This window comes from Balaenoptera musculus, chromosome 11 (genome assembly GCF_009873245.2).
Source record: "Balaenoptera musculus isolate JJ_BM4_2016_0621 chromosome 11, mBalMus1.pri.v3, whole genome shotgun sequence".
NCBI classification, from domain to species: Eukaryota; Metazoa; Chordata; class Mammalia; order Artiodactyla; family Balaenopteridae; genus Balaenoptera; species Balaenoptera musculus.
Window position 1 is genome coordinate 62733441 of NC_045795.1, and position 142339 is coordinate 62875779.

Sequence of the window (142339 nt, forward strand, 5' to 3'; positions counted from 1 at the left end):
ATAAGGAATCAAAATCCTAAAAAAGGAACAAACTATTATTACCAGAACCCACTCAGTGTATACAAAGGTATGCTCCACTCTAACAGCATCTGTCTTATTGCCCTAACTCAGCACACTGTCTTAGAGTACGAAAAATCCTAGAAACCCTTCTGGAATATGGGAGCTTTTACTCAATAGGTGTTTCCCCTCTCTTTTCCTAGGGATACATACTCACCCTCTGAGTCCCCTTGTCTCCTAATTGAAGAGTACTGAAATAATTCTCAGGACTTAACAATTTCCCTTCTTTCTTCAGTACCATATCTGTAGTAGGATTAGGTTTAGGTACAGCTCAAATGTACCACATTTCAAAGTTGTAGTACAAGACTGTACCCTATTTCTTGTTCAGTCGCGACTGGCAAATTTTTAGAATTTTTGTTCAAACCATTTTTCAGTCATTTTACGAGGCAGCAGAGGAGGAAGAGTCCTTGACCCTACTTCACTCTGCCATCTTTACTAGAAAGCCCCACACTGATGTTTTTGAGATTCTACAGGGGTAAGCACTGCTTCAACTTGGGCAGCCCTAGATGTAGCTGTGTTTGTATGCTGACTTCAGAATTTTGTTGGTGGGGTTGGTGTTTACAGTTGGGCGGCAGGGAGATACCGGACACCTCGTTTATGGGGCATTTGCCCCAACTCAGCAAAGCAACTGATTACATTTCACCACACGATGTTGTTGGTGACCCTGGGAGACCAATCTCAGGGGAACGGTGGGGACAGAAGCCAGGCCGGAGGGGACTCAGTAGGGAGTAAACAACGTGAAGCAGCTGGACAACTAATGAAGGCTGCCTGGGAAGTGGGAGAGTAAGTAGTTAGAGCAATGTGTGAGGTTAAGGGGGGATTTACAGTCTTTATTTAAGGGAGATACCTGAGCATTTTAAAATTCTGGAGAATCCAATAGAGAAAGAGAGGCTGTAGCTAAAGCAAAACATGGAAACAACTAACGGAGGTTAGACAGAATGAGATCCAGAGTGCAGGAGGAGACGCCAGCCTTCAATATAAGAGGAGTAACTCTGTCCGTGGAAGAGGAAGAATGGAGAATTTGAAGCTGGGGACCAGGGAGGTGAGAGAGTTTGAAAAACGCAGAAGGTGAGCTCATCTCCTGAGCATAAATGTAGGTGATGGGAGTGGGCATTTGAAGAGACGGGAAGAGTTTTAAATTGCTCAAAGTAGCCAATGGAAAATGAGAGAAAGTGACAATTTGGGATATTCAGAAGAGTTACGAGGGAAACTAGAAAAATCTCTGGAAGCCAGTTGAGATGGGAGACCATAAATGAATGATGGATCTTGTCTTCATGGCTAAGTGGTTTTAACCAGCTATTCTCAGAAATACATTCTCAAAGAAAGAATGGCAGGGAGTAGTAGATTGATGGATTGATCTAAGCCTGGTGGTCAAGGGAGCTCAGGGTACTGACCAGAGAATGACTATGTGATAGACTATTAGATCTCAGCTAGACTAGGGGGATGCAACCACACGAGGGGCTGAGGGGCTGAGGGGCTGAGAGGCAGAGGCTGGAGGGCTTGATGAAGAAGAACGACTGTTACGGAAGGAGCGAATGGACTGAGAGAGACCAAAGGAGTAGACGTTGTGATCATAAGAGTGAGCGATTTTATTGTGAAAGTCCAGTGGTGGATCAATTTAACAAACCTGAAATCTGACCATGAGTGTGGACGATAGTGGAGTGAAACTGAAGGCCAATGAGGCTGAGTAAATGAGCTGAAAGCCCTGGGCCCTGCATGGGGGTCAACATGGGCAATTAAGTCACCAGGATGATGGAGAAAACTGGGGTGAAGAGAAGCTCCTTATCCACGTACACTAGTCTTAATAAAAGAAGGGGGCAATCAGGCAGACAGTGGTAACGATGAGGTGGAATAGAGGGTAGTGGCTGGGGACCACAGTAGTCTCTTATATACGTACCTATTAGATCTTATTGGAGTAACGGTCACCAAGTGGCACTGGGGCCAGGGACGTCACCTTCTGATCCCCAAGGGTGAGGGGGGTGAGAGAGAGAAGGAACATCCTCAAGGGACAACAGATGGTAGGAACATTAGGAAGTGAGGTGAGGTGAGGTGAGGGCAGAGGAGGCACAAAGGAGAATGGCAATGAGAAATGTGAGAAGGTGCCTGACCTGAGGCGCTGACTGAAGATGGTGGGGACGGGGGCACGATGACATCAAGTGGTCTTATGTGTTCCAAAAAGACTGACCCCAGCAGACCACAGGTAGACGGTGGTTAAGAAGGTGAGAGAAGTATTAAGATGCTGCCGAACTATCATTCTCCAGTAAGCAAAGGACTCAAGACTCTCTAGAGACTGATGTCTCCCTTCCAAGGCTGTGTTAGCCCAAGTTCTTCAAAATATAGACGCTAAGATGGGACGTGGCATAAAAGAAACGTATTAGAGGAAACGTCTCTGAGAGAGATTGCAAAGGGAGGTGGGAGAAGCTGGGAAAGCTGCCAGATCACAATGCAGGTCTGACCACAAGGGAAGGAGAGAAGGAGGAAGTGAGGTTAGGGAGAAGCACCAGTCCATCTCCCAGGAATGGGCCTGTCCCAGTGCCCCTAATAGGGCCATTGACTGGGAGCAGCCCGTGGCCAGCATGGCCTCAGCATGGATGCAAGGATGTATTTCAGAGTGAGGAAGTTGGGACCCTCAGTCAGTTATGCTCATTCCCATGGCCGCCACACAACACAGCAATATTTATATGTCTGAGGCAACATTTCTCGAAATACAGCCTGCAGAGTCCTTGGTCCATAAGTAACTGCATAAGAACTAAAAGGGGATTCCATGATCAAACAATTCTGGGAAATGCTGCATACTTTCTCTAGGATCCTAATGCTTACTAGCACTTGAAGAGTTCTGAGAAGCACTGTAGTAAAGAAACTTGCTTTATATTTTCAGTCCACCTATTTTTCAAACCTACTTGAGTGAAGTCCACCCCCCCTTTTTTTTACACCTTTCAGCACAAAGCAGAATAAACCGGACATGAATTGAAGAAGGGTTTTTAAGGATATAGTTAACTACTTTTCTTCCAGCAAGTACATAAAAAATCTGTATTTCAGGGTTGGTCATCAATACAATTGTTTTTTGGAAGTATCATTTCCCCCTTGCTGCCCTCCCAGGTAGCCCAGGTATTGAGAGGACTAAGCACTAAGGTGACATTTTAGGCTTAGCCAGGATGTGGGAGAAAATGTGGGGGCAGGATGAGACATTCTTAGAATCCCTAAAATTATAACATGTAGGTATGGGCCCCTTCAATCTACTGCTCAGTACCAAACAACGAATCCAGAGGAAAATTGTTTTCTAAGAGTAGGTTTTACACACTTTCCATTAAGAAGTAGTGTTATTCAGGGAGATCAGCTCAGTGCTTTGTGACCACATGGGGAGGGTGAGAGGGAGATGCAAGAGGGAGGAGATATGGGGATGTCTGTATATGTATAGCTGATTCACTTTGTTACACAGCAGAAACTAACACACCATTGTAAAGCAATTATACTTCAATAAAGATGTTAAAAAAAAAGTAGTGCTATTTAAAAATTATAATAGCTGCTATTTGGGAATATCGTTATCATAGATTTTTTTCCTATACTTACCAAATTTTCTGTAATGTAGTATTTGCTAATAAAAATTAGTTAGACAGATAGATAATCTGAAAACACTGGTATCTGATTAAGCCATTTTAAGGGATAGATAAATTATTTTAATTCTAAAGTTCTGAATACCCATTTCTCAATAACAAGGTAGACCTCTGAAAATGTCATCACGCTAGCATTCAGCATCCTAGCACCCCCCCCATCCCTTCACTCAACTAATTTAATGTTGTATCTATCAATCAGCATCCAGTCAAAGACAGGAATCATACCAGTAATTTGACCAAAGAGCATTTACTACAAAGAATTATTAACTAGTCAAAGGGGATTAACTGTCTAAGGGAGTAGGAAGCAGAGGTAGGAAGAGGCCTCTAGACTGAGGCAGAGCACCCGAGAAGGAACACACCTGGAAGAGGCCCTCCCTCCCAAGGCTGAGATTCAGACCTCTTACAGAGGGTGACTGCAACCCACTGGATGGTCAGGAAGTTTGCCGAGGTGAGGCCCTTGGGGGCTGGTGAGCAGGAAACTGCCTGCAGGGGTACCAGTGAGACCCACAGGAGGGTGGGCACCACTCGGTCTCCACACAGCACTGTCAGGTCATCCCAAGGAGCAAAAACAAACAAACAAACAATAACAAAATTCTGGAACCAGAATGAGAAGCCCCTGCCTCTTCCTGTGATTCTCAGAGCCTTCTACATCAGCTGGCAAAGGAGAAATGTTTATAGGGTTCAGCTGAAGGATCACAAAGCAAGGCAAGGAAGGGTGGGTTAGGAGCTGAAAGGCAATAAATTACTAACGGGTGCACCGCATCCTTTGCTTGCTTTTTTTTACTGAGGGCCAATGTAACATGAAGAATATTTCTGCATCTCCCGTAAAATTATTAATAAAGTCATCGCCCAGTGTGTTTTCCAACCTCCCTAATATAAGAACTTAGTAACAAGAAAAATATGAGATAATGAGTATAAATTATTGGACCTAATCATTTGCTGCTTCATCTTGTCACAGCTCATCTTGTCAGTACAGCTTTCTCTGACTATCCTACGTAAAATGTGAACCCCCAAACCACCCTGGCCCTTCCTAGTCTCCTTCCCTGCTTTGCTTTTCTCCACAGAACTTCTCTCCTACTACCCTACAATTTACTTACTTATTTTCTTTTTGTCTGTAATGTAAGTCCCATGAAGGTCAGGATGTTTGCCTACTGATGTGTCCCCAGCACCTGGAACGGTGCTGGGCACATGCCAGGCACTTTACAAACATTTGTTGAATAAATGAATTGAATAAATGCGTGATCTACATGTATGGGGGAATGAGAGTTATAACATGACAGTTTCCTAGACTGAAACTGGGATTGAACTTGAAGAGACATTTTTCCAAAGAAGACGTACAGATGGCCAACAGGCACATGAAAAGCTGCTCAACATCATTAATCATCAGAGAAATGCAAATCAAAACCACAATAAAATTATCATCACCTCACACCTGTCAGAATGGCTATCATCAAAAAGGCCACAAAAAACTAACGTTGGTGAGGATGTGGAGAAAAGGGAACCCTCCTACACTGTTGGTGGGAATGTAAATTGGTACAACCACTGTGGAAAAGAGTATGGAGGTTCCTCAAAAAACTAAAAATAAAACTTCATATGGCCCAGCAATTACACTCCTGGGTATATATCAGAACAAAATGAAACCACTAATATGAGAAGATATATGCCCTCCAATGTGCACAGCAGCATTATTTACATTAGCTAAGATGTGGAAGCAACCTAAGTGTCCATAAACAGATGAATGGATAAAGAAGATGTGGTGTGTACACATACAATGGAGTATTAGCCATAAAAATGAATAAAATTTTGCAATTTCCAACAACATGGATAGACCTAGAGAGTATTATGCTTAGTGAAATAAGTCAGAGAAAGACAAATACTATATCCTATCACAAATACTATATCACTTACATGTGGAATCTAAAAAATAAAACAAACTAATGAATATAACAAAATAGAAAGGTACACACGGATGTAGAGAACAAACTAGTGGTTACCAGTGGGGAGAGGAAAGGGGAGAAAGGGCAAGATAGGGGTAAAGGATTAAAAGATACAAACTATTATGTATAAAATAAACAAGCAACAAGGATATATTGTACAACAAAGGGAAATATAGCCATTATTTTCTAATAACTTTAAATGGAGTGTAATCTATAAAAATACTGAATCACTATGTTATATACCTGAAACTAATATAATATTGTAAATCAACTATACTTTAATTTTTTAAAAAACTGGGATTTAATTATAGTAATAAAGAGGAACTCAGACGCTCAAAGGTAAGGTTTGTGAGCTACATGCCAAAGCCACAGCATGTGGTGACGTTTCACCAATAATGATGACCCTATTACAGTTCCAGATATTAGAATGGTAAATAAAACTTTCCTCTTGCCTCAACTTCAGACCTTTAAACCATTCCTTCCTACCAATTTAGAATTTTCAAGAATCCCACAGTCTTAGAGATCTAATACACAGTACAGTGATTATAGACAACAAAGCTATATTATAAACATTAAAATTGCTAAGAGAATAGACCTTAATTGTTCCCACCACCAGAAAAGTTGATAATTTTGTTAGCTAACACTATCATGGCAATCATATTGCAATATAAATGTATCAAATCAATACGGTACACCTTAAACTTACACAATGTTATTTGTCAATTATATCTCAATTAAAAAAAAAAAAGAATCCCATGGTCTGGGTGTGGATAAGCAGAATGCTGGGAATCAAGCTGAAATAAAATAATTCAGAAAGTGAAGGCCATACAAATATCAGGAAGTTAGGGTGATCCTGAACTTACCAAACAGTGCCTTCTTTAGGAAACTTCAAATTTCACATGATTCTGTGACACAGATGAGGCACCTGCCTGCTGCCATTTTCCTCCACTTACCATATAATGCAGTGTGTATGTTCATGGGGTTTTTCAAGTTTCAAAGTTTGACTTGACCCTCAGTCCCCTGCCTGGGACTGACTAGTGAGTATCAGGCAATAAAGCACCACGAGCCACCATCACTTACTCCGTCAAAGTTCTGGGGGTACTGGCGTGGCTACAGATAGCCCAGCCGCAGGGGGCTGAGCCCCAGGAGGAAGAAGCAGGGCACGGTGGCCCTCACTCACTCACAGAAGCCATACTGGGGGGTGGTGGGCAAGCCTTGCTGGGAAACATTCACAGCCAGGTTCCCACCAGCACCAACCCCTCTCAACCCCTCCATACGAAGGAACATCATGAGTTTCTCTCTGAGTTAAATTTAATGCTCGATCACATATTTGTCCAGGCCCTTTTAATGTTTATTTTTCCTTTCCCTTAATAGTTTCCTCAGTTCTATTTCTATTTTGGCTGGTCCACATTCTGCACCGACTACCACCTCAAACATAGCTTTGGCATTAACAGATGTCGTTTAACCAGCGAAATGAACGCTAAGCCAACATGCAAGACTAGTCCTCAAATTAGGTCCATCCCAGGTACAAAGAATTGATCCAGGAGAAGTTCATACAGATTTTCCAGTTATTTCAAGTTCTTTTTCTCAGTTTATCTTTCTTCCAAACCGCCCCCATCCCCTTCCTCCTCCCCACGCCCTCCTCCCACCACTCCAAATCTGGACTCTCAGCTTCCTTTCTCTCTGGCCTTAAACCTCACCCCACCCCAGCCTCAAAGAGGAGTTGAACTTGTTCCCCTCACATTCTCTGCACGTGACTTGATGGAGCCTCTGCATCCTCACCACGGAATTTTCCTGTGCTGGGCCCTCCTTCTAGGAGGAGGGTCAGCTCCTAACATCCTGCCTAACTCCTTGGTTCCCTCACATCGATTTCCCCCAGGCACTGGTACTGAGGCTCCGTCTCTGCACCACCCCCTTCCCAACTGACATCACTCTGTGGCTTCCACTGTCCCCAGAGCGGACCCTACTGGGGCCCCATTCCTCAGACAAAGCACACAGCGTCTCTCAAAAGGGACAATGAAAACCCAAGCAGTGGTTCTCACTGCAAGTTCTTGAAGCCGCATATGCTAATGCTGATGAAATGCTACATGGGAGCGTCAGACCCCTGGGCCTGGACGCACAGTCATCGTATGTGACACTTCTCTCCTCTGCTGCTAGCCACTACCTGCTCAGAGTTACACGTCAGAGCACTTTCCTATCCCTCCCTCAGTATCACTGAGAAGCAGCAGTAACTTAGTTCCCTTATCTAGGGCAGCCAGCAGGATGGCCACGGGGAAATCAAAGGCGGGGTACGGGGTGGGGGTGGAAGCAGCAGGAGAAAACAACTTCCCAGTTTCTCTTTGCAGCTTAAGAAACTCTCTGGGGGTCTGGGGGAGCTTTCAAGTTGCTTTATTTTGGTTAGTCCCTGAGATGTGTGACTGGTGGAACACAGCCACCAGGGGGATAAACAGTGGTTTCTCTTGCCCCTCAGGGTCAGTGGCCAGCTGTTCCGAAGGAAGCCAGCCTTTCAACTGGCCCAGACGGTTCCCACAGCAACTCGGATGGTAGGTCAGGAGGCCATACCCTCCCCGCCTAGGAACTCGGTCAGTGGTAAGTCTTCGATGTATTTAACCAGTTATGTCCATGTTAATGCTTAGGGTGGTTTCGCTTTTGCAAACATTTATTTATATCCTTCAAGAGAAGAACTCAGACCTCTCCGCCAGTCACAGGAAGCTGTTACGGGGGGTGAGTAAACTTTTTAAATGCACAGAAATTGTGACTGACACCAATTTTGTGAAACTAAACCCCGGTACCTGGTTCTCTTTAATTGTGTTTTTTCCTACATGGCTTCAGGTAGGCAAGTCTTGTTTCTACCAAGAGAATGAAGTTATATGAAGAAGGGTAATGCTTACTTTTGTCTGCCTGTGGTAGCTCGCATACTACTAAACACCTAAGTGCTTAATGAAGGGATGAATCATAGCAGCTGCTCTCAGGATACAGGGGCGTGTTAAAGAAATGTTTATTCTCAGTCTTCTGAGTTGAAGACCTGCTCTGGCTAAAATCAGACACCAGAAAAGGGCAAGTATGGCTGCCTGGGCTCTAGTCCTGTGTGCCGTTTCCTCCAGGACCGCACAGCTGTATGAAGGGAAAATCATCTTTCATTTCTCCACAGGGCAGCCTGAAGATGGCTAATTACACGTCCGCACCAGAGGATGATTATGATGTCCTCATAGAAGACAATCTGAGTGACAGCGACATGGAGTCATGCACCCCGTACGAGCCCAAGATGCTCTCAGCCCAGCTGGTGCCCTACCTCTACACCGCGGTGTTCACGGCTGGCCTCCTGGACAACATCTTGGTTGTGCTTATCGTCGTAAAATACAAAGGACTCAAGCAAGTGGAAAATATCTATTTCCTCAACTTGGCAATTTCTAACTTGTGTTTCTTGCTCACCCTGCCGTTCTGGGCTTACACGGCCTCACGTGAGGGGGTTCTTCGTGACCCCCTGTGTAAAATTCTCGTGGCACTCTACTCCATAGGCCTGTACAGTGAGGCATTTTTCAATGTCCTTCTGACTGTGCAAAGGTACCAGGAGTTTTTCCGCATGAGAAGGCTTTTCTCGGCCTGCAGGATGGTGGCTGGCAGCATCTTCACAAGTGCTCTGGCGTGGGTCACAGCCATTCTGGTCACTCTGCCTGAACTTGCTTTTTACAAACCTCAGATGGAAAGCCAGAAATACAAGTGCTTCTTTACCAGACCTCACTTCCTACCAGCTGATGAGACATTCTGGAAGCATTTTCTGACCTTAAAGATGAACATTTTGGGATTTCTTTTGCCCCTGTTTTTTTTCGTATTTTGCTACGTGCGAATGAGGAAAACACTAAAGTGTGGCGTGAGGAACTGTGACCTTTTCAAGCTTGTTTTCACCATAATGGTTGTTTTCCTTCTGATGTGGGGACCCTACAATATTGCACTTTTCCTGTCTGCTTTCAACGAACACTTCTCCCTGCATGGCTGTGAGAGTAGTTACAACCTGAACAGAAGTATCCAGATCATGAAAATCATCGCCACCACCCACTGCTGCATCAACCCTCTCCTCTACGTGTTTCTCAACAAGGCATTTAGGAAACACCTCTGCCACTTTTGCCATCTGTGCAGTGACACCGCACCTCAACCCACTGAGGAACCTGCCCAAGGCACATCAAGGGAAGAATATCACCTTTCCACTTAAATGTAAACTAGCTCCTACCAAAGGCGGGATAAATAAACAATAATTTTTCCCTCATTGCATTGTTTTGTGCAATAGTTTTTACACATTTGTACATAAAATAGGCTCCAGGAAGAAAAGGGGGAGATGAAGAAACATTCACCAAGCGCTGAATTTGTCTCAGGCGCTGTGCTAGGTTCTTTTTTTTTTTTTTTTTTAATTTTATAGCTACTTTTATTTTTATTTATTTATTTTTTATTTTTGGCTGTGCTGGGTCTTCGGTTCGTGCGAGGGCCTTCTCCAGTTGCGGCAAGTGGGGGCCACTTTTCATCGCGGTGCAGGCACCGCTCTTCATCGCGGTGCGCGGGCCTCTCACCACCGTGGCCCCTCCCGTTGCGGGGCACAGGCTCCAGACGCGCAGGCTCAGCAGTTGTGGCTCACGGGCCCAGCCGCTCCGCGGCATGTGGGATCCTCCCAGACCAGGGCCCGAACCTGTGTGCCCTGCATTAGCAGGCAGATTCTCAACCACTGCGCCACCAGGGAAGCCCTGTGCTAGGTTCTTGACAAACGTGAGCTCCTCCGTGCCTCACTGATTGCTCATGGTGTAGGTGGAATTAGTCTCATTTCTCTGGGGGAGGAAATTGAGGCTCAGAAATTTGTCTGAGATCACACAGCTAGAGAGTGGCAAGGCTGGGACACAAACCCGGTGCCATTCACTCCAGAACCTATGCTTTGTCCAGCATGCCGAACTTCTAAAATTCAGGCAAGAAAACACATAAAGCAAATACGCACTTTTAAAACCAACTGGACCACATTCCAAATTAGAAGCAACCCATTCACACAAAAGTAATTTTTCAGGCAAATTTTCTTTCAGGTAATTGAAAGAGATGGCTAGCTGGAGGCTCTGGATAAAAAGAGGAAAAGGGACTTGCTCTGTAGAAAGTTCTCTGGGTTTTCTTGGCTATTCGCCACACCCCCGAAGCCCCCAGATACCCCTGAGGCCCCCAGATACCCCCAACCTCTGAGCCTCCCAAGGTTTCTAGCACTTTCTGCTATTTAACAATAGCAAATGTACGATTATGTCTAGAAATGTTTAACACAAGGCATGTTTTGTCCTTTTCAGTGTAACGTACACCTCAGGCCTCACCGCCTGTGACTACAAAACGTCACAATAAGAGTTTGCCTGGGGCGATCCAGTGCCCATCTTCTGTTACATACCCCAAGGAGAGGTGACAGATGAAATACAGGATGCCCGTGGACCACAATCTCTCACCTCCATCACTGAGGAAGGCGGAGGAGGAGGTGGCACCTGGGGGAGACCCTGTAGGGAGCACAGTCTATACCAGTCACTGGCTCTTCCATGTCCTCACCAGGTGCTATGGATGAACTGTGTCCCGCAAAACATTCATATGTTGAAGCCCAAGCCCCAGTGAGATGGTATTTGGAAATGGGACCTTTGGGGGGTAATTAGGTTTAGATGAGGCGGAGTCCTCAGGATGGGATTAGTGCCTTATAAGAAGAGACACCAGAGAACTTGCGCTCTCTCTACACCATGTGAGGACACAGCAAGAAGGCAGCCATCTGCAAGCCAGGAAGAGAGCCTGCACCAGAAACCCCACCATGCCGGCACCTTGATCTTGGACTTCCCAGCCTCGAGTACTGTGAGAAATAAATTTCTGCTATTTAAGCCACCCAGTCTATGGTATTTTGTTGTGACAGCCTGAGCTGAGTAAGACAGGGCTCACCCTGAATGACATTAAATATCAAATAAAAACACCATCACAAGTCAAGAGCAAGACCTCAGATGAAAGTACCCCGGCAGATATGAAAAGAGGAGAAGGAGAAGGGACAGAGATATCTTCTTCACACTCATACTCACCAGATATGAGTAGGTCTGGACTCTCCATTCACTTCTACCACATATGGGACAGAAACCTCAGGCAAAATGACATCGTTTTTGGATGTTTATAGACACAGTGATGAATTCACAGAAAAAACCCTTTCAGAATTTTCAGAATGAAAACATGGACCGTATAGAGAATGAACTCTTACAGTGACTGAGAGTGAAATGGTTATTGAAAATCAAAAGTCTGTGATGGCTGATCCAGCTACAATAGCCCACACACATAAGTAGTATATTTGGAACACTGATAATCCAGCAAGGTCTTCTTCCCCTGTCAGAAGAAGAAGACAGTTGTCCTAAAGATAAAAATGATTCATACTTGCACTATTTACAATAAAAGCAGCCCAAGTGCCCATCAAGTGCAAGTCAGATGAATGGATACACACACACAATGGAGTAATACTCAGCCATAAAGAAGAATGAAATCCTGACATTTGCAGAAACGTGGATGGACTACAGAATATTATGCTACGTGAAATAAGTCAGACAGAGAAAGACATACTGTATGATATCACTTATATGTGGAATCTAGAAAATAACACAAATGAATGTACATGCAAAATAGAAAAAGACTCATGGATATAGAAAATAAACTTGTGTGGGTTTCCCTGGTGGCGCAGTGGTTAAGAATCCGCCTGCCAATGCAGGGGACACGGGTTCAATCCCTGGTCTGGGAAGATCCCACATGCTGCAGAGCAACAAAGCCCGTGTGCCACAACTACTGAGCCTGCGCTCTAGAGCCCGCGAGCCACAACTACTGAAGCCTGCGCACCTTAAGCCCATGCTCCGCGACAAGAGAAGCCACCGCAATGAGAAGCCCGTGCACCGCAACGAAGAGTAGCTCCTGCTCACCAAAACTAGAGAAAGCCCACGCACAGCAACGAAGACCCAATGCAGCCAAAAATAAATAAATAAAATAAATAAATTTATTTAAAAAAATACTGAATCACTATGCTATGGACTTGAAACTAATAATATTGTGAATCAACGATACTTCAATTTAAAAAATAACACATGCTTTTCCACTCTTCTACAAACTATTGCATTAGAAAACTAACAACCAGTAAAAAGCCCAAGAGAAGGTAGCTAGCATATTTAAGAAAATTTGACAGTGTTTCTGTTTTTGCCTGTAAATTATTTTCTAATGCAAAAAAAAGTTTCCTATCAGATCAAGATAATTCTGTTTTGGGACATTTGAGAGAAAGACTGAAATCTCATGAGAAATCTCTGATTCATCTCAATTTATGTATTTGTGCGTACAAATGGAACAAATTTTAAAATGGTAAACGTGACTGATTTAGTAAATGAGAAAGCAATAAAACCTGAAGTTGAAAGAAAAATACAGGATGCCCAGTTAATTTTGAATTTCAGTTAAGCAACAAATAATCTTGCTTTTTTGTTTTTTACAAATGTGCTGTGGCCACATCATCCCAAGTTATCCTCCCTCCTAAGAGCTGCTCACCCTTCCCTGGTCTTAGGCTCCCACACCAAGCCTGAATTTCAAGAGGACTTTATCCTTTACCAACTGCCTTCACAGACGTATTTGCACCACATAACAGTCCTTCAAAGAAAACTGACTATCATCAGCCTCATTTTACACGTGTGGAAACTGAGGCTTAAATCTCACAGCTCTCAGGGGTCAGAATCTGGGCTTGACATTTTCTGATATCAAATCCCACGCTCTTTCCTCTCCTCCACCCAGTACTTCCTGGCTTGTCTACAGAACTTGGTTTATAGAGTGGGTTCCTGTATATTATTGCACCAGATTTTTCACAACAGTCCAAAGGATTGGGGGAAGGCAGATCCAAGGATTGCTGCTCCCCTAAGCCACCCATTTACAGACCCTGTGAAAAGCAAAGTTGGCCAAAGAACCATCTCTGGCACATCTAACAGAAGAAAATCTTTGATCTAAATTTCAGACTCTGAATCCTTTGATTTTTCCCTGTGGTGTGGCCTTTAGCTATGAGCGGGGCCATGAGTCACCTCCCTGGAGTCCCCTGCCATGCCTGCTCTGGGAGAGGGTAGGAAAGGGTGTCTCTCTCTTCCTGTGGGACCCAACACAGGCCATCTAGCCTCCCTGTGCCTCAGACAACTGGGAATAAGACACCCCCCCTCACAGGGCTGCTGGCCAGGATGAGGGCTTAGTGAGCAGCACAGTGACTGGCCCACGGGACGCTGCCCACACACCACGTTTCCTCACACCCTCCACAGATGCTGCCTGCACCCTAATGGTGCTTGAATTTCAGTTGTGATGGGCCTCCTCGTCCCCACGTCAGCCTCCTGCAGCTGCTCCAGGTAAATGACTATGTTGACAAAAGGATCTGGGGACATGTGGCTCAGCCCCAGCTTCTTTGTTTGAAGAAGTGGTGGGGAGGATCAGACCATCTCGCTTACATCACCTATGACAAAATGTGTTTTCCTCTGCCTTCAACCACGTGGTCAGCTCAACAATTTTATTTTTGTTTTTTTTTAACATCTTTATTGCAATATAATTGCTTTACAATGGTGTGTTAGTTTCTGCTTTATAACAAAGTGAATCATCTGTACATATACATATATCAGCTCAACAGTCTTGCTATGAGTCTGTGGACAGCCATCTCACCAGAGCCCCCGCCCACACGCTCTTTCAGGCGTCCATCTTTGCAGAATACCTGCCACACACTTCCTGGGGGTGCACCCTGCTTGCTCACCATGGCTCACGACCGTCCCCAGCTGCCCCGTGCAAACAGACGCGCCCTCCTCTGCAAAGCACACAACCCATGTCCCCAAGCTCACGCCGGTTCCAGCGGATGACTATCTGCATGCATACTCACTGTCTCCACTCTTTTGTCTCTGAAGGACTCCAAGGCAGAGTCTGTGGGATTCATCTCCAAATGGACTAGAGGAGACGCGACGTGGTGATGGATGAGGAGGTGGCCAAGAGAGAGACTCCAGCCAACACAGGTGCTGTTATTCCCCCAGAGAGGCGACACTCATGCCTGTGAGGGAAGGCAAGCAGGAGGAGTTGACTGCCAATGGGTAATGGGAGCACTTCCTTAAAAAAGAGGCTTACAGACATTCCAGAGAAAATCGGAAAAATATGACTATAAACAAAATGTCAGATGACATACTTATCATTTTCAAGGGTGACAATAAAATTGCGATTATGTGGGAGAATGTCCCTATTCTTAGAGGATGCATGCTCAAGAATTTAGGAGTGAAATGTCGTAGTCACAACCCACATTCAAGTAATTTAATCACACACATACACACACCAGGTGCATACAAAAGCAGCAAGGAGGAAAACACATCAAAATGTTAACACCTGTCAACCCTACATGGAGGGTAAATGAATGTCCACTGAACCCTCTCTGACCCCCACTGCACAAACGGAAATGTTCATAAGACCAAGTTGAAGGGCAAAACTGACTTTGATTTTGTCTGGATAAAAACAGAAAAAAGACTGACCCCAAGTACAAATTTTAAAAGTCTCCTCTCTCCTGGTCCCTCATGACTGGGGTCAGACTCAATCTGTAGGAGAGTCGTAGAGAGAAAAAGCCCCAACCCCTCATTTTACTTACAAAGCTGAGCCCAGAGAAGGTAAAGGACTTATCCGAGGTCATACAGCCACACAGCAGCAGAGCTGCGACTTTGCTCTAGACGTCCTGCAGCACATGCCACTTCTTTCCCACTCAGGACTAACCTGTAATTATTTCTGGAGACAATGACGGGCTAAATGATTCCGAATACGCTATGGCTAACAGCTGAGAAAAAAGTATGCAGACTCAGTCCGTTTCCCAACGACCTAAGTACACACGACGTTCCTCCTGACGTGATGTGATAGGAAGCTCCCAGCACCACAAGGTAGTGGCTCTTCCCTCAAAACTAAACGCGCACTACTAGAGAAGCTGCCTGCGGGCGTACCTTCCAGCCCTCGTGCAACGCCACACTCCGCAGACGCACCGCGCAGGCGCAGGCAGCAGCTTGGACTCCTCCGCGAAACAGATAGTCCCGGCACCAGGGGCCGAGCGCCCGGGGTACCGCGGCGGACGTATAGCTACTCCGGGGCAGCTCCAGGCCTCAGAACACCTGTTGCGTTGGAAGGAAGAGTCGTCCCCGTTGTACTTCGAGAGCACTTCCAGGAACTGGTCCTGCACATCCGACAGAGGCAGATCCCACCTTGCAAGAATGGATGAAAGGAGCCAGGGATGTTCCTACGCCAGGACAAAGAGCAGCAGCCAAGGGATGGGCGCATGCGCAAAGAGTAGCGTTTACTTTTTTTTTTTTTAATAGTTGGAAAAAATCAAAATAAGAATATTTCATGACACATGAAAATTATATGAAATTCGAACTTCAGTGTTGAATTTCAGAAACTTTATTTTCAATAAAATAAAGTTTTATTGGAACACGACCACACTCATTTATATATGTATTGCCAGTGGTTGCTTTTGCACTACAATGGCTGAGTCCAGTGGTTGTGACAGAGATGGTCTGTGGCACTCTCATGGCTTCCCACTGCTGCTTGGTGCATTGTAAATTACAGCCAGTTATAATTCAATAGCATTTCAAGTACCAGACTGTGATGTTGTGATACAATAAGACATATACCTCCGGTCTTCAGCCCTGACTGATGGGGTGATAGGAGTGTCCTTTGTTATTCATAATACACCCTCTACCTGAGTTTCAGTCAGAGCTGAGTGTATGCTGATGAGGTGACTCTTGGTGCTTCCCTAGATAGCTTCAGGATGGGAGCTTGTTCCCAGAACCAACCCTGTGATGAGAGGATTGGAACTTTCAGCTCTGCTTCCTGACTTCCAGGGATGGGAGAGTGGCTGGATAATCACCAATGGTCAATGACTTAGTCAATTGTGTCTATGTTACGAAACTTCCATACAAACCCTAAACTACAGGATTCAGAGAGCTTCTTGGTTAAGTGAACACATTCATGTACTGGAAGAGTGGCACACCCCAACTCCACGGGGACAGAAGCTCCTATGCTCTAGACCCTTCCAGACCTTAACCTATGTACCTCTTCATCCGGCTATTCTTTTTCTATCTTTTATACCATCCTTTAATATAAATAGGTAACAATAAGTAAAGTGTTTCCGTGGGTTCTGTGAGCCATTATAGCAAATTATCAAACCTGAGAAGGGGGTCGTGGGATTCCCCAGTTTACAGCCAAGTTGGACAAAAGTATAGGTAACCTGGGAACCCACTACTTGTGATTGGCGTCTGAAGAAAGAGGGCAGTCTTGTGGGCCTGAGCCCTTAACCTTGGGGGTCTGTGTTAACTCCAAGTGGTTCGTGTCAGAATTGAACTGACTTGCAGGAAACCCAGTTGGTGTCCACAGAGAATTAGAGAATTGTTTGGTGTAGAAAACCCACACATATTTGGTGTCATAAGTGTTGTGAGTAGATAGACATAGAGAACAGACTTGTGGTTGCCAAGGGGGAGGGGAATGGGAGAGGGATGAATTGGGAGTTTGGGATTAGCAGATACAAACTATTATCTATAGAATGGATAAACAACAAGGTCCTACTGTATAGCACAGGGAACTATATTCAGTATCCTGTGATAAACCATAATGGAAAAGAATATGAAAAGGAATATATAACTGAATCACTTTGCTGTACAGCAGAAATTAACACAACATTGTAAATCAACTCTAGTTCAATATAAAAAATATAAGTGTTGTAAGTAGAGAGAACAGTTTACCTTTATACACATAGAGCCAAACCACATTTTTTTAAATTTTTATTACCAGTGCATATTCATCATGTTAAAACAAGCAAAGAAGAGAAAAGTGAATTTTGAATGTCACACTAATAAGACACTATGGATTGTGGATTATTTTGTTATCAAATTAGATGACAAAGCACTGTATTTATTATGCAATGAAACTATAGTTGTGCTAAAAGAATACAACATGTGTTGACATTTCCAGACTAAGCATTCATTGCACTATTCCAAACTCGTAGGGGAAAAATGGTCAGGAAAATTAGAAATTTTAAAGTGAAATATTTCATCACAACAGAATTTCTTCAAGGGACTTCCCTGGAGGTCCCATGGTTAGGACTTGGCACTTTCACTGCCGTGGGTCTGGGTTCAATCTTTGGTGGGGGAACTGAGATCCCACAAGTTGTGCAGCACGGCAAAAAAAAAAAAAAAAAAAAAAATCTTCAAAACAAAAAATGAAATAAGGCTGCAAGCAAAGTAACTTTCTAAATAGCTCATTTGTTAGCCAAGCAAGAAAAGCTATTTAACTATGTTGAGTTAATGAAATCATGTTTGATTGCAGCTGTAAACAAATGTGCCCAGAGAAAATTAACTTAAGACTTTAGCCTTTCACTGACAACTCTTGCTTAAAGAGCTGAAAACATTGGGAACAATATCAGTAGTCAACTAAGAAATAAGACAAATGATTTGGAGTGGCTTTCCTTGGCTTTTGATGAGTAAACAGATGTTACAGATGCTGTTAACTATTGTCTATTTGAGGAATCAGTGGTGAGTTTCAAGTGAGTAAAGAATTAGCCTCCAGGAATAGTCCACATGGGATAACTACAGGCAAGAATATTTTCCAGAAAATTGAGGAAACACTAATTCAGTACAATCTGAAGTGGAATCTGCTGAAATGTATTACAATTGGTGGTTGTTAAAATCTGTGTTGGGCAGGAAAAAAGCTTAGAGTGGGGACCGCGCAGAATGCAAGCTTTCCTTGAAGACTGTAAGGAACTTGAGGTCTGAGGAAGTAAAAGCAGGGACACCAAACACAGCCCCACACTCAATTCAGTGTCAGGGTGAAAGGATGCGGGACCAAAGACCCCCCTCATTGATGCTATGGCCGCCTGACTTGCTTTGGGCGATGAAATGATGGAAATGATATGGCCTCTCCTAGAAGGAAGCTTTAAGAGTTATTGTGTGTTGCCTCCATCTCTCTTTTATTTCCCCCTCTGTCTACAGGCCAATGTGCCCCAGGCAGGGGCTGCTGGTTCAGCCTGGGTCTCAGAATAAAGAGATGAACAACAGAGCCACTGATGACCCATGACAGGTATGAACGTGAGACAGAAACAAACCTTTGTTGTGTAAGACATTGACATAACTTAGCATGAGTTAATGGATACAGTGATGTTAGATTTTGAAATTTTTATTTCAGCCAGAAAAGGGGATTTCATGGGCCTTTAATTTCACCTAAGTATCTTATTTATACAAGAAGGTTTATACAGTTCAAATATTATGTTTTATCTTGCTGGTATTATGACTAATATGGCTACACCATCAAATGTTGCTCCCTCAGTAAACTTCTAGTTTACTAGTGAGGCTGGACTACATATCTGGACCATAATTCAAAGTAGCAAAAAAGGGAGTTTTCATTCTAGGATTATGGGACCGTAATTAATGTCCCGAACTTTCTTTCCTGACAGATTTCAGAGGCTTCTGCAGGCAGCAGCAGAACTGCCTATCTCATTTTTTTTAACATCTTCATTGGAGTATAACTGCTTTACAGTGTTGTGTTAGTTTCTGCTGTATAACAAAGTGAATCAGCTATACGTATACATATATCCCCATATCCCCTCTCTCTTGCATCCTCTAGATGGTCACAAAGCACTGAGCTGATCTCCCTGTGCTATGCCTGCCTATCTCATTGATACTGGTCAATGCTGGCCATTCTTGTCTGCTCTCTGCCTTTGAAAGGGAAGATTCACCCTGGTTGATGCAGGTTTGCCTGTTGAGTCCAATGAGCCATTGGAAATACTAAAAACAGGAAAATGATCCTTTCTCAGGGAAGAGTTACTAATCTAAGGTAGGACCCCAATGGGCCCTGTTTACTGGTGGGAAGAGTCTGTGCATTAGCAGCTAAAACCCAGCCATTTGGTTCTCTCTTAATTCCCTTCCCTGGCATCAAGAGAGTGGGTCAGAATTGAAACTCTGGAGAAGAAAACTATGGGGAACACACTTAAAGGACAAAGCATGGACCTTCAAAAAGGCAGAAAAAGGAAGGAGGAGCAGCATGGAACCTGAGGAAACAGAACTTCAAGGAGCACATGTCCACAGGATCAGAGATAGTAAGGGGCTCAGGGAAAAGAGATGTGAACCCTACTAAGCTTGGCCATTTGGGAAGGTGGGGCTGACCTATTCCAGAACCGCTTCAGGGGAGTGAACAGGTTAGAATCAAACTACAGTGGGGTGAAGAGAGAATGACCCAAACACCCACCTGATTTGCTGAAGTGAAGGCAGCCCTCTTTGACCACGCTTTAAAGAGCTTGGCTGAGAAAAGTGGGAATAAACTGGTGACCAGAGGTTAACCGGAGGTTGAGGGCCAATAAGGCCAAGGGATAGATGTACAGTTGTCCCCTGTACCTCAGTATTTGCAGGGATTGGTTCCAGGACACCCTGTGGATGCCAAAATCCAAGGATGCTCCAGTCCCTTATATAAAATGGCATGGTATTTGCATATAACCTATGCATGTCCTCCCATATATTTTAAATCATCTCTGGACTACTTATCATACCTAATACAATGTAAATTGCAAATTCAAGTTTTGCTTTCTGGAACTTTCTGTAATTTGTTTTCAAATATTTTCAATCCTCAGTTGGTTGAATTCAAGGATGTGTAACCCATGGACATGGAGGGCCCACTGTATTCCACATTTTCCTGTCTGTATTTGTACATTTACTACACCTGATGCTATTTACTTAAAATAACAAATACTCATAAATCTTCTTGATACCCAGCTTCTTCCACTAATCCCTTGATTCCTACTCTCTATTCCTTCCCCCGCCTTAGAAACACACACACACATGCACATACACACTCAAACACACACACACACACACACACACACACACACACAGACAACTATATGAGGGACCAACAGGCGTCCTTGAGGAAAAGAGTTGCTTGGCCTGACCTTAGACTCCAGACCATCAGGCACTAAGCCCAAAACTGCCGGAAAGAGTGGGAGTGGGACCGGGAATACAGGGAAGGAAAGGTTCCACTGGGCAGGTGTTTGGTCAGACACATGATTTCAGTACGAAATTCTAGAAAAGATGAATGGCACTTTATAGGGAATGAAAATCAACAGCATTTCTAATTTTATTTCTTGTTAAGATGATAGCAGGGATCTGTGAAAACTGATGAGCTTGGCAAAATCCGCCCTCAGGAAGGGAGAGGAAGGGAGAAGAAGGATCAGGGCTGGAAGCAGGGAGGGGCTGAGGCCCCCGGGGAGGCGGGGCAACTTCTTTTCGGGTTTGACCTCGTCAGGAAGGCGCAGGCTTCCAGAAGCGCTGTGGGACACAGCAAAGCAGGAGATTCAGAAACTGATTCCTTTTTTTTTTTTTTGTGAATCAATACATCAATCAAAGAGGACACTAAAACAAACTTTCCTCTGCCCTTCTCCCACCACTGTAGGTCAAGGCTTGCCATCCCCACATTTCCCCACTGTCCGTCCTGCTAAGAGCTACAGGACCCAAGGGAGCACACAAAAGCTCTAGTCCTTATCAAGCTGCGAGATTCCCTGCTCTGGCCTGAGTGACACAGCTGCCACCCACTTGTCTCCAGGTGAATCAGCTGTCACACTCTCAAGTTCACAAGGTATTGATGGTCCTCGAATTTGTTCTGGAATGTGAGCAATTGATCATCTTCATGCAAATCTGCTTGCAGTAATATCCACCTACTCATTCACTCATTCATCCGTGAATCCCTCCTGAGCACTGGCTTTGTGTGAGCCTCTGTGTTAAGTGCTGGGGATTCAACACAGACAGATAAGCCCTGCCCTCAAGGGGTGTACCATCTGTGCAGTCCTGAGCGGGCTGCTCGCAAGAGTAGCCCTGCAGCGCAATTTCTAAGTGTAGCCCTAGATCCACCTGCATCACAGTTCCCTGAGATGTCCGTGGAAATAGCAGGGTTTCTCAACCTTGGCACTCTTGACACTTGGGGCTGGGGAATTCTTTGTTGCGAAGGCTGTTCTGTGCTCTGTTTAGTAGCACAGGTGCCAAGAGCACCCCCTATATCATGAGAATTAAAAATACCTCCCGGCATTGCCAAATGCCTCAGGGGCAAAATCATCCCCGGTTGAGAACCACTGATATAGAGATTCTCAGCCCTTCCCCAACCCCTGGACCACCACACAACACCCACCAATGCCTCCAACTCCCCTGGTGAGGGACCAGGAATAGGAACCCAGATGACACCAGTGCACAGAGGAGGCAAAACTTGCCGAAACTCAAGAATCATTGCCTGGAGGCTTACAACACTCTGCTATGTCTTCTAAATGTTTTTAAAGAATTAAATTATTGTCAATACATTTTCCTGGCTAAAATGTTTTATTCTCTACGGTTAGTACTTACGGTAACTGCCTAGAAACCAGAATTTGTCATTTCTCAATATATATGTTTTTAAAGAGTTAAATTATTGTCAATACATTTTCCTGGCTAAAATGTTCTTTGAGAATTTGTATTCTCTACGGTTAGTACTTACGGTAACTGCCAGAAACCAGAATTTGTCATTTCTCAATATATATGTATATATATGTATACCTCTGTGTGTAAGTATATACATACATATATATATTTACAGTCGCTATCAGCATTATAAAAATTTAGCATATTACTACTGCTTTATTTTATTCTCTAATTCTTTCACCTCATCAATGAGAGTGTAATTTCCCACAGTATAGAGACATTGTATTGCCTTAATGTTTTTATACCCGCTTCATCCCTAGAATGTTTGGCCCTCCAACCTTGACCTTCACCTGCGGTGGTTTCCCAGTGATGCTACCTATGTTCCACTTACGGGAGGTTGAGCATTTTTTCAGGTTAGCAATGGCCGTGACATACTCTGGTCCCAAATATTTTTCATATGTTGTTTTGCCTCCGAGTTTGGCCAGACACTCAGTGTTGTCATTGAACAGAAGGTTTTTGGTTTCAGACTGGAACAAGCAAAACTTGCCCGGGCAGTCTTTTCCATTTTTCCCAAACTGAGCCTGTGTCAAAAGGGCAGACAGTAAGAGAGCAGCGGAGGAAAACAGGAGAGGTTATGGATTCGGGGAGGCCAAGGGCATTTCTTCTGCACAGGATCAGCCATAGGAAAACCATGGGGCAAAAGGAGCTAAGTTCTGGAATCACTCCACTGTCCTGGCTAAGTCTTCCCCTGCCCCATGTCCCCCTGCTCCACACCCCAGCCCAGTGCCCAGGCCCCTCACCACTTCTGATCTCACCTCCCGCCATCTTGCCTTTCTTTTTCATCTGTGGCCTCTTCCCTTAGAACCTCTTATGTGTGACTAGGTGACAGCTGAGGATTTTGAGATCCATCCCCAAAGTAATCACCTCTAGCATTCTAATAGGCCAGCTCTCCCAGAGAGGCAGACTGCATTGGAAATCCTCTCTGCCACGGACCTGGTCATTGCCTTGGGCAGGTCACTTAGCCTCCCTTGGACATGGTTCCTCCTCCATGCCCAGGGCTCCCACGGAGGTGAGCTGCAAGAACCAAGCACCTGCATGGCAGCAGACCTCTTACCAGCACCTGTGAGTGTGCACAGTGGGGGCTCCATAAATGCTAGTTATTGTGCCTATTTTTACATTCTAGGGCCACTGTCTTTAACGCACATCTAGAAACGTGTCATTTTAATACAGAGCTGGATGTCCTAATAGAGAATCCCAGACTTCAAGGAAATTATAGGATTTCCTTCAAACCACTTCACGTGGATAGCCTTAAATCTATACAAGTTCTGGGTTTGTTGTTTTTAGAGATTACAAATGCAGGGGCCCGGTCTAGAACATCCCCAGTCGGCCCGGGCTCTGGAAACATCAGCAGAGCAAACCACTCTCTACCTGGCTATGGGAGGAAGGCTCAGTCGCCTCCCTCATTTGCCTGAAGAACAACAGGAGGCTCAAGGAGAGAAAGCATCTCCCAGCCAGGCAGTGAGCACACGTCCAGGGCCATGAGACTCAGGGCAGCCCCCCAGCGTGGAGCAAATACTCTCATCACCAGCTTCAAGCAGAGGGACGGGACAGAAAGGCTGGGGATGGGTGGATTCCCTGAGCTCTGTGATCGCCGCACCTAACAGGAGCCCCTGCAGGAGGCCCTGGTGACCCATACCTGTTGGAGGAGCAGCACCTGTTCCACGTGTGCTGCCTTATCGCTCCGAGATACCACGGCATGATTTGGGGCCACAGCCAGGTGGCAGCTCTGAGCCTCTGTCACAGGCTTCCTGGTGCCATCGAGACACAGCAACCTAAAGTCCTCCCGATCCAATTTCCTAGCCCAGGCTGCAGTGTTCTCTCCTGGAGATATAAAGAAGGCAGCATCAGCCACGGCTGCCCCTCTGAGTCAAAGCATCCTTTCCGGGTGGCTGTGACCATCCACCGGCCTCTTGAAATGCACACAGTGGGGTTGCAGTGATGTGAAGGAGAGCAAATAAAGCTCCACAAGATACACAAACTTCAAACATATCAAGCATTAGTGCCATATCCTCACGATGGAGTATTACTCAGCAATGAAAAGGAGTCAAGTTCTGACACACGCTGCAACGCGGATGAACCTTGAAAACATTACGCTAAGTAAAAGAAGCCAGTCACAAAAGATCACATATCGTAGGATTCCATTTATGTGAAATGTCCTGAATACGCAAATCTATGGAGACAGAAAGTGAATTGATGGTTGCCAGCTCTGGGGGAGTGGGGAAGCGACTGATAATAGGTGCAGGGTTTCTTTAAGGGGTTTTGTGAATGTTCTAGAATTGGATTCTGTCGGCAGCTGCACAACTTTGAATGTGCTGGAGATCACTGAATCCCATTGAATCTACACTCTGAATGGGTGGATTTTGGAGTATGTAAATTGTATCTCCATAAAGCTGTTACATTTCTTTAAAAGAAAACCCTCCATGTATGCCATATTTTCCAGTGAGTTCCAGAAAAAGAAGTGCTGGTTTGTGTTCAAGAAGAAATTGTTGGGACTTCCCTGGTGGTCCAGTGGGTAAGACTACCAGCTCCCAAGGCAGGGGGCCCGGGTTCGATCCCTGGTCAGGGAGCTAGATCCTGCATGCCGCAACGAAGATCCCATGTGCCGCAACTAAGAACTGGCTCAGCCAAATAAATAAATTAAATAAATAAGTATTTTTTAAAAAAAAAGAAGAAGAAGAAGAAATGGTTTCCTTTCATATTCCAATGCTCTTAGTGTAACCAGAGGAAGGATAGGAACATCTATGGGTTTATCAAATATGCTTTCAGTCAATTCCGATAAAATACAGTTGTGAAATCCCAGAGAAGCTTAAAACTAAATTTGCCACCCATCTGATCCCTGGAGATCACTTAGATTCACGGTTCCTGAATTCGAAATGTAATCGCACACAGGTATGCCTGTGTGTGTGCAAACGTAGCTTTCGTGGTCAGGAGACTGCTTCTCTCCTTTTGCCCTGTCCCCTCAAGAAAAGACTTCCTGCATTCTCTTGGCTTTGTCCATTCGATACCGAGATCACCCCAGATTTACATGTCTGGCCTCTATCGCTCTCCCCGGGGACTTGGAGGAGTGGCTCTGGCTGTGGCTGTCACTGAAGGGAAGAGGCAGAAAGTGGAAGCAGCCCCTTTGAGGGGGGGAAGTGGCAAGTCCTCTGTGGGGGCGTGGAGGGCTAAGTGCAGCGGGTAAGGAGAGAGGTGCGGTTTGGAAGGCAGCACACCGCTGGGAGTCTTAAACTTGGTAATTAGTATTTTCACCAGAGGTCAGAAGAGAGAGTGACTATTCCTCTATTGGCTGGGGGATTTTACCTTCTATCATCTGCATCTGCCTATGATTTTGTCCTCATTAACCCCCAAGGAGTTTCCACACTGAGGGCTCACGTGGGCTGAATAAACGCTCTTACTTCCTTGTTTAAAAGGGGAAATTTAACCTGCATATGTCCAAATTTTTTTTTCATGTATCATCCACATTCAGTTTCCGATAGGCTGAGACAGGAAGATGGTGTGCTTCTGTGGCTGACTAGACAAAGCCAGGGAGATAGTTGCCCCTGAGTATGGCTGGGGTGTGTGTGTGTGTGTGTGTGTGCGTGCGCATGTGCGCGTGCGCGTGTGCGTGTGACAGAGGGAGAGAGAGAGAGGGAGAGAGGAAATTTGGTTTCAAAATCAATGTGACACCTATAGATGTTACTATGTTGCATACTGAGGTAAAGTATTTTAGAATTAATTTGATCCAAGTCTGGAAAAGATTATAATAATTTCCAATTGCAAATCTGAATAGTAATCTGTGTCGTGATGGCAAAGATTCTTCTTTGAAGGGGAAAGGGAAACATCTTTACCTACCGTTAGTATTCTCCAAGACAGTGACATCTTTCACAAATGCAACATCCCCAGCGTCCTCAGCCAGGCACCTAAAATGTTTCAGAGAATAAAAACATTGCCAGAGGGGCTTCCCTGGTGGTACAGTGGTTCAGAATCTGCCTGCCAATGCAGGGGACATGGGGTTGAGCCCTGGTCCGGGAAGATCCCATGTGCCGCGGAGCAACTAAGCCTGTGAGCCACAACTACTGAGCCTGCGCGCCTAAAGCCCGTGCTCCGCAGCAAGAGAAGCCACCGCAATGAGAAGCCCATGCACCGCAATGAAGAGTAGCCCCCGCCTGCCGCAACTAGAGAAAGCCCGCGTGCAGCAACGAAGACCCAGCACAGCCAAAAAAAAAAAAAAAACATTGCCAGAGAAGAAAAACTATTAGAGTTTTCATAAATATTCATAATACACATTCCAAAAACTGAAACATGGAAGTAAACATAGAAAAGATAAAGGCAAATATTTCCAGGAACTTAGAGTTTAAAATGGTAGATTGAAGATATATGGGTACCTTCCCTCCTTCTAAAATTCCAATAAAATGACATGAATGAGATTTCTTTTAAAGCCATATATCTATGAGCCAGAGGAAGGCAAGAGGGAAAGAGAGAAGATAATAATGGCAACGTTTGGAAGTAGAGATCAAATGGGTGAGCAGGAATTGACCCAAAAGAGCAAAGAAAGCTGTGACATAAGTTGGAAGCGCGGGGCACCCAGGAGAAAGCTGATGTGCACGGCAGAACTCCAGAAAGACTCAACAATTAGAAGTACTAGGCACCACTGAAAGTAGCTGAGAACAGCAGGACTAGATAGAGCCTATATACATGCAGTGTAAATATATATGCCCAATCCGATGAATTAAAAGAAGACCCACTGAAGAAATACCATTGTGAAGTTTCAGAACACTGGAGGGAGATTTAAAAATAATTTTTAGAACTATTTTTTATTTTATTTCTTTAAATCAAAAACTTTTCACAAAAATAGTTTTCAAAGCATTTTACATTGGACGAAACACAAAACTCATTTTTCCTAAAGAGTATTTTTCATTCATAGTTAAATCTCTGTAAATTTAGAGAGAAATATAAAACATATGTGTCTGATTTATTTACTCTTCACAAAATATTATTTCTGTAGACCTGTTTGTCTAAGACACCTCATGAGCCTTCTAAAGCTTCTCTCTCAGGATTAGGAAGCCAAAAATAAATTGTTGAAAACTCAAAAAAAAAAATTCTTTTCAAGAAGAAAAAATGTCATATACAAAGAATCAGGGATCGAAAAATGGTACCAGATTTCTCAACAGAAACTCCAGCTTTAGAAGACAACGGATTAATGCTTTTAAATTTCTGAATTTGCTTGATTTTTTGTCTTTCTATGTTACATTCTGCATAATTTTTTTTCACATATTTCCACATCGCTACTTCTCTTTTTAGCTATGCTTAATCTGTTAAACTGGTCAATTATATAGCAAACTTCAGTTGCTGTAATTTTTTTCCTTTCTAGAAGTTCTATTTATTCCTTTTTAAAAATACTAACCTGTTTATTCTGCTGTTTTTTGCTTCCGGCAACTTTTCTGCTGTGTGTTTGTTTCACATTGTTATAATTACTTTTTACTGTGTCCTGCTCATTGTTACTGATAGAGTACTTCTGAGCAGTATTTGAGGCTTAAACTGAAGATGCTGTCTTCCAGACAGATTCCTAAAGGGAGCGCTAGTCTGGGACCACTTTTTAAAAAATTATGAGTTGAGAATTTCTGGACCATCCTAGGGGACACAAGTTGGAGCTGCAAATCCATGCAAGAGCTGGCCCATGGTTTCAATTTTTCAGGGATGACATGTATTTTCCTCCCTGTTTTCCTCAGCATCCAGGCAACCTGAAGCCTCCTGGGAGTGGGGTGGAAGTTACTTCTGGTTCACTCCTACCTTAAAGGTGTATGTAACCTCTGAGTTCAAGTTTGTCAGAATAGCTACCCTCAGGACAAAGTGTCTCCAACCTAGGTCTCCGAATTCCTATTCCCCTTAGATTTTAGTCTAATAATCCCTTGTCACTTTGTCAGTTATTCAATGCTCTTAAGAACATGGGTGTGGGGGCTTCCCTGGTGGCGCAGTGGTTGAGAATCTGCCTGCCAATGCAGGGGACACGGGTTCAAGTCCTGGTCTGGGAAGATCCCACATGCTGCGGAGCAACTAGGCCCGTGAGCCACAATTACTGAGCCTGCGCATCTGGAGCCTGTGCTCCGCAACAAGAGAGGCTGCGATAACGAGAGGCCCGCGCACTGCGATGAAGAGTGGCCCCCACTTGCCGCAACTAGAGAAAGCCCTCGCACAGAAACGAAGACCCAACACAGCCATAAATAAATAAATAAATAATTTTTAAAAAAAGAACACGGGTGTGTGTGCGTGCACGTGTGTGGGTGTGTGTGAGCACACGTGTGTGTGTGTGTGTGTGTACTTAACCCAACATTTTTGCTTGTTTTTAGTGGGACAGTTGGTCAAAACAGTTAATGCTCCCAGTTCCCAGATATGCAAATCCTGTCAAAATTCCTAGGGAAATTGTTTTCCAGCCTGCACTTAGTTATCCAGCCAAACTATAAATCACTTCAAGGGTAGACTAAAGATGTTTTTAGACATGTAAATACTCAAAAAACAGAACTCCTATTCACCCTTTCTCAAGAACATGTGTTCTGCTGCAACAAAACTAAGAAAACTAAAGATGTGGGATCCAGGAAACAGGTCATTTAAGAGGAAGTAAAACAATGAAAAATCCCAGAATGATGCTTAAGGGGAATCCCCAGACCACAGATACGTAGGGGGCCTCGAGAGGCCCAATCCAGACTGGGGAGGAGGGTGGAGATCTTCAGGTGCAACATTCCCAGGTAAATGATGAACCTGGGACAGCATCCAGTCTGTTTGTGCATGGATTGCTAGATTTATGCTACTAGTAGAAGGTTTGGGGATGAATGAGTGATTTTTTAAAAGAAGTACAGAAAATTAAGCAAATTTTAAAAAGACACCGATCAACTCCAGAGTAAAGAAAAACTCTGTTCAATAAGGGAAATATAATCTTATTATGTCACATATTTAATACGAGACTAATATTTACATATTCATAATAAAGTAAGCACTAAATATGTCATACTCTTGTTGGATACTAAAAGGAGGTGAAGTTTGTGGTTATGGGTGGAAGAAGCACAGGAGCAGTACGAGAGGCTAGATCTTCTTCTTTCATAATGGAAAGTCAGCAGAAAATAGCTGACATTTAAAAATCAAGAACCAGCAATATATAAGGATGTTAGTTAGAAACACAGAGATAAATATGATTCTGGTTCCAACTTTCGATTTGAGCAAAAGACAAAGCATTTCCTTCTGGTATAAATAGGAATACTAAAGTGTAGGTGTTTCCAGTGAAATAATACCTTACCATAGGTTTGAAAAAGAAAACCACATGGTTTTTTATCAGACATGTTGTCTATTCAATATTTCTGAGTAGAATCACAACTCTTCCATTTGCAAAACTTTAGCTCCTTAAAGATATTTTTGTACATTCATGAAATTTTTTTTTATAAGTCACTCAGAGTATAGCAAAAGCTACTTTTATATCATCCCATCACTGGAGAGAAGGCCACTGAATTTACATTAAAAAATTCAAAGACCAGTTTGGGCAGTCATTCTCAGATACATGACGCCACCTGGTGGTGAAATATATTCTTGGAGAATACAGAAAAACGGATAGGGGAGAACTCTGCCCTTCAAACCCCTAATTGTACCACTGAGAAGTAACATCTGGATTATAAAATGAAGACTGTGGAAAGATACTGTGATTTACTAAGTGTTTATAATTGGTGAATTCTGAAAACTTATTTTTTGGTTTATTTTTCACTAGTGGAGAATAACACTGTGCTATTTTGCCATTTCTAAGGCCAAAATCAAAGAGAAAAGTAAAACGTGAAACATAACAATGACCTAGGTTGGGGTAGAGGGTAGTGCCTGTGAGAAACAGAATTCTTCCCCATAAAAAATTGCAGAAAGGACTGATACCACAACCTCTCCCCACCTGATGCTGAGGATGAGGACATTGAGGCCCACTGAGGTTGACCTTGGCTCCAGGCCACAAGGGGGAGACCAGCAGAGCTGAGGTCAGACAGCCCCCGGGCCAGTCCCCACTCTTGGGGTGGTGGGCGCGATGGGAGGAGCCCTCCCCAGCCCGCCCATCAGCTGATCCCCAGGCTGCCTCTTGGCTCTGCTGTGATGGGCCACGTTGGGCCCCTTAGAAATGCAGTGCCAAGATGCTGGAGGATGAGGAACAAGGCCCTGTCCTGGTGAAGCCTGCCCACAGCACTCACCTGAAAGCCCCGGTGTAGCCATAGTACCTCTCTTTACTATTGGGCACACACTTGTCCACGTTCTGGTCATCGCCAACACACAGTGCACAGAGACTGGATCTCGGGTCAGCCCCAGGGGCACAGCTTTTATCAAAGAATTCATCTGCAGAGAAGAAGCACGGGGAGTCAGCTCTTCCTACCTGAGTCAAGATAAGCGGTCTTTACCTAACAGGTGATGTGGCTTGGTTTCCATTCATCATATTGCCCAAGGCAGATAGAACACAGTCATTATAACACACAGTAACATGTTACCACCAACCCGGGCGCCATCAAGGTTCAGAAAAACTTGAGACTGTAGGTACTTGAGACAGGAAACCTGATTGGGGCTGGGGAAGAGAGTGTGTAATTGTACAAAGGGTCCCATCATCACAGCCTCGAGCTGGGGACTCAACTTGATGAATCTGATGGCCATCTCAGCAGAAGCTGCAAAATGTCCACTCCAGGATCTGATTTCCCCTTTTCCTCAATAATAGGAACCCTGCTTTTTACCTGGGCACCTGGTCCCTTAGAACAGAGACAAGCCTTACTCTGTGGCTAGTAAGCCACGTGGCTAAGTATCGCCAGTGAAATATGAGCAGGAGTGTTGGGTGCCAGTGTCTTGACATCCTTAAAAGACAGTTGGCACATGTGTTTTGCCCCTTCTCCTTCCCTTCCTTCATTCTGCACATGGAATGCAGAAGTGGGAACTGGACCCCCAGATGTGACATGGGCCATGAGCGACCTTGAGCACGGAAGCCGCATATGTTTCAGAATAGCCAGATGTTTGAAACCTGGGCGCCTGACACCATGTGGTCGTCCTGCCAGCTCTGGACAATCCACCTCTGGACTTCACTCACGTGGGAGAGAAATAAACATCTATTCACTTCTACTGGAGGTTTTCTGTCCTTGCAGCTGAACCTAATATGAACCAACCCACCACGTGATTTAACCCACATTAAGGAGTTAACATGGATAAATACGGATTAAAGAGAGAGGAAATAAAGGTGACAAGAAAGCCCTGCCCTGAAGAGCAAGTAGCACCCATTATCAGACTCGTGCAGCCCCTGCCACTGGAAGAACCACGCCACGTGCCAAGCTCTGGTTAGGGCTGGGAGTGTCCCACTGTGGTCCTGGCAGCTTGCCCACAACCTGGAGGCTGCCGTGGGGTCACAGAGAGCGACACCAGTGTGCACTGCTAGTGAGGAACAGAGCCACACTAGAGCCCGCCAAGCCGGGATCGCAGACCCATTCAAAATGCAGCAGGGCCCCACTCGAGCAGACGCCTGCCCGGGAGGTGGGCCACGACAAGAACATGGCACACAGCTCCACGCCACCAGGCCCACAGCAGGTAGGGCGTGGCTCACGTGTGGGGTGTGAGCACGGCGGGAGGGGAGACTGAGCCAAAAGCCTGGAGGTCTTACTCAGTTTCCTCTACAGCGTGGAGTAAGAAGTCAGTTCTGTTTAGTAACAGAAGTCACCTTTCATGAGGAAGGCAGATGGCTTTTCCCAAATTGAGAAGCCAGTGCCTGGGAGGAATTTAGATCCGGAGCTCCAGGAAGCAAAAAATGACTTTTGCACTTCTCAGGACCTGCATCCATTCTTAGGGTGCAGAGAAACAGACTGATCCTCCAGTTTTGCGCCTTCGTGTGGGGCGGATGGGGTGTGGGAAGTGCTGTGTGGAGAAGCTGCAGAAGGCAGCCGCAGGGAGATCTTGCTTACACCAGAAAAGGCCTGTAAGCCACGGTCAGCCTGCAAGTCCCCACCCCTCCCCTCCCTGAGTTCTACAGAGGACCCCAGCCTGCCCCTCAGGATGGCCGACCCACGACTCCCTCAGGACTCCTACCAAATTTGCAGGAGCCTGTCTGGTTGGCGATCAGGCCCATGGGGATGTTCCAGCCTGCAGTCCTGTCCACGGCGGTGTGGCAGGACTTCTTGCCTCTCAGAGAATTCCACTTGAGCTCATCATTTGCCTTCTTGACAACTGCCACGGCAAGATACCCTTGGACAAGAGAAGAGCAAGTCTTAGCCTCCCAGGGCCTGGTCCATGGACTCTACTGCAGCTGTGTGCAGCCCAAGCCAACAAGGGTCAAGAAGCATCACCAGGCAATGATTCCCTCAGGTGACTGGCCACTGTCTGATAGACCAACAAACTTTAAGCTGCTGCTCTATGTTAAGATGAGATTGATCTGGGTTATGAAATGAAATAGTAAGCTGATCCTTAAGTGATAGCTGGGGACTGTACTTGACCAGCCATATACTGTCCCTGAGTTATAAACTGGCAATTCATTCTATTTTAGATGTGGGCTACTAAAGCCACAAACACTGACCAAGGAGCATGACCCCAAGAGTGCATAAATCGCCAACTGCAACATGCAATATACCAACTGCATCAGGCCAGAGCAGTGATGGCTGCTGGAATAAGTGCTGTGTGGATGCAGGGGGTGTGCCCCCAAGGACCTCCCTGTGCTGAGAGAGGGTCAATGGGGTGCAGTCCTCCTCCTGAGAGCACGCACCTGGCAGACTCCGCTGCCGGCGAGTGCAGAGCTCTACCGAAGCTGAGGAAGCACCAGCTCTGGCAGGCAGGTGGGCTGCTGCACAGGGCAAGGGATTTAGCACAAGGGACCTGGTTCCAGGCCAGGATCTGCCACAGTATTCTCAATGGCTGTGAGTGAGATCCGGGACACTGTTTCCGTATCCATATGAGATGGGGGTGTAACACCCCACCTTCTCCGTGGTCAGGACAAAATGAGGAACTCTGATATTTCTCTGCCATGTATGAAGGTCCATAGAAACATAATTGTAGTTACTCATCTCTGAATGATTTGCTTCTGCAAAAGAACTTACAGCTTCTATGGCTGCATCTCTGTGAGGTTTTTTTAAGCTCCCACCACCTCCTCCTCCAGATACAAAAACTTACCCTTGACTCTGAAAGTGATCGATTCCAACTCACCTTCCGTTGGTCTGTGCACACAATCTGGGCCGTTGCTTTTGGAGGATTCTGAAAGAATAAAGACAAGCAAAATGTCGTTAAACACATGTTTTATTGTGTTCATATATTTTTCAAAGATACACACATATCAAAGAACATATACTGGCATGGTTTTGTGTATATGTGTTTTTAGTATAAATAAATGGCATTGTATTATAGACTTCACTAAGTTTCCTCCTTTTTTTATTTTCAACCCAATACTGTGTTTTTAAGCTCTTTTTTTTTTTGGCTGTGCCATATGGCTTGCAGGATCTTAGTTCCCCGACCAGGGATCGAACCTGGGCCCCAACAGTGAAAGCACCGAGTCCTAGCCCCACTGGACCGCCAGGGAATTCCCTAAATGAAGTATAGATGATTTACAATGTTGTGCCAGTCTCTGCTGTACAGCGAAGTGACTCAGTTATACACATATCTGCATTCTTTTTTTTTTATATTCTTTTCCATTATGGTTTATCCCAGGAGACTGGATATAGTTCCCTGTGCTATACAGCAGGGCCTTGTTGTTTATCCATTCTAAATGTAATAGTTTGCATCTACCAACCCCTAACTCCCAGTCCATCCCTCTCCGTCTCCCTCTCCCCCTTGGCAACCACACGTTTGATCTCTATGTCTGTGAGTCTGTTTTGTAGATAGGTTTATTTGTGCCATATTTTAGATTCCACATATAAGTGATATCATATGGTATTTGTCCCAATACTGTGTTTTTAAGTTCAAACTGCCTTACTGTCTGTAACCCACTGAGCTGAGTTAGGGCTCCTAAGTTCACTGCTTCCAATGTTGTCACTGACATCTTCATACACGTCTGGGGATGTACCCAGGGGTGGAACTGCTGAAACTAACATCTGGACAGTTCAATCACCACATAAACCAATCAACTATCTTTTCTGTTTAAGCCACATGGCAATGGGATTGTGTCATTTGTAACCGAAGTACTCCTACCTAATCCTCGCCCATTGGAGGTGAGGGGCACCTTGTCTCACCTGCCTGACCTCCTCTAGTTCCCTCTGGAGAGGCTAAGGATAAAGTAGCATTTCTTATGTCCCTGCAGCATGGGGCGATCCATGCTTTCAGACTCAGTAACTGGCTTCTCCTTGGGAAAAAGTCACATCACTCCCGTTTCATGTGATGGATAATGTGAATCTGTAGGTGATGTTTTATTGGAAAAGTATTTTTAATTGGTTTATAATATTATGTAAGTTTCATGCGTACAGCATTATATTTTGACTTCTATATACCTACCAAAAGTTTCGTTTCCATACATCACCTACAGCTGACGCCCTTTACCCCTTTCCCTCTCCCCCCACTCCCCTTTTCCCTCTGGTATCCACTACTCTATTCCCTGAATCTGTGTGTTTGTTTTTGTTTGATTTGGTTTGGTTTGTTCACTTATTTTTTTTAGTATTCCACATAGGAGTGAAATCAGAAGGCATTTGTCTTTGCAGAATCAAGTCCAAAGAGAATGTCCCAGCAGTTCCATGCAGCAGAAATGCATATATGTGCTCACCAAACGACACGGACACAGATGTTCATAGCAACACTATCCACAGCAGCCAACCGGAAATTACCCAAATGCTCATCCACAGTAGAATAAATAACTGCAGTGGAGTCACACAATAGAATACTACAAAACGAGGTATAATGCTGAGCAAAAGACATTTTTAAAAGCACATGCTGTGCAACTCCTTTTACATAGAGTTCAAAAACGGGCAGAACTGGCTTCCTGGTGGCACAGTGGTTGAGAATCTGCCTGCCAATGCAGGGGACACGGGTTCGAGCCCTGGTCTGGGAAGATCCCACATGCCGCGGAGCAACTAGGCCCGTGAGCCACAGCTACTGAGCCTGCACGTCTGGAGCCTGTGCTCCGCAACAAAAGAGGCTGCAATAGTGAGAGGCCCGCGCATCGCGATGAAGAGTGGCCCCCGCTTGCCGCAACTAGAGAAAGGCCTCGCAAAGAAACGAAGACCCAACACAGCCAAAAATAAATAATAAATAAATAAATTTAAAAAAAAAAATGGGCAGAACTGATCTGTGCCATTTGAAGTCAAGAGTCATTACCCTTGCTGGAGTAAGGGGGCTGGTGACAGGAGGACACAAGGGAACTTGTGGAACCTGCTGTGTCTTGCTCTGGGCACTAGCGCTTGGGGATGTACCACTTCGTGAAATGTCCTTGAGTTGTACACTTGTGTGCACTTTTCTGCATATATATTATACTTTACTAAAATCTTTTTAAAAATTAAAAAGAGGAAACCAACCTGGGCTTTGTCAGTTCTCATTACAATAGGCTGTGTGGGTAACACAGCCCCTTTCATCTATTCTTTCCCCTGATTCTCCTGTTTGAACGTATCTGTCCATTTTAATGTCTCCACTTGGACCCACCGAGTGGGGTTACTCCTCTCTACCCCACTCCCGAAGCCCTGAGGGAATAAAAAAGAGAGGACTCTTCTCCACTTACTTTGGTTCTCTGCCAGGACAGGCACCAAACCACACTTGCCCGCAGTGTAGACATATCCTCCATCTAAGCTCAGGGCATCAGCTTCTCCTTTCTGCCAAGACAAAGCATATCTCCAGCACCACAGTGAGGCTGTTTCCTGTCCCGCCTGTCTTTACAGCTCTGAGAGAATAGCTGTCAGGTGCCCCAGTAAAGCAGCAAGGGTTGAACTGAGCACCCCATGGAAATGCCCTGTGCACTATTAATTCTCTACCAGCCCTACATGCCTTTCATGCTGTCGCTTCCATTGGAAAGACCCGGCACAGGTAGCTCGGTTCTCTGAACGAAATCCCTTTCTGCACTTGGAGCACTGTTGGATGCCCTCCTGGACCAGCCTCCCTCACTGAGGAGACAGAGGGGAACAGCTGGTCTTGTCTAGTCTCTGCTCATTAGCACTACACTCAAAGTGCTACACAGAAGCTATTCAGCAAGTGAGCAGAAACAATTAAATTCGCTCACCATCAGAATGAACGAGCCCACGCTCCAGAACTGGAACATGGATTCATCAAGATTGTAAAACTCCCTCTTTGACTAAGTAATAATTTTTTTACAACATTATTAAAGCTAATAGGAGATGTGGATAAAGATTTCTATTCAAGGCTGCACAGCACAGGGTTATTGATAACAACAAAATACAGAGACAAAGAAGAATAGGGTCATGACTAAACTGTGTCACACCATATAAAAGATATCCTGAAATCACTTTTTAAAGTGTTTTCAAAGAATGTGTCACGTGGGAAAATGGCCATGATACACCGTTAAGTGAAAAGGACTCAAACTACATAACTGGAACGACCCAGTACTGTTCCGAGCCTAAACTGACGTGAACCGAGAAATCCTGGAGTGGAAGTTAGCAAAACTCTAACTGTGGTATCTCTGTGTGACGTCCCAGTGTTATGTTTGTTTTTACATCACATCTTTCTATATTTTCCAAATTACCTGCATTCATCGCAACTTGTTCTTAAAATCAGGAGAGCAGAAAGCCCACAGTAAACAGATTGCAGACAGAAAGCTGTGCCTGTTCCCACACTGCGCAGGCGCGAGCAGACCCCGCCCCCGGGGCCGTAGCGCCTTTAAGGTCCGCCTCGCTTCAGACCAGATGCCTGTGACCTAGTCTCCTCGGAGCGCTGCCCCGCCCGCACCGCCCGCAGGCCCGCCGCCGCCGCCGGCCACCTACCAGCACCAGGGCGATGCAGTCGTCAGTGGTGGAGGCCGTGGCGCAGGCCACGCTCTGGCTGCTCTGGAGGCTCCACTGCTGGCACTTGCGCTGCTCCTCAGGTCCCACCGCGCACCACACGACCCGCGCGCGCCGCGCCTCCACCTCCGCTGCAGCTGCCCGGGGACATGGCGGTCGGCAGGGGCCCTGAGCCCAGCGAGGGACACCCAGGCCCGCTGACCTCCCTGGAGCGCGTGCTCCACTCAGAGCGCCCTTCCTGCCCCGACGCTCCCTGGGCGGGAGCTACTTCCTCCAGAGAAGAGTGGAATCAGACACCTGCGCCTCTTCCCATCCACGTGCTCCTCTGCCCCCTCCACTCTCAGCTCCCCAAACCCTTCTTCAGGCATAGCCCTCCTTGTGTCTCATTTCTGTTCCTTTGGAGGCTTCCCCAGCTTCTAATCCACCCTTCAAGCTTTAGTGTAATGAGAGAGATACCGAGATATTGCCTAATATCTCTGTCCTACGGGATAAAAGCTCCAGGACACAGAAACAGTGGCAGCCCCAAGAGGTGGCCTAGGGGACCTTGAGCCCTGTCCTGACTTCCCCTAAGGCAGGCAGTCACCACCACTGACAACAGCGCAGCTTCCCAGTTCACCCAGACTCCATCTGAAGCCTCCAGTGGAGAAGGAGCCATGGCTGAGCTGGCCCAATGTGGTATCCCAGCCAAGTTCAGGGCCCAGGCACTGGGCCGTGTCCCACCAGGCCTCTGGATTTATCCCAGGAGGGGCCCTGGCTCTCTTGGTTCATGTTCATACTTCTCACTTCCTGGGAGGCAAACTGACTGTTCCGTCAGGGCTGAGGAGCCTGACGCACACAGAGGCCTGTGGCAGTATTATCAGGAGGCAGCACATTCCTTTGGAGACACTTTTCACCTGACTTGGTCCACAGAAGGTGGTCACACTCACATCAAACCTACCATGGTGAAGACCTCCAGTGGCTGGGAGATGGCCAAGTGACCACTACAGAGCAGGGCCAAGCTGCCCATGGGGTGGGGGTGAGGTGCTCCCCGAAGGCCTCACCCATGGCTCACCACCCACACCAGCCTGCCCTTGGGGCCTGCCTGGTCCTCACTCACTTTCCCTCAGGCCCTGCAATGCGGTGAGGTAGCGGAAGCCCAGGTACAGTCCAGAATCTATCTTTGAGGGGATCCTCAAAAACCCAAGGGCAGAGTCTTTGAACAGCAGGTCCTTCTGCCCACGAGGAGAGCCAAAGAGCTGGAACCCCTGTACACTGCTTTTTCCAAACTTCTCCTAATTAAGGGAAAAGAGAATTATGATGTCAGTGGTAAATAGGAAACAAAAACATGATGTTGAAAAAGAATATCTGGAACTTAGGGATGATTCTGAGAGGAGGAACCTTGGTTGACTTCCTCCCATAGAGGGACTCAAGCCATCCCTGTGACATAGCTCAGTTATGGCTTCATCTTTAAAAAGCTGCTGGGTTCCAAGCACCTTAGAGTCCTGAGAATATTGCATTGTCCTCCCCCTGCTTCTACTCCAGCCCATGAGACACCGCCAGTCCGTAATGCTAGAAGGGGCTTCATTGTTCCTGCTGCGTGGAGTGTGGCCTAGAGACAGGCAAGCCACTGCATCTGTGCAGTGAGGCTACAGAGGGCTTCTAGAGTGGCGGGAAGTTAGGGAAGGAAGGAAGGAAACCTCCCCACCACCAAATCCAAGCAGGTTGGGGGTACTCTGGGTGGGGATACCTGTGCCTTGTGGAGAAGCTTCCAGATCAAGTCCTCCTTGCCATCCACACTTCGGGCCACAACAGCATGAGAAGGGATCTGGGCTAGGTGGCACTCCTTGAATGCATCCACTGGCTTCCGAGTATTGTTTGGGCAGAGCAGCTCATACTGGTCCCTGTCAGCCTTCTCTGGCAGGTTCTCTAGGGAAAGAGGGAGGTGGAGGGGAGCCCAGATGAGGCAACCCCAGGCAGTAGCCATGAGCTGTAGTCCCCCTTCCCCCATAGAATTTCAGCTGGAGGAGACATCTTACACAGTTGACAAAACTGGGGATCAGAAAGGCAGTGGATTGCTCCAGAATACCCAGAAAGGTAAAGACAGTGCCCAAAAAGCATTAGGGGTAAGCCCATGTTCCTCTGATTGGATCATACAGGCCCTGGGGTTGCTGCAACTCCTGCCTGGCAAGCCAAGGAGGCTGAACCAGACCCATCTGTTTCCACGGCAACTCCACCTAGAAAAGGGTCACATGATGGAGACAAGCCCAGGGGGCCAGCCAGGGGCTGCTGCCTTACCCACATCTCTAGCAAGAATAAAAACAAGAAAAATTTTAAAGCAAGAAATACAGTTGAGCCACTTCTCAACACTTGGGTGTATCAAAAGAAGAGAAAATATTATTTTTATGAGTGAGTTCATCCCAATTTGGAACTGTTAATCTGTAGCACAAGTAAATTGCTTCAGAATACATAAAGTGACGGAAACTGACCCAAGTTGTTTTATGAGCTTAGTATAATCTTGATCTCAAAATCAGAGAAAGAAGTGCAGGAGGGAATAATTACAGACCTATTTTACTTATGAACATAAACACAAAAATCTAAAATAATTAGCGAACTCAATATAACAGAGTATTTTAAAACTAATAGATCAGGATTAAGGTTTATCAGTTTATTCCATTCACAAAAGAATGGCTGAATGTCAAAGAAGCTAAAGTAATTCATGACAAGAATGCGTTAAAGGAAAATCGTGAGACCATCTTAATCCTAATAGGTGCAGAAAAAGCATTTACATGTTCAACATCTATATGTGCTTTTTTTTTTTTTTTTAGTTTTGGAAAACTAGTAACATAGAGAATTTGGCAAAGGTATTAAACTTGATAAATGCCACTTATCAAAATATCTACAGCAAAATCATACTAAAAGAAGAAAATTTAAACAGTCTTCAAAATCAGGAACAAGGCAAAGATGTCAGCTGTCACGTTGCCAACACAATATCAGACGACCTGGATTTCACAATTTACGAAAGAAATAAGAGATATAAACACTGGGAAAAAGACAAACTCTAATTTTTTAAAGATGAGGTACTCACCTACATAGAAAAGCCAGTGAAACCAAGAAAAAACTAATAAAACTAACAAGAGAGTCCAGCAAGGCAACACTACAAAAATCAAGTGTTACTCTCGTTAGCAATAATAAGACAGAAACTAATACAGAATATGATACTATAATAGCAACTAAAACCATTAAATAGCTGGTAATTAGCCTCATTAAACAATGCAGGAAGGAGTTCCCTGTGGGCCTAGGGGTTAGGATTCGGTGCTTTCACTGCCGTGGCCTGGGTTCAATCCCTGGTTGGAGAACTGAGATCCGGCAAGCCATGCTGCGCAGCCAAAATAAAACAGAAACAAAAACAAACAATGCAGGAGACCAAGAGAAAAATGTTAAGTTCTATAAGTTCTATTAAGGGACATAAAAAGAGGTGTGATCAAAAGGGAGAGATTTATCATGATCAGGGATTGGACAGTTTGACATAAATATGTCAATTTTTCATGAATCAATTTAAATTCAATACAATTCTACTTAAAGTATGATGTTTTTAGAAATTCAACAAAATAATTCTAAAATTTTAGTTAGAAAATAAATAGCAAAGTGTTGGGGGAAGGTGCTTGCGTGCACACTCTCTCCCCAGACCCCCACAAGCTATTAAGAACCACTACAAGCCAGAGTAATAAAAGCAGAAAAATACAAATAGACAAATGAAACAAAATAGCTCAGAAACTGATCCATGATTATAAACAAGCTTGATGTATAGGAGGCTCCACATATCAGCAGGAAAAGGGTGGAACTTTTTACAGCCGTTACTGTAAGGAAAATGGTCTCACTCTAAAGGGGAAAAATGCTGAAGCTAAATCCATACCTGATTTCCTAGGTAGAGTACGTATGAACAAACAAGTGTGTGTTAGGGAGGGGAGTCTATAAATCTTATTGTAGAAAATCTTTATGATTTGGAGGGAAGAGGGCATCTTTAAAAGTCCCCAAAACACAGACCAGCAGGGCAAAAGTGACCAATTTGACCTTATCAATATCAAGGGCTTCTGTTCAACAAAGGTGCTACTGACAGATTTTTTGACTGAGAAAAGATTTTCCTAAAGTCTAGAACCAACAATGGCTGGATATCTAGAGAGAAGGAATGCCTAGCCTTGAATCAAAATTATGAAGAAACAGACATGAAAATCAAGAGGAAAATAGTCAAAGATCATAAAAGAAGAAAGGGAAGCCCAAACTACTAGCAAATATATTGAGATGATCAAACTCACTAGACGTCAGAGAAATGCAAAATAAACCAACAATGACATATCTATTGCTTTACAACCATAGATAATAAAATGTGATGTGTGTGGACTTCCCTGGTGGCGCAGTGGGTAAGAACCCGCTTGCCAGTGCAGGGGACACGGGTTTGATCCTTGGTCCGGGAAGATCCCACATGCCGCGGAGCAACTAAGCCCATGTGCTTAGTTGCAACAACTACTGAGCCTGTGCTCTAGAGCCCGCGAGCCACAACTACTCAGCCCGCACACTGCAACTACTGAAGCCCACACGCGTAGAGCCCGTGCTCCACAACAAGAGAAGCCAACACGATGAGAAGCCCGGGCACCGCAACGAAGAGTAGCTCCCGCTTGCTGCAACTAGAGAACGCCCGCACGCATCGACGAAGACCCAGTGCAGCCAAAAAAAAAAAAAAAAAAAAAGTGATGGGTGCTTTCCATGGAGCATTTCTCATCTATTAGAACCACTGAACCAGACAAGTACAACGACACGGATAAATCTCCAAAACAAAATGCTGAGTGGAAAACCTTGATCACATCATGATCGATAATGATCAGTAAAGCTTCTGTGAGCTTAGAATCCAGAAACACAAACCAGCACTACACATTTTGCAAGACCACATATATCTCGGAGGACACGTGTCAAATACGTTGGCATGGGCGTCTTTGAGGCGGAAGAGAAAGACAGCAGGCATGGGAGATTTGAAGAAAACTGATCGTTTAAAATATAAAATAACATAAAATAAGAGCTATGCTCTGTAGGGAACCTTGATGATCGTGTGCCAGGAAGTGAGGAGTCAAATTAGCTCACTACTTGGAATTACAATAAAATGAAATGAAATAAAATAAGGAAAGAAGAGGAAAGGAGGCAGTACCCGTGGCTCTTCCTCCTCTTACCAAACACTGTACTGTCTTTGACGAAAGCCACATCTCCAGCCCCGTCTTGCAGACACCTGGGGGATGAGAAAGCCCCAGAAGGGTCAGCACAGAGCGGCCCTCCCCGACTTCTTCCTTATGCCTCCCTGTGGAACAGGGTCCTGGGGATTGTCTTCTGTGGGCTCCTGATCTGTGGAGGGCAGGGCCTTCAGGCTTTGGGGCATCCCCACTGGGAAGGCTTCAGGGGTCACCTCCAGGTGAATTCTGAGGAAGAAGGGCTCAGGTGCTGGCCGGAGACCCCTGCTTTCTGCTTTAAGGGCTGAGAGGGCAAAACTTTGTCCTTCTATGTAAAAGAGTTTCGAGCCTCTACACCAGGGGGTAAAAGTAGTGTGTCCTTGGCCATGTAGCTTTTTTCTCCCAGGACTAAGTGGCAGATGTGCCCTGGCCAGCGGAGAAGCAAGGAGGCCTCCCGGCGCAAAACGCCTGAGTCCGAGAGGCAGATGGGGGAACAGGAGCAGCGTCAGTTGGGTGGGGGGTTTGCAGAGAGGGGATGGGGCCGGTCAGTCAGGCGGAGCCCACCGCCTCCTGGCTCCGGGACAGGCCAGGCTGTCCTGCCTGGCCAGGAGCCTGGGACTGGTCTTCTCATGACAAGACTCCTTCAGTCCCTCTGTGGTTATGGAGGGGACAGAGTCAGCAGGAGGAGCCCAGGACAACAGAGGGACAAAGCCCGATTCAGGGCTCTCTGGGGAGACAGAAGGGGCCGCTGGCCAGGTGGCTGTTCATGGGGCTGGTGCAGAGGTAAGAGGGCACATGTCGGGCCTGAGGGGCTAGAGGGGAAAGTGCACTGGGAAGGTGCACTGGGCACCCTCTTCGGACTCAGTTTCTCTGTCTGCACAGCAGTAGGACTGGACCTCCTCGATGGTCCCCACTAGCTGACTGAGCTCTGTTTGGGATCAGAGAAAGCGCTTCCTAGCCGGAGGACATGTGGGCCACTGGGGAGAAGAGGACAGTCTCACTCACTTGAAGGCACCAGAATAGCCAAAATATGGTTCCTGGGAGGAGCAGGCACATTTATTTCCCCCTGTCCCTGTGCACAGTTGACAGAGGTTGGGGTACTCTTTTCCATCCACGCAGGGAACACAGCTGGCAGAGAAGAATTTGGCCACAGCTGTGGAACAGAGAGAAATGAACCAGAGTGTGAGCCCACCGGGCCACAGCCAGTGGCACCCCCCAGTGTGCGCTCCCTCCACCCCTGCCTGGCAGCCTTTGCAAAGCTAGGAGCTCAGAGAGATGTACTTTGGCTGAGAACAGATTCACCTGCCACCTCCCAGGGCTGCTGATGAGGGTAGACCTGCCCCTGCAGGTTTCACATCAGTTAACTTCACCCCTGCCTTGGAGTCATCCCACATGTTCACCTGGGCCATCCCGAAGGGGCTTGTGTATGTGCCACTGGAGTAGAGACCCCAGCCTGAGATCACCCCCAACCCCCCTCCCCCAGCCATCTTACCTTTCTGGAGGGGCTCAGGTGGCCCTGTCCAGTTCAAGAACGGGCGAAGTATCCCCATAGGGATGTTCCACCCGGCGGACCTGCCAAGGCCCGTGTGGCAGGACTTCCGGCCTTGTAGCTGGTTCAGCTGAAAGTTGCTGCCCTTCTTCACTACAGCCACGGCATAATACTGGGTTTGGGGCTCTGCTAAAGGGCAGAAAGAATCGAGAGCTCTTAGCCTGGACCGGAGGGAGAGAAACAGCCCACCCTGACCAAGCCCCCAGTGGGAAGGGGAATGTGTGCTGCCGTTTCATCTGGTCACCGCAGCCCAGAGCCTGCTCTGTTTCCCCGGTGGGTCAGCGACCGGCCCAAAGAGCCCAGGGACTCCGTTCCCTGTAAGTGTGATGCTGCCCGAGACACCACCTCTGTGCCTCATCCGCTCTGACTCCACGGAGCCCAGGGCCCAGGCCACCCCAACTTCTGGGTCCCCAGGGACAACTCACCCTTTTCCGTCCCGTAGACCTCCGCCGCTACCGGCCGCAGTTTGTAGGGGTCCAGGCCTGCCTCAAACACCAAACCACCATCCAGGGTCACAGCATCTGCCTTTTTTGCCTGAAAGCAGAGGCCAGACCGGCTTCAGGAGAAAACCCGCCCTAAGCCACGCAAGTGAACTTCAGAAGGTCAAAAGGCTCCATGGCTGGAAGGCTCTTCCAAAGGGTCAGCTTTCAGTCACGTCCTCGCAGGTGCCATGAGAGCTGGCACAAGCCCAAGGCCCCTCTTCTTTGGGTAATGAGCCCCAGCGGAACTGCTTTAACTCCTGAGGCTGGCGGGTGGCCGCTTTTTCACGTGGCTTAGATCTCTCCGCGGATCGCAACCTTCGCGGTCATTTATATTAAAAGTTGTTCTAGATGCTTTCTCCCCTGTTTTTTGCTCTATATTTATTTCTTTTAAGTTCTTGTTTATTGAATAGAAATTTTAACTCTTAATATATCTTAAACTTATCATAATAATAAACCATGTTCATTCTCTTTGGCATATTACTCCTCATATGCTTACCTATTTCTCATATTTGCAACCTGGTATAGATAATATTTTGCGGACTGTTCTATTCGTCTAAAACTGACTACATTTTCTTACCTCTGTAGTGCCTTTATTGATTTTATTGACTTCATGATATTTTATTATAAATGTGGCTGTTCCATAATTTATTACGCTAAATTTAAAAAATTCCCTCCAATGTTCACCACTTGGGTTCCTTCTAACTCTTTGCTGTTAAAACTGTACTTTTACGGACAGCTTTGTCCTCATAGCTTGTTTTTCCTTCTGATGACCTGTTGCCTTCGGATAGGCATCTGAGGGTGGGATCACCCAGACAATAGGCATTTTATCATCAAGGCCTTGGCTGTCATTGCCATTCTGCTTTCCAGCTGATTCCTTTCTGATTTGGAATGCCACTCACTATGAAGATCAATTTCACTATAGAATCACCAGTGGGACAGGGTTTCATTTTATTAAGGGTTATTATTTAGGAAATGCAAGTGCTAACAAATTGCTTAGATTTGTATTTCTCTTGATTATTAAGGGGAACATTTTCATTATGAACTCCATCTCCTCATATTGTTTTTCTTATATGATCCTACGTTTCTTACCAATTGACTTAGTTCTTTATAGAGTGTAAATAGCAGTCACTTGTCAGAGCTGTTGCATATTCCCTCTGGTGCTTTCAAATTTTTTGCTTATTCACAATTTCTGTGGCCATCCCAGTTTCCCTACACATGGTTCTCCACTTCAGAATGTTCATTTCTGCTTTCAAAATAGCATTGTGTCCTATGAGAGAGGATGGCTCCCAGCTTACAGGTGTCCAGGAAGAAGAACAGAGGGAGCAGGGAGAGCACATATTCTATTGCACTCGGATCCTGTCCCTTTCAGTCTGGTCCCACCCAACCTATGGCATGGACTTACTGCAATGGCCTGGATACATTCAAAGCGAGAGGTCCTCCTCACACAGGTGACAGAGGGAGTACCCAGTTTTTTCATCCTCCGTTGCCATCGGTAGCATTTTAACCACTCTGGTTGTGATATGGCGCACCATCGAACATTTTTCTTAGGGACAGCCAGACACAGTCCTGGGAGAAAGAGGCCGAGGAGTGAGGGCTCCACCACTGCCCATGGAAGAGACCGCCTCACCCTCTCATGGAGTTGTCCTCCCCTTCCCTCTCCATTCTGTGGCTAAGTCAGGCCACTCTCCTCAAATGGAGGTGTCTTGCTAGCCTAATGACAACACCATGCTGGCCAGAGGGCTGTAATTCTCAACAACTTAGAGGAGACAATCTGGATTGTCTCTCTGGATTCTTTGCCCTCCTATGACTGACATACTTCCTATTCCCTGGAAAAAAAACAATGATGCTGCCTTCTATCAGTTTATGGGGTTTTTCCACCTGCTTTCTCCCCCTGGAACCTGGGAGGCAGGCAGGGAAGGGATTATTACTCCTGTGTTTCTGGTGTGGAATCTGACTCTTGAGGACACTGAGTGATGGCTGCTCAGCAGTGGCAGCGCCCCACCTGGAATCTGGGTCTCTCTAGATTGTTGTGGCTACGAGCATCTCCCAGAGGATGCCAAAGGAACAAAGGAAAATACACCGCACCCCTTGTCAGTAGCTGCAGTAGGTGTTGTCAGTTTGGGTCAGTTTGCCTGAGTTATCACCATTCACCACTGTATCAGAGAGAGGACTCTTATGGGGGGATGGAAATGTTCTAAAACTGATTTACCGTGATGGTTGCACCACTTGGTAAAATTACTAAAAATCGTTAAATTGTACACGTTAAATAGGTGAATTTTATGATATGTAAAATATACCTCAGTAAAGCTGTTACCAAAAACAAAAACAAAACAAAAAACTCTTGGTTGCAAAAGCCACCTCCCCTTTAGGATGTGCTTTGGGGTGGACCATTCAGCCCTCTGCCACCTCCTATTCATGAGCCGTCCCCTGCGCAGTCAGACCCACCAGGGTATTGAGACACCCGCCAAGGGTGTGGCTGCCACACCCTTCCTCCACCAGCCATCATCCCAGGGAAATCTCTGGGGGTGTGATCTATCCTTGGAAACCTTCCTGGAACGGTCCTGAAGTGAGAATTAGCCTTATCAGATTCAGCCATTTGTGACCCAATAGCATTTCCTGGATGCCCTCTGTATACACAGCACTGAGTGATATGCAGAGGAACGTGCAAGCAGACAGCACCAGCTCTCATCTCCCATCTGGAGAGGCAAAAGCCCAAAAAGAGGACGCTAAGTATGATGAATGTTCTAGAAGAGAACAAATACCAAGCCAGGAGTGACGTCCCCATGACCTCAGCCAATAATGGGGGGGCGGGGGGGCATTCCAAGAGGTGGGAACAATGGGCCACGTGCACAACGACGGTTGCAAGCACATTCTACGCAGGTCTTTACTCAGCCCTTCATGTGTTCTGTCTCCTTCAACCCTCCCAGCCCCTCTTTATTGTGAGTTTTGCCAATATCCGCATTTTCCAGGTGATGAAACAGTGGCTTGAACTAGTTATGTGGCTTGCCCACGGTTTCACAACTAATAAGTTAGGATCTAGGATTTGAACCTAGGCAGTCAGACACCAAACCCCCTGCCTATTTAGGCTAACTGGGTTAGAGACGGGCTGCCATGGAGATGGGGCTGGTAAAGTGTTTGGGGTCAGATCATGGAGAGCCTCCAGTGCTGGCCCAAGAAAGTCTTATTGGGAAGCAGTGGAGCAGTGACTCTGGGAGGGCAGGGACAGGTGGACTGAAGCCTGGGAACCAGGCAGAAAGGCATTGAGAATGGAGAACAGGGCAGAAATAAGGCGTTGGTGTCAAAAGTTAGCTTAGTAATAGATGGGACCTGTGGGTGAAGGGAGAGAGCCAAACGAAGACCATGTCTCAAGCTGGGGGGAGGGCGTGAGCAGGGGCAGGAATGGGAACCTGGGGGAGAGCTCGTTTGCTCCCCTGGGAGGGGATGAACCAAGATACTAAAGCATCACTGAGAGGTTTTCTGAGATCCACAGTCCGCAGCCCCCCAAACACCGGGGCTGGGTGCAGAACACGGCATTCTGCTCATCCCCTCCACAGCTCCCACCGGCCAGCTCTGAAGCTATGTGTCCCTCTCAAGACAAAATGCTCCCTGAAGCAGGTCTGGGTCTGGCCCCTCCTGTATCCCCAGCCCTGCTCCTGATCTGTCTCAGCCACTCAGATGCTGCCCACCTGAGCCTCGATGGAACCTTCCTGAAAGTACAAATCCTCAGATTCCTTCTGTGCAGACATACAGTGCCCCGGTCTCAAAGGCAGGGGCTGGGATGGAGTTACTCTCCCCACCCCACCCAGCCTTTGCCAGCCAGGACACCCAGGAGGAGCAGGGCAGGAATCCCCTAGGGCAGCTGCCACTCCTTCCGCTGGGTAGGACAAGGGATTCCGTGACACTTTGGGACATTGGCCACCATCCCGTGGACTGCAGGATTTAAACTGCAGACCTCTGTGGGGGCCAAGACAACCAAAGATTCAAGTGAAAATGGAACCCAGTGGTGCAACTCTGAGCCAGAATCCAGACCACCACCCGTGACCACCTCTAGGAAAGCAAGGCTTCCTACCCCTCGGGCCTCTCCCAGGTGGCCCTGACCCTGTGCTGTGGGCCCAGCAGACCACGTGTCAGGGAGCAGAGGGGAAGTTGGTCCTGAGCGGTTGGTCCTGGCTAGGCCAATCCTGCCTTAGAGAAGAGAGAAATAACCAATACCCATGGGAAGGAATTTGGAGAAGGGGACCAGAAAAGACAGGGACAGGTTTGGGGGCATAAGCTCATTGCTATCCTTTAGCCATCCCTTTTCATCCAGGAAGCTCCCAGCCCAGCGTAGATGCCCTAGGACAGGAGGAGGCTGCACTGGGCTGTCGCCGGGGGGGAGGGGGTGACGCCTGGGCTTTCACTCTGAGCCCCATGCACACACACTGCCTAGGTGCTGACGCCCTCGAGCCCTTACCGCTGCTGCCCTGGACCCTCCCCCTCCACTGCAGGAAGCCCTGCCCTCACATTTACATCACTAATGTCCGTCATAGGTGAGTGTCCTCGGAGCACCCCAGAAATTATTTCAGATACTTGGGTACGGAACTAACAATTGTTTAGTCCCTTCTATTTAGTCCCCTTCTAGTCCTGGCACATTAAAAACCAGAAACCGATCACTTCTCTCACACCCTCTGGCAGAAGGGTCCCATCAGCAGGGTCTGTGCCACCACCCCTGACCTTCTGCAGTGGGAGGCTTGTGTACACCTTTGCCTACCACAGAGCAGGTGGCCCCTGCCCCCTCCTCACAGCTGTGTGGGAAGAGGACTGGACCATTTTTAAATGAAACTAAGGTTCAGAAAGACTCTCTCTTGCCCAAGTTACATAGTCCTTGCAGGAGCTGGGATCCCATCTCCAGTCTCCTGTGTGTCTTGGGCAAGTCACTCACCCTCTCTGAGTCTCATTTCCCCCCCCCCCCCCATGTATACGCATGTAACAGTACTATGGGTAGGACAAAATGGGACACGGACCTGGAAGACCCTTCGGGGAGCTCTGCCAGCTCTAGGGAGAGGACCCCACCTGCTTCGCGGAGCCCTGCTCGGGCCCCTCCCCAGGCGAGTGGGCGGGAGCCGGCCCACTCCCGGGCTCCGCCCCCGCTGCAGGCGCTGGTGCCAACCTGGCGGTGCGCGGGACCGGGACGCGCACACTGAGGGGCCAGGGGACCCGGACGCCCACCCGGAGTGGCGTGCCCCCAGGTACCCGCACTCACCAAGGGCCCCAAGGGACAGCAGGGCGGGGAAGAAGAGCTTCATGTCTGGGCTCTTGAGGCGACTCCGGGGAACGAAGGCTCTGCCACCTGCGCTCGCTCTGCACCTGTTTATCCAGCGCTTGGTGACCTCACGAGGTTAGCCACGCCCTGTGGCCCAATAAGCGCCCCCCGCCTCCCCCCCTCCCCCCTCCCCCCTCCCCAGGTCTACTAGTTCCTTGAAGGGAAGCACCAGCGGGGAGAGGACAGAGGAAGCCGGAATAGTGCCTGGGCTGGGTTTGGCACACCCGAGAGGATACCCAGCCCACACCCACCTCTCATGTCTGCCCTGGTGCTGCCTGGATTTGGGATGTTTTTCGTCTCCCACTAGTCTGCAGCCCCTGGGGAGTGGCAGCCCCTAAGTTTTGCCCTCCCTCTGGTCTCAGTGCTTCCTAGAGAGTGGGACACAGAGGAGCGGTCCTAAGGTGAATCTTTGTGGATCATCTTGACTGTACAGATGGTACCTAAAGTGCTCGGGAGCCAGTTAGGGCAGAAGGATACCCCTCCGTCTGCACGCGGCAGCCAGCCCAGCGTTCGAAAGAGGACTCGCTGCCTGGCCCGAGGTCCGCAGCAGGCTGGCACAGCTAGCAGAGGTAACAGAGGCTGCCCATTGTCTGACCCAGGCTGCCCATGGGGCCCTCCTGGCCCTATTGAGACCACAATACAACTCCCAGAAAACAGAGCCAGAGGCCTCAGTGACCAACAGCTGTCTCCCGGTTCCCTCATTTACCGATGTAAAGGATATCCTACCACTTGTTTTGTTTTTGTTTTGTTTTGTGGCAGTATGAGATGGGAGATGGGAATCTCATTTTGATAAATGTCCTATTTTGTCCTCAGTACACAAGCTGACCCTATTTCAGGAAGCTGGTTTTAAATTCTAAAACTAGAATTCTGCTTCTACATCTTTTAAATACACTCCCCTGATGCACAACGGTTCACATACAGGGGTCTCCAGTGCAGCCCTGCTTATCATTCACTGATTGCAAGCAAACTAAATGTCCATCACGGTGTGTGTTGGGGGGCGTGTCACACAGAGCAGGGGTCCCCGACCCCCAGGCCGCGGACAAGTACTGGTCCGTAGCCTGTTAGGAACTGGGCCGCATGGCAGGAGGTGAGCAGCGGGCAAGTGAGCAAAGCTTCATCTGCTGCTCCCCATCACTCCCCATTGCTCGCATTACCGCCTGAACAGTATCCCTGCACCAGCACCCCCCTGCCCCGTTCCATGAAAAAATTGTCTTCCACGAAACTGGTCCCTGGTGCCAAAAAGGTTGGGGACCGCTGACATAGAGCATGGTGCTGTGCCTACAGTGGGACACACTGGAGGCCCCAGAAAGAGCAGGCCACCCTGCATGTATTGGTGTGAACTTAGCTCCAGGAGATGCTAAGTGAAGAAGTCAGGTACTAACAATGAGGGAAATCGCAGGTCATCTAAACATTCCCTCTAGTGTTTAGTCTGGACAATATGTTATTCTGAAATCTGCTCGTCCTGAAAAGCTGGTCTTGAGTCTTTGCTTAGACTACTTGGTACAAAAAGCATTTCTTGGAGCAGAGGGGCAAGACCTAGGGAGACAGCGCTGTTGAGAGTGGGCATGTGGCGAGTAGCACTTGGCCATGGAGAAGCAGAGCCAGCCCAAGTCTTTGAGGCCCTCAAGGAGGCTGTGGGGCCCTTCTGTCTTGGGTGTGGATCCTGCTAAGGCACGAGAGTGGTGTCTGACCAGGGATCCTGCTTGATGGGCACGAGAGTGGGGTCCAAGGTTCAGCACTAGAATCACCAGCCAGGCTTTGGGGTGACAGATCCAGGGTCTCTCATTGTTTGGAAATATAGTGTCGCAACATTAAAAGTTGCTTTCATCAATAATTGCAATAAGCTGTTTCAAAAATAATGAAGTAATACAAAATTGGCTAGTTCTCAGGAGCACTGAAACATCTTTTCCCGTAAATTAGCAATTTGGCTTTGCCTTTCCATGATTATAAAAGAATCAAGAAATGTCACAACCCATGTCTGTATCTCCAAGTGCAAATTAGAAAAAGGATGTGCTGGGAGGTCAGAGGCTTCTAGATCCTCTTATGTCTGCTGGCAGGAACACAGAGAACCTGGGGCCAAAACCGAAAGGCTGAGCTTAAGGGCCGCCCAGGAGGCAGGACTGCGGGTAGGCAACAGGGCATGCTGTGTCTTCAGGGAATGGCCCAGCCTCAGGGCAGGGATGTGCTCAGCTGAACATCTGTAGAGCAGCCCCCAGGCCATCTGCAGGGGAAGCTGATGAAGGGGGTGGGCCTGCCCAGAAGACAAAGTTCAACTGATCTGTTATCAACATTCATTCATTCACTCTTTCATGCCAGAACTGGTGGGTGCCATGAGGGACACAGAGAAGAGGGGTCCGTCCTTGCCCACAGGAGCTCACGGCACAACGGGGGACAGGGATAGGCACAGGCCACCTGGAAAGAGGCAAGGCAGCATAAACAGAGTGAGGGTGGAAGCCAAAGGAGGACTGACTGACCAGTTCCCATCATGAGGGTCCCAGAAGACTTTGAAGAAGAGCATTTGACCTGGGTACCTGAAGGAAAGGTAGGGTTTCTACAAAGAGAATTTCAGGTAGAGGAAATAGCCAAGTAAAGTCTCGGGAGCGTGGATTCGGTGACCTGGAGGAACAATAAAAAGTCGCTGCGGGCTTTCTGGCCTGGAACGCTTATTGAAGAAGGATTAACAAAGTCACCTCCTCCATCCTCAGCTCCACACAGGTGTCTCTGTGCCCCTGGACAGCTCTTCCTGCGGGTCCTGCAAGCACTACAGTCAATGCATCTAAAATGGAACTCCTCTGCTCCCTCCAGCCCTGCATCTCCGCTCATATTTTCCTACCATTTTCCACCAAACCCACCAAAGAGCCTCGGAGTCCTCCTCAAATCCTCTGGCCAGGTAGCCCTACATGTGTGCCGGGCACTTAATGATCAACATTGGTTGAATGGATGAGTGAATGAGTGAGGAGGAAGGACAGAGCAGGGCAAAAGATCCTGCTTGCAATCTGTCAGATCTGAAAGACAGTAAGAGCCTGGTCTGGCTATGCCGGTCGCCCAAGAGCCTGTGTGTCTGGAGTCATCAATTTACCCATTAATTCAACATCCATCTATGGGGCACCTCTGATGTGCCAGGAGCTGGGCCAGATCTTGAAAAGCCTGCAGGGAAGTAGGACGCAGGTTTCTAGATGCTGAGACGGTAGCATGGCATGAATATAAGGAATGCAAAGAAGGTGGATGTGGTACAAACCCGAGTGTAATGGCAGGAGCTGGCGTTTCACAGGCAGGCGAGGGAGGCTCTTCCCCAAGGACCCCACCCTCTCTCCACTCCCGAGATTCACACAGCGACCCTTTGCCGGGCCAAGCTAAGCCCTCCCCACAAATGGGCAGCAAACCCCACACCCTGCCCTCTATGGAGTCCTCCAGCTTCAACCCCCGAGAGAAGTGTTGGAAGGAAATGAGGGATCTGGGCAGAATCGGCTCCAGATGGAATAATGGAAAAAAGGAGTTCCCAAGACATCCAGTCACGTGGGGGCTTCCAGGCTGGCTGACAGGAGATGAAGGCCTTGTTTCCTGCCCCTGCCAGTGGTGTGAGGTTACTGGCTTGGTAGAGAGCCACTTGTTAAATATTTAGGGATGTTGTGGTGGTTTGTTAAACCATTGGTAGCTTGGAATCAGTCATGGTGGGAATATTTACACCATGGAAATTAGCCATTTTTCCTTCCAAGAAATCATGTCATTTTTCCTTCCAAGAAAGCCAGTTTACAGCACACCTCTGCCTATGTTTGTCATTATTTGGAGGCATGCAGTGCCCGTGTGTGTGTGTGTGAGGGGGTGGGGGCATCCCAGGAGAGAGAAGATAATAATCCTTAGCGTTTAGATGGCACTTTCAACTCCGAACAGAGCTGTCAGTCACTTTGTGTCTCCTGTGACTCTAACAATAGCTCTCTGAGGTAAGAAAGTCACTGTTTCTGCTCTAAAAAGAGGGAAACTGAGGGTTGCCTGTGGTTACGCAGTGAGTGAGATATGGAGACCAAATGACTAACCCCGAGTCTCCCGTTAGGCCCGCAGCCAGGCGCGCTCTTTTCCACTGGGCCCAGAACTCTCTGAGAGCGGCAGATACAGAGACTGGGGCCCAGGGATGGCCTCCGCTCTTGACCTCAGCGGCAGTATTGGACCCTCCTGTGGATCAGGCACTGTCCAGCCCCTTCACACATCAGCCATGGCCTCACAGAAGCACCGTGATGGCCTCATTAGACCTCATTCCAGACGAGGGGATTCAGGCAAAGTAGCTCGTCCACCGTCATGCAGCTAGAAATCTGTCACTGGCCCCTGACTCCTGTCCCATGATCTCTTATTGGTTTGGTCAATCCTGTGCTGACCACCCTGAGGAGAGATCAGGAAGTAAGCAAGAATGAGCAAGAGATGGATGGAGAGCTCCCTGCTTTCCAGCCAGCGTGATGACCGTGATTTCTGGAGCAAGGCCTTCGCTGGAGCTGGGCCCTTGCATAGAGCCGAAGGTCCCCGAGAGTCTTTGGACACGTCTGTGGGGTTTGGGGTGCCATCAGGAGGGAGCTCAGCTGAAGCGCAGTGGCAGGAAAACCGTGCTTTTGTGAACTAATAGGTCTTATTGCCAATTGTTGCCCAATTTACAAAGAACCCACAGAGACAGAGTTTCTATCTCCATGCACAAACTTCTTCCTCTTCCTCCTCCTCACCTACCCCTCCTCACAGTCAGGACCCTTGCCCCGCGGGGACCCTCTCCTCCCAGAGCCAGGCCCTCCCAGGGCCAGCACCCGCAGACCTGCTGAGGGACACTCTTCCCAGCAGTCGAAGGGGCAGTGGAAACACCCCAGGTTGGCCCAATTGCAAGATTTCAGTCTTGCTGGTCAGGGTGGCACCCCGTGTCCCGGCAGAAATCCAATTCCATGAGCACCTAATCATCACATCACTGAGATGAGAATGGGCAGCAGGCCAGGCCCGGGGAGAGTTTTCCAGGAAGGTGTCAGAGAAGGGCAGCCTGGACGATGGGGGAGGCTGGCCCAGGGCCAGCCATGCAAATTTCTTCCCAGAAGGAATGAGGCCCCTTGCCCAGGAAAATGCCCAGGCGGGAAGCACCTGAGCCCTGGGGGCCCTTTTGCTGCCCCTCGCCCAGGAAAATGCCCAGGCGGGAAGCACCTGAGCCCTGGGGGCCCTTTTGCTGCCCCTCTCCTGGGGCCACATTCTGGGAGGGAGGGTTTCTGCCCAGTGGCCTTCAGCATCTCAGCTCAGCTGGCCGGAGGCCTCCATGTCTGCTGCCTGCACCCCACGAGGGAAGGTCAGATGGGCTTTCGCTGAGAAGGAGCTTGAGATGGGTACTTAGAGGAACAAGGAACCACCGTTTTCCTCCGTTTCCCTGGGTGAGGCCGGTGCTCCGTCTCTCCAGCTCCTCTGGGCCAGGAGTGCTCAGCCCCCAGACCACTGCTCCAAGCGGGCTTCCCTTCCTCATCCCTCCATTCACTTCTTCCCTGGACAATCTGGCAGGCTGGAGGGCCCAGGGGAGATGTGGTTAGAAGCTCAGGAGGTGGGTTTGGACAATTGGGTTTCAACCTGCTCTACCCTAAACAGCCACCTGGACCTGAGCCAGTCTCTCAACCTTTCTAAGCCTCAGTTTCCCCAGGTGTAAAAAAGGGACACAAATAATACCCACCTCGTGAAGTGGGCAGAGTTCAAACCTGATGTTTGAGATGCACACACAGGCTCAGTACAGGCAAGCTATTGTCCATATTTGCAGACACTCATGAGCCCTCGCTGTGCGGGGCTCAGCTGGGCACAAGGGTACAAGGGGAGCAGAAGTGGCCGGGGGCACCTGGTCCAGCGGGAAGGGCTGTGTGTGCTGAGAGCCGCCTTCCAGTGTGTAGATTTACAGACAGAGGTGTCGCAGGGAGCTTTGACAGCAAAGGGAACAGCCCACCTGGGGTGGAGACAATGGCAGAGGTAGTTTTCCCACATGCCCCTCCTTATCACAGAACACATGGTTGCCCCAGGTGCCCCCATGTTCTAAAGTGTTCAGTCTTACCCTGTCCTGCTCTCCGGCCCCTTCTCCATATCTCTGTCTCTAATCCCGGCCTCCTCCCCTCTCCTTCTCACTTTCTGTCTCTCTCTCCTTGGCTTCTTTTTCCATCTCTAGCTCTGTCTCTCCCTCCCTCCTTCTTAAACATGTGTCTGCAGTTGTCCTGGGTGCCCCTCCTCTGGGAGCCTGCGCTGACCCTGACTCAGCCCCCTTCTACCACAGTCATTGCAATTACTGACCCATCTCCGGCACCCACAGCCCCCAGTGCTGAGCTCCAGGGGGAAGGGTCGGTGGCTGACCCATCTCTGGCCCAGGAAGAGCCTCACTGAGGGCTTGTTGACTGAGTGAGTTTAGAGAAAGCTGGGGTGAGAAGCCAAGAAACCCCCCGCACCAAATCCTTTGGTTACAATTCTAATTGATGGCACCCTTCTCATCCCCCAGGAGGTGGGAAGAAGCCCCAGCACAGTGTGGTGGGGGGTGGCTGCACCCATCTTTCCTCCTCCCTACCCTGTGCCCTGCAGAGGCCTCCCAGCAGGGGGGACATTCTGGTCCTGCCTCGGACCTTGGGAGGGAGAAGGAACATCAGAGCTGAGTAGAACCCAAGACCTCATCTAATGGAACAGAGGAGGAGGAGCCCTGCACAAAAGCGCAGGAGAGTTGAGAAGTGCCCCCACCCTGTGCTGTGCAGCACCTGCCTGCCTGGTGTCCTGAGGAGGGTCGGTAAGAGCATGGCCGCAGGGAGTGGATGGGAAAGGCTGAAGAGGAGATTCCTCCATCAACCCCGGCATCCAGCACTCTCCTACAGGGAAGCTAGGACCTACTTCTACCAAAAGGCCTCTTTCCTCCCCACATCAGCTTCCAAAGACAAAATGAGAGGGCAGCAGGAGAGCACCAGGGAAATGCCAGTGATGAGCTGGGAGAACCATGGAGGCAGGGTTCCAGACACCCCCAAACCCTCATGTGCCTCCCTTTCAAGGCCAGAGGTGTTTTCAACTTAGTGGGTTAGTTTGCAGTCAAAGCCTTGCTGGAATCTCCAGAGGGGTCCTTGGCAGCCTAGGGCCTCTCACTAGCACCTGCCAGGTGGGCCTTCCATGGGGACACGCCCCTTCCATTCCCTTCCCTTCCCTTCCTTCCCTTTCCTTCCCTCCCAGCTCTAGATTCTAGCCTCCTCGGTCCTCCTTCTATTCCTATGCATCTTCTATTCAGCTGCAACCAGAAGTAAAAATAGCACAAACCCAGGGCCCTTCAGGAGGTGCTTGCCCGTGAGCTGTGGCATTTGTCCTACAAGTGTGTCTTATCCCGGAAATGACACTCTCCCAAGGTTGCTCAGCAGGCACTAGCCCAGGCTTCCCTCCGGGCATCCTGTCCACCCATCCTTAACCTCCTGTGTGTTCATATTGAGAGTGAGAGGAGGGGTAGGGGGGTAGCAGGATGCCTCCTTTTCTTGATCCACCAAGCCGATCTTGACCCTGAGCAAAATCTTCCTCCAGCGAGAATTAATTTCCAAAAATCCATTCAGGAAAAGACTCTTAAAGTTCAGCCACCTGGTTGGCCCTCTTGAAAAGAGAGCTGACCCCCTAGAGCTGTGGTGTTTTTGGGGGACTCTGAGGAATCTCAGGGGAGGGGGCTGGGGGACAGGAGAGCAAGGGCTCTGAACCAATAGCGGTGTTGACCAATGTTGTCCCATTTGTAAAGGAAACTCAGCAATCAAGAATTTCTCTGCTTGTCCTTCCTGCCCTTTCTCCTTGTGCCCACACCCCGCGCACCGGAACCCCTGCCCTTCCTTGTGGTCTTCTCTTCACTCCAGTCTGGTAGGGCTGGGCCCATGTTCTCAGTCTCTCTGGGTTGATACTTCTGTGTCTTTCTGATTCCCCTTCTCCTTCACCCACTATATGTGATCTAGGGCCCCAATGCACCCAGTCTTTCTTCATTCTCCCCTTATGTCCACATGTTCCTTTCTCTTCCATGGTCACAAGATGGCCCTGGGCTCCTGCTTGGGCTCCTGATCACTCCCTTGCCTCTCGGCTCCCCCACTGCAGTCTGTCCCCAAGGGAATCTTTCAGAACCACAGAGCTAACAGTGGTTCCAAGTCATCTCCCCTTGCCCCACCCCCCACCGCCGCTACACTCTGTCCCTAAGGAATCTCATCCCCCTTCCCTCTTCGGATTAAACAACCCACTCTGTGCTGAAAACCCCCAGAACTGTATTGCCCACCCAGATCTCATGCCTACTTGGAGGTGCGCTCAGCCGTGAACCAGACAACTCAGCCTGAAATCCCACCAGCACCCCAAAGCAGCACACCCAACTTCCGGTGCTGGACCAAGATTGAGTAGACACATCTCTCCCTGTTCCTCCTGCTAAGTACAGCTTAAACCCTGGAGATGATAGATATAGTGGTTTAAACAATATGAATAAATCATCTTAACGTTGTAAAGGTAGAGTTTCAAGTTATCCTCAGTGGGCTAAAGAACACCAGGCTGTGCTCCATCTGGAGACGCCAGAGGAGCCCACTTCCTGGCCTTTTCCATCTTCTAGAGGCCCACCGTATTCCTTGCATCTTGGCCCCACCTCACTCCCACTTCTGTTTCCATCATCATATCTCAGTCTCTCACACTGACTCTCCTGGCTCCTTCTTATAAAAACCCTTGTGGTTACATTGGGCCCACCAGGATAATCTCCCCATCCCAAGATCTGTAATTCAATCATATCTGCAAAGTCCCTTTTGCCACGTGAGGTAACATACTTATAGGTTCCAGGAATCAGGACATGTACATCTCTGGGGTCCATATTCAACCTAACAGGCCAGTATATTGTGATAAATTGTGTGTGTGAAGTAATACCTAGAGCAACCACTATGTAAACTATACAAAGAGATACACTCAAAAACACTATAGACAGGGACTTCCCTGGTGGTCCAGTTGTTAAGACTTCACCTTCCAATGCAGGGGGTGCGGGTTTGATCCCCAGTTGGGGAGCTAAGATCATGCATCCTCGCAGCCAAAAAACCAAAACATAAAACAGAAGCAATAATGTAACAAATTCAATAAAGACTTTAAAAATGGTCCATATCAAAAAAAAAAAAAACCCAAAAAACACTATAGATAAATCAAAATGGAATTCTAAAAAATGTTTAAGTATCCCACAAGACAGTAGGTAAAAGAAAACAGTGAAAATGTAAAAATAGGGAAAACAAACAAAAATTAAAATAAAATGACAGACTTAACCCTAATATATCAATAATTATATCAACTATAAATAGTCTAACTATTCCAATTAAAAGACTGGGATTGGCAGAGTGTTTTAAAAAAACAACCCTGCATTGGCTGTCTACAAGAAACTCACTAAAATATATAACAACATATCTAGGTTGAAAGTAAAAGAATGGAAATATATATACCATGTAAATGTTAATAAAAAAGAAAGTAGGAGTGGCTGTATTAATATCAGATAAAGTCAAATTCAGAGCAAAGAAAATTATTAGGGGCAGCTTGGAATATTACATAATGGTAAGAGTCAACACACCAAGAGATCACAACAATCTTAAATGGGTATGCACCAAAAAACAGAGCTGATAGAACGAAAAGGAGAAATAGATAAATTTATAATTATAGTTGGAAGCATCAAACTCGTCTCTCAACAACTGGTAGAACAGGGAGACAGCAAATCAGCAAGGGTAAGGACCAATCCAACAACACCACCAACCAAGATCTGATCAACATTTATGGAACACTGCCCAACAACAGCAGAATACACATTCTCCTCAAGTGTCCACAGAACATTTACCAAGATAGAGCACATCCTGGGACATAAAACAAACTTCAACAAATTTAAAAGAATTTAAATCGTACAAAATGTGTTTGATCACAATTAAATCAAACTAGAAATCAAGAACAGAGATAGGAACACCTCCAAACACTCAGAAACTAAGCTTCGTGCTTCTAAATAATCAATGGGTCAAAGAGTCAGAAATGGGGAGCTTGAGTTCCTCCCAAAAGACAATGAAGTCATAACTTTGAATAAGAACCTAGGTAGTTTTAAAACCAGCAGCCAAGCCAACATTTTGAGAAACACAGGTGTTCAGATATGGGAGTGACACACACACAGAGACAGAGACAGAGAGAGAGAATGAGAACCCATTATTCTTTGCAGAAGCCCCCTGTGAAATGAGATCACTTTCTTCTGGCTCTCTCCTCCCCCACATCTCCCTTTACCCCTCCCATACTGTCCTGCAAAGGGCTATTCTTGAATCCCATGGCTCTTTTGATCTGGCTATAGCCAACTGACTTAAATTGTGGATCACCTACTCAAGCTGGCTAAGGAGTCTTTTTTTAACTTTTTAAAAAATGACTGTCATACAGAAAAGTGTAAAAATGTAAGTGTACAGCTCAATAAATTATCCCGAAAAGAACACTTATGTAACCACCACTCAGGTCTAAAAAGAAAACATTGCCAATTTTCAGAAGCCTCTTTATACCTCCACTCAAACCAACACCCTCTCTCTGTCCCCAAAGTTAACTACTAGTCTAATTTTTAACACTATAGTTTACTTTTGCCTCTGAACTTTATGTAAATTGAATCATACAATATGTATTTTCTTGTATCTGATTCCTTTCATTGAACATTGTTAGTGAGATCATCCTTTTTTTTTCATTTTCTGATTTTTATTTTGTTTCCTAATAATTGCTAGTATTACAAATACAATCTATTTTTGGATATTATCCTTATATCTGGCAACCTCATTAAATTCACTTATTAATTCTAAGGCCCCACCTAGCGACCTCAGTGGCTCATCTTGGCATTTTCTTTTTTTTTTTTTAATTTATTTTTATTTATTTATGGCTGTGTTGGGTCTTCGTTTCTGTGCAAGGGCTTTCTCTAGTTGTGGCAAGCGGGGGCCACTCTTCATCGCGGTGCGCGGGCCTCTCACTATCGCGGCCTCTCTTGTTGTGAAGCACAGGCTCCAGACGCGCAGGCTCAGTAATCGTGGTTCACGGGCCCAGTTGCTCCGCGGCATGTGGGATCTTCCCAGACCAGGGCTCGAACCCGTGTCCCCTGCATTGGCAGGCAGATTCTCAACCACTGCGCCACCAGGGAAGCCCTCATCTTGGCATTTTCTAATCCGTCTTCCAGTCAGCTGCCTCCTGACTCTTAGGTCCTACCTCTGCTCCTACCTCCAAAATTCTCTGGGCTACAAGGAAAGATTTCCCAGAGCCCATGTGGCCATGTGGCCACTTCCTCAAGAGCTGAGGGTCACTATGTTGGTGACTAAGGACAGGTGATGTGCTTTGCAGGGGCTGCGGAGAGTGCCACGGACTGAGGGGTGAGTCCAGGACTAGCTTGTTCTGAACCATCATTCCCTAGTCATCGGGAACGGTTCACCTTGTTGAGGAAGCAGCAGCAGGATGCAACATGGATGCCAGATGGCCAAGATGAGGGTTTAAAGGCAGAAGATGATTCGTAGAATGAGGAACTGGTAGCAAAGCCTGGGGACCTGCTAGATGAAGCAGAGCCCGATGGCTATTTGCAAATGGAGTAAAGAGTCAGAGAAGTGAGCAATTTCCAGGATATTTGGAAATGTTCTGGCTTGAGGTTGTTCCTATGAAATAACTTGAACAAAAAAAATCAGACACTCTCAGAGTTGAATGTTTCCTTTGATGCTATTTTACAAGTAGGGTCTCTAAGCCCAGAGGGGGCATGTGGCCTGCCCAGACTTGCCCAGGGAGGGCTAGGTAGAATCTGGTTTCCTGACTCCTTGCACTAGGGGAGGAGTGGGGTTCCTTTCAGTTAAAAACATCCTCACTGAGCATTTATTCTGGTCCAGGCACTTGTCAAGGGCTGTGTCACCAAAATGAACCAGATCTGGTCCCTGCCCCCAACGGCAACAGAAAAGTGAGCAGGCAGTTACCATGACAGGAGATGAGAATGTCCAGGAAAAGGCATGGAAGACCATGCCTGTGCTCAGTGCCCTATAAATGGGAGAGGGAGTCTGCCTCCCACCTGTGGCAGCTCTGAAAAGGGCAGGCAAAGTCCCCACACACCCTCACTCTGGCATCTTCCAGCAACCTCCACAAGGTGGCCTTGCTGGAACCAAGTGACTGAGAGAGAGAGTATAGGGACCAGGAATTGTGGGGCCTTGTGGGTAACTGGAAGAACTTCCACTTTTACTCTGGGGAGGTAGGAGTCACTGCGGGGTGGGGGGCTAAAAATAGACTGAGAGGGAGCAGAGAGGCAATTGCTGAGGCTCAGCGATAATCAGGGACAGAGATGAGACAGCTTCTCCTGGGGTGCAGCAGCGGGGAAGTGGAAAGACAGGTTGAATTCTAGGCACATTTGATAGGTGGACACCATGGGATTTGCTTGCATTACCAGGGGATATGGGGTGTGAAGGTCAGGAGCGGAAGATGACTCCAAGGTGCTTGGCCTGAGAAGCTAAAGGATGGACTTCCATTAACTGAGATTTGGAAGACTGTGGATGGAACAGATTGGGAGGGGGTGGACCAGAAGTTCCATTCTGGACACCATCAGATTGACAGACCCCTGGACCTCCAGATGGATTGTGAGAGAGGAAGCTCCCTGACTCACCACCACTCAGAATGCACTGGTACTGCAGGAGTCAAATGCAGAGGTCTGGAGCTTTATTTAAAATTATTTTTGGGGCCATGGATCCATTTTCTCTCCAGGATAATGCTGATGTCTAATTACCCAAAACACTGTCCAACTCCAGGGCCTCATGAAACACTCTGTATCATGTTGATGGATCATTTTTACATGTTAGGAGCCTGGGACAACTTTCCTAATGGCCCCCTCAAGTCCCACTCTGACCCTTCTGCCCCTGCCCTACCCATGCCTGCAGCAGTGGAGGGCAGACAATCTCCCATTCAAGCCTTCAGCTTACCGGCACTGTTCCATGCATGTCGGTTCCTTCCTTGCACAGGGACCCAGAAGGGCTGAAGTGTTTCTCTGTATGGTCCATATCTAGCACAGAGCCTGGCTCTGCGAGTTCCATGACTAACACTGCTTTGTGATTGATTGTTGACCACTGCTTTGTGATTGATTGTTGGCTTATCCCTGAGCGAAAGAGAAGGAAACATCTACCTTGGCTACAGGGAGAACAATGGGTACATTCACAAGCTTCAGAAGGGCTTGTGTGCATTTTTGGACAATGTTTATTCATCATTTTATGGGCCACTTTGTGTTGGCCACAGATTTCAGTGCACTAAAGAATTTACTGAGATCAGAGCTGAGCAGTCAGCCATAAGATGTGAGAATTAAACCCATGAGAGAAGCCTTGAGAAGGAGCAGAGCTTTCTCACACTGGGCTTCTGCCCCAGGGACAGCCTAGTTCAGGCTTCCTTCCAGGTGGGCCATGGGGCTGATACATACAGGACAGGAGACCCGGACGGTAGGGATACAGCTACCAGTGGAGCTGCCCCCAGCTCTGTGCCCTCTGCCATTGTTTATGGGAAGATACTCCAGCCATACTCCTTGCCCTGCAATGCTCACGGGCTGTTCCTGCCCTGATGCCTGGTGCCTCCCCTCCTCACTCCAATTCTCAGAGCCAGCAAAGGGCAGCCCCCTCCAGGAAGCCGAGTAGCTGCATCTGCGTGACCTCTTCCTTCCTGCAGCCCACCTCCCTGCCCAGATCACACATCAGCAAGTGGCCCTATGGAAGTAGCGTTTGCTTATGGAATCTTTCGCGGATAATTATCACCCAGCCTGTGTCAGCTAGTTTGCTCTGCCAAGGCCTCAGTTTCTAGGAAACTGCTGGTCCTGAGATAGGACTACAAAGTACAACTGAATTTTGTTTAAAACCCCACAAACAGACATATGAATGGGTACAACCCATTTGGAGGACCATTTGGCAGTATCAGCTAAAGCACAATAAGCCCCATGACCAGGGCTGGGCCGCTAAGTGCTTAATAACTGGTTCTGGGAGTGTAATTCCAGCATGACTATTGTTTGATGTATTTTTTCATGTTAAAGAGCAAGAAGAAAGAGAAACGACTAGATGCATGTCAGAACTTCACTTATTTGTCGGTGATGTGAGCAATGTCTTTCCTGAATCAGATACATGATCATTTTCCAGTCCTATATAATTGAAAAATATTTTCTCAGTTGTTTGTGCTATTTATGATGTTATAGCTACAGAGATGACACACTTATTAGTTTAATCTGCATTGTGGACACTTTCTCTATCACTTTCTTAAGTCTAACTCTAGACAATCAATAAAAAAACAACAATCTATTAAGCCCTGATTCGTAGCATTTGCCAATTTCCAAGGTGACTGATTTCATACTGCCAACGTGGATGGACATCACTGAATCTGGAGTTGGGAAGAGATGAGTAATACCATGTTATACAGTGTTCCTGCCAAACGGGTACAATAGACATAAATAACATTGAGAACGACAGGAATGCAAGGGAAGAAAGGTCAGAGTGGGGCAAAATTCTTCAAGCTCCTGGCAATCTAACAGCTGGTTTTCATGAACCCAGACGAGCCAGCTCCTGCGCAGAGCTGCCTAAGTGTACACCTAATAGAACTGTGTGCACGCGAGCGCCAAAAGCACAAACAGGAATGTTCACAGGAGCATTACCCCTAACATTCAAAATGTCTCTTAGTGGCAGACAGGAAAAATAAATTATAAAGCAATAAGAATTGCTGCTACCCACTATAAGAGGGCTGAATCTCAAAAATACAATGCTGAGTGAAAGAGATCGGACACAAAGCTGTGTCTACCTTCGTGCGTAGCTCTGACTGTGCTTATATAAAGCTCAAGAACAGGTCAGATGAGCCTATGATGTCACAAGATAGGAGAGTGGAAACTTTAGGCAGAAGGGGTGAGAAAGTGATCGGTGGGGGCAGGAGTGGGGCTTCAGGGTGCTGGTAATGTGGGTTTTTTTCTTGATTTGGGTGGTGATTACATGAGGGTGTTCATCTTGTGATAACTCACAGAGCTGTACATATATTAACCATGCACTTTTCTACACGTAGGTTGTACATCAATTAAACATTTATTTTTAAATGCCACCAGCATGAAGGCAAACGACTGCATCCCCCAAAGGGGATGTGTCAAAAATGCTGCGCTGGGAGGCCCTCTGGAACCTGCAGGGCAAATCTTTCCTTGATAAACGACCTCCTCCCTCCAATGTCAACCCTTGACAGTGGCTGAAGAGAGAAAGGGGAGGGGTGAGGAAGGGGATGGATATTTGTAAATGGACAAGAGTTGTGGTTACCCAAGTCACAGTGGGATGGTGTTTGAGCTGGGCCTGGGCTCAGGAGAAGGACGGAAGGGAGAGAAGGAGGGAGGGAGGGAGAGGAAAAGAAATGAGCATGTCTGGCAGACTCTGCCCAACACCTGAGCACAGTGGCAGGTGCTGTTCCGGACGCTGTGTGTGCACAACACATTGGATCCTGAGCCACCCCTGCGAGGTAGGTCCTGCCATCACTCTGCCCATCTCACAGATGGGGACACCAAGGTTCAGGGGCGAGGTGACACCAAAGCACCCTCTAGGCAGCCTCAGGCCCCAGGAGCTGTGCTCTCCTCACCCTGCCCCACCCCGTTACTCCCCTAGGAAACTTTGTGTCTCTGCTGGGAAGGCAGTGCCAAGAAGGGCCTGAATGTTCTGCCAACGTTCACCTCCCTCCCACACTGGCACTGAGCCTTCGTAATCTGGGGCCCCCAGCATGTTGCTGTTAATCAAAATTAGCTGTGGCTGATGAAGCAGGGACATCAAAGGGGCCCACAGGAGGAAAAAGGAAACAAATGAAAAATCGAGTCAAATGTTCCCAGCAAATGATGACACCTCGAGCTCCACAATCTGTCTCATCTCTCGCCCCCCCAGCACCACCCACCTCGAGTCAAGCAGGGCAAGAACCTGCAGCCTTGGGGCAGAGAGGCCAAGTCTTCCATGCCCTTGGGGGCTGCTGAGCTAGCTCCAGACTGGTAAGAGTCTCCATGACCTCTGGGTCTGGCTCCAAGGCCATGCTTCCTCCCTGGCCAGCCTCCTGCTCTCCCAAGCCCCTGCCAGCCCCAGGAGGAGGAAGCCTTCTTCCTTTCCTTTTGTGGATTAAATTCTGGATCAAGTCAGACCTCAGTCCAACACTCAGCTGGATCGGGGACCAGGGAAGCTGGGAGAAGAAAGCTCAGGGGTGCAAGCTGGCTGAGCCAGAGGCAGGCAGCCCGGAAGGTGATGACAAGGCCTGCTGGCTGGGCCCCAGGCTTTGTTCTCCTGGGTTCCGGTTGTGCTCTGGCCCCAGACCAGCCATGAGGCCTGCAAGACACTGTCCACTGGGGCGGGAAGTAGAGCTCTCTGCTGGGGAGAAAGAGTGAGCAGGAATGGGGTGTGGGGCAAAGAAGGAGAACTGGTGGGAAGCAGGGAGCCCTGCAGGGCAGGATGTCCCCACAGTTCCTATGACAGCTGCTGGTGGCAATGGAGGACCACCCGCTTGCTTAATGTCAATCACCAAGCAGGGATGCCAAGGTCACAGGCTGAGGTCGGTGGGAGTGGGGTGGGGTTCTGAGGACCCACACAGCGCCTAAGGAGAGTAGGGGGCCTCCGCAGAGGAAAGAGACTGCAAGAGGTACCTGCCCCCTAGAAAGCCCTCAAGCCACACCCTTCCTGTGCCCAGCCCCTCCCTCTTTAGAGAACCCACTCATGCCGACCGGCTCCTTTGCTCCCACGGGTGTTGGCCGTCACACCTGTGAAGTGGTTCTTCCTATGTCATCTCCCTCAAGCTTTTGGGTCAGGGTTCATTGCTGTGATGCTAGCCATTTGTGGTGCGTTAATTGTCGCTACCATTGGCTAGGTGGGAACCAAGGCATCCCGGGCTCTCTTCCCCAGGGAGGCTGGGGCTGAGGCAGCGGTCTGAATTGAAGCTGGGAGGACTTCAGTGAGATACAACCAGAACTGCCACCCTTCATGCAAAGGGCTCAGGAAGGAACTTAGAAGAGAAAATGTCCTGGGGAAGCTTCCTTGGAATCTTTTAAGGCCTGTCACAGCCAAGGAAGAGGGCTGGCCTGTCCTCTTGAAGTGAGAGAAGGAGTGAGCACAGGTGTTTGGGTTCTGTGAAGAGAGGCTGGGGCTACAAGGAGCAGCTGTGCTCCACTTCGGGGGAGTTCCTCTGCAGGGAAAGCCCACCCTCCTGTGGCCCCTCTGACAGACCCCCATCCCCACTCTCAGGCTGGGCAGGAACAAGGAAGCAGCCTGGTTTCCTGCTTTCTTACCCACAGCAGTGCCCTTTCACGCTGGGGGGGAGGAAAGGCCCAAGGGAGAAATGATGCCAAGGTTGGGAAGGGATGGCCTCAGATGGGCCAGGCACCTGGAACTTGGGGACGACATAGACCAGCCACACGATGAATGGCAGGCTTCAGCTTCCAACAGTGAACCTGGGCTACGGGAGAGGCATTTCTAATTCACCTCTTCGAACCTCAGTTTTCTCATCTCTAAAATGGGAGTAAAAAATCTCCCAGGGCTGTAGCAAGGATTCGATATTTATATTTTTTAAAAACCTTGGCACCGTGTCTGGCGCATTAGGGAAATGTTGGTTCCAGCTTTGGCTGTTGGGATCTGTTTCAGGTTGGTTCCCGCAACCTTTTGGCATGCCCCCATCCTTTTGTTTTTTTGAGAACCTCCTTATTTTCTGGCACCACAAGATGCTACAGGCTCATCTTGTATGTTCCCTGCCCCCGGCCTAGAATCAGCCATTTTACCAAGCCTGCCTTCCTTCCTTTTACTGGACAATGATAGTCAGAAATCAAAGCCTTAACACGGGGTATACTTGTTGCTACTGGGCTGTCTCAGCAGAGTGAGGTAATATAGGTAAAACTCATACACGTAAAGTACACAGATGTACTCACATTGTTTCTGTATCTAGCCAGCTGTGCACGTACTGAGCTGCATCCTGAGGTCTCCAGTCTAACCCAGTCAGGATTCACTCCAGCCTTCCTTCCTTGTGTGTCGGTAACTTTCCTCTCCTGCGGTATACACAACTTTCTATCATCCATTTACTTCTTTGTTCTACCCCAGCACACCTGTGAAGCAATTCCGGAACTGCAGCCCTCCGGGAAACAAAGTTACCAATTAGAGTACGTTCTTCACAGCTCCTTTCATCTTTAGCCTTACAATTTCCAGGCAAAACACTGTTTTCTAAAGTGATTCAGATCAGCCCCTTTTCCCGCCAGCCACTTCAATGAGGTCATGTCATGCATTTGTATAAAGTTTGTGTCAATCATCAACTTACCACCTCCCAGCTCTGAATGCACCCTTCAGCATGTGCACTGAGCTGGAACTCCAGAGTGAGCGCGATGGTGAGCTTTCTCAGCAGAGGGCGCCGGAAGGACATTGCAGGAGAAAGGCGTCCTCCTGCCAGCTCCAGTGAGGGCCAGGGGAGGGCAGGGTGGGCGTGAGGACAGGCAGTCTGGGCTGCCCATTTGCAGCCTGGGTCTGGTGATGACCTTTTCCAGAGCCCTCTCCATACAGAGCCGGGAGCCCCGCGCAGCCTGCGTGGCCTCCTGTGCGCTGGCACCCGGACTTCCTCTCCAAGCCCAGGGTCACACATTGAGCTGCAGCCCCTGTGCAAGCCTCCACGTGGCTCAGGCACTCAGAAGGCCTCCTGGCCCCATGGCCCCCAGTGAACGTCTCTGCTATCCCTGGGCTGACCGCACCTTCTCCAAGGAGACCCGAAGCCCTTCCAAGTTTGTCCTCCCTTAAGGATTCTCCCTCAGCCCTAAGTTTCCTTATACCTTAGAGTTACTCTTGGATTATTTTAGTTTTTTATTGACTCTTCTGCTGCCCTAGGAGCACTCCCTCTGGGAGAGAAGGTTAGCCTCGGCCCCAGAGGAATGTGTCCTAATTTAATAAAGCAGCCCAATTATGACACCTTGGGACCAAGGGGATGAGAAATGCAAACTCAGGTTGGTGGCCCTACCCCTGGGCTGGTGGCAGGACAATCCCAAGTGTTGGTGAGGATTAGAGCAATTGAAACACTCATAAACTTTCAAAAAACTGGCTTATGTACCCAACTGTTGGGCTGCACCACACAAACCTACAAGGCCTGTGCCTGCCCCACTTCAAAACCAAAGAAAGAACCCGGAGTCAGCAACAGAGACGTCAGGGGTGTAATGGATAGGGGAGCTTACACGTCTGAAGCGAGGTCCTGGAGCGACACCCCACCGTGTGCGGTGGACGGGGAAAAGGATCATGGTGGCAGTCTTTGCTCCTCCTTCGCTCACTGGGAAGGGGAGATTACCAGTTACAGGGGAATTGATGTCAGGTGGGCTCATTAGTTACCAGGGAAACCAGCGGAGGGGCACGCCCATCACCGCCCCTTTGATAAGAACAATCACCAGCTGGGGTGGGGGCAGGAGTTTAGGAAGGTCAGTCTTGTGTAAGATATAGGTGAAGCAGACACTGGTAGGGCAGGGGAGGTACAGAGAGCCATCTTGAGTGGCCCGACCATACACCAAAAAAAAGGCCTATAAAGGTGCATAAGAAGACATGTCTTAAGAATATGCATAGTCCCATTATTTGTAATAAGCAAACATTGGTGTGGATAAATACATTGCAATTTTCATTCAATGGAATATACACGATTAGGAATCAAATTATGGCGGCATGGCACAAGATGGATAAATCTCACATACATACTATTGGGGAAAAGAAATGTTAAAAGATAAACTGAGGCACATTAAAATTTTCAAGAGTTTGAGCATATATCAACTGGAATCAGGCAGCACCAAACTGAAGGCTGGCTGGCTATGCTCCACCGACAGGGGCTGGGGGAGGCTTTTCTAGAGAAGACACAGAAGCTAAACAAGGAGACTATCTGATTGGCTATAGCTTACCTGGTTGCCTAATTTGGGAAAGCCTAGTTGGCTATTTGTGATAGGTTCTTCTTAAGTTTCGTTTTCTCAGATTCCAGTGCATTGATTCTGGCTGAGGTTTCAGTTTGCTTACAAAGACTACCAAGGCAGAAAAACCAACTCAGTCTAACGGACTCCTTGCTTAATTACCTTAACAGAAACAGGGGGCTGTGTTTAACATTTTAATAATAATTTTTATTTTTAAAAAAATGGTCATTTAAGTTTTCACTTTTTTTTGCACCATTAACAACAGAATTATGAAAAACTAAAACTCAAAACACAAAGATGCTCCAAGAGAAGACAAAGCGGCTGAGCAGTGAGGGTCCCTGCCCACGATGGGGGTCTCCATTTTCATGGCCAGAGCAGGCTGGGAGCTCTGCAGTCAGGTACCTCGGGCCTCAGAGCACCCCTGAGTACTGCACTGGCCTGTACACCTCATCCAGATGTCAGTAGGTGCCACTGAGCTGCCTCAACTGCTGTGCTGAGGAAGGCATTCATGTGGCCAGTCACTTGGTCTCACATTCCTTCTGGATTGTTCATTACATTAGCCCTGGCCCAGGCTCTGAATTTTAACTCACAGGGATGGTGAATTTCAGTCCATAAACAGATAATCAGTAATGAGAACTTTTATAATCTAGAGAGCAAGTTGTCTTAATGAGAAGTAAAAAGTTCTCAGTTGAATGATAATAAAAACAGAAGTTCAAATGGAATTTTTAAAAGTCCCAAAGATGGAAAATTCTGTTCTTAGGAATTAATTACCGATTAGGAGACTGGTTAGGGTTTTATCAGTCTGAAGGAGGAACTAAATTGGTTTACAAAGCTTTTTTTTTTTTTTCTTCTTCTTGCACTCAGCACAGGACAGGGACAGAGCAAAATGAAAGAAAAACCGTGGAAGACATTTGTATTAAAGTTGACTTAAAGAGCAATTTCCTTGGGGAATAAGATCCTAGAGGCTAAGGTGGTCAGATTTGAAAAAGAGACCTGTCCTGACCCAAATGCTCTTAAAGCTGAGACTCTGAAAGAGGGCATTCTTTTGGGATGGATAGATCAGGGATGATGACACATCCCAGCAAGACCCAACAGAAAAAGAGGCAAATTATTAGAGAGAAAATGGAAATGATCCCGCAGAGTGGGAAACTGTGGACAGTTGCCCTGGAAAAACCGACAGCAGCAATTGCAGGACCACGCCCATTCCTCCCTCACCCCACCCCCAGGCCCCGGATTGGGATTGTTCTACAGAGCGGCAACAGAATTTGGACAGAATTCATTTAACATTCATTCAAGTAATTCTTGAGCACCCAGGCACTCTCTGGGTGGATAAAAATTCCCTGCTCTCCTATTTCAAATTGGTTGTCTCCTAGAAACTAAGGCTATGTCAGGACGTGATTTAAAAACAAACCCCCAAAAAGATAAATATAGAATGGTGAGAGGGAAAGAGTGTGGGAGGGGAGGTGAAGGGTGCTACTATATCTAGAGATTGAGGAAGGCCTCTCTACTGGGGTGACATTTGAGGGGAGACATGGAGGAAGTAACTGAGCGAGCCCTGCTCCAGCTTATCACGTTCACGGAGGAGTGAGGAGGCGGGCCCGGCCAGGGTGTGGCATCCGGATTGATTGATTGATTGATTATTTATTTATTTATGTATTTTAATTTGGTTGCCCCGGGTCTTAGTAGTGGCAGGCGGGCTCCCTAGTTGTGGCTCAGGCGTCTGGATTTTAAAAAGAGCTCTTTGGCGACTCTGTAAAGGCTGATTTTTCAGAGAGAACACTAGGGGAAGAATATGAATCAAGGGGCTATCAAAATTGTCCGGCCAACAAATAATGAGAATCTTTTCTCATTATTCCAACAAATAACGAGGAAGTGGTAGCTGGTAGGGAAAAGAAGGAATGCACTATATGCTGAAGTTGCTTCCTGCTCCTTGTACCTGTTGGAAAAGCAGGCAGGTGGCCCCAACCCTCAGGACTGCTGGGAAATGCCAGGAGGCTTTAAACCCTTCTGTATTCATTTCTTCACTTACTACCACAAGCTGGGTGGCTTAAAACAATGAAAATTTATTATCTTACAGTTCTGGAGGCTGGAAATCTGAAATCAAGTTGTCAGCATTATGACTCATGTCTGAATGAAGCTCATCTAGCACACATGTTTTCTCCGTAGGGCACATCACAGCCTTTGCGCTCTTAGGAACTCAAGACACTACTTCAGCACTACACTTGGGGCCTCTTTAAACAACAGAATCACCAACAAAAAGCACAAAAATTCGAAAAACATGGCACAAATAGACCATGAAAAGGACACCTGTTTACAGCATGAGAGCTGATTCAAGAAGGCAGAGTGCTGTCTTGTTCCCTTTCAGCTGAGAGCATGTGCATTGGGTAACTCAAATTTTTCCCACTCTGTGCATGTCCCAAGCTTTCAGAGATGGCCTCCTCAGAGCAGCTGACCCAGGGCCCAGCCCAGGGTTCAGAAAGAGTATCAGGGAGTGCCTTGGCTGAGTCCTGACCCTGTTTGAAAGAGAATGGCCCCAGGCTTGGAAGCTGAGATGAGTGTCCAGAGGGACCGGCCACAGCCATTCCCCATGAGGAAGGGACAGAATCCTGCTGTGCCCTGGCCAGCTGAGAGGCAGTGAGGCAAGCTCCTATTTATACACATAAATTTCCGTTTCCGGAGTGGATGGGTCCCTGTGAGCGTTGAGGGTGTTCCAAATGAGGTCCTGGAAATTGTGTTTGTCAAGCTCTCCACATAAGAGACCAGCATCTATGGGCTCTTCTCTGTACCAGGCACACCTAGAATCCTTCCACATAAAAGGCACATTTCATCCTCCAAAAGCCTGAAGCCACTTGTTCACTGCCACACAGACCAAAGACCCCTGACTTCCAGTCCAGACTCTCCCCTGTACCCTCACCCTCTTCCTAAATCTTCTCCTAATCTGCCCTGAGGTTGAGAGTACGTGGGAGGAGCACAGAAAAAGAATTTGAAAGAGAGAAATTGATTAAGCGGGCTCCCCAAATCTGGTTAATTTGTGACCCGAGCCAAGTTAATATAGAGAAACAAAACTGGAGGGTGAGGAGGGCAGACTCGGCCCAGGGTGGGCCTGCTGTTGAAGGAGCTGAACTCTGGTGCAGCAGCAGAGGGCGGGAGAGAGGTGGCTGTGAGGCTGCCAAATGCTGCCATGGCCAGCCCCTCCCCCTCCCCCTCTCTTCCTTTTCCTCCCCACCCACCCCTACTGCCTCCCTCCCTCCCGCTTCTGTCCCTTCCTTTTCCCTCTACGGCCCACTGCTCAGATTGCCAGTGCCTGACCCAGCTGGTGGATATGCCACCAGGCAGCCCTAGGGACTGGTTTCCCCAAAAGCAGGCTCTGTAAACCTTGCGGGAAGGAGGGACACCTCCGTCTCCCTCTCGTGTGATTGCTACCAGGATCTCTCCAGGTTTCCCTTGCCTTCCGCTTCCTCGTGTGGTCTCCACCGTAACCGAGCATCAGAAGCACTTGGGGAGCTTTTTAGAAACGCTGATACCCAGATCAACTCAATGAGAACTTCTGGGGCTGGGACTAGTAGTGTCCCAGTGAGACACGAATATGAATACCCCGCTATCTTCTCTTCAGCCCCACGGAGCTTTCCCAGGCCTTGGCATACCCCACCCCTACCCCAGAAACCCAGAATTCTCTGGAAAAACAGGTAAGTGATGTTACTCATGGTAGTTACAGAGAAGACATTCAACCTATGTTAATTTAATTGTGACAAACACTCTCACATTCTTTAATACTTGTGTTCAAATATTTCTATCATTTAAGCGCACAGAGTTTTCAAATTAGAATATTCTCACCAGAGCAAGCGGCTAAAGGTAATCTTTACGTGACCCAGAAACACTATCTGCGTATCTTTCAAGATCTCCTTACACAATTATTCTCAAAGGTGGTTTTAATGAAACAGAACTGGATATGACATTTTCACACAATATTTCACACCAGCTACAAAGTCAGACTGATCCTTTGTTTAAATATTCTCTGGTCACCACCTTATTATCTGAATGAGCTTTACGCTGCAGAAGAGTATTTGCATTTGTTCAACTGCAGGGGAAAAGGAGGAGGCCATTCTCCCCTTCAGGAGATCTCTTTCTCCAGCAGCAGTTAGGAGGCGGGCACAGGAATTTCTTTAGTTAACACCAGGCAGGCCCAGGGAGTGAACAGTGGAACATGTACTGAGCGGGCCCTAGAACCTGAAGGTGAGCAGGAGACATGGGAGGGAGGGAAGGTGGGTGCTCTGGGTGGGGTGGATCTGCGTACAAGGCAGGAGGGCAGGGAGGGCAGGAGTGTTCAGAGGATGGCCCGGAGTGTGGGGCTGGGGTTTAGGGTGAAGGCGCGGATACGGCCTTGGGGGAGCATGAGCCTGGCAGGGCTAAGGCTGGTAGAAAGGCAGGGCTGGCCTGTGAGGGGTCTGAATGCCATGCTACACCCCCACGTAGGTGGGGGTTTCCGCCTCTGGAAAGACCTGCAGCTGCAGTGTGGAAAGTGGCTCGAGCAGCCCTGGAGGCGCCGGCAGGCCAGGACAGAGGCTGTTCTGCAGGCCTGAGCTGAGGTAGGAGCTGCCAGCCCGGAGGCCTCGCTGAGGGTAGGGCTTTCCTCGTGAGAGGTAGTGTCTCCCGCTTTAGCAGCCACCCCGGCGTCAGCCCCGCTCCTCTCTCCTTCCTCCTTCCCTAGCCTCTCCTGGAGGAAGCAGGCGATGATGAAGCACCTCGGGGTGTGGCCATGGCCTCCCACCATCTATGGGGCTTCGGAGGTGAAAAGGTGTGTTCCCAGTTCAAGGTGGGCAAACAGCAGAGCCAGGCTGAGATCCACCCCTCCTGACAAGGAGGCCGGGGCCCTCTCTTGGTAATATTTTGCTGGGTGAAGCCATGCCTTCCGTGTCTTTCGAAATTCCCTGTGGAGTCTAGTGCTGTTCTCGGAACTTGGAGCCAGAATCAACTGACCTTTGTCCTTGGGGCAAAGACATGGTCCACGAGCCCAGTCCAGGGACATAAAGGGAGAGTGGGTCTGAACCCTTGCCCTCTAAAGTGGGAAACCTCATGTCCTGCTCCAGATCCGTCAGAGCGCGGGAGACACTGTCCCACCCAGCTCACGGGGACAGCGGCAATGCGTCAGGACATGGAGGTGTGGAAGCAGGTGTTCCAGGAATTAATCCGGGAGGTGAAACCATGGCACACATGGAAACTGACACTAGACAAAAGCCTTCTTCCTAACATCCTGAAGCCAGGGTGGACACAATACCAGCAGTGGACCTTCGCCAGGTGAGTAGGGAATGCGAGAGCAATATTCCAGAAAATTCTTCCTTATTTTTTACGGTGTACACTCGTTACTTGTCTTCTTCTGCTCATGCTTGTAAATTGAAGATTACAGGAAGCAAGGTGCCCTTGATCCAAGACGTTTTGGCTTCATTAAAAATTTTTCCCTATTACACTGAACCCCAAAACAATAGCAGGACTGGGCTAATGCCCACATAGAGAGAAAACAGGCTGCGAGGGGCGAGGGTGAGAAGCAGTGAGGAAAAGAGAAGGGGAGGAATGGAGGCTATTTCCCTCAACCGCAGGAGAGTTAGATGAGCAGGACCCAGGGCTCATGCTCCCTGCATTGGGAGACCTAGGGTCCAACACAGAGTCTGTGGGGAGAGGCCCTGCGTGCTGAGGAGAGCCGTCAGGGAGGGGGCGGAGGACGGGGAGAGCTGAGCAACACTCAGCAGCCTTACCCCTCTCTACTCCAAGCTGATGGAGTCTTTTTAAAATAGGACCCTCAGAAGTCATCCAAAGTCTCACCCTCTCTTTTCCAGTTGGGAAAGCAGAGCCCCAGGGATTGGGGGTGGGAGGCTGGGACTCTATCCCAGGACTGGGGCCGTGCTCATTGCCTGCCCACCGACCCCTCGCCGGGAGAGGGTCCGGGCAGAGGAAGCAGAGCTCTCTTCTCCTGGTGGCGCGTGGTTTTCCCAGGCCAAGAGCATGGGAGCAGAGTCTCAGCTCATTTCTCCCAGCTCTGGAGGCTGGAAGTCCAAGATCAAGGTGCCAGCTGCTCTTCTGAGCCACAGGCTTCTCACTGTGTCCTCTCATGGCAGAAGGAGCTAGGGCGCTCTGCAGGGTCGCGATTATAAGGGGACTAATCCCATTCCCAAGGGCTCCACCCTCACAACCTAATCACCTCCCAAAGGCTCCACTTTCTAACACCATCACCTTCAGCGTTAGGATCCCAACATGGGAATTTGCGGGGGGACACAAACATTCAGACTACAGCACTTATCCACACACCCCCTTGTATCTATTTTTGGATTTCAGTTCAGGGTTCTTGGGGCTGTTGCACTTGTAGCCTTTGACCCACTTAAATCTACATTTGAAGAAACCTTGATTTGGGGTCAAGAGACTGGAGTTCCAGTCCTGCCTCTTCCACTCACTGGGTCTCTGGGCGTGACAAGTTCCCAGCGTGTGCCCCATCTCTAAAATGATCACACCGGACTTCGAATTTGCCCAAGATTCCTTCCAGCTCTGATGGCTTGTGATTTGCCGTTTTCATGGCAGACACACCTGTGGGTCACAGAGCATGTTGGTGGCACAATGGAGATAGGAACAAGGGGCTCGGGATTTCTTCCCCACTAATCCATGACCCTGATCAAATCATGTTTCCGTGTGTCCCTCCGGCACAGCCCACAACTGGGCCGTACTGAGCCAAGCTGAGGGTCTTGTCTTCTTTCTCCACAGGTTCCAGTGCTCCTCATGCTCTCGAAATTGGGCCTCTGCCCAAGTTCAGGTCCTTTTCCACATGCACTGGAGTGAGGGGGAATCCAGGGGCCAGGTGAAGATGAGGGTCTTTGCCCAGAGATGTCAGAAGTGCTCCCAGCCTTCGTTTGAGGTTCCCGAGTTCACAGAAGAGAACATCTCTAGGATCCTGAACAACCTGGTGCTGCGAATTCTGAAGAAATGCTATAGAGAAGGATTTACGTTGGTGGAGATTCCTGTGATCAAGGAAATCTCTCTTGAAGGGCCACATGACAGTGACAATTGTGAGGCATGTCTGCAGGGCTTTTGCATGCAGAGTGAGTCAAGTCTGGCCATGTGGTCACCAATATCCCCATTACCTCCCACAATAAGCTCACCCGTCCTCGGGATCACCACCGAAATACCTTCTCCCACGAGGAGTAGCACCGGAGGGGATGCAGTGAAGAAAAAGAAGGTATTACCCAGACAGTCGTTTCCTGAGACCACACAAGCTGAGAGCCTCCCCACTTCCTGGAGCCCGGGAGCAAACACCAACTTCCAGGCAGAGAGAAGAGACCAGAACTCCTTCAACAATTGCACTTTCTATTCCCACACAGCCCAGCATACCAGGAGCTTAGGCATGAGCTGCAGCTGTCTCATCCTAATAATCATCATTGTAATTGTGGTGAAAACCACTATCTGAGCCTGGAAAGCATGATGTTGAGTTAAAAAAAATCAGACACACAGTCATCTATTGTATAATCCCATTGACGTAAAATATTCAGAATAGGTAAATCTAGAGACGGCAAGTAGATTTGTGGCTGCCAAACAAGGGACTGGGGGGAGAGAGGAAATGGAGAGCAACTATTTAATCTGTATGGGTTTTTTTGGGGGGGTGATGAAAATATTTTAGAGGTGATGGTTGCACAACACTGTGAATGCACCAAATGCCATGTATTTGTTCATTTTAAAATGGTTAATTTAATGTAAATTTCACCTCAATTTAAAAAAAAAAGAACGCTGCAATTTCATTCATTCTCTAGAGAACTGAGACTGAGGCGTTTATGGCTCACAGAACAGTTTGGAAATCTCATGAAACCCGGGGGCCCTCTCCCCAGACGATTTTGCACAGACCTTCTGATGTCAATCTGTGGAGGCGTTTGCCGTCCAAAGCATTAGTCTGAAAAGCCGGGTTCTAGAGCAGTGGTCTCCACCGAGGAGCTACACGCAGCTGAGGGCTGAGACAGGACCATCCGCCAAGGTGGGGAGATATCCTTACAACTCCATTTAATTTTTGTTTGTGCTTAACTATTTCTTGTCACATGTTTTATCATGTATGTTAATATATTAGTAGAATGGTATAGTGATATGATAAATAAATACACACCCATTTGGAGTGGGTGTTCCGTTTCTCATTGACAGGGTTGCAAAATCAAAAACATCGTTGCAGGGGGACCCTGTTCTGAAGGACCAAGGGTGGAAGTCTGTCCATGGATTCTCACCAGGATTCTGAAACCAAGTTGCTTTCTATACAAGTTTTCTGTTCTGATTAATGAGAATAATTTTAAGACTCATTCTCACATCTTTTTTTATCTAGAAATAGGAATCCTTCTGTATATGTAGCTAAAATGAAAGCAGTAGTCATTTACAGCAAATGCTCCTTTTCACTCGCCCTTGTCTCCTTCTCCATCTGCCTGCCTCTCTCATCAACGACAGTGGTTCCAGAAAGCACAGGGTTGGTCTGGCTGAGCCCTAGCCTGCAGGCTGCTCCTGCTGGGACAGTCTCTAGAACTTTTTCATTTTGCAAAACTGAAACTCTGTAGCCATTAAACAACAACTCCCCTTTTCTCCCTCCCCCTAGGCCCTGCTAACTATCATTCTTCTTCCTGTTTGTATGAACCTGCCTACTTTAGATACCTCATACATGTGGAATTATATAGTGTTCGTCTTCTGGTAACTGGCTTATTTCACTTAGCATAATGTCCTCAAGGTTCATCCATGTTGTAGCATGTGACAGGATTTCCTTCCTTTTGGGGGCTGAATAATATTCCACTGTGTGTATGTACCACATTTTGTTTATCCAGTCATCCATTGATAGACGCTTGGGTTGCTTCCACCTTTTGGCTGTTGTGAGTAGTGCTGCTGTGAACATGGGTGTACAAATATCTCTTTGAGACTCTGCTTGCAACTCTTTTGGCTATATACTCAGAAGTGGAATTGCAAGATCATATGGTAATTCTACTTTAATTTTTTGAGGAACTGCCATAATGTTTTCTACAGCAGCTGCACCATTTTAGTCCCACCATAAGGATTCCAATTTCCTCACATTCTAACCAGCACTTATTTTCTGTTTTTTTAAATATAATAGTCATATCAATGGGTGTAAGGTGATATCTCATAGTGCCTTCGATTTGCATTTCTAGAAAATGCAATTTTTTATGATGTAAGTTTACACTTTCAAGGCAAGATCAGAAATAATATTTGTACAACTCAGCACAGAGATAACTATTGGGAACACAACAGAAATGTGTAGCTAAATTCTTCACAGACTTGCTATTCATGTTCAAACGTTTGAGCATAGTCTACGTATCTGTATTAGGCAAACTCCAGGAACTTAAAATGTAATAGTGGGACAAGACAGAACAAACACATGCCTAAGAAACAAACATCTAAGAGAAAAGAGGGTGCCCCAGCAGCCCATAAATAGCTGGAAGCTGAGTAACCAGTGAGGTGGGGAAGGAATGCTGGGTCATTAATATAAAAAGGGGTTCTTAGTGGAAAGAAAATCATAAAATATTAAAGTGGGGATCAGCCTTAGAAATTGTCTTCTCCAACTCTATTTTTTGCAGGTGGGGAAAATGAGGCTCACCCAAAGTGAAGTGATTTTTCTCAGGATTATACAGTGCATTTGTGAAAGAGCTGGCCTTGCAATCCTGGCTCCCTTAGTTCCAATGTTGACTATCGGTCCCTTCAGGAGGTTACAAAATATGTTCAGAAAGTCACAAAAATAAACATGCTCTAAGTGAGAACCAGGGACTTCCCCAGTGGTCCAGTGGCTAAGGCTCTGCACTGCCAATGCAGGCAGCCCAGGTTTGACCCCTGGTTAGGGAACTAGATCCCACATGCCGCAACTAAGAGCTCGCATGCTGCAACTAAAGATCCCACATGCCACAACGAAGACTGAAGATCCTGCGTGCTGCAACTAAGACCCGGTGCAGTTAAATAAATAAACAAATAAATAATTTTTAAAAAAATCAGTGATGGAATTAAAAAAAAAAAAAAAAGTGAGAACCAGATCTTGTTTTGGACTACTTCATTGCTCGTACCTGGGGTTACAGGAGCTACCTGGGGTTGACCAGTCACAACTGAAATTAGACTGTAGTGTAGCAGCTGATTACTAAAGACTGAAGTCCTAACCCCAGACAGTGTCCATCCTTCCCTCAAAGCCACAGCTCTACTGGTGCAAGCTCAGCCTTGGGTCCTCTTTGTCTCCCTGGTGAATTTCACAATCAAGGCAAGTTCATCTATTTAACATCATATCTTCTTTGGTCCCATTACCAGTGTTTAGCTGCTTTCTTTCCTAAGAATTATGAGTGGTGCTAAGGCCCAATACTCAACTATAATTTGCTTCATCTGTAATTTATATTACGCTGCAATAAAACGACATAAGCATCTCAATTTTTCATCCTGATGAAACAGCTAGAGAATCTAAACAGAGATATTTGAGCTGCCTATTAACACTGCAGTTTGGCATCATTTCAAGTTTTAAAGCTTAGATTTAATTTCCTAATTTTTAGAAATAAATCCAATATACATACCATAAAATAAGCATTTAAACCTACATACACCACAGAACGATAACTAAGAAAACATACAGATGACCAAAAGCACATGAAAAGATACTCAACGTCACTAATTATTAGAGAAATACAAATCAAAACTACAATGAGGTATCACCTCACCCTGGTCAGAATGGCCATCATCAAAAAGTTTACAAACAATAAATGCTGGAGAGGGCATGGAGAAAAGGGAACCATCCTACACTGTTGGGGGGAATGTAAATTGGTACAACCACTATGGAGAATAGTATGGAGGTTCCTTGAAAAACTAAAAACAGAACTACCATATGACCCAGCAATCCCACTCCTGGGCATATATCTGGAGTAAACCATACTTCAAAAAGATACATGCACCCCAATGTTCATTGCAGCACTATTTACAATAGCCAAGACATGGAAGCAACCTAAATGTCCATTGACAGAGGAATGGATAAAAATGTGGTACATATATACAATGGAATATTACTCAGTCATAAAAAAGAATGAAATAATGCCATTTGCAGCAACATGGATGGACCTAGAGATGATCATACTAAGAGTAGTAAGTCAGACAGAAAGACAAATATCACATGATATCACTCATATGTGGAATCTAATTTTTTAAAATGATACAAATGAACTTATTTACAAAACAGAAACTCACAGATTTCAAAAACAAACTTATGGTTACCAAAGGGGAAATGCTGTGGGAAGGGATAAATTAGGATCTTGAGACTAACATACACACACTATAAAATAGATAACCAACAAGGACTGACCATATAGTACAGGGAACTCTACTCAATATTCTGTAATAACCTATCTGGGTAAAGAATCTGAAAAAGAATGAATATATGTATATGTATAACTGAATCACTTTCCTGTACACCTGAAACTAAAACAACATTGTAAATTGACTATACTCCAATAAAAAAAAAAAGATAACTAAAAGTATCTAAGTTTCCTTCCCACTCATAAAGGGAAAGACAGTAATTGACAGAAAGGGAAAGACAGTAACTGATTTCCGGAGGTTACTGCTCACAATCATCATGAGTTACCCTAAACTGGTGTTTGGCAAGCATGCCAAATGGCCATTCTAGAAAGCTAGAGTCAAGAAATCTGGTGTAGGTCTTGCTATTAATTAAAATGCTCTACTCAATGATTTCACCTAAGTGTCTTTGCCCCTTAACTTCCAGCATATGAAAAATGGGTATAATAATAAGGTTTTGGAACCAGAACATTTTTCTCCTAAGAATTATATTTTCTTTCATTCATATTGCTTTAATGTTCATACATATATTCTACTATGCAAATTACTTTTCCAAATTATGAATCAGTCCATAGGCATCATGCAAAATGTTCAAATCTCTATTATTTCCACTAAGATGCTTATTCTACTTTAGAATCTTTCTGCATTTTTACATTAATATGAATAAGGTAAATAGTATTTCTACAAGCCTCATATTTAAAAAATATATTTCTTTGGGGATGTTATGTAACATGAAATAATTATATATCAATGTAGTACTTTTTCAGTTATTTTTATGTAACATCGAGATAAGGTTTTTGCACAAAAGACTGGTTTTATTGAAATAAATTTTACATGAGTTATGGACAGTCAATTTATGCGAAAGCCCTCATTTCCTCCCTTTTCAGATATATTTTCCATTTGGCTGTATGTAACATATACTGTAGCATGAAATAAAATTCCAAAATCATTCACGTAGTACAACTAATAAATCTGCATTATATTTGTAAAGTGTTATAAAGAAAAATACAATTGTTTGAGGTTCAGTTAAAGTGATTTCTCATTTTCCTACTCTTTCCATCTCTTAACCTACTTCTCAGAGTTTGTCTTTAAGTTGAAGCAGTACTCTACTGAAGCGTTACTATGTGGCTTTAGACTGTTCTGCCTGCTTTATGTCTGTTGAGGATAAAATATTTAGAGTTATGATTAAACCTATTAAGACAAAATATTGGGTGTCAGTATTAACCCCTCTGGGGGTAGACTGGTTCTTCAGATAAGAAAATGAAAATCACTCTTCATTTCTAGACCAGATTAACTTCTGAAAAACCCAAATGGCTCGACCCTGTTGTACAATATGGTAGCTACATTTGGCTATTTAAATTTAAATGTAATTAAAAATTTAGTTCTTCAGTCACACCAGACACTGTTCAAGAGCTCAAGAAGCACATGCATCTGGTGGTTACTAAATTAGACAGCACAGATGCAGAACATTTCCTTCACTGCATAAAGTTCTACTGGACAGCACTGGGCTAGACCATATAGGAGTCGATTCATATATAAATATATGTGAAGATATACATTTTTTCTGTCTTAGTCACAAAAGCTACTGTTTAAACTTAGCTTCAACACATTCACAATCCTGTTTATTTTAGCCCAAGATAATAGAATAAAAATAGATATTTGTACAATTTCTCCAAATCCTACAATGTGATATCAAAGTTCAAAGCCCTGTAATGAATACCTTCTTTGCCAATGTAAACCCAGTCTCCTGAGCTCCCTCTGGACCGCAGCGTCTTGGCCACAGGCAGAGTTCTCCTGTGGTACCTGCAGGGAAGCCTTGCTAGGGACTCCTCATCAGTGTGGACTACTCATTCCCACTACTTATATGGCCACCTTGGAGGACAGGTCCCTGGAGGCAAGGCCTCTGCTCTGTGCTCTGGCAGGCGCCCCAGGACCCCCAAGGGGCCCACTCAAGGCAGGCTGACCATCCATGCAGGCCACGCAAGGCTTCCCAGGACCAGCCAGGCCCACTCAAGGCAGGTTGACCATCCATGCAGGCCACGCAAGGCTTCCCAGGACCAGCCAGGCCCACTCAAGGCAGGCTGACCATCCATGCAGGCCACGCAAGGCCTCCCAGGACCCCCAAAGGGCCCACTCAAGGCAGGCTGACCACCCATGCAGGCCACGCAAGGCTTCCCAGGACCAGCCAGGCCCACTCAAGGCAGGCTGACCACCCATGCAGGCCACGCAAGGCTTCCCAGGACCAGCCAGGCCCACTCAAGGCAGGCTGACCATCCATGCAGGCCACGCAAGGCCTCCCAGGACCCCCAAAGGGCCCACTCAAGGCAGGCTGACCACCCATGCAGGCCACGCAAGGCTTCCCAGGACCAGCCAGGCCCACTCAAGGCAGGCTGACCATCCATGCAGGCCACGCAAGGCTTCCCAGGACCAGCCAGGCCCACACTTACTCCACTAGGGCCACCAGCACACCATCTAAGCCCCATGCCTGGACAGACAATCCAGCCCTTCTTTCTGCCTTCAAGGTCCAGATTATAACTAAAGTCTTTCCTAAAAGCCTACACTTGTAAAATATAACTTAAAACATGAAAATAGCCATTTGTATAAACCCAAGGAAAACTGTCCTCAGTAAAAGAAATAATGCATTAAAACTCTTTCAAAATAACAAAATAAAATAAAGTCTCATCTGACTAGTCCAGTATAAATATTCTTCTCACCATCCCTTTATCTCCAGATTCCTGAAAACAATGCAATCAACTTCAAAATTTGGTCTTTAAGTGATAATTTTTAAAAAATAACACATTTTCTAAAATATTGAATGTGCATTATTTGGAAACAAGTGTATGCAAATGAACCTTTAAATATCAATATATAAACCCATTTATCAATTCTCCAGTCCACAGAGAGAGGTACTCACATATTTGAAATTTGAAAATCATCTTTCCTAACAACTATGACCGTGGTTTCTAGACTTTGTCTTTAAGCACAAGCCATTATTCCTCTATGACATGACCCACAACAGGAAGATTTACAGGTCCACAGGTCAGGAAAATTCTGTAGTCTTCTGATGGATGGCATCAAAGCTGAAGGCTGAAAGATACTTTAGTGGTGTAGCTGGGAAGAGATTCTGTAACAAAAAGAAAATATATACTCAACCATTCCCCATTTTATTATGAAGTGTAACTATGTCAAAACACAAATTATTGCCACTTCATACTTCAAGTATAGAGATAAATGCATTTATTACCACTAAGTCAACCACTGCAAATGTATAGTCTGGCGTTAGAGATATTTAGATGTAAGAAGAATACATTATTATTAACTCTCATTCTTTTGCAATCTTCCCAACCAACTCACACAGCTACATCAACATCTTGGAAACTGTATGATCCTAAAATAATAAAAGTTGACAAAACAGAAATAGATGGCCAAGGATTTGGGACTGGGGTGCCAGGTGGAAGGGAATACAGTTTACAAGAGAAGTTTGGGCTATTCCTAAATGAAGCACCATCTTATTAATAACCCTTTTATCATTCTTACTCTTCCCACTGGTTACTCCCCACTCTCTCTCTCTCTCTCTTCACAGCCAATTTTTGTCAAAGGATGGTCTATACCAATGATTCTCAAGGTGTGTTTCTCAGACACAAGGCATCAGTATCACCTGGGAACTTGTTAGAAATGTACTTTCTCAGGCCCCACCCCAGACTTGATGACTCAAAAACTCTGAGAGTGGGGCCTGCAGCTGATGCTTATGTTCACTGAAGTGTGAGAACCAGCGAGGGGCTTCACTTCCTCATCATTCTTGAATCACATCAGGTTGGACGTCCATGTAGACTCACTAAATCTACTTTTGTTCCTTAGAGTGATGAACTCTCTAACTCAGACGTTAGTCTTATGGGGAAGGAGGAAAAAGAGAGAAGACAACATGATGAAGAAAAAAGAAACAAACTTAAAAAAATTCAAAGCATATGTCCAGCATAGGTTGAACTATTAGGAAATCACCGTTTTCGTCGGTCAAAACCAGCTGAATATTGGCAATATCATTTAGTTCAACCTACTATGAATGTGTGAAGGATAGAATTATGATAATTATTTAGAAATAAATGAATGGAATCAAAATCTATCATCACTAAAGTTAACTTTGAAAATCAAATTATTTTATTGCTGGCCACATAGATCGAAAGATTAATACTTATTTTCTCTAATTTGTTCTTGCATTTTTACATAATAGCACTATAATACAATTATGAAGAAATGAATAAAATACAAGGTTTTTCACAAGAGGAAAGTTATATGACCCAAAGATAAATTTTGATAAATAAATGGTTCTGTTATTTCAGTTTCATGTTTAACATAAATTTCTAATTTATTTCATAATATTTCAGCATTCAAGATTAGGGATGGACAAACAGATTAGAGGTAACTGTATAGAAATTTTCTTAATCTAATTGAAAAACTTTTAATTTGCCAATAAATGGTATTTTTCATTAATGTCATGAGACAGCTGAGTATCTGAATGTGACTCATCATCTTTGGACACCTACTAAGGAGGGAGGAATAAGCTCACATGCATGTTTTCTGAGCGTGACTGATGGAACCTGCCCCCAGGTGCTTGTCTTCAAAGTTTTGCAGGCCAGGGCTACCTCCTCCCTAAACCCACAGGCGTGACATCTTTCTTTCAGGTCTGCACCCAGCTTATCAGAAAAAGAGACCTGAAAAATTAAGGGGTAACTGGCAGGCATCCACACCCAGAAAAGAGGTGGGGATTAGAAGAACAAAGGCTGATTTATGCCTTTTCCTGTGTCTAGATGTGACAGAAGGAAGGGGTTCTAAGGCTTCTGAAACACTTCAGAAATAGCCACTGGGGAAAACACTTCTGCCCTTTCCTGAGGTACTGTGACCGCCCTGTTTCTCTGTATCTTCACCACCCTATGGGAAACCAAAACTAAACGCATCTACTTACTAATCTGCCATCTTGTTTTTTCCTTTTGTGATTTTTACATAGGTGTACCTTGACTTATACGAGATGACTTTTTTTAAAGTTGAATTTAAATGGGTTTTGACACGGAATCTTTTCCCATTAACTAGAATACTGTTTTATTAATATCATTTCATTGAAAAGCCATGTAAAGTTAGTAACACAATCTTCACATTTTAAGTGCTTGTTTCCCAGCCTCTCTGTCACATGGTTGTAGATGTATTAAGCATGCCAATGCACTAGGAAATTTTCATTATTTAAGGAAAGGCAATGTATCTTTTTTTTTTTGGTAAGTAGAAAAATAATTTACAAATTATTTTTATTTATTGGTTATTGCCCCTAACCAATTAACTTTTTGTCAGTTTGACTTATAGCAATAAATGTGTTGCATGAGTGAATGGAATACTATACACTCATTTTAAATAATTTTGAATATAAGTAACCTACCTCTTTCTTTAAGATCTTCAATATAGGCTTTCATAAATTCTTTATCAAAATGTTGGCGATCTTGTTCACTTTCCATCGTTTCATTACCATCTTGACACTGGGTATTCTCAATAGGATTGTCCATAAGACTTACAAATCTATTCAAGAGAGTATGGAAAATATCACATTTTCACCTATGTATTTGTATTGTGCAAAAATCCTCTCAGAAGAAGTCAACCTTTGTGGCATTAAATCCTAAGTTCTCACTTCTTCTTAGAAGTCACAGCTAACCACATAATATGTGTCACCGGTGGAATTCTACTGTGCAATAATCCAACAGGATTATGGAGTCAGTTTACAGCAGAGACTGTACAGAGGCTTGGTGGGGAAATGACAGTTACTTAGCCACAGACAGAGGACAGCAGGCAGGAAGCCATGAGGTGAACAATAACATTTATTTTCCCTGTCATATATGATGTCTTACTATGTTTGTTTGATATTACTCCCAATTAGTGACATCAAACTCTAAAATGATGTGGCTCCATTGAAAAGGACTCATAAAATCCCCACCCAGGAGGTATTTAAAAGATGGACTACTGCAACAAAAAAAGAAGCTAAAGGAGACATTCCAAAATGGCATTTGATCTAATTTCTTCACAATTTTGAAAGATTCAACAGCCACTGACCCATCCAGGCCAGCGGTGATGGGAGTGCTGAGTATCCGACCAGGGAGCCCTGGTGCCTTCAACCAGCAGGTAGCATTTGTCCAGAAATCCTCTGAGCTCTACCTCCCCATGCCATTGGCCAAAAACTTCAAAATCCTGTAAGAAGGCACCAGAACTTCTTGTTCTCAGAGTACGAGAACCATCTAATCTGGTTCCTGACACGGGCACCCAGGCTCCAGGTGCTTCTTGCTCTTCCCTTGTGTCTGAATGGGTCTCTACTGGGCTCTCTGTCTACTCACTTTAAAGGTGTGGATGAGTCACAAAGGGCTGTCGGGAGCTCCACCAAGTGGTCCCCGCTGACGACTAACAAGGTGAGCTTCTTTAAGTTAAGCAAGGCAAAAGGAAGATAGGTCAGCTTGTTCTTATACAGGAGCAAGGTCTGCAGTTCTTGTAGCCTAAGAAGATGTAAAAGGGATTAGAACACAAGGACTTAGCCTCATAGCAAGAAAACCAAAGTGAATTATAAATAAATTCTAGTAGGAAATCCCTAGTGAGTTTATTTTTTTTAAGTGACTCATAAGAATAAACTGACTTTACAATTTAAATAAATAAAGTCATGCCAGGTGACATGATTTGGGTTTCTTTTTTAAGTTTTTACTGACTTAACTGACAGTTGAAGGCAGAGATATAGCAGCAGGATAAGCAAATTACACAATATACAGTAGGTCAAGATGGAATTTAAAAAATCAATATATTCAAGTGTCTACTGCATTCCCAAGGGTTAACAGGTCATGGGAAAGAAATCATATTAGAGTTGGAGTGAGAATAAACAAATTTTGGCAACATATTTCCTTTCGTATGTCTTGAAAACAGTTATTCTTCTCTCCTCATATTTTAACTTTAAAACAGGAATAAACCTGCAGAGTGAAAAGGAAATGAGAAAAATATGCTCCAAATATGTTTTACTCTGTTTTCCATTTTGCTCTAACTCAGTGCCTCTCTCTCTAGTTTTTTCTTTCATTCATTTGCAAAATTTTGACTGATCCCACAAAATATTTCACAAAGTTCCCCTTGTGTTTCAAACTAAAACAATTCCCACTTAGCCTCATAAACCAGGAAGCATCCATACACATCATATGTACCAGGAGTAAAGAAAGGTCATATGAGACGGCATTCGGGACCAAACCATTTTCGGTTCCTATGTCCCAATAGCTTACTTACGCTACTTTATAACGAAGACTGTGGATTCCAGGAGGCCAGAGAGTTTGTTTCATTTACCACCTTGAACCCAGCCCACTCTCTGGGCCTGCCTAGTAATATTGGTAGAATGAATGAATGAAGGAATCTTACATGATTTAGTATAATAGTTACTTTTTAAACAAGAAATAGTTGTAAGGATATAATTTGAAGACATTACTAAGCACATCAATCAAAGCAGTAAATGAAACTTATAAAAATTATCCTGATATCCCAAATAGAATAATATGTTTTGATTCCGTACATAATAAATTTACTTTTCTACTTCTGGGGAGGAAAGGAAAGTTAATGGTTCCATTCTACTGAGAACTAAAGTAAATTAAAGATGTGTTCAAACTATATATATACATATATATATATATATATATATATATATATGCACATACGTATACACACACACATATACACGTGTGCGTGTGTGTATATATATCTATATATATATGTATATACAGTTGACCTTTGAACAACACAGGTCTGAACTGTGCGGGTCCACTCATATGCAGATATGTTTCAGTAGTAAACATTACAGTACTGCATGGGCCCATGGTTGGTTGAATTCACAGATGCAGAGGAACCCCAAGTACGGAGGCTGACTAGAAATTACATGCAGGTTAACCACCTCGTTGTTCAAGGGTCAACTGTACATGTATATGTATGGTGCAGACTGGGAATTGTCTTATTCTATAAAGAATCAAACTGATTTCCTGGAAACAAGAAACTTTGGAAAATCAGTTGATCTCAGAGAACATTCACGTGTTATGCATGTTTAAAATGTTAGTGACTAATTCATATACCTCACCTTCAGAATGCAAGTAGCTACCTGTCTATGTCTTGTGGCAGGTCATTCAGGTTATTGTTGCTGATATCCAACCACTGCAAATTAGACATCCGCAGGACACAGATCGGGACACTGGAAAACTTGTTTGCTGAGATATCTATGAATGAAACTTGCTTCAAATTACTTAACTAGGAAGGAATAACAAAATATTCTAATTACTTTTTAAGAGTGGGAATTAAGTTCAACTAATAATTTTGAGATTGATGTCTCTTCCCAAAGGCATTTCTATGAACATATACAAACCAGATCAATATAGTATGTATGTTGAGCATCTACTAGGTGTCATTCACTGTGCTACACGCTGGGGGTGCTAGGATGAAAAGCACACAGTGGCTGCCCTTGAGGAGTTTATACTTTCATAAACAAGCAATGAAATTTTATGTAGTAAGAACTAGTGTGAAGTTTCCAATTTGCAATGTTCAATAACACAAAGAAAGAAGTGGTTAATCTGCCCAGCATCACAGTGAGGTGAGGGTCAGGGGTCAGGAAAGATTTCACAGAGAATGGAGTACTTGAATTGGGTCCTGAGGTTCCCTGACAGATGGAAATGTAGGGGAGGAAACTCCAGGTGGGGAACAGCATGTGCAAAGTCAGAGAAGACAGAAAGTGCAAGCCTCAAAGAGTAGGATGACCTGGGGAAGACTGTCTTAATGGGTTTTGGCAAATCTTCAGAAGACTCACATGTGAACCGGTAAAGTGATGTGGCAAATGATCAGAAATCTCCCCTGTTACTCTGAAGGGCATGCCCAACAGGACTTACTCACGGAGTGGACATGGGGCATGGGAGCAAGAGAGGTCAAAGGTGAGTTGGCTTGCTTCCAGCCTGTGCATCTGAGAGAGGACTGGGCCTCTCTCTCAGATGGGGAGGACTGGGGAACGAGCAGCTTGTGTGGGGAATCCTGAGCCCTGGCTGTGCACCCTCACCGGGACCACTGCCCAGCATTTCCTGGGTGACATGGGTGCTAAGAGCGGAAGTGGCCTCTTCCTCCCACCCGGAAGTTTTCAGGAAGGGAGAAGAATACGCCTTCTAGGACTAGATAGAATCAGTGGCCATGGCCTTGTCAGAGCCTCACCAGCGATACAATTTTTAGCCTATTCACTACCAGCAGAATTTGTGAGATCCCTCTCTCTCTCTTCAAGCACAAGAACCTTGTTGAGTTTTATCTGGCAATAAAAACTGTTCACTTTCATATGTTCTGTTTTATCAGAAAAATAATTTAAAATCATTTCCCCAATGAATACAGACAAAAAGAAACTAATGGATACTTTTAAATTAATGGACTTCTCAAATCCTATCTGTAGAACTGCTTTAGTTATCTATAAGTTTTGTTACAAGTAATATACATTTTTAAATTTTGTCCCTTTATTTATTTCCAACTGTTTTCAATTTATTCCTCCATTATGGATAAATAAATCGGGATCTGCATTACAGACAACAGGCATCATATATTAAATAGGCATTAAATAAAAATATATTGCATGAAAATAGGATTTTTTGCCTAGTTTTCCTTTGATAGCTTTTTTGAACTTAAATTCAGGTTGTGGCCGAGTGTAAGAACATTTTTAAAGACTTGATAATAGCTGGTTTGGGTGATTAAAATGTCTGGAAAAGTGATATAAATAAAAATGAATTTCATCTTTTAAAATTCTTCCCCATGTTACAGACCATTCCATGTCATAAACCAAATAAAAGTAAATCATAGTACAAACATGTTTCTTTCTTACTTCAAAGGGGAGCTCAGTTAATTCTAGATTTCCAAAACAATCCAGTTTCTCTAGATTTTCACAGTCTCCCAGTTCTGGAGGAATGCTCTTCAGACGGTTGAAACGTACATTGAGTTCCTTCAGGTTCTTCAAATGACCTGTCATCAGAAAAAGAAAACATGCATGGTGTAGGTCCATTAAGGTCTTTTAAGGACAAAAAGCAAAACGAAGATGTAAAACATTTGTATAAATGATGGTGGGAAAGGCATTAAACATAATTCTGTGTTTGTTTTTTAAGCACTCTGATTGAATGTCTGCTCATCTTTTATCCTGAGCATTTTGGTCCTTGATCAGAGCATTTTTTGCTTATTCTTTATCTGTTTAACCCTTTGTGAAACTACAGGCTAGGTGAGTGTGGGGGATTTGTTCCCTATGTAGACTGGGTCAGGGCCCAGCACCCACAGAGCGCAAACCCCTTTGAAATCACATGATGAATGAAGTAACAGGCAATGGCTTTGAAATGGTCCAGTTCCTAGGAAGCACAGTGACCAGCTATGGCCTATCGGTGGACTCTAATGGGAAGTGAGCTAGGTACTGAAATACACACAAAGCTCCATGTACGTGCTAAATGACTCAAACAAGGAGTCATTGTTTATAGGCTGCATGTAATTCACTTATCTTTGGCTTCAGATTTGCATTTACTAATTATGATGTATCATGCTTCCTAAAGAATATGCTTTAAAAAAGCCTAAGTCCATTTCACAGGCAGGAAGTGAACACACTAAGAATATCAGGCAATAACTGGATTGATGGAGAAACATTGAATCCCAATTCTGTCTTGATTGAATAAATACATGACCAATTCCAAACCAGAAACTAGCACAAGAGTAATATTTAATATTCCAAAAATCATGTCATGTATGTTCTAAGGCATTGAATACCTTAACATTCTTAACCTAATTTTAAAAATTAGAAAACCAAAATTATTGTTTCCTTTTGCAGAGCAGGCACTCAAAATACAAATTTCCTGCCATTTTATAAATGAGAAAGGGAAACATACAAAGACAGTATGTTGGAGGCAGGGCCACTTCTGAGTCAACTTTGGTGGTCTCACTGTTAGAAGATAATGGTGATGCTGTAGAAATCAGTGGCCCCTCTAAGTTACCCACCTGGTATACACTGCAACCTTACAGTCAGCTATTGGTGTCAAAATAGCAGGATGGATATGGGGGCTAATAAAAAATAAGGAAAGACTGCTTTTCTGGGGAGGACTGGAGAGCATGTGATCAGACTAGTGATCGCCACAGCCCCAGCTTCTGTAAGACAGTGTATTGTACAATCCTTCTTTAAATAAGGAAAGTAGAAGATTGGCATAGATGGTGTGAATGTTCTAAGCTGTCTAGTTTCCAGACACGGTAGAGTAAACTTATCTATGAAAGAGTTACCTGATCTGGTTGATGGAGGCATTTGCATTAGGGACACATTTATACCAACTGTACATGCATTTGTTTATCATGAGGGGATGCAAAGAGAAGGTGAGGTAACTGGAGAGAAAGCTGTATATGAGCTCCTTCTAGCTAGCTCAAAGAAAAAGCAACTTTCCTAGCTCAAAGGAAAAGCAATAGCTTTAGAAAGTCTGTCTCAAATATAACATTTTAATAATGTATAGACACTAAGAAATTATATATGTTTGCATTCAAATTGTTGTTCTCCATGCCACTTATTTCCACAATGCCTGATCTCATTATAGAAACACTGCTTTTTCTTTCTCAACATCCTGGTAAGAACTTGGCATTATTCATCTGAGATGGGCTCAATTGTCTCCATCAGACATGGTGAACAGCATTATCTTCAAGCACCATGAGCTTGAGGTTCTGGAAAAAAGTTTTTCGGTGTGACAAGGGTCCCACGTCACAAAAACTAAAATAAAACTTTTAAGGCACTGCTATGGTCTGAGAATTCGTATGTTGAAATCCTAATGCCCAAAGGTGATGTTGTTAGCAGGTGGGGTCTCTGGGAGGTAATCAGGTTTGGATAAAGTCATGAGGGTGGAGTCCCCACGATGGGATTCATGCTCTTGTAGAAAGATCCCACAGAGCTCCCTGGCCCCTTCCACCATGTGAGGATTCACCGAGAAGTCTGCAACCCAGAAAAAGGCCCTCAGCCCACCATGCTGGCACCCTGATCTCGGACTCCAGAACTGCGAGCGATAAATTTATTTTGCTTATGAACCACCCAGTCTGTGGTATTTTTTTTATAGCAGACTGATCAGACTAAGACAGGTGTCATAGCTCCAGCACGTTATATTTCTAAATAGCTAATGAGTCCATCCCTTCCTAGAATGTTCCAGGATCTTTTCCAACTGAAATGAAATCTCCCTATTTATAGCCCATTCTCCCAGGGCCCTCAGACCTAATTTCCAGTGAGGGGAATATAACCCAACTGAGGCACAATTTGTTGTCCAGAGGCTTCTTGTTTCTAGAGCCCAAGGAATACCTTAAGGAATTTACATACTTTAAGTTCCACAAAGGAGTTAAGAGGACCACCCACTGCCATGCTTAATTCCTTGATGTCAAATGTCAGAAATAATTGTCCTGATAATGAGAAAAAGAACACCCCATTTGGTGACCACTTTCCCCGCACCCCCTCTGCTCAGCCAATGCTCAGTAGTTCTCTAAGACAGCACTGTAAGAGATCCAACTCTACCTCCTTTACAAAATACAGCCATTCAACAGAAAAGAGCTCAAAACTCTTCATTCCCATGGTCCTCTTTCTTGACTATCTCATCCTGTAGCTGAGTTTTTTTAAAGTATTTGCCCAAGTTACTCAAAGTCAGACTAGAATCGTACCTTCAGAATCTCAGACCTAGTATCCAATTACTTAGTTTAAATATAAAATATTTGAAGAACAAGTTAAATAAATCATGCCATAATCATCACTTAGCCATCACTTAGGGAGAATGACGAAAGTTTGGATATTCTAATATTGAAAAATAACATTTATGTAAAGACAACAATAGAGTGGTGGTGGGATGAACTGGGAGATTGGGATTGACATATATACACTCATATGTATAAAATAGATAACTAATAAGAACCTGCTGTATAAATAAATAAATAAAGTAAAATTTTTTAAAAAACTTAATAAACAGACAATGATGATGATGATGATGATGGAGGTGGCTAGCAAATGTTGTGGGTTTACCTGTTCTAAATGCTTTCTTTGTATTAACTATTTAATCCTTACAATAACCTTGTGAAGTAGGTACGATTATTATCCCCATTTTACAGATAGGGAGACTGAAAACCAGTGAGTGACCTGCCTAAGGTGACCTGCCAGTAAGTGAAAGACCCAGGCAGCCTGACCCTAGAGTCCACCCCCACCTTCACGGTATGATAAGGGGAAACAAGGCTTAGGCTGAAGAACATGCTGTAAGCCCTCGTATGTAAATATGTTTAGCGTGCATATATTTTAGCATATGTGTATATAAATATTTTTAACATGCATATATATTTTAACACATATTTATAAATAGATATGGCTACAATGTAGATATCTAGAAGAACATGGGTTGTGTGTACAATTTTGATACCCAGGAAACCGTTAACAGTCCTTACTGAGAGAGTTGACTTTACATTTTATTCCTTTCTAGAATGTTTAATTATTTTGCCCTGCTCATGACTGAGGTTTATGGGGATGATATGTCTCCAGGAAGACTTGAGTGTCTTAGAAGAATCATAACAACTATATGCCCGGCACAACTATGTGCCTCACACACAAGACAAAGAGAAACAGTGATGATGATCGCTGTGGACTTCACTTACGGTAAAGCAAGTGAACAACAAAATGATTGAAAATAATAGAACCTTGATCAAATTAATACAATAAGCTAAACTAAACTTATCAATGGACTAATATGTGGAAATAATATACTGTTATATTATGTTTACAATAAATATATTATTGCATGTTTATTTCTAAAACTAATATGTGGGAACAATATACTGTGTCTCATGTTTACAATAAATATATTATTGCATGTTTGCATTTCTAAAACTAAAAGGAAGAAAAAACAAAAAGTTTCTAAACACAGCACTGCTCACTCATGAGACTTGTTTCTGAGAAACTGGCAGATGTCAGTACTGCTGAGTTACATAGATGAGACCCTGGCATCAACATCCAGAGGGGACGCCACGAACCAGCAGCTCTGGGAACACCCAAAATAGCCCGGCCCAGCAACTTCCTGGGGCAGCAGGAGGAGGAAGAGTTCTCAGTATTGCCAGCCTTCCCTGAAGGCTCCAGCTAAGCAACATACCAATTTCAGCTGGAAGACAGGAGATTTGGTTTTTTGGCAGATCCAGAATCCTCATGGCTTGAAACAGCTCGATATACTTAGGAATGATCTGAATCAGGGTATTGCTTATGTGCCATTCTTTCAGGTGCGTCTGCTCCTTCAAGGAATCTGGGAGCTCCTGGAATAGAATGGATCCCATCGATCAGAACTAGCTCCTCCGTATGTCGCAGTTCAGAGGCAGGGCACACAAAGCCAAGGAAAATGTGCATTTATTTCAAAAACAAGAGGGGAGAGAGCATGGGTGAGAGCTTAACTGCCAGCTCTATAGCCATTCCAAAAAGAAAGCAAGATGCTGCCAATGTCATTAATTTCATACTAGCAGATTAGCCAAATTTCAAAAGGCCCATGAATTCGTGATTCTATTAAAGTCAAATGCCGAGTGAATACTGACAACCAGGCTCCCACCCAAAGCCACACATGTATTATTTATTTACAACATATGGATTTAACATTTTCTAAAAATAAAATCTGGCCACGTCTTAGATTTTAAAATGTGTGCTGCATTTCCCTTCCTCTGTACTAACTGCTTTTTTTTTTTTTAGCAGACATCTTTTTTTTTATTGAAGTATAGTTAATCTACAATGTTGTGTTAGTTTCAGGTGTATGGCAAAGTGATTCAGTTATACATATATACACAAAAGAATATATATATATTCTTTTTCATATTCCTTTCCATTATAGCTTATTATAAGATATTTAATATAGTTCCCTGTGCTATACAGTAGGACCTTGTTGTTTATCTATTTTATTTATAGTAGTTTGTATCCAGCAGACATCTTTTGAGCCGTGTTATATCCAGGCAGACATCATGTTTGGCACTAGAGATACAAGAAGGAACCAGGCAGCTCTGAAACTAATCGCTTTTTAAAATATTTGATCAACACCCAACACTTGCTATGCCAAATTTCTAAATGTTTTTATGAGTCTTTAACAGGGAAAGAGCCCAGAAGGACAGTGTGGAGACCTGGAGGCCGAGCCATGTTCTAGGGGCACCCCCTCCCTGGGCCCTCACTTCTGAAGTGACAGAGAGGGACTCGGCCGTATCCAGGGCCTCCCCTGGATCTAGTGTTCTGGGATAAAATTGTAAAGGTGTTGAGAAGTGCTTAAGGCTTTAGAGGGGGCTATTTGTCCAGTTGAAGAAATTCAGTTCACAGGATTACGAGCCCCCACTGCACTGAGGTGTACTGAGCACTGAGGGACACGCATGTCCCCTGACCTCATGGAGCTGACCACAGCACATCATCAGCAAAGCGGGGCAGGAATGTACAGGGGAGAAGTCAGGTGGGGTGGAGGTAGCAATCAGAAGGTCCACAGTGACCCTTGCTTGGTACCTGGTGCTTGTAATGGGCTTTAGGATCATTGCTATTGGATATGTGGATTAAGCTTTTAACTTGCAAAAGTACTTTCACCTTAAATATGCTTTCACGTAACAGTACCATAAGATAGGCAGAGTGGGCATGATTAAGGCCCACTTAAAAGAGGGACACTGAAACCCAAAGGCATTTAAATGGGTCACTTAGAGTAAGGACAGGCTACATAGTTTCAGGAACTAGTACAAAATGAAAATGCAGGTCCCTTCTAAAAATTAAGAATTTCAAGATGGTGACAGCAGAGCATTAAATCAAGCACAGGGCCCCTCCCAGCATAGGGCCCTGCGTGACTGCCCCCAGCACCCGGGCCTGGCAAACCCATCTCGGCACCTCCTGGTCCTGATCTGAATGCAACCCACACCAGATCAGATGGTTTCCTCCTGCCGCTGAGACAAGATGACGAGCTGGGGCATCAGGGAGCTGACCCTAGGTAATAAAAACACTCTCTCTTTTGAAGCTTCAATTATCAAGTGTCTCATAAATAACTTCTCTCATATTCCTCTTCCAATAATGGCATACTTGGAAAGGCTATTATGCCTTCTAAAATTATATCCATAACTAGTTTTAATAACATGGGAAAATCTTAAGATAGCGTGTTAAATAAAAATAAAAGGAACAGGGTAAAGATGGCAGATTGAACACAACACATACACTTTTGCTCCTCTCTAAAATTCCATGAAAGATGTCAGTAAAGGAATTATTTTTTGAAGATATAAACCTTACAGAGGGCAAAGAGAAAGAGAAGGGAGGCAGCAGCAGGAAAATGTTGGTAGCTGGAAAACTGGAAGATGGTAACCCACCTCCCTTGATCTGCTCAGTCTTAGACCAGCAGCAGCAGGAACAATGAGACACAACCTGAACTTCTCACCAGAGGCCCCCGAGGCTCAGGAAGTGGAAGAGCTGGGCATGTCTGGAGGTGAGAGTGGAAGGCAGGGCTAAAAGAAGGAGGTCAAGTTCAAAGTCTAGGACCAGATCTCTGCCCCCGCCCATCATGTCACAGAACTACTGCCCCTGTAGAAGACTGAGGCTTATCCACTGGAGGGATTAAACAGAGTGTCTGGATTGGGGACCATCAGGTACATCTAGGGAGGGAGGCAGCAACCACAGGATGAGTGATGGATGCTGAGACTTCCCCACCCAGCCCTCCTCTCTGTCCAGAGCACTGGCTGCCGGGCCTGTCCCTGCCTGCAGGATGTGAGAGGATCCTCTCTGTGGGCACCCACCAGCTGCAGACAAATCATAAATATGCACTCCTGGGGCGGGGGGTGGGGGGAACGTGCTGCAGACATGGGGCTCTATAGCAACGCCCTCCAAAAACGAAGCCCTTACCTGACACACACTTGGACCTTCCAGTTTCTCAGTGCTCCCAACACCCCGTGTCTCCAGACCTCCCAGAGAGCCCCAACATGCCAGACCAACACAAACACCCCAGAAGAAAAAGGAGACTCTGAAAGATGGAAACTTCCTCCAAAAAAAGCTATCAATCCCAAGATAAGTAAGAACAGCCCCCATGAAATGAAAACAGGACAAAATTTTTAAAGGAAAATTTAAGACTCATCCATAAAAGTAGAAATGTAAAGCCACATTACAGGACTCATTCATTCACAAAACAAACAGACAGCTCTTGGAAATTAAAAACTTGACAGTAGAAGTGAAATTTTCCATTGAAAAGTTGTTCAGTAAAATTAGAGAAATCTCCCTGAAATAGCAGAGCCCAGGGCCTGGGGGCTTCCAGCTCACAAAGAATGCTTGACTCCCAACACCTCCATCCTAATCGGGTACCCAAGTCATAGGTCACAGCCCCACAGCCGCTCCAGGGAACCCCAGGGGAGCTCTCCCCACTCAGTTCCCAAGGCCCCAGAAGCTCCACTGCCCTGTCCACCTCTTGCTGACCTCCTGCAGGGGCCAGACCTGCTGCCTGGTGCGATGTTAGAGGCCAGAACTCCCTCGCTGCTGTGAGCACTCTAAGACAGCAAACATCCTTTAATGGAGCTTTTCACTCCTTAAGTAGAGGCAAGACTGAAACACAAATCTCTCTGGGGAAGGAGAACAGCAACTGAAATTCATACTAATGAATGCCTGAGGCCCCAGAGTCTTGCCTTCAGTGGGTACCCGTGAGGATAGGGTACCAGCTCAGGGAACCGAATGCAGGGGACAAGAAGGCTGTAAGTAATGAAGCCAACATCCACATAGTTCACCCTGGGGTCTCCCTAGCCTGCTGACTCATAACCCTCTTCCTATCCCCCCGACCACACTAGGCACTCACTAAATGCCCTTTAAAGTGGTTTTCCAAAGGTGCTGTGAGCCGAGAGGACTCAACAGGTTCCCCAAGCGGGCTGGGATCGTGCTTGACCATGGCACACGAGAATGATTTACCAGTGGTATTTAATTAGAAATCCAGACAGGCCCTCCTTCTTGCCCCAGAAAAGGCAGTATCCATGTATCCACTGATCTCAATGATGCGGATGCAGGAGAAAGACCGTCACAGAATATCCGCTCGTTTAATCCTCACAACAGCCCTCAGAGGAGGTCAAGGCAAGCATTAGCACCACTGAACAGAGAAGGGGATAAAATGTATACAAATGGAGCAAACAGCCTCAGGTCACACGGCCAATAAAGGGCCACCCAAATTATATGGTCTCCCAGTCCAGAGTCCTTTCAGCCACAAAATGGTGGGATGAAAAGAGATGGAGGGGGTTTCCCTGGCGGCGCAGTGGTTGATAATCTGCCTGCCAATGCAGGGGACACAGGTTCGAGCCCTGGTGTGGGAAGATCCCACATGCCGCGGAGCAACTAGGCCCGTGAGCCACAATTACTGAGCCTGCGCGTCTGGAGCCTGTGCTCCACAACAAGAGAGGCCGCGATAATGAGAGGCCCGCGCACTGCGATGAAGAGTGGCCCCCACTTGCCGCAGCTAGAGAAAGCCCTCGCACAGAAACGAAGACCCAACACAGCCATAAATAAATAAATTAATTAAAAAAAAAAAAAAAAGAGATGGAGGGCAGGTCCCAGACAACTCTGTCCCACTGAACGGAAGATAGCCCAAGCTCATTTGTGCCGCCACTCAGCGCACACATACCATGTGCTGCTTCAACCAAGAAACATCAGAGCACAGGCAGCCCTGAGATGCCTCTCCAAGCCAGCAGCAACGTTGGGGAGTGGGAGCACGAAGCACCTGTACACACCTGAGGAAAGAAAGAGGGGACATCTTTGTCCTGGCCTCAGAAACTGAGAGGAAAACTGGCTAAAGGGTCTGCGAAATTCCTTCGCGGCTCTACACTCTGTGACAAGTCAGTAAAGTCACCGCCCACAGAGGGGTGTTAGGCAAAGTCAAGCGCTCAGAGCATTAAAAAAAAAAAAAAAAAAAAAAAGGCAAGGAGTTATTTTTAATGGGCGGGGAGGGGTGGCGAGGAGGCGGCAGATTCGAGCGGGTTTTTTTTGTTTTTATTTGGCTGCACCCCGCGGCTTGGCGGAATCTTAGCTCCCCAACCAGGGATTGAACCCGCGTTCTCGGCAATGCAAGCGCGGAGTCCCAACCCCTGGACGGCCAGGCAATTCCCAGAATCAAGCATTGTAAAGGCTGTGCCATCCTGAGGAGCCTCTGGGGTCCCAGTCCCTCGCAGCGTCGTCGGAAAGATCCAAGGGCATCCCGCTGCCCTTTTCAAGACTGCACAGTCTTTCACCGCGGAAAAGACGCGAGAACCCGGTTCAGAGCCGGCAATGGCTCCTCCGCATGCAGGGGGAAGCTCTCTAAAGACAACAGCAACAGCGCGCACTGGGCCAGGGTCAACGGCCTGAGCTCAGCCTAGCAGCAGACGTCGGCCGCAGCGCTGCAAAGAGCCTCGGCGTGCTGTAGGGACCGAAACGCATGGACTCACCTTCCAGTGCTCCCCCGTAAGTTCAAACACAAACTCACTGCTCCGTTTGTCTCTCTCCTTGGAAACTGCACTCTGCTTTGCGAGGGAGTTCCTTTCAATCTTGTCCAGAAGCCTCACGCTGGTGTCTATGAAGCCATTCTTGCAGTACACAGCCTGGGGGATGCCCTTCCTTCGGCACTCGGCCACGAAGCTCCACTCCTCCTTTATCCTAAAACGGGCAAAAGAGGTCTCGGTTATCTCCTGGGGAATCGCCATCACCTGCCTGGAGAAGTCAGGCGGGCCACCTGGGCGCAAGCGCAGTCCTTCTCATCACCTGCAGTTTCCCAGCAGGAGACAAGCCCTCCCCTCCACTTCCGCCCCCTCTCCCGCCCCTCCTTTCTTGTTTCCTCTGCTGTGGTGGATATGGGGTGCGGGGGAATCTTAAACCCTCAGAGTTGTAAAGTATTAGCAAATCTGACTTTAAAAGTAGAGGAGGTGAGTTAACATGGCTAAAATTTCTACCAAAATTACCTATGCGTTTGATTAATTACAATATCCCTTGATATTATGAGGTGACACCCAAATTTTTTAAAAATGCAAGGCCACAGGAATCTGATGATCTTTCAGGAGCATATGGATAGAAATATACAGGCAGCCCCAGTTTACAAAATTCGACTTTAGAAGGTCATCCATCACCCACCTTGGGAAACTTCACTCCTGCAGATGAACCTGTTATTCATAAGCTCCAGTTCCAATCTGACACTGGAGCTGGCCCAGGACTCCTCAGCCTCCCCATCACTCCCAGCACCTTCTTGTTGCTACTTCTCTGACACATTATTTTATAGTTGTCTTATCCCCCCAGCTTGGTCATAAGCTCCATCATGATGGACCACGTCTTGCTGCCCTCCAGATGCTCACTCAGTCATCAGAACAGTGTTTTGCACCTGGGGGCCTTTCTCCATGTAGAGATTTGATATCTGCTTGGAGACTTTAACAGGTTAACATTCTATGTGGTACAAAAACAAGGTTTGTTGTGGTTTTCCTTCAAATCTATCACACAGAGACATTGTCTCAAAATAAGGTAGCCTGCCTTGGATAGGAACTTGGTGCATTCCACACTCAGGAAGGCATCTGGGCCCTACTCAGCCCAACTCAGGGACTTGGTGACAGGCAGGATCCCAGGCTTCTAAAAGAGGGCTCTTTTAGAAACAGGCTGCAGATGCTGCCCTGGTCTCTACAGGGCCTGAAGCAATACAAATGCTGAATAAAACAAAACAAAACAAAACAAAAAATCCTGTAGTAGAGGGTCAGTCCTAGTACGGAAACTCTCAGGTGGTACCTGAAGGAAAAGTGCACTAGAATCACAGTGGCTCTGTTGTCTCAGGAAAGCCCAGGAGCCAAGTGGTCAGGACGGGCAGGAACAGAGGAAAGAGTCTGGGGCAGAAACATCTTTGAGGACTGGGCATGTGGAAAGTCCTGGCCTGGACTACCAGGCACTGTCAATTGTAAGAAGAAATGTAAGGCTGAAAAAAGCAAGAGACTGGTGGATATCCTTTTTCTGGAATACTGGAGACTTGGTGGATTTTATCTGATCCTATAGGGGTATGCACCTTTGTCGTTGACTAAGCTATTTTACAACTTGGCAGAGACTGAAGTTAACTTGTAGAAAATTGATAGCAATACAAATCATTCTTGTCTACAGACATTCTTGTCTCTTGGTGTTAAATACATCTATATGCTGATGACGTGCAATTATATATCTCCAGCCAAGACGTTCTCAATGAATCCAGCCTCCTTGCCTCCCAGCATCTCCACCTGAATATCTAAAAGGCATCCCCCAAATTTACATGTTCCAACCCAAACTCCTGATCTTCACCTGCAAAACTTGCTTCTTCCTCCATCTTAGAAAAAGCCTGCCAGTTGCTCTGGTCAAAAAGCTCAGGGTCATCTTTGACTCTGTGCTTTCTTTCACATCTCACATCAAATCCATCAACAAATAGGGTCATTTCTGCCAGAATCTGACCATTTCTCACCACCTTCACTGCTCCCATCCTGGTCCAAGTCACCAGCATCTTCATGTAGGCACCACTCTTGCCTCCCTACAGTCTAAACTCATCCAGCATTTTGAGTGAGCTTGTGACAGTGTCAGTCACACCATGTCATGCCTCTGCCCATACCTCTCATTGGTTTCTCATTTCACCCAATAAAAGCAAATGTCTCACTATGGCCTACAAGGTCCTGCGGATCTGTGCACTCCCCCTTGCCTGTCTGACCTCATCCACTACTGCACCCTCACTTACTTTTTCTGGCCCAGTCACTCTAGCCTCCTGGTTCTTCCCTGAACCACCCAGGCAAACCCTTGCCTCAGGGTATTTGCACTTGCTGTTCCGTCTACCTGGAGTTCTTGATCCCAGATTTCTGCAGGGCTGGTTCCCCAGGACTATGTGCAAATGATTCCCCCTTAATCAGACTTTTTGCTATTCAGAAACCACTTCAGGTATCAGTGGAGTTTCGTGCTTGCCATTCATCTAGGAGAACAGGAGCACTTGAAAAAACTATCTTGCTGATGGCATTGGCTAGCACAGCTACTACCCTACCCAGGTCCTAGTCACAGGTTGCTGAGCTGGGGAAAAGCACTGGGTAATCAACTACCTGGGGCTTCAGGATCTACATATGAAGTCTACAAATAATGTAATAAAACAGATAAATTTTAAAATACCAGCACATGGAGAAATAGGAATTTAATACCAGGAGAAAGTGCTGGAAGAGTTAGAAGTGAGCTCCTCTGGGAAATACTAGCAGGGAATTGGGGTGATTTGCTTTTCATTATTAGCTCTTCTGTGTAATTTAAATATTTTTAATACCATGTGATAAAAATAAGTTTAAATATCTACCTGTAGCTCTAGCTCTGACTGTAGCAGTCAGGAATACAGGGCAGACCCTAGATCCAAGACACTGATTGAAATAATAAAAGAAATCCTCCCAGAATTTTCACAACCAGCAGCACAGCCACAGTGAGTTCTTGTATTCAATGAGCACTTTTCAGATTAATGTCTCTAACTTTTCTTTCTTCATTTCTTAGACTGAACCTGAAGGTAGAGTCTGGCAAGGTAATGAAATGATACCGGTTAAGCCCTCCCCAACACATCTTTCCTATATCACAAATTACAAATTGATGTAACTATTTCACATATCTTGGTACAGCCAACGTAAGTGGAGGGAAAAAGGAAATTAGATGAGCTACTTAAAAAATAGTTAAATACCAAATCTTTTTTGGATTTCTGTTTTAAATGTTTGATGTCTTAGTCCCTTTGAAACCTAGAGAAAGTCACAATGAGAATATAAACTATTTTTACAATTCCATTCTCTTCCTTGAGAGTAATTAACATAAATAAAATGTCATTGTCTTTATACTTTATCGCTCATATAATTGAATAATGGTCCCCTTAAGTCAATTTTAGTAGTATTTCAAATACAAGATAAACATACAAAACAATGCCATTAGAGCTCTATTAATTAAATCAGTAAGTGTGCAAATAAAATACTCTTTCCTTAGGAAATGAGCCCACAATCTTAGTCTAGATGGCAAATAGCCTCACTGGATGAAAAATTCCTCACTTAGAGCCTAACGAAAGCATCTCTATCTCTCCATCTAAATGACTGAGTTTCATTCAAGTAGAGTGATGTTCTCTGCTCATAACTTTTAAGTGTTGGTATATACCTCATGGAACAAATACAGTATTACAAAATGAAATACCATGAAGTGAGGTAACAGAACAAGCTAAAGGGTTTTGCCTGGTTTAGTACATTTAAATTAACCAGATTACTGCCTTTTATACAAAGCAGTCATCAGTACATTAACTTTCAGGACTTCCCTGGTGGTCCAATGGTTAAGACTCCGTGCTCCCAATGCAGGGGCCCAGGTTCGATCCCTGGTCAGGGAACTAGATCCCACATGCATGCTTCAACTAAGAGTTCACATGCCACAACTAAGGAGCCCACCTGCCACAACTAAGACCCAGTGCAACCGAATAAATAAATTAATTAAAAAAATATATATATATGTATATATTAACTTTCCCACAGGCAACAAATTTTGAGAAACTAAAGGGTAACCTTCAAATAGTCCTAACAACAACAGTATAAATCATATTATGAAACTTCAAAAATACCTGCCAGAAAAAGGTAAATTCACTACATTCATTTTTGCAGGTCCTGGGAAATTAATGCTTCTTCCTGAACATCACATTCCTCCAGCCACCCTCCCAGTTCCTCCTCACCACCCAGCCAATTTGGTGGCTGTTTTTCTTATCTTGAGCTAGAAAATCCTAACAAATTCCCAAGAAGTTTTCTGTCTTAGGTTAAGATAAGGCACAGCACAAGCCCCATGGCACTGAGCCTAATGCAGGACCAACCCTGTGTACATGAGACGTGTGAATGTGGACACAAAGCCATTTGGCACCACGATGGAAGACAGAGATCAAGAGTCAAACGCGACTGCAAAGTGGCTTCCAGGGCACGGTTCTCAGACCGAAGCTCCTGCAGGTGGCTGCTGTTCCCAGAACCCACAGGGGGTTACCTCAGCTACAGACACCTCCATAAACCTCCCAGGGCTTGGGTTCCCATTCAGCAAGTTGTCCCACCCTAGAGTAACCCCAGATGCTGGGGGTGGGAGGAAGCTGGAGCAGGGCTGAGAACCACTTCGGGCTCATAGGGCCTTGGGACCTGTGTAATTCATGCTCATGTAGATCCCTAAGATCCTCTGCCATGGGTGTTGCCTGGTCTGAGGGTTCCAATTCTTAAATTTAAGATTCATGTCATATTGGATAATCTCATATTAGTGGCAAGTGAAAAGACAGGCCAGCTATCTGTGATTACAGCATTATATCGGGGGAAAGGTATGGCCAAATCCTCCATTTACCAGCCCTGTCAATTTGGGCAAGTTACTTAGGTCCTAACTTCGTCTTCAGACTGGGGATAATTATAACCACCTGGAACAGCTGTAATGCTCACAGCAGCAGCTTAATTATCAAGCATGATCAGAATAGGTATTTGTTTGATCGAAATAGTTCATAGAAGTGGAGAATCAAGAGTAAAGAGACATTCATACCCTACACATTTTGTTTTTAACCTAAAGCATAGACATATGTCACAATTTGCCAATTTGATGTAGGGTCATGGACCGCCTTTGAGAATGGGTCTGCCAATTAGAATCCCACTCTGCCTTTCTTGTATAAACCACACCCATAACGCATCATCCAAGACTTCCAGTTTGGGTTTCCTCACAGGGCATAAAAATTACAGACGTGCAAAGCCACCTGAATGTGCAACCTTTCTAGCTCATTGTACTTTTATCCGTCTTGTACAGTGTTAATTCAATTGGGTGGTTCGTACTGATCACACACATAGTTTTTCCGAAGCCCTCAACTTAGTTTTCATACACACAGTAACTCTCTTTTACTCATACTTCACGAGCGTATGACAGTAGTCAAACCACATCATTCCAATCCAAGTAAAAATTGCATCAACACAATGAATCTTATCTAACGTTCAGCTCAACGGGCGAGAGCTGAGTGCAGGACATAGAGCAGCCTCATGTGGTCACATGGGTGGACGGCATCAGCCGGCTGAGGGCAGCTGGCGGTCTTTCAGAATTTCCTGTAGAGGAATTTGTCATGTCATTGCTGTCTTTTCCACGCCTCCACAGTACCTGGAATGTATGTGGGTCCTTATAGCTATGAGCGTTACTGTTATAGGAATCGAACGTCCATTGTAGGCAACAGTGTGAAGACTCTGAAGTCCAATGAGCAAGTGTCACGGACAGGAAGAAATCTCGGAGGAAAGGCATCCCCCTCCACAACACAAATGCAGCCTGTCTTATTCGCTAAAGAGCTACAGAGCAAGTACAGAGAACACATACTTTTCCAATGCGCTTTTCTGGAGCCTTTCTGCCTCCTGCTTCTGCCAGGCTTTGTGCTTCTTGACACGAGTTTCCCACAAGGCTCTGATGACAGAAATGTCGAATACGACCACTTTAGGCCCCATTTTAAGAGCATGAAATTACCTATTTAAAAAAAAAATTATATATATATGTATATATATATATATATGTCAGCTTCATACACACACAGAAGAAAATAGTTTTAACTTGAACTTTAAAATCAAATATGAGTGAATCAATTTCATCAATAATGATGAAATGCCTTGTTTCTTCCAGGATGACAGTTGCTAATGTTCTTAGGGTCTGAGAGTACTCTTGTTTGTAAGCCAAAGTTCAGTGCTCAACTGGGGTCCTCTCCTCTAGAATGTCACACTTGTCTCTCTACCCCTCAGCTGACACGTGGGTTCCCAAAGCCCCCTGGGCATTCCTCAAGCTTTGTGGTTCCACATTCTATTGAATTTACTGGCATCTGATCTTCTCAGTAGGTTGTAACATACTCAGAGGTAAGTTTGATGAGTTAATTAGAAGATACACACACACACACACACACACACACACACACACACCAGTTATCTGAGTCTAAACACCAGTCACCATTAAGTGCACCAAGCATTGTACCAAACCCCACTGAGCACTTTTCCTCCTGGGACTGACCACACAGCCTGGGCACTAGTCCTATAGGTTTCCCCTGCAACATGAACCCTCAGAGCTGCTGATCTCTGTTTATGTGGTTTCTCAAACACAAGGAAAGTCAGACTCAGGTACATCTTGGTCATCACCTCTTAGTGAGAACTAGCACAGTGTCTGGCACATAGTGGACCCTCCATAAATATTTGTTGAAAGACTAAGTGAGTAAATGAATCAATGAAAGTGAATAAAAGATTTGCATCCAGGTTGCTTCACTCTCAGCCCACTCAGTGAACTTTCTCTCTTCTCTTTATTTTCCCACCTCATATTTACTATTTGTTTTAAGTCATTATTTGCTCACTGCCAAAAAAAAAAATTGTCAGGACATAAAAGTGCATTTCAACATTCATTCCACTAAGCTATGCTTATCTCCCTTATCGAAGTAAAATAAGTTTCTTTATATTGTTTTAAACTTCCCCTACCTACAGCATCAAAATCTGGCTAAATTCATTTCCTGATGTCCACAAATACACAGAGTGTCAGTTGGCAAACAGTAAGGCTATTGAATATTCTCTGTTCCAATTCCAGACACTTCTAAATAGCAGTCAGTGGGGATACAAAACCAAATATTTAAATCTTCTGACTCAAGTTTGTGCTCTCCACAAATGGCTTGCCAATATGAGTGGCAGAACTGGCTTATGTTTATGCAGCTGAACATTTGAGGTCAATAAGTTTAGTCTGAAGAGCTGAAAACACTGACCCCAGTTGATTTCCCTCTTTCCTTTAATTTCTGACATCTGGGACTGTCTTTTGTCTCCCTTAAAACTCTTTTACCTATAGGAGATTTTTGACAAAGATGCAAATGGTGCAAGTTTTGTGTGGACATAAGTTTTCAATTCTCTTGGGTAAATACATATGAGTAGAATTGGAGGGTCATATGTTAATTCTATGTTTAACCTTTTCAGGAACTGCCAGACTGTTTTACAAAGCAGCTGCACCTTTTTACATTCTCACCTGCAGTGTATGAGAGTTCCAGTATCTCCACATCCCCGCTGACACTTGTTATTATCTCTCTTTGTATTGTAGCCATCCCAGTGAGTGTGAAGGTTGTCTTTTTTCAGCATTTCCCTGATAGCTAATGATGTTGAGCATCTTTTTATGTACTTTATGTGTTAAGCATCTTTTTATGTGTATACCTTCTTGGGGGAAATGTCTATTCAGATTCTTTGCCCATTTTTTAATTGGGCTATTTGTCTTTTTAGTGTTGAGTTGTAATAGTTCTTTATATAGTCTAGATACTGGTCCTTTGCCAGATATATGATTTGCAAAAATTTCTTCCTATCTTGTGAGCTGTCTTTTCACTTTCTTGATTCCATCCTTTTACTTTTAACCTAAATATATGGTTATAATCTATATGAGATTTTATAGACAGAATCTTGTTGATTCATTTATTTAACTCACTTGGACAATTTCTGTCTTTTAATTGGTATTGTTAGGCAATTTACATTTAGTACAATTAAGGATATATTTAGATTCAGGTCTACCATTTTATTATTCATTTTCTGTTTGAGCCCTCTTTTGTTTTCCTCTTTTATATTTTCCTGCCTTCTTTTGTGTTATCTGAACATTTTTTACTATTCCATCTTATTTTCTCTATTGTGTTTTTGACTATGTTTCTTTGTCATTTCTTTTTCATGGTTGCCCTAGGGAGTATAAAATACATGCTTAACTTATCGTGGTCTACTTAGAAACAGTATTTTAACCACTTCAAGTGAGATATAGAAAGCTTATTACCTGGGCTTCCCTGGGGGCACAGTGGTTGAGAGTCCGCCTACCAATGCAGGGGATGTGGGTTCAAGCCCTGGTCCGGGAAGATCCCACATGCCCTGTAGCAACTAAGCCCGTGCGCCACAACTACTGAGCCTGCGCTCTAGAGCCTGTGAGCCACAACTACTGAGCCTGCGTGCTACAGTTACTGAAGCCCGCATGCCTAGAGCCCGTGCTCTGCAACAAGAGAAGCCACCGCAGTGAGAGGCCCGCGCACCGCAAAGAAGAGTAGCCCCCACTCGCCGTAACTAGAAAAAGCCCGCAAGCAGCAACGAAGACCCAACTCAGCCAAAAATAAATAAATAAAATAAATATATTAAAATAAAAAAGAAACCTATTGCCATATAGGTCCCCTTATGCTCTCACCTTTATGTTGTAGTTGTCCTATGTATTATATCAGTGTTAGATTTCTTGGCTTCAGATCATCAAACTTGTTTCAAAGAACTCATGAGGAGGAAGCTAGCCTGTCATATCTACCCTGATATTTACCATATCTGTTGTTCTTCCTTCATTCCTATTGTTCCAAGTTCCCCTCTGGTATCATTTGCTTTCTGTCTAAAAAACTTCCCTTAACAATTCTTTTAAAGGAGATCTGCTGGCAAATTCTCCATTTTCCTTCTGAAGGAGGGCAGGAGGCCCACAGAGCAAATGGGCCACACAAGCCTCTGTTTTCTGCGTCAAGAGAGCTGCAGAAAGTTATTGCTAGCCAAGGCTGCCAGGTTGCAAAGGGACCATATTCTGTGCCCATGACTGGGGCAGCCTCCAGTAGATGTCCCACAATGCTGATCCTCCCCTGGGAAAGGCAGGAAACCTCTTCCTACTACACTGTCACTCCAGTGTCCTTTACTGAGAAAGGTTAACAATGGTGTTCACTTCAAAGGACAAATACTTAAAGGAATTCCATTATATATCACAGAATACACACATTGAAGAGTGCATTCCAAGTTGAGAGGCAATAAGTTGATAACTAACACAGTAAGTGATCAATTTGGTTGGGTTCAGACCTCACATTCCAACCTGCCCTCGGAGGTTGTGATTCCCACGTCAGATCAGTCTTCTGACTTTGCAGTGCTCTTCAGCTGTTCTGTGGGCGCCACCTAGTGGCCACCTGGGACAGGGGTTCTAACAGACTGCCAACGCTGGTTAGGGTCAGATCCATGCAGGTGCAGCTCGGGAATGAGCCCAGGAGCTCATAAGCAACCTTTTGGGGTTGTTCTCCAGAGCTTCTTCCTCTCGGTGATCTCTCTGGTCCTTCTAGGTTCCTGGGGCTTGCTTTTCAGTCCTCTGGCCAGAGACCTGGTGCTTTAGCTACCCTGCTTTGCTGTGCATGTCCTACAACTGCACAGTGTTGGGCCAAACAGTGGGAGGACAGTGCAAGGAAAAAAGCAATGAGGGCTTCCCTGGTGGCGCAGTGGTTGAGAATCTGCCTGCCAATGCAGGGGACACGGGTTCGAGCCCTGGTCTGGGAAGATCCCACATGCCGCAGAGCAACTGGGCCCGTGAGCCACAACTACTGAGCCTGCGCGTCTGGAGCCTGTGCTCCGCAACAAGAGAGGCCGCGATAGTGAGAGGCCCGCGCACCGCGATGAAGAGTGGCCCCCGCTTGCCGCAACTGGAGAAAGCCCTCGCACAGAAACGAAGACCCAACACAGCCATAAATAAATAAAAAATAAATAAATTAAAAAAAAAAAAAAAAGCAATGAGAGTTTCCTCCACCCTCTGGGGACCACAGCTCCTCTGCTCAGAAAGGAAGGATCCCTTATCCCAAAGTCTGGGTGACTGAGGTCCTCCACTACCAACCTTCTCCCCATTGCCCCTCACTGCTGCTAATACTACACAATCCTACGGGGGCCTAAGGCATTAGAGGGTGGAGAAAAGAAAAGAAAAAAGACAGGGATTTACCCCCACTCTCTGAGCATTAGGAGGCTGTTTTCACTCCTGGAACAAAATTAGGTGCTTTGTGCTCAATTCTGGGTTTCAGGCTGCCTTGAGTCCAGGCTGGGGAATACTGGAGGGGAAAAATGGGAAACAGACCACAGGTTCTGTTCTACTTTGAATTAGGGTGTCCTTCCCTTCTTCTCTTGCAACTGTTTACTTTTCAGGGTCTTCACATTGCTGTTCTGTGTAATAAGTCCAGGTTTTATAGCTACATTTAGTGGGAGAGACAAGGTGAAGTGTGCCTACTCCATCTCACCCCAAACCATAAATCTCTGCATTTAATTTTTCTTTTACCACTTTCCTTACTCTGTTACCTTCAGCTCAGGAGCACCTAAACTGCAAAGGTCTTAAGGCTTTGACTTTTGACATAAAAGTCTCCATAAAGGGGCTTCCCTGGTGGCGCAGTGGTTGAGAATCTGCCTGCTAATGCAGGGGACACAGGTTCGGGCCCTGGTCTGGGAAGATCCCACGTGCCACGGAGCAGCTAGGCCCGTGAGCCACAACTACTGAGCCTGCGCGTCTGGAGCCTGTGCTCCGCAACAAGAGAGGCCGCGATAGTGAGAGGCCCGCGCACCGCGATGAAGAGTGACCCCCGGTTGCCACAACTAGAGAAAGCCCTCGCACAGAAACGAAGACCCAACACAGACAAAAATAAAAAATAAAAAATAAAAAATAAATTAAAAAAAAAAAAAAAAAAGTCTCCATAAAGCAATGCCAAGCATCAGCCTGAGAACAAGAGATTAAAGACTTTAGCCATTAATGGAGAAAATTTTTTTAAAGAGAAAGAATTAAGCAGCCTAGCTCCTTTGAGGAAATCTCTGCACATAATCCAAGTCTACACATAAAAGCAAACCAAAAAGCCAAAGTAAAATGAACTGCTTTTGAACAGTGTGGACAGTCAGTCATCCAAGAGTACCTGAAGCTGGAAGACCCACCTGCTGTCCAGGGTGTGTGTGTTCTAGATCAGCCAGTCATGGCTCTGATTCTTTTGTGGAGTTTCCTTTATTTTCTTAGGCCAATAAATCCTTGAAAAGTAACCAGATCTGTACATTAATATGTACATTAATTTCTATGCATTAATTTAGAGAAATATAATTCAAGTCCCTATATTAGAGAAATGGTCTATTCTTGATGCCTTTATGTTCTATTTTTAAATATTTGTAAACCAACATTAGTCTCAGTATTTTGGTGGAAAAGAGTCTATCCTGTCTGTCATCTAACCACATTCACTATTTTCTCTGTGTTTTTGCCAAGCAGAGAAAGAGGTACTATCCTTCAACTAAGGGGGTTTTGAAAGTGCTAGGATTTAAATCAGGGTTTTGCCTATCAGAGGTTCTGTTTACAAATGTGTGTAATGAAAACTAGAGACTCTAAGGATGGTAAGTGATGACCATGTATGCTGGGGATCTACACTGTAACCTCCAGAGATCCTGCGAAGCTAAGAAATACCAGCTCCTAAATCCCAGGTCCTGCCCAGCTGCTGGCATCCTGTGCAGGACAGGGCTGAGTCCAGGCCTCCCTGGACAACAGGAAAGGATGGACCTTAACCCAGGAGGTAGTAGCCCCATGGGTGGGTGCTGAGATTGGGAAAGTGGTTTTATGACAAGAGCCCGTGAGTCATTCCATCCAGGAAAAAAAGCCCCTTTGGGGAGCAGAGAGGAGGCAAATTCAGGGACAGATGCAGATGCCAGTCACTTAGCAGCCTGGGGGAAGGAGAGTCCCCTGGCAAATTCACAAAGCTAATCTCTTCTTCATAGCATGAACTCCATTCAACCCAGTCTTTCAGGCAATTACATAAGATGTAATTTTCTAAGCATTAACTTTCTGCAGAGCTATAGAAATATCACCATGGTATGCTATACCAAAGCAGAAGAGAGAAAAATTACCCTCTCCAGGATCCAGTCTGGAAGCCCTCAACACAAATAAAACAATAACCTGTCAGAGAAAATGTTTACAACCAAGGAGACGTTTCTGAGGCAGCAAAAGAACGCAGAGCTTTAGCCTGGGCCTGCACTGAACTTGACAGCAAAGATGCATGGTTCCCGGACTCTCATTCCAGTTCTTTGCTAGAGATCTGGCTTCCCATGGTGAGCGCAGAATCACGAGAACAAGACTCCCTAGATTTGGCTGTACTGTCCACAGCCACAGAGCATCTTCCAGAGAAGAAAACACTTGGGACTATGAGAAAGGAGGGAACTGCGGTGTCCCTCACTGCAACAGAAAGGACACTGGCACAGAGTGTGGTCAGGCTCATTCCCCTCCAGTGCCGAGTGTTTCAGGCTCTGAATGAAATGTCAACAATCAGAGACTCACAAAGGTTAGATTCACAGAGGAAAAAAAAAAATTTTTTCCTGGAAAAACTGTTTGCTTTATTGCAAGGGTCAGCAAACTTTTTTATTAAAGGGCAAGATAGTAAATATTTTATGTAAGTACAATACTTACATAACAAAAGAGAAAACGCTTGGCCTCCCTGCTTGCCTTGGATGGGCCTGCCTGAGCACTGACCTTGCGTCCACGCTTCTGCCCAGTTGCCACCTACTGGAGACATTCTCAGGATAAGAGCGACTGGCCCAAGAGGGAAAGGCCTGGCAGGCCATGAGCATGGAGCAGGCGAGGGGGGACCTGCTACAGTCAGCTTCGCTCTCTGCCCCAGTGACACCCAGGTGCCTGTGTGTCCTCTCCTCCCACTCACCTCAAATTGGGCAGCTGGTAAGTCACCAGCTCTTGCACAGAGATTCGACTGCTTGGTGCCTGGCAGTTGCCAACAGTAGTCTCCAATATGTGAATGGCAACCAGCGCGGGCCTTGGGCAGCAGTGAGATACAGCTGGCCAGGTAGACAGGTGCTGAGAGTCTGGGGGAATGGGGACGGAGGGGGTTACTCCAGTTTGGTCTCCATGGCTCACAGTGCTAGCCTGCTCTGGCAGTGCCAGGCCTGAGGGTGATCATTTGCTGATCCCAGCTTTCGTGAACAATAAATGGCAGCAGCTTTCATTCCCCCAAGGTGCTAAGTGAGTGGCACCTGCATCTGTCCCTGAATCTGCCTCTTCTCTGCTCCCGAAAATGCCTTTTTTTCCTGGAAAAAAAGCTTTGGTGGATGTGATGGCTTTAAATTATATGCACAAATTCTTTGACATTCTTCCCTCTAAAAAGGTAGAGCTTAATTCCTCTCTCCTTGAGCTTGGGCTGGACTTAGTGACTCACTTCTAATGAATATAATGTGGTGAAAGTGATGGTGTGTGACTTCTGAGACTCAGTCCCATAAGGTATTGCTCTCTCTCTCGGATTACTCACTCTGGGGAAAGCCAGCCACCATGTCCTGAGGATGCTTAAGCAGCTCTATGGAGAAGCTTCCTGTGGAGAGAAACTGAGGCCTCCTGCCAACAGCCGTGTGGGTAGACGCTGTCTTAACAGCAGATCCTATAGCCCCAGTCAAGGCTTCAGACGACTGTAGCCCTGGCCAAAATCTAGACCTCATGAAAGACCCTGAGCCAGAACCTGAGCCAGAAACCGGGTTTCTGACCCTTAGAAGCTGTGGAATAACAAATGTTTATCATTTGAAGATGTTAAGTGCTGGGGTAATTTTTATGCAGCAATAAATAACTAATAAAGTAAACAGTAAAATAAGAGGCACTTATAAAAATCAGTCTTAATTTACAGTGACATCTGGTGTCTATATACAGCTGCATTCTTGACATACCCACTTGGATATCTCACGCATATCTCAAAAGAAACACGATTCCCTCCAAACTTACTCATTTAGAATCTATCCATCCCTGTCTGCCTTAATTTCCCATCTCGACAATGACTCCATATTTATCTGGAGGTCACTCCTTTATGCTTTCTGTTTCCTCACCCTGACCACCCAATATATGGACATGCACACATACACACACATACACACACACACACACTCATTCACACATCCAATTTATTCTGTAGGGGCATGTGTTTCTCACCACCAATTACTGCCACATCTGGCCTCAGTTGTGCAAAAGCCTCTCAGCTGGTCTCCTGACTTCCCACTCACCCACATCCAATCCATTTGCTACACGACGGTGAGCATCACCATCACCAAAGAGAACTAGATCATGCTGCCACCTGGCCCAAGGCCTCCAGAGACTTCCCTTTGGAATGAGAGGGAGATCCCAGCTCCTCACAGGGCCCAGTAAGACGCTGGCACGACCTGCCCTCAGCCAGCCCCTCCCACTCTCGCCCCCACTGCTCTCCTCCTCCGAGCCCGTCCACCACCTGCTTCCTCCCACCTCAGACCCGGCAAACGCTGCTCCCTCTGCCTAGACGGTCCCCCCATTCACACGACTCTCCCCACCCCGACACCCCTGAACTCAGCTTCTGCATTCCCTCCTCAGCATGGCCTCCCCTGCCTCTTCATCTAAGGTAGAGCCTCCTGCTATTCTCTCTCTCAGACTGCTGCTTACTTACTTCACAGCACATAATACAAGTTGAATCATCTGACCATTTGTTTAATTATACTTTATCTGTCCATGGACGGAACCAGGGTTTACTGACGGGAGCAACCACCTGAGGGGCCCCAGACTTGGGCTCAGAGCCTGGCCCCTCAAGTCAGCCACCGACACTAGGTCACGCAGTAACAGACGCCAGGCTCCCACTTCTGAACCTCAACCCAGAAACCCTGGGTATGGAGCCAGTTTATTACTTGGTGTGTATTTCTGTTCTTTGATTCCCAGGAACCCTAAATAACTGACATTTGGGGACACTCATTAAATGCAGAAAGATGAATGTCCTTGCCTCTGAGCTCTCAATTTGGAGGGGCGAACAGATGTTTAAAGGGATACATTTCAATGCAGCGTGTGGATTCGACAACAGAGACTGAAGGAGCTGCTGTGCGAGCCAGAAGAGGAGAGATGTCCTCCAGTGCGTGATGGGGGGTGGGAGTAGGGGGTCAGGGAGAGTCCTGCAGGGACTGTGAGGAAGGCGAAAGGACCACTCTTCCGGGTTTGGTCGAATAGTTTTCCATGCTCCCTCCCCAAGCCAGGTATATCAGAATCACTTTACAGAACCATCTGCGATCCTGAGCCAGAGGGCATGACTGGAAAAACACATCCTTTGGCAGCGGAACACTAGTCTCCACTTAGAATCATATGCCAGGGTTCCAGGTGGGAGGGGGGACTTTCTGGTCACCTAGTCCTCTCACTTCTTGTCAAATGACAGGCTGGGCTGGAAGAGGGCGGGGGTGGGGTACAGGGCTTATATCTCAGAGAATTTGACGTGTGAAGGCTCTGGGAGAGTCTGGGAGGAGACTCAACAAAGTCCACAATACAGGTGCCAAGCCATCCTTGATGCTCCCTCTGTGAGGCTGGGAGGGGGACAGCAGCAGAGGGGGAGAGGGGAGAAGGGCATGGAGCTGGTGCCAGGGGGGTCACCTGGACCAGCCATGGGGAGAGAGGCCTGGCTCCCCTCCTCCCCACCTGCCCCTTAGAGCCCCCCAGATCCCTCTTCCCTTTGGACTGACCAGCTCCAGGCCTTCCACAGCATTTTCCAGGTGTATCCACCAGGTGCAGAAGACACCTATCATCAGCCTTGATGGATCCAAGGGAATGACTGTAACCAATGGGAACTTCTGGTGACACCAAGGTACAGTGGAGGCAATAACATGACAGACCAGGGGCTTTAATGGCCCACAAATTCCTTTCTATCCTCACATAAGGCCACTGCCTGGACCCCAGAGGTAGAATGCAGAGTGAGTTTTCTGATAGAAACAGTGGGGGAAATAGAGGGTAAGTATTCAGGTGAGGTCAGTCACAGTAGTCACAATATTTCAGCCAAATTCTAAATTAAATTACATTTTATGTCACCTGATCAGAGTTCCCCTGGGGACACCCATTATTTTACGGTAATTTGTTAAACTAGAAAATCTGGCCAAGGGAGGCAGAGGCTCCAGACAGGATCAAGAGGACAGTCTCAGGGCTGGAGTCCTGCCTCCCCCGCCGACTGCTGCATGTCCCTGAGACGGCGACCTAAGCTCTCTGAAACTCGGTGCTCTCATCCGGACGCCGTGTGACAGCAGCACTGAGCTCATAGGATTAGTGGGAGGATCACGCGTCATAATTTGTGTCACATGCTTAAGACAGTACCTGGCACCTAGTAAACCTCAAAAAATGTCAGTTATTTAAAGAAAAAAAAAAAAAAGAAATTAAGACACACCTTGTTCCCAGTTATATGTAAGAACAAAAGGTGCATGAGCATCTGGGGATTTTTCTCTATCAGGTATGGTTACAGAGGTTCTTTGGGAGAACACCCAGCTCCTAAGTTATGGAAGAGGATTTGGTCCATCAGAAGAGCCGCCACGCAGTGGTTAAGAATCCACCTGCCAATGCAGGGGACATGGGTTCGAGCCCTGGTCCGGGAAGATCCCGCCTGCCGCAGAGCAACTAAGTCCGTGCGCCACAATTCCTGAGCCTGCGCTCTAGAGCCCACGTGCCACAACTACTGAAGCCCGCCTGCCTAGAGCCTGTGCTCTGCAACAAAGAGAAGCCACCACAATGAGAAGCCCGTGCACAGCAAAAAAGAGTAGCCCCTGCTCGCGGCAACTAGAGAAAGCCCGTGCGCAGCAATGAAGACCCAACACAGCCAAAAATAAATAAATAAATATATATATATATATTTATATATATATATAAATATATAAATATATATAAATATATATAATATATAATAATATATTAATATTATATTAATATTATTATATAAAATATATATTTATATAAAAATAAATATATATATATTATAAATATATATATATAATATATATTTATATATATATATAAAAGAAGAGCCACCAGCACAGTCAAACTGCTTACAAAACTAGACAATTCTCTTCCGGGTTTCCAATCACTTTCCCACCCTCACCCCCACGCCTCTCCTGGAGGACAGACTTCCCCGGCCAGATGTCAATCATCCGTTTCAGGGCACTGAGGAAGCACAAACAAGTTGATTTATCACCCCTGGACAGCACTGTGGACCAGAAAGTTTTGAGCTCAGCCTTGGGAACAAGGGTGATGCTGGGAGTAACCCACTAACAGGAGCCGGAGTGTGGAGACCCGGCCACAGCAGCAGCCCGGCTACCTAGACCTGCCCGCTCACAGGCTCTCCTTCCCCATTCAATTCCAGGCCCTGCATAATCCTCAATCCGTGTTCGTTTGGGAGGTTCACCCCTGTCAAGCCTCAGCACAGCAGGGACAGACATAAACAAGGAAGCGCTGTCCCCCGCCCCCTCCACAGGTGCCCCATGCCCCTACCCTCGCCTTCCCCACCATCCCCCAGTTTCAGGAGCAGCCGCGCACTCACCCCCCACGCCCACCTACCCGTGAATGGGCTGCAGCCCTGAGCCCCTGCCGCTGCCTGCCGAGTGGAATCCGAACCTGTTTACTCCGCAGCAGTGACACACCGGGGCCGGAAGCGCTCCAACTGCCCCAGCTTCCCGGCCTGTGCGCTAATGCGCTATGTTTGTAAGATGATAATATGATCTGTAGGACATGTGCTGATAAACTATCTATCTATTCTATGTGACTCAGCCCAGCATGAGTCAAAACACACTTGGGTGGGGAGGGCTTGTCACAGCGTAAACGATGTGCCGGCCAATCTGAGCCATATAACCCGGGATTATCTGCACCTCCCTGCAGATGGTGGGGGCCTTTCAACATTGGACATCCTGAAGTGTGCTAAAAAAAAAAACAGGTCAGAGAAGGCAAAGGGTGCCATATTCTTAGCCCGCTAAGCTGGAAACCAAACTGAAAGCAGGATGAGAAAGTCATATGACCAAGGAAATGTAATTTTTTTTTTCAGAATTTGAAGCAGATGTCCAAGGTCTTGATTTCATCCTTACATTTTTTTCTTAATTTAATTTAAGAAATTAATTTCCTAAAACATATGTGAGTTTAGGTTCTCTTTAGAGATTTTACTATTTTGGCAAATATGTTTTCCTGATATCCAACAGTGGGACAATATGACAGTTAATAAGCAGCAATCGTGCCTACACAACCCCTTGGTGCCCCTTCACGGCAACAGTTCCTCATACACCTTCACCCTAAAACAGAAAAACACCTTTTGTCTAATATATACATAATAACTCTAATTACAAAATAGTTTGATTTCTGAAGGACTATTTTCTATAATGGAACATTTTCTGTTTGTTGACATTTTAATTAAACTACCATTTTTAATTGTATACTAAGTTAGTGGGGCTCAAATAAATCTTTGTGACTATATTGAATTATACCTCTAAAATGTTAGATGTGCTTTTTATTACTTAGGATAGAATTTTCATATTATGTTCCTCTTTTGATAAATAACGTAAGTTACCTATTTAGTAATTAATGTTTAGTTTGCATTTTGTTTTCTTTTTTCTTCTGGTATCCTGAACTAAACAATATAAATTGAAAAAGCAGTTTCAGTTCAGATTCTACTTGAATACTATTTCAATTTATAAGAGAAACATTCAAAAGCTTAATCATATTTAAGTGGAAAAAATGTTTTCCAACAAATGCATTCAGAATACAATGGGATTGGGCTTCCCTGGTGGTGCAGTGGTTAAGAATCCACCTGCCAATACAGGGCACACAGGTTCAAGCCCTGGTTCGGGAAGATCCCACATGCCGTGGAGCAACTAGGCCCGTGCGCCACAACTACTGAGCCTGCACTCTAGAGCCCGCAAGCCACAACTACTGAGCCCGTAAGCCACAACTACTGAAGCCCGCGTGCCTAGAGCCCATGCTCTGCAACAAGAGAAGCCAATGCAACGAGAAGCCCGCGCACCACAACGAAGAGTAGCCCCCACTCGCCGCAAATAGAGAAAGCCTGCGCGCAGCAACAAAGACCCAACACAGCCAAAAATAAATAAATAAAAATAAAATTTAAAAAAAAATACAATGGGATGCCTTTATGATGCTGATTGGAGGAACAGGCCATTGTATAGTGCAGACTCCTCAGACTATAATGATGTGCACTCAACAGGACTGAGAAATTTAGCAAATGAAAATAATTTTCAGTTACATTTGAATTTCAGATAAATAACAAATAATTTTTTAATATGTGTCTCAAATACATGAGTCATACCAAAAAATTATTTGTTGTTTCTCTGAAATTTAAATATAAGTGAGTGTCCTGTATTTTACATGGCAACCCTCCACCCAAACCACCCAGGACCTTACTAAAATGCTGAGTCTGATTCAAGAGGCCAGAGAAGGGCTGAGAGTCTGTATCTCTAACAAGTTCCAGGTGATGTGGAAGTTGCTGGTCCAGAGACCATATTGTGAGTGGCAAGGATCTAGAATTAGCATAGTCTGGTGCAGTGATACCCAGGACTGGCTTCTCACTGGCATGGCCTGGATGGACCCCTCTGCCCATCAGAAGTTCTGACTCAGTAAGTCTGGGACAGGGGTCCAGGGGTCGATATTTTCAGCAGGCTCCACAGGAGTTGTTGTTTCTGATTCACAGGCAGGGATGTGAACCAGGAAATATTTTAAAATACAAAAGGTACTATGTTCATGCAAGGAATTGTTATTATTGCATTAAACTCACCCTGTGCAGATTGTTGTATCGCTGGGCTAAGTGTGTCCAGAAAGACCTTCCAGTTTCTGAGCTCCCAAGGGGCAGCAGATAGGATTGTGCCCTGCGGTCTTCACATCCCAGTGTCCCCTTACAGCTGGAAGCAGCCCAACTCCTAACAGCCTTATTATTACCAACCCTGGCCACTTTCTCAGAGCTCAACACTTTTTTGTGCAATTCAGCTCCAGCTGGGCTTGTAAACTCATGAAACGCAGTCCAAAGACCACAGCTCCAGCTTCTCCATGGGGAGGTGTATATGTTTGCCTCACATCCAAAGGGGTTCCACACACAAGCTCACCCAGATACCCACAGGGGACTGAATGCTTTCTCACAGCCACTCTGAGTCTAGGATTCCTGTTGGAACATTGAGTCACACGCACCACGAAGCTTTCTTCCAAGTAAATACCTGGTCTCATCAGACCGTTGCCCCTGATTCATGACATAATTATAGAAGAATGAAAAACCCAAACTTTTATAAACTGCTTCATCCTACTTCAGTGACCATTACTAAATGTCTCCCACTGAAGTGGGAGCAAGTGGTAAGGGCTCCTGACTCACCACTTCACATTTGCTGGCTAAAAATCCTGAGCACAGCACCCTGGGTTCAGGAAGGCTGCGCTGGTTATTGAATTCGGGTGATCTATTGATTATTAAGCCAATTTTTCAAAATTATTTTGTCCAACTTTCTAATTGTTTTCTGCAGGTCTGAATTACCTATTCTATCATTACTGAAAGTGGAAACTACAATCATAAAAATAATTTAAAGAAATCTCTCATACATACTTATTTTCCTTCAGTAGGGATTCATTTATTAATTTACCAAATATTTATTAAGTGCCTACTATGTTCCTAGAAGTATGTTTGGTATTAAATATTTGATAGTGAATTAAACAAGGAAGGATCTTGCCCTTTTGAAAGTCACAATTTGTTGGAAGAGGGTCCTCTAAACAAACATTTAAATATCCAACTGTAAACTGTGGATAATGCTATGAATCAAAAACACTGGGTGTTATGAAAAAGAGAATAATGGAATAGTCAGTGATGATCTGATCTCTTGTGTTGGTCAGAGTTCTCGGCTTGTAAAATTTCTGGGAGACACAGAAAGAAGATGGCCATATGCAAGCCAAGGAGAGAGGCCTAAGAAGAAATCAAATCTGGTGATACCTTGATCTTGGACTTCTAGTCTCCAGAACTGTGAGAAAATAAATTTCTGTTGTTTAAGCCATTCAGTCTGTGGTATTTGTTATGTCAACCCTAGCTGACTAATAATAAGTAAATTTCCTAAGTGTATTGGATACAAGATCAATATAAAAATCAGCACCACGAAAATGGAAGTAAAAGATACCATTTACTTTAACATTAAAAGAATAAATATTTAGGAATAACCCAACAAAACTGTACAACACCTCTATACATAAAACTATAAAAAGTTATTAAAAGAAATTAAACAGCACCTAAACAAATCTTCATGGATTGGAAGACTCAATATGATACAGATAGTAATTCTAAAGGAATGCACTCTAATCACAAAATCCTGGCAGAATTTTTTGGAAATTTAGAAAATGGTTTAAAAATTATATGGAAATTTAAAGGTCAAGAATAGCTGATATAACCTTAAATATGAAGAACAATGGGAGAGGACTGATTACCATGCCAAATAGCAAGGACTTTTATAAAGTATAAAGCTACAGTACTGAAGACAGAATGGTATTAATATAAGAAAAGACAGACAGAATAAGGCATTAAAAAAGAAAAAACCACCTCAGCCACACAAACACATGAACAATTGATTCCTGATGAAATAGCATGATAGATCAGTATTATAGGAATGATCTTTTCAATAAGTGGTGCTGAATCTTTGTATAGATTCAATGCAATGGAATACTATACAACAATGAATATGAACAAACTTCTACAAACAACATGGATGACTTTCACCAACACAATGTTGAGCAAAAAGAAGCAGACATACATGTACACTGATGATTATAAAAAGGTCAAAACCGTGGAAAACCAACCTATGAGATTAGAAATTAGAAATGTAAAAGCTTTGGGTAAGAGGGACTGGGCAGTGGTTGTGAAGAAGCAGGAGGTGAACTTCTGGGGTTCTAGTAATATTCTTTTTCTTGACCTGGATCGTGGTTCCATGGTACTGACTTTGGAAAAATTCACTAACCTGTAACCCTAACTATTTGTACACTTTTATGAAAGCACAATATACTTCACTAAAAAAGTTTTAAAGTGTTTGTATTTGTCTTATATTGCTGTAACAAATTCTCACAAACTTAGTGGCTTAATAGAACATCATTTATTATCTCACAGTTCCCATAGGTTTCCAGAGTTTCCAGCGTGGGGTGCACTTCAAAGGGCCCAGGGTCATTTGCATACAGGAAATCTTCTCCCTGGAGCACCTTAACCCATCTCTGACACAGCTTGGGTTTTGCACTTTGGCCTCCCTCCACTTGCATTTCATCCATTTCAAAACCATTAAGAGCTGTGAAGAATGCCTGAATGCAATCAGATACAAAATCCACTTAAGAAGCACTTTAAAATGAGATCCTCCAGGTCTTGTGAAACCAAGTGGGACCCCAGCTTGCCTTCCCAAGTCTCACTCCAAGAAGTCTGTCTGCCCATCCATTTGTCTGTCAGGGGCCACTGACCTTGACCTGGTCAGCAGCCATCAGGAAGTGACTGCTCCTTCCCCATCAACAGTTTTTTGATAACACTAAAATGGCACTTGGCATAGATTACTGGGCTCATTTTATCTAGCGGGAAGGGGAAAGGGAGCAGGAGCCCAATCTTGGAGATCGCGGTCTCCCCCAATATGCTCAGCACATATAGCTGGTCAGTGAATATTTGTCGAATTAGATTGGAAGGAAAAAAATTTTGGTGAGAATTCTAAACTACAGTCATGTCTACAAGTCTAAATCAGAATCCCCTACCCTAACACGGTTTCCAGTAAATACATCAGGACTATCTCGTCTTGTATATGGTGAAGTCTCTTGAATAAGTTGCCCAGAATTTGGCACTGCTTGGAGTACTTAGGATTGACTTTTTTTTCCCTTCACTGTTGCGGGGAGGGAGTATTCTTTGTTGTATTTCCTGGCTCAGGCTAGGAGGCGCAATTTGTTTTCCTTTGGAGCTTCTCAAAGACCTAGTCCACGCCCGCTCCACCTTCCCTTTTAGAAAGTAAGGCTGAAATGTAACGCTGAGTCAGCCACAAATGTGGCAGATGGAATAAGATTTAGCCAAAAGGAAACCAGCACAGGCAGACACTGCACTAGAGGCTGGGGAAGCGAGATTTCCAGAAGACCAGGTTTCTGGATCTCCTAGTCTGAGGGATAAGGCATAGGGGGAGGGGCTGGTGAAAGACAAGAAAACCAGCAATTTACCACAGTGTTGACAAAATGAGGGAAACTCCAGGTCAAGTTCCCTCTAAGAACCACCTGCCAGTCCCTAGAAAAAGAAATACAAGCATCCAATAAACATAACAGTGCAAATCCAAACAACAACAGGATACTATCTTCACATATAGAATTGGCAAAAATTAAGATGCTTCCTGCAGCCAGCTGGTAAGGATCTGGAGGATATGTGGGGAAGGGAGGAGAAGGGAGGGACAGGAGACCGGTGCTGCCTTCTAGGAAAATAATTTGGAAATGTCCACCCTTTAACCAAGCAATTCCAGTGCCAGAAGTTTATCGGCTAGATATATTCCCAAGCAATCACCAGGATATACATATAAGGGAGTTCACTGCAGAACACAGAAACACACCAAGTGATTCCTGATAAGATAGTTTATGATATGTCTACATAGAAATTCATATGATATAGTCCCCACCCCCTGCACACACATACACAAATGGAGCCCCCTCTTAAGCCCTTCTCTGTCCCTCTTACCCAATTTCTGTAACAGTACAGCTCTAAAATGGCTCGTTTGAGCAGTCTTCCCTGCTGAGATTGAAGATTTTTGAGAGCAAGAATCTATTCTTCTAAAACCCACACAGAGGTCTGTAGCAAATACAGAATAGGTTTCCAGCCGCACAACACAGAATAGGGTTTGTTAACTGGTGAAAACAGAAAGCCATTTACTTGATGAACGGGCGAGGGCTCCACTTCTGACAGAGTGTTACTTGAGTTTTATCAGAAGCTGTTGGGCGCTGAGCTTGGTGGGATAAGAGGCCCCGCATTCCTCAGCTGGAGAAATTCCCCAGCCTGGCTTGCCGCTCTCCCCCATCCTCTGGCCTGAGGGGACAATGACAGGAGCAAGACACAACGTGTCCCTAGGAACCCTATGATAAAAGTAGGCTTTGACCTTAAAACCGCCTCATTGTGCTACAGAAATGGCTGCTCTGTTTATTAACTATTCAGTTGGGGTTTAATTCTAAATGGTCTCGACCACTGAAATGTTCGAATTGGCTTTCTAAAACTATCCTACCTCCAAATGTGTTTTCTTCCTTGAATTTGAGACACACACTGGAAGTTTCTCTTTTGATTACGATGTTTTTTGGTTTCGACTATTCTTGGTTGGTTGGATGGTTTTAAGGCAAATTCTTACTTGTGTATTTTAAACACACACAACTCTGTCTCTCTTGCCCCAGTGTTTAACACAGGACAGCCTAGAGTTGTCGAAGCCAAGCTCGTGTGCCCAATGCATGTTTCGGTCTGTTTGGCCCCTTTGTGCGTTGGCACACAAACTTGGGTTTGACAACAAGAGGGCAATAGCGAACCGTCCTGAGACCAAGACCATTTGTTTGTCAGTGCCCTCCATAAGGGAGGAGGTGGGCTACCGGTGACTGGAGAACCCGCATTCCAGGGTCTCCCATCCCCAGGCCCTCCGTGGGTCTCTAACACAGTACTCACTGGCCAGATGCTGGGTGGCATCTGTCAGTCAGCAGTGACTGAGCAGAGGTGTCCAGTGGCCGTCCTAGAGTCACCAATCAACTCCCCACCCAAAGACAGCCGCACAACTACCATCATTGATTATCGTCCTTTATCCCCCCACTACGCAGTGGGGTCACCTCTCACCACTGTGTCCCCAGAGCCCAGCCCTTGACCGGTAACATAGTAGACTCATCAAATACTTGTCGAAGGAACAGTCTGCGGGCCGCCAGCCGGATAGCAAATGTCTGGCCGCTCAGGCACCTCTGCCCTCCCCTCTCCCTCATCTTCTTCCTAACTCAAAAGTTTGCCCAGATTCTGTCTAGTGCATACACTTGCCTTTCTTTGCCCTCTGTGCCCGTGGGGAATGCAGATCTTTTCAGTGAGTTCCAGTCTTTGGGTACGCAGAGATTCTGTGTGGGCTGCAGGCTGAACACATCAGCCATGCAGACTCAGGGCCTTGGTTCCCTCCTGAAAGTGGGGAGGTGATTTCCAGGGATCCTAATTCAAGTTATAAAAGTTCCACAAGAGCCCCTTTAAATAAGGAAGTATCAATGCAGGGGTGGTGTCCTGCTGCCAGTTCTGCCACAGACCTGCCCAGCCTCTGTGGAAAAAGACATTTAAGTCCACAGACGGGATTCTTCGTTTCATCCATAAAATGAGACTAATATTGCCAATGCTGTTATCTACTTAGCACACCAGATTGTTGAGGACTGTGAAGCACAAAGTGCACTAAGAATGTACTGTACTTTCTTTAAGCCTCCGTGCAACTCCTGGGGTTGGGTGATTAGCTTTCTCCTCTGCACTGGCCTTCGCCATAACCAGCTTCTAGAGCTTCAGGCCAAGTTCCCCATTCTCTCTGAATCTCAGCGTGACACTTGAAGCTTTTCAACAAGTTGAAAGGCCACACAGGGAGCTGAAGAACAGCAGGAATTAGTGAGCTGCTGTGGAGTAAAAATGCCACCAGCTATAAGTAAATGGGCTGCATCGCATCCCACCATTGCTTTGATGGGGACCTACCTCCCACTAAAAATAATTTAAAGTTTAATTCTCCCAAGATGCAGGTGTAGAAGCAAATAACGGCTCTTCTTTAGCACCTGTGGACCTGTTGCCTTCACAGAGGTAGACACTGATGCTGAAATGGCTTCAGATGCTGCTGCCAATTCGTTTTGCCACGGTGTAAATCCAATGGACAGAGATGGGTGACAAGAGAACTGAAACAGGAGGGAAGGGGGCAGGGCACAACCCTTCAAGAATAACACAGTGGTCGAGAAAAACTGGAGACGACAAAAACTGGTTAGATAAAGATGCAGATGTAGAGAATGGACTTGAGGTCACGGGGAGGGGGAAGGGTAAGCTGGGACGAAGTGAGAGAGTGGCATGGACTCTCTCTATATACACTACCAAATGTAAAATAGATAGCTAGTGGGAAGCAGCTGCAGAACACAGGGAGACTAGCTTGGTGCTTTGTGACCACCTAGAGGGGTGGGATAGGGAGGGTGGGAGGGAGATGCAAGAGGGAGGGGATATGGGGATATAAGTATATGTATAGCTGATTCACTTTGTTTTACAGCAGAAACTAACACAACATTGTAAAGCAATTATACTCCAATAAAGATGTTAAAAAAAAAAAAAAACTGGTTAGAGCCGACCAGGCCCAAGATGGCAGAAGATTTGACTCCCGGTAGACCTTGAGCTCATTATGCACTCATTGTAAACATTAGCATATGCTAAATGACACACCCACAGGCGCCATGACAGTTCCAAGGCTGACCATAAAAGGCCAAAATGTGGGCGGTGGCCCAACTCCTGGAAATCCCTGCCTCTTCCCCACTCGTTAGCCTGTGAAATTACCCAGCCCATAAAAACTAACCAACCCATATTTCGGGGCCCTCTCGCCTTTTGAAATGGACCGCATTCTGCCTATGGAATGTGTATCTCTGCTTTCACTTTACTGTGGTTCGCTCTTGAATTCCTTCCTGCTCAAAGCCAAGCACCCTCACTTGGTGGCCCATCCCGAGACCTGGGACATGACCATCCTTTCTAGCTCCGTTTTCCTGTAACCTCTTTACATTAATAAGTCTACTTCTTACCTATCACTTTGCCTCTTGCTGAATCCCTTCTGCGCTAAGACATAAAGAACCTGAGCTTCATTAAGTCCTGAGACAAGTTGTGCCATTTCAGCACCAGATAAAAGCTTCACACTTGTGTGCCTGGCAATATTAGGTAAACACTGGGCTTTTACTTTAGAAATTAGGAGTGAATGATATTGAGAAACTACTTATGACTTTGGACATATTTAATAACGAACTAAATGATCTGGAGCACTCAGATGTTAGGTGAGAGTGCTACCAAACCCAGGCTCCGTGGCTCGTTGCTCAAGAGTCCAGTACTGAAAGACAAGTGTAGGGTAAAAGGAAAGATAGCCTTATTGAGGAAGCCAGCAACCCTGGGGAGATGGTAGACTCATGTCACAAAGACCTAAACCCCCAGGTTTTGCTCGGGAAAAGAGGGAAAGGGGTTACGTGCAGGGGAGGGGTCAGTCTTCTATTTTCAGAGATGATTGTCTCCATCACGTGGTTCCAAGTAGCCGTCAGGTCTCGCTTGTGGTTGGAACATTATCTGACCCATAAATCTTTGGTCACTTAGTCCTGGAGAATAAGGAACAAGGGTGAAGCCTATAGAAAAACTAATCCTCAATCTCGATACACATCAACAGCTTTCTCCATCAGCAGCAAGCTAAGCTAAGCGAATGGTAGAAGTCAGGCATAGTAATAATTAAGAAATATATTGGGGGGAATTCCCTGGCAGTCCAGTGGTTAGGACTACATGCTTCCACTGTTGGGGTCATGGGTTTGATCCCTGGTCGGGGAACTAAGATCCCACCAGCCTTGTGGTGTGGCAAAAAAAAGAGAAAGAAATAGATTTGGAACAATGCTGAGCTGCTGACAGTCCCTAGTTACAGTCTCATCTCCTCAGTTACAGTCCCCACTGCCAGATTTTCCTTCTATGTCTAGGGAAAAGGGGTGAAGACGTCTTCTGTAACTTCAAGCTGAGCATGGGCGATGAAGGATTCTTAGAGTGGAAGGATCTGACATGGTGTAAGAAATATTCTTTGGGGACTTCCCTGGTGGCGCAGTGGTTAATAATCTGCCTGCCAATGCAGGGGACATGGGTTCGAGCCCAGGTCCGGGAAGATCCCACATGCCGCGGAGCAACTAAGCCCGTGTGCCACAACTACTGAGCCTGCGCTCTAGAGCCTGTGAGCCACAACTACTGAGCCCGAGTGCCACAACTACTGAAGCCTGCACGCCTAGAGTCCATGCTCCGCAACAAGAGAAGCCACCGCAATGAGAAGCCCGCGCACTGCAACAAAGAGCAGCCCCCACTCCCCGAATCTAGAGAAAGCCAGTGCGCAGCAACAGAGACCCAACGCAGCCAAAAATAAGTAAATAAATAAGTTTAAAAAAATAAATAAATAAAATTGCAAAAAAAATTTAAAAAAAAAAAAAAAAGAAATATTCTTTGGTTCCCTTACGTGCCTGTTGAGATTCCAAAAGAGGCATCTCATTACTAATGTTTTAAGTAACTGTTTTGCAAAGAGTTGGCGTGCCAATTATGATCCCTTGACTAGAAGATAAAATCCCAACTTAAGGATTCCTTCAAGCATTGACCTAATCCCAGAGGGAATCCAAGAAAATAGGTTCATAAACCAATCTCATCCACCTTGAAATAGGGGAAGTATGGTGGGCTAAGATCTGTTGGAGCCAGGTAGCCTGTTGTGTCAGCATCATCTTGATTGTTTTAAGCACAGTTAATCTTCAACTCCAGGGTCAGTTTTTTCCCATTCTCTTGAGGCCAGTTCTTGGAATTGTGCTAGCCATAGATTCAGTGCTGCTCAAGACGGAGCAGCTTACGTCATGGCTACAGTCTGGTCATCATCATGCAGTTAGCTTTTACCCTCTGGTGGCAGTTATAGTATCTGCAACACAGCTCAGGAATGTGCATCAGACACGGTGTCCTTCAGGGAGGAACTGAAGATTCTGTGACTCTATTGTCCTAATCATTAACTGCTTGAGCCTGCTCCTTTGTGACTCAACAGGAGACAAGGGACATGGAGGGGCTTTTTGTACCTGGGAAGGCCCCTCAGGGTCCTGCTTGGTTTCAAGAGGCCATGGGCTAAGTGACATGCCTCTCCAGCAGCAGCGTCTGGGGCTTCAGGGAACCACCAAATACATGCTTATAGGGTAACAGGGGACACAGCTGAATCTGGGGTTAATGCCCGTGTTGTTGGGGGCAGGGCGGAGAAGGGATGGAAGAGGCCACACTGTGGGCGCTGGGAGACTGTTAAAATGCAGTGAAACCCAGTGGCAAGGCTGAAATGGCCTCCCAGGCCGGACTGCCATGTTTCCAGAACTTTTTCCTAGAGCAGGCCTGGCACCCCGATGCGCAGGCCACCAAGAAGGCACAGGCCCTGGACGCACACTCGCACCTCCCTGCCCGCCTCCCCTCGCCCCACACCCCACCCCTGGCGCCGGCTCCGCTTCCTTCCAGTTTCGCTTGCAAATTCAGGTGCTCCTGGAATTTACACCCACTCACTCCTGAGAGGGAAGGAACCCCCTCCTGACCCTGAACTTCTATTTGGACTACCTGCTTCCTCGCCTTTCCTTCCCACCCGCTGAGACACACCCTTCTCGACCACCTGAGTCCGCCTGGGGCGGAGCACGGGCTCAACACACCTTTCTTGGAAAACCAAAGATGAAAGCAAATTTCGGGAAATAAAACTTTTCAATAAAATATCAAACGCCTTGGGAGAACCATACATGGTGTTCAGGTTTTCCCGATTACAGCAATACTTTCCACCACTCCTCCAACTTGGAATCACCACCCCGGTAAGAGTAATTGGTTTGCTCTTTTTTTTTTTTTTTCTTTCTTTCTTTCTTTCTTTCTTTCTTTCAAAGAGTAAATCTGATCTTTTTAACTCGAAACTAATGATAGAGACATTAGGGCTAATTAACAACTGTTTTACAAGAATGGCCTTTTCCATTCTTTGTTTGGCCGCTTCACCGCCTCTCACCTCCACCCCTGAGTGTTTAAGCATTGTAATGCGAATGGGCCTCCGCCTCCCCGCCCACCAGAGGGCTGTCCCCGCCACCCAGGGGCATGTGGCTGAGGAAGGAGAATCTCCCTGAAGGTTTTAGTCAAAGAGTTTATTAGGACCGACCTGTCTGAGGAGGAACACCCCAGTTTCTTCCGACATCCTGGCTCCTGCTTCTGAGATCTTCTGGGGAGACCATATTTCTCATCTGGGATATTTTTCTCTTTAAATGCCCATTTTCACTTCAAGAAATTAACGTTTTCCTTTGGGTGTTTTGGCAATGACTGCGAATTAAAAACAGGCTAATATCTTTTTCTTTCTAAATTGTTAGGAGCCATGGACCAAAGAAAGATGGAACGCTTTTCTTTCAGGTATGAACCAATCTTGAGTGTGAGCTTTTGATTACTAGTTTCCCAGCTTAGGAAACATGTCCTACACCTCTCTGTTGTTTGATTTCATCTCGTTCAAACCTTAAAGAGCTGCCAACAGTGCTGCTGTTTTTCCAAAAGACCTGGAACTTAAGGTTGCATCCACCTTTGCTATTGGCTTTTAACATCTTCAAACAGGTTATTGGCTCTGCCTCTGAAATGACTAATGTTTTCCTACTCTTTTGTTAGAAAAGGTCAATATTACAACGAAATTAAGAAACTGCTTCTGAGAAGGTTAAAGGTATAGGCAGGTTTTCAATATTTGGGAACCGTTAAGAATAATGGGAAATTTTTTTAAACCTTGAATATCTTTTAAATGACTGGTTTAAATGAAATAGTTTGTAAAATGTGATTCATAAATTACATAGAATGTCATCCAGGCATTTAAAATTCCTATATGAAGACTATGTGCAGGAGAAAAAACATACGTGAAATAGAAGATAAAAGATTTATACCTACTTAAAATTATGTGCATATGAGGACAGAGCCTAAGAAGTAATAATACATGTTGGAAAGAGTTGGAGATTAGGTGGGCTTTAATCTCATCATCTTTCTTTGTGTTGTTACATGAATTAGTCAGCCATTTTAAAAGAAAGGAAAAGAAAAAAAGGAAAGTGGTGCTCTACAATTTCTCCCTAGTGGTCTGTGGTCCTGTGATGAGAAGACCCAGGTGTTAACTCAAAGGGATTTTATTTGCTTTGTTTTGCTAATGGAGGTCTGATTTCCTCTTCCTAGTGTGATTTTGATCCTGGCCTTTTCCAGAGCATTTGAACTGGGATTAGTCACTGGTAAGAGACTTTGTTTTTTTGATCACTAGCAATTTTCACGTGGCCTGAAATACAGATGCAAGGAGTTAATTTTGTCATCCAGGATTGGGCCACTGTGAACTTGCCCGTCCGTCACAGGGAGACCTGGCCTTCAGAGGCGATGGCCTTCAGTCCCGGGAGGAGCCTGCAATTCGTCATCGGCCTTCCCAGTTTGTACCATCCACGGGAATCCAGAACAGTAAGACGTACCTGCCTTAGATCTACAGTGCGGTATTGCTATCCTGGTCCTTCACATGTTTCCTGAGTATCTTTTAGACCCTCCTTCACCTAAGAGAGTGGGCACCTGATTCTGGAGCTGGGCAGATGAATAGTTGGACTGGTTTTGATTCTGGGGGCCAGACAGGCATTGTGTACTTCACCTCCGCAGAATGCAGTTTCCCTCACCTGATCCCACTTCATGCTGGGGACTCCAGGTACCACCACTGGCTTATGCGCGAAAAAAGATTTCTCTGATCAAAAGCACAGGTAGCCAAAGGAACACTAAAAAGGAGAGTCTTATTCTGTGAGGTTTACAATGTTTATAGACATCTGTCAACACTTTGGGGAGATTAAGTCCTTACCGCCATATTAACCTTGGCTTATGGGAACTCAGCTTTTCAATCCTTCCACCCTCTCAGCCACCTTTTCTTACATTTCAGGTAAGGAGCTAAACAGAACCTGCTGTCTGAATGGGGGAACCTGCATGCTGGGGTCCTTTTGTGCCTGCCCTCCCTCTTTCTATGGACGGAACTGTGAGCATGACATGCGCAAACAGTAAGCCACTGAAAGGGGCTGGGGGTGGAGAGGAGAGGGAAGGAGAGGTGGGGATTTAAACTCCGCATGTCTGTTCATCCTCAGGAACTGTGGGTCTGTGCTCCATGACACCTGGCTGCCCAGGAAGTGTTCCATGTGTAAATGCTGGCACGGCCAGCTCCGCTGCTTTCCTCAGCCGTTCCTACCTGGTTGTGGTAAGCGGAGGGTTGCCTCTTTTGCCCTCTCAGGTTAGTTAGTTGCCTGTGGACACTTAATTAACAGGGTCTCTCCTCTTACCTCATGGCTTGCTGAAGACTGGCAGCCAAAGTTCTGCTTGTAAAAGCATTGAGGACTCCAGATGGGATGGTCGCCCTGGTGTCCTTGATATTTACTTCCTCAATATGTAGCCAGTCGTGCTGCCTTTCAGGTGGAGAGTTATTTCAAGTCTATCTGACGTTCTACAGTATGTGAAATTCTATAGAGGCAAACAAGAAAAGACTTGGCCTCTTAAACACGAAGAGACACTCTCTGGCGTTCCTTTCTTTGGGCAGGGAGACCCAGACAGGCTCTAGGGGGGCAGCTCAGTTAGTGCCCACCCCACAGCAGGGTTGAGGGCACCCAACTCCAATTATTGCCCTTAAATTCCACCAGAGGAATTGACCCCACTCTCCTTTCTTAGGAACTTCTTCAGGGATCCTAAAAGGCCCCTCTAGGGCGCCCCCTGGTGATTGGTCTCATAACTCTTTCACCTCATTGATTTTTACTGATTTGAGGAAAACAATGACAAGGGCAGGGACATAGAAGAGAACAAGAGGAGAGGGTTTGCTCCCTACCCCAACCTGAGCCAGATTTCTAGGGCCAACTCAGTTCAGAGGCCTCTCCTACTTCTGACCCTGCAGATGTCAGAAATTGAAAATGTTCAACAAATTGAAAATGAAAACAAATGCTTCACTGAGTACAAGATGGGACCCCAATCCAGGCAGGGATTGTCTTTTCCTTTTGCATTGGGTATCAGGCCCAGGATAGGCGACTGGAAGGTGTGGGTGGAATGGCTGGATAGGGGGGAACATATTTTCTCCCTGGAACTCGGGACGCAAAATGTGCTGTCTCCTTAGCATCAGAGCCTAACCAAGTTCTGCCACACGCCAGTAATTATAGGCGTCACCGGCTGGGATAGGTTACCAGGTGTGAGAGCATGTATCCAGGGAAGATCAAGTTAACAGTCTGTCAAAATATTTTCTCGGGGGAGTCTAATCGCACATAATCGGTACTATTGATCCCATAAGCACATTGTACTCATCAAATCTTGGGCCCTAACTGCTTTTGGGTTCGTGTAGATGTGCCACGTGTGTGGGCAACAGAATGAAGTGCCAGAGGGATTTCCTTTAATGACCAAGTGTCCCTACCTTCCAGATGGCCATGTGATGGATGAGCACCTCACAGCTTCCGGGACTCCAGAATTAACACTGTCTGCATGTGCTCTTATGCTACCTGGCATCTGCCTTGCTATACAAAGTTATTATTAACCCACATTTGTGTGCAGCATTTGCCATGCAGGTTTCATGACCTTTAAAGGCTGTCTCTCCAATGTCCCAACTGAGAGATGATCATTTGTTAGTAGCCTTGAAATGGTGAATAGATTTCCCTATGGTCCCTAACGTTTCCTTAAAGTACCAACTACTTTCCTCTTCCCTGCCCTCTCCAAAAAACTACTTTAAAAAAAAAAAAAATGCCATATCTTGTTCCCAAGTCCTGTGTTTCTTGATACATGTAACTCTACCAAGGGCTTATTAATAGTTTCCTTTAAACAATTGAATTCTATCTTCAGATTATTAAAGGTTACTCCCAATGTGGAACTGAGCATAAAGCATTGAGTAGAGTTGTGATCAGAATCAATTAAGATAGTACCTTAAGGGCTTCCCTGGTGGCACAGTGGTTAAGAATCCGCCTGCCAATGCAGGCGACACGGGTTCAAGCCCTGGTCCTGGAAGATCCCACATGCCGCAGAGCAACTAAGCCTGTGTGCCACAACTATTGAGCCCAGGTGCCACAACAACTGAAGTCTGTGCGCCTAGAGCCCGGGCTCCGCAACAAGAGAAGCCACCTCAATGAGAGGCCCACGCACCGCAACGAAGACCCAATGCAGCCAAAAATAAACAAAATAAAATTAATTAATTTAAAAAAAAATAGTATCTTGAAAAGGAAAGGAAAGGAAGCATTTGTAAGGGGAGCAAAGGAGAAGGGAGGGGGCAGACATCAGAGGTGAGAGACAGGGTGCTGGAGTAATGGAAATGTGTGTGTATCGCTGGGAAACTAGGTAGAAAAGTGGGAGCAAATGAGAGATTTGAGAAAATAAAATGCATTACTTGATTGATCAGATGGGTACAGAGAAGCAGATTAAAAAGCTAAGTTGAAGGGCAAGTTTCTATCATCAGTAGGAAGCTGTATAAGACAAGGACACCTGTTTTCTCAAGGATTTGGAAAGAGCATAAAGTTTCCTTGAAAAAAAATTATATCTAAATTCCCTCAATGTATTAAGAGTGCTTAACGCATTATGATTTCTCCATACTATGCAATTATTTTAACAGTGGTAAAAGAGAAAATGTTCACAATATATTTAGTTGTAAGCCAGGTGATAAAACTATACATTGTAAAGCCCATTTTAAAAATATGTATCTGGTGTATCTGGTCTGCCCAGTAAAAGTGGGAAGTACATTGACCAATGTGTGAACTGTGGTTATTTCTAGGTGGTGGGATTTTTCCTCTGCACTCCTCTGTTTTCCACGGTGAGGGCGTATTTTTGTTTTCATATGGAACGAGATGACTACAACAGGCTTAAAACTGAGGAAACTGGAAGAGCCAAGAGCTCAGAGTGGTGCCCAGTTTTGTTTCTGGCTTTAGTGTGTGTGTTCTGCTGTGAGGGACAAGATTTGGTTCCGTTATTTATGTACTGCTGGATCCACAATTCATGTTTTTCCAAATTAATGCCCTGCAGATGGAAAATTCCAAATGAGTGGAATTTTTTTTTCCATGTCCAGTGACAGAAGGTGAAAATGGGATAGGCAGAGAAGCAGTGAGGGATACCCCAGAGAGCTCAGAGCGTGAGGGTGGGCCGCCCAGTGGGGAGGGCTGTTCTGTCCACTTACTGGCAGTGGGGCCCAGTTTCCCAGTTTGAACCGGGTTAGTCCTTACACCACAGTGTTGTTAGAATGAAGTGAACAAAATAAAACACTAGCACAAAAAGTTTCTCAACAAATGTCACATTTCTTCTCTTTCTACCTTCCTATTTACCACAAAGTAGTGTAAAACATTTTTTAGCCCAGAAATGGAACAGTTTTTTTTAAAACTTCAGAGTATTGAAAGAAGGCTTCTCATTTGCATGCAACTACTGTAATCCCTAACCACACTGTGGGCAAGGCTGGACCGTGTTTTCCAAAGTTGGGCATTCACACTCTACCTTATACAGGCCACATCACCTGTGCTTAATTTTTTTCTTTACATCAACTCATTTGTGTATTGCAGTAAAATATACATAACATAAAACTTATCGTTTCAACCATTTTTAAGTATAAAGTTCAGTGGCATTACGTACATTCACATTGTTGGGCAACCATCACCACCATCCATTTCCACAACTTTTTCATCTTTTCGAACTGAAACTCATTAAACACTAACTCCCCATTCCTCCTCCCCACAACCCCTGGCAATCACTAGTCTACTTTCTGTGTCCATGAATTTATTCTAGACACTTCACATAAGTAGAGTCATATATACCCTTTTGCGGCTGGTATATTTCACTTAGCATACTGTCTTCGGGTTCATGCATGTTGTAGCATGTGTCAGAACTTCATTCCTTTTAAAGGCTAAATAATATTCCATTGTATGTATATGCCACATTTTGTTATCCATCCATTGATGGCATTTGGGTTGTTTCCACCTTTTGGCTATTGTAAATAATGCGCTATGAACATTGGTGTATAAATATCTCTTCCAGTCATTGCTTTCAGTTCTTTGATCTATATACTCACAAGTGGAATTGTTGGATCAAATGGTAATTCTATGTTTTAATTTTGTGAAGAACCACCATACCGTTTCTCATAACAGCTGCACCATTTTGCATTCCCACCAGCAGTGCCCAAGGGTTCCAATTTCCCCACACATCCTCACCAACACTCACTGCTTTCTGGGCTTTGCTTTTATTCTTTCAAAACAGCTATCATAGTGGGTGTAGAGTAGTATCTTACATGGTTTTGATTTGCATTTCCCTAATGACTGGTGATGTTGAACATCTATCCACTTAAGTGCTTTTTACTCATCCCAAACAATAGCATTTGTGAAGCCCTGGATAACTTACACCAGTCTTAAAATTAAAAAAAATAATAATCAATAATAATAATGTTCACCTGTGTGCCATCTAAAATCATGAACCAGAGGTACATTTTGGGAAATGGTGTGCAAGGGGATGCAAAAGACTCTAGATTCTACCCTCAAAAGCCTTACAGACTTCTCAAAGCAAAGTGTCCACATGGGAACCAATAAAGACATACCTGGGTCCACACGACTGGAAAGCATTTTGGCCTTTGACCCTGTTACTCCATGTGGGTGGACTTCCCCTGGGTCACTCAAATCACTGTTGCTGACCTAGAGGCCTGACATCAGAGAAGGGTTTATTGCACAAGGACTCAACCTTAACCTTGGAATACGACCACCTTTAAAATACCATCTTTAGAAAGAATTTTTAATGACATGAAATGTATAAAACACAATGTCAGGTGAGAAAGACAGGGCACAGTGTGACCTGAACCAGAATTCTTAAAAGGTAGGAAACATGGAAATACTGAAGTGGTCATTTCCAAGTTGGGGGATTATGAGTAACTTTTCATCCTATTTTCTAAGCTATCTACAATTGCATATAATTGATTTTATAACTGGGAAATCAAGGTTTTGTAAAGAGGAAAGGCAAGCGTTCTTTATGTTTGTATTTGTGAGGTTACAAATAATCCTAGTGAGGTCCATGGAGGTGTTCATGGGAGAGTGAGGCAGTTAGCCAGGGACAACTATGAAATTACAAGGAAAGAAAATCAACTTCAAAATGAATGGCTAGATGAAGAAGAGTTGTCTCTTTTTCAGTGAAAATGATGACAGAAGTATGCTATGATGATGTCAATAAATAAAAGGAAACAGTGTAGGGGAAAATGGTTGCTCTGGGATGAGTCTTAGGTTCCCAGGAAGCTGCGCTGTTGGTGTGCAGGAGGGGATTCCTGGGGGGAGCTCCCGGGAGTAACACTTGAAGGGAGAAGGGAGCTGCCTCCAGGAAGGAGAAGTTAATTGCGATGTTGCAGCACAGCAGCGATGCTACGTGTAACGGAGGCCTCGGCTGATGCCATGGGAGCTCCAGGGCTGGTTGACCCTTCAGAGCCATTCCCAGGTGAAGCAAGGGGCTGGGCCTTTGGACTCCTGAGTCAACAAGTCAGTATGGAGGTTCCTCAAAAAACTAAAAATAGAGTTGCCATATGATCCAGCAATCCCACTCCTGGGCATATATCCTGAGTAAACCATACTTCAAAAAGATACACGCAAAAAAAAAAAAAAAAAAAAAAAAAAAAAAAAAAAAAGATACACGCACCCCTATGTTCATAGCAGCACTATTTACAATAGCCAAGACATGGAAACAACCTAAATGTCCATCGACAGATGAATGGATAAAGAAGATGTGGTACATATACACAACGGAATATTACTCATAAAAAAAGAACAGGGCTTCCCTGGTGGCGCAGGGGTTGAGAGTCTGCCTGCCAATGCGGGGGACACAGGTTCAAGCCCTGGTCTGGGAAGATCCCACATGCCACGGAGCAACTGGGCCCATGAGCCACAACTACTGAGCCTGCGCGTCCGGAGCTTGTGCTCCGCAACAAGAGAGGCCGCGACAGTGAGCGGCCTGCGCACCGCAATGAAAAGTGGCCCCCGCTCGCCGCAACTAGAGAAAGCCCTCGCACAGAAATGAAGACCCAACACCGCCAAAAATAAAAATAAATTAATTAATTAATTTAAAAAAAAAAAGAACAGAACAATGCCATTTGCAGCAACATGGATGCACCTAGAGATGATCATATTAAGTGAAGTAAGTCAGAAAGAGAAAGACAAACACCATATGATCTCACTTATATGGAATTTAAAATATGACACGAACTTACTTATCTACAAAACAGAAACAGGCTCACAGATGTAGAGAATAGATTTGTGGTTGCCAAGGGGGCAGGGTGGGGGAGGGATGGATTGGGAGTTGGGATTAGCAGATGCAAACTATTATATATAGAATGGATAAACAAGAAGGTCTTACTGTACAGCACAGGGAACTATATTCAATATCCTGTAATAATCCATAACGGAAAAGAAAAAAATAATGTAACACCCACCTTGGCAGAGATAGAGCTGTGCCTGTATAATACAAGTATCTTGCATGAGGGGTGGTGGTGAACACAATCTGCGCCTCCACCCCTCCTCCCCCTCCCACTTTTCCTATCTCCCCACCCCCACTCCAACTACTGTGGGGGAAGGACCACTCTGTGAGCTGAATCCCCCCACAGGTCTCTCATAGATCCCATAATACTCCAACACCCTGATTTGTTTTCATGTCTGTCTCCCTCACTGGTCTGTCAGCATCCTCAGCCCCTGGGTGCCAACCTCCAGGGACCCTAGAGCTGGTCTGTGGATGCTGTAGATGGAGGAGGGAGGACAGGAGAGGGAGGGAGGGAGAAGGAGGAGGGAGGGAAGGAGGGAAGAAGAGGGGGAGGAAGGCAGGAAGGGAGCTGGTTCCTTATCTTCTCGTTTCTCATTAATGGCTGTGTTAAAGACAATTAACACTTCTTGAGACCATCTCCTACATCCCCACATAGAGGGAAGATGATAAAGAGAGGAAGAAGAAGGCAGCCTGCTGTTTGACAAAACTGTCATCAGCATGGTCTGGGGCTCCTTCAGAGGAGAGGGTCCTCTCCAGTTCTGGTCGCTTCCAGGAGCCTCGGCATCTCCCAGCAGACTTGGGCAACTTTACCCACTATGTCAACTCTGAGAAAGAAAGGAAGAAAGAAAGAAAGAAAGAAAGAAAGAAAGAAAGAAAGAAAGAAAGAAAGAAAGAAAGAAAGAAAGAAAGAAAGAAAGGAAGGAAGGAAGGAAGGAAGGAAGGAAGGAAGGAAGGAAGGAAGGAAGGAAGGAAGGAAGGAAAGGAAGGAAGGAAGGAAGGAAGGAAGGAAGGAAGGAAGGTAGGAAGAAAGAAAGAAAGAAAGAGTGAGAGAGAGAGAACGAGGGAGGGATGGAGGGAGGGAGGGAGGGAGGGAGAGAGAGAGAGAGAGAAAGAAAGAAAGAAATGAAAGCAGAAGAGGGAGCTCACAAATCTTCTAAGTGATACAGCACTTCTAAGCCACACAATTATGTCTTATGCTCAATGTGTGATGTAAACGAACCCATCACAGATTAGTCCCAGTTGCACAAGGAGCCCTCCATGCACTAGGAATCAAAAGACAAGGGAGAGGGCTTCCTTGGTGGCGCAGTGGTTGAGAATCTGCCTGCCAATGCAGGGGACACGGGTTCGAGCCCTGGTCTGGGAAGATCCCGTTGCCGCGGAGCAACTAGGGCCGTGAGCCACAACTACTGAGCCCGCGCGTCTGGAGCCTGTGCTCCGCAACAAGAGAGGCCGCGATAGTGAGAGGCCCGCGCACCGCGATGGAGTGGCCCCCGCTCGCCGCAACTAGAGAAAGCCCTCACACAGAAACGAAGACCCAACACAGCCAAAAATAAAATTTAAAAAAAAAAAAAAAAAGACAAGGGAGAGATTATCTATTGTAATTCCAAATCACTCTGGTCTGTTTTTATTTGGAAAAAGAAAAAAAAAAAGCCGTGATAAATCATGTAATCAACGTCAATCAGAAAAACTGACATTATTATAGGATTTACCAGACTAGCCCATCAAAATAAAATCCATGTGCTATGAAAAGAAAATCAAATCTTGTTTGGTATTGTGAAAAGTAAGATGTTCATTTTTCTATAGTACTTGGACATTTGGATAAAGGGTGTTTCCCCCTCTAAAGTGTGTCCCGGTTGTACAAATGCATCAGTTATAAACAGAAATGTCGACAGTCCCACCAGATAAAAGATGGTTAGATCCTTTGCATAAGACCCTTGCCTTGAAGCTTCGGCTCTCTCTCCACTCACAGCTGCTGAGTCTTGGCTCCATCTCTGTCAGCACAGGCACATCTTAGCCAAGGGTCAGTGTCGTCCCCAAGTCCAAGACTCCTCCGTCTCTGGGCAGGGGAAGGAGGAGGGAAGTACACAGAGGGAGATAAGACTAACTGCTTTGTAACTCCATGAGCCCCTAAAAGCCCCAAGTGAGAAGCATCAGGCGATTGCAACGAGTGATGTGCCCTCCAGCCTGGGAAATGCATGGAAGCTTACTCTTTTCTCTGCAAGAGTCACTCAGAGCAGCTCTTTGGAGCTAGTTCTGAATTCAGCTGTGCCTCATCTCACTTCTTAGGAGAGGGAATAACAGCTGCCAGGTGTGAGCTGGTCTGCAGGGCAAGCAAGCACACCTAGTGTGCAGAGTTGGAGAGACTGCACCTTCTCCCCATATGGCCATGTTACCAGTCCCTAGCCTCCTTCCAACTTGAAACTGCTAGGTGGGCAGACCTGACTGATGTTCTTTGAGATGGATGTGGTCCTTCCCTTGGCGTCTGTCAATCACTGGGGCAGGTGCTCTCACTGGGAAGCAAGTTGTTCCAACCGCCCATTGAAAAATGGCCAAAAGGAGGTTCAGAGCCATAGGCAGCTCAACAGATACATACATACACCCATTCAAGCGTGCTCCTGTAGATCATGTAGCGGCTCGGATAATTTTTTTGAAGGGCCAGTTTCCCCTTTGGACCTGGAAGAAATCAAGTGAACCCTTTCCTGGTACACAGGGAGAAAAGCCTCCTTCTTGGGTGGGGCCTCTGCTGGGAAGAGGAGGAGTGGTGAGAAAGAAGGGCCTTTAAACAGGATGGAGAAGAGCAGGAAACCGCAGACACACCTTTTCAGGCTGCCAAGAGCTGGCCATCCAAACCTTGGTCTTTTTCCCAACACAGTGGGTTTGGACTCTGACAGCCTAGAAGCAAGTCTCAGCCCCGCCCATTGCCAGCAAGTCACCTTAAAGGCCTGTGCCTCCACGTGCTGTGGGCAGAATGAGGGCCCGGGCAGTCTGTTCATCGTTGTCCCCGTGGTACTGGTGCCAGCATGTAAGTGGTGCTCAAGAAATGTTTTGGAAGGGAGTGGGGGAGGTCCTACCACCATGCTTCCCAGTAATCACCTCTCTTCCTGTAAGTCTCTTCCAAATATTTCCCCTGGGCTGCCTTGCTGCAGCGTGTGCTAAACACTCCTCGCCAAACCACAGGGCAGTGCTGAGCACGTGGCCTGGTTCTATAGCAATGGCTTTAGAAAGTAGGCAGATTAAAGGGGGGAAAGTGGCGGGGGGGTGGTGGTGGGATGAACTGGGAGATTGGGATTGACATATATACACTAATATGTATAAAATGGGTAACTAATAAGAACCTGCTGTATAAAAAAATAAATAAAATAAAATTCAAAAAAAAAGAAAGTAGGCAGATTAGGTTCTCATTTTAATTGGATTATTAAGAGGGTTGTATCCCTTCCTACTTTCCTTCCTTTTGTTTATTTATTCTTCTGCAGTTGTTTTGGCAAAACATTTGAGTTCAACCCCCACAGAGCAGTGCTGAGTAACTTGAGTTCACACCTCAGGGCAACTCATTCAGCCCCCAGCGCCCTTCCGCTCCGCTCCTGAGCTGGACACGTGGCGTGGCAGGAGGTGGCCAGGCTCACCCAAGCCTTTCTGTGCCCCGCCTCCACCTCGGGAGATATTTGGATTAAAATCCAATAGCTGATTTCCCTGAATATGTCAGGGGTAGCTCACTCTTTGTTGCTCTTGCCTGAAAACAATGTTTGCACCTGCCCAAGGTGGTGGCCCCAGCAGGTAGAGGGGTTCATCCTTCCCCAAGGTGAGGGCAAAGACCAGGCCCACCTCCTGGCTCCCAGGCTGGAGGCAGGAGGAACAGCAGCTGCCTGGGACTCCACTCTCTGCCCCAGCTGGTCTCTTCTGACCCACCAGGATAGCAGCCCTGTGTCCCGGAGCCTGAAAGCCCAGTCATTCCCTCCCTGAACTCAGCACCCCAACTGTGGGCTCCCCCACTTTGACGTGAATGGGGG

The 142339-nt window shown here is 45.7% G+C and overlaps 5 protein-coding genes and 1 long non-coding RNA gene across 16 annotated transcripts in view; 3 read left to right on the forward strand and 3 right to left on the reverse strand.

Annotated features, from left to right (window-relative positions):
• Nucleotides 1-7929: 7929 nt before the first annotated feature.
• On the forward strand, nt 7930-9867 carry CCRL2 (C-C motif chemokine receptor like 2). Of its 3 annotated transcripts, none has more exons than XM_036869425.1 (2): nt 7930-8197; nt 8760-9867. In XM_036869425.1, the coding sequence occupies exon 2, from the start codon at nt 8772-8774 to the stop codon at nt 9816-9818; it is 1047 nt and encodes a 348-aa protein (XP_036725320.1). In that variant the 5' UTR covers nt 7930-8197; nt 8760-8771; the 3' UTR covers nt 9819-9867. The 3 variants fall into 3 exon arrangements, with proteins under 3 accessions (XP_036725320.1, XP_036725319.1, XP_036725318.1); XM_036869424.1 differs by having other exon boundaries at nt 8036-8190; nt 8760-9839; XM_036869423.1 differs by lacking the exon at nt 7930-8197 and adding an exon at nt 8233-8332 and having other exon boundaries at nt 8760-9839.
• Nucleotides 9868-20746: 10879 nt separating this feature from the next.
• LTF (lactotransferrin) lies at nt 20747-72605 on the reverse strand. 4 transcript variants are annotated; one of them, XM_036869492.1, is made up of 19 exons: nt 69427-72605; nt 67824-68813; nt 67441-67633; nt 45642-45805; nt 44183-44291; nt 43701-43886; nt 43214-43361; nt 42215-42270; nt 38743-38921; nt 38113-38287; nt 36999-37153; nt 35786-35876; nt 33295-33342; nt 32188-32343; nt 30327-30468; nt 25969-26036; nt 23774-23958; nt 22469-22658; nt 20747-20961 (listed from the first exon to the last, which is right to left on the reverse strand). In XM_036869492.1, exons 4-19 carry the CDS (start codon nt 45714-45716, stop codon nt 20864-20866), a joined length of 2061 nt encoding a protein of 686 aa, XP_036725387.1. In that variant the 5' UTR covers nt 45717-45805; nt 67441-67633; nt 67824-68813; nt 69427-72605; the 3' UTR covers nt 20747-20863. The 4 variants fall into 4 exon arrangements, with proteins under 4 accessions (XP_036725387.1, XP_036725386.1, XP_036725385.1 ...); XM_036869491.1 differs by having other exon boundaries at nt 67441-67641; XM_036869490.1 differs by lacking the exons at nt 67441-67633; nt 67824-68813; nt 69427-72605 and adding an exon at nt 49482-49560 and having other exon boundaries at nt 43701-43883.
• Nucleotides 72606-74202: 1597 nt separating this feature from the next.
• RTP3 (receptor transporter protein 3) lies at nt 74203-94746 on the forward strand. Of its 3 annotated transcripts, XR_005021826.1 has the most exons (3): nt 74643-74727; nt 77220-77437; nt 94281-94746. XR_005021826.1 is itself a non-coding variant. In XM_036868669.1 (2 exons), the coding sequence occupies exons 1-2, from the start codon at nt 74573-74575 to the stop codon at nt 76877-76879; spliced, it is 855 nt and encodes a 284-aa protein (XP_036724564.1). In that variant the 5' UTR covers nt 74203-74572; the 3' UTR covers nt 76880-77098. The 3 variants fall into 3 exon arrangements, 1 of the variants encoding a protein (XP_036724564.1); XM_036868669.1 differs by lacking the exons at nt 77220-77437; nt 94281-94746 and adding an exon at nt 76180-77098 and having other exon boundaries at nt 74203-74727; XR_005021825.1 differs by lacking the exon at nt 77220-77437 and having other exon boundaries at nt 74645-74727.
• Nucleotides 81233-118030, reverse strand: LRRC2 (leucine rich repeat containing 2). 4 transcript variants are annotated; one of them, XM_036868665.1, is made up of 11 exons: nt 117887-118030; nt 113235-113394; nt 111478-111567; nt 106130-106273; nt 100231-100438; nt 94944-95100; nt 90650-90786; nt 88907-89052; nt 87129-87284; nt 86186-86322; nt 81233-83887 (listed from the first exon to the last, which is right to left on the reverse strand). In XM_036868665.1, exons 4-11 carry the CDS (start codon nt 106252-106254, stop codon nt 83838-83840), a joined length of 1116 nt encoding a protein of 371 aa, XP_036724560.1. In that variant the 5' UTR covers nt 106255-106273; nt 111478-111567; nt 113235-113394; nt 117887-118030; the 3' UTR covers nt 81233-83837. The 4 variants fall into 4 exon arrangements, with proteins under 4 accessions (XP_036724560.1, XP_036724559.1, XP_036724561.1 ...); XM_036868664.1 differs by lacking the exon at nt 111478-111567; XM_036868666.1 differs by lacking the exons at nt 111478-111567; nt 113235-113394.
• Nucleotides 118031-130440: 12410 nt separating this feature from the next.
• On the forward strand, nt 130441-133617 carry TDGF1 (teratocarcinoma-derived growth factor 1). Its single transcript, XM_036867817.1, has 6 exons — nt 130441-130475; nt 131268-131320; nt 131403-131537; nt 131998-132112; nt 132197-132306; nt 133505-133617. The coding sequence occupies exons 1-6, from the start codon at nt 130441-130443 to the stop codon at nt 133615-133617; spliced, it is 561 nt and encodes a 186-aa protein (XP_036723712.1).
• Nucleotides 133618-140054: 6437 nt separating this feature from the next.
• Nucleotides 140055-142339, reverse strand: part of LOC118903108 — a 4134-nt gene continuing 1849 nt past the window's right edge. Inside the window, exon 3 of the long non-coding RNA XR_005021715.1 lies at nt 140055-141005. This is a non-coding gene — a long non-coding RNA (uncharacterized LOC118903108). The remainder of the gene's footprint in view (nt 141006-142339) is intronic.

Coding starts and splice junctions, on each gene's coding strand:
- CCRL2 (XM_036869423.1), top strand. CDS start 8,237: ATGCTTAGGGTGGTTTCGCTTTTGCAAACATTTATTTATATCCTTCAA. Junction 8,333..8,759: donor ACAGGAAGCTGTTACGGGGG/GTGAGTAAACTT, acceptor ATTTCTCCACAG/GGCAGCCTGAAGATGGCTAA.
- LTF (XM_036869489.1), bottom strand. CDS start 49,524: ATGAAGCTCTTCTTCCCCGCCCTGCTGTCCCTTGGGGCCCTTG. Junction 38,922..42,214: donor CAAAGACAGTACAGTGTTTG/GTAAGAGGAGGA, acceptor CTCTTTCCCTAG/AGAACCTGCCAGAGAAGGCT. Junction 22,659..23,773: donor AGGTGCTGCTCCTCCAACAG/GTATGGGTCACC, acceptor CTTTTGACACAG/GCTCAGTTTGGGAAAAATGG.
- RTP3 (XM_036868669.1), top strand. CDS start 74,573: ATGCGTCAGGACATGGAGGTGTGGAAGCAGGTGTTCCAGGAATTAATC. Junction 74,728..76,179: donor CAGCAGTGGACCTTCGCCAG/GTGAGTAGGGAA, acceptor CTTTCTCCACAG/GTTCCAGTGCTCCTCATGCT.
- LRRC2 (XM_036868666.1), bottom strand. CDS start 106,254: ATGGGGCCTAAAGTGGTCGTATTCGACATTTCTGTCATCAGAGCCTTG. Junction 100,439..106,129: donor CAGAAAAGCGCATTGGAAAA/GTATGTGTTCTC, acceptor TGCCCGTTTTAG/GATAAAGGAGGAGTGGAGCT. Junction 87,285..88,906: donor CTGCCACAAGACATAGACAG/GTAGCTACTTGC, acceptor ACATCTTCTTAG/GCTACAAGAACTGCAGACCT.
- TDGF1 (XM_036867817.1), top strand. CDS start 130,441: ATGGACCAAAGAAAGATGGAACGCTTTTCTTTCAG. Junction 130,476..131,267: donor ATGGAACGCTTTTCTTTCAG/GTATGAACCAAT, acceptor TCCTCTTCCTAG/TGTGATTTTGATCCTGGCCT. Junction 132,307..133,504: donor GCCGTTCCTACCTGGTTGTG/GTAAGCGGAGGG, acceptor CCTACCTTCCAG/ATGGCCATGTGATGGATGAG.